Below are 135238 nucleotides of genomic sequence, written 5' to 3'. Positions count from 1 at the left end.
GCAGTGATCTCAATATGATTGAGTTCAACTTGAAATTTGATAAGGAGAAAGTAAAGTCTGATGTAGCAGTATTTCAGTGGAGTAAAGGAAATTGCAATGGTATTAAATTGGAAGGAGATGGTAGTAGAGCAGCAATGGTGGAAAAATGTGGAAGGTGCAGGATAGGTGTATTCCAAAAATGAAGAAATACTCAAATGGCAAAATAATACAACTGTGGCTGACAAGGGAAGTCAAAGCTAATGTAAAAACAGAAGAGAGGGCATACAACAAAGCAAAAATTAACAGGAAGATATAAGATTGTGAAGCTTTTAAAACCCTACAGAGAGCAACTAAAAGAATCATTAGGAGGGAAGAGATGAAATCTGAAAGTAAGTTAGCAAACAATATCAAAGTGGACAGCAAAAGCTTTTTCACGTATGCAAAAAAATAAGAGGTGAGGGTGGATATAGGACTGCTAGAAAATAACGCCAGAGAAATAATAATGGGGCCAAGGAGATGGCAGGTGAACTAAATGAGTATTTTGCATCAGTCTTTACTGTGGAAGACTCTTAACAATGTGCCAGATGTTGAAGGGTGTGAGGGAAGAGAAGTGAGTGCCGTTACTATTACAAGGGAGAAGGTGCTCAAAAAGCTGAAAGACCTGAGGGTACATAAGTCACCCAGACCAGACGAGCTGCACCATAGGGTTCTTAAAGAGGTAGCGGTATGAGATTATGGAGCAATAGGTGATACAGGACAAGATAGGACTAAGTCAGCATGGTTTCCTTAAAGGAAAATCTTGCCTGATGAACCTGTTGGAATTCTTTGAGGAGATTACAAGTAGGATAGATAAGGGAGATGCAGTGGTTATTGTATATTTGGACTTTCAGAAGGCCCTTGACAAGGTGCCACACATGAAGCTGTTTACCAAGTTAAGAGCCCATGGTATTGCATGATAGTTACTAACATGGTTGGAGCATTGGCTGATTGGTAGGAGGCAGCGAGTGGGAATAAAAGGATCCTTTTCTGGTTGGCTACCAGTGACTAGGGGTCACAGGGGTCGGTGTTGGAACTGCTTCCTTTCATGCTGTATATCAATGATTTAGATGATGGATTAGATGGCTTTATTGCCAAGTTTGTAGATAATATGAAGAGTGGTGGAGGGGCAGTTAGTGTTGAGGAAATGGGTAAGCTGCAAATGGACTTGGACAGATTAGGAGAATGGGCAAGAGAGTGGCAAATGAAATACAATGTTGGAAAATACATGGTCATGTATGGTCAAACAGAGGGAAAAAAATCCAAAAATCTGAGATGCAAAGGGACTTGGGAGTCCTTGTGCAGAACACCCTAAAGGTTAACTTGCAGGTTGAGACGGTGGTGAGGAAGCCAAATGCCATGTTAGCATTCATTTCAAGAGGTCCAGAATACAAGAGCAGGGATGTGATGCTGAGGCCTTATAAGCATTGGTGAGGCCTCACCTTGAGTATTGTGTACATTTTTGGGCTCCTCATCTAAGAAAAGATGTTCTGGCATTGGAGAGGGTCCAGATGGTTCACAAGGATGATTCTGGAAATGAAAAGGTTAACATACGAAGAATGTTCGATGGCTCTGGGTCTGTACTCACTGGAATTGAGAAGGATGAGGGGGATATTATGGAAACCTTTTGAATGTTGAAAGGCCTAGACAAAGTAGATTGGGAAGTAGGCATCTTCTGACAAGTGCTACTGGATTAAGACAAAAAAATGTCTTTGAAGACTGTGAACTACAAGTCCATTCCAAACAAACCTTTTGGCCTACAGAATAGTCATCCATTGAGCCTTGCCCAGCCACCAATCCAGATATCAGAAGTTTGAGAGGAGGGGATTTCATTCAGTTCCACTGCCCTAGTAGAAAAGGCAGTAGCAGATTGCAGTAGTGTAATCAAGCTCTGACCAGTGCCAATCTGCGTTTGGGATTGATTAGCAAGAGCAAATTACAGGAAAGCAGGGGCAAGTCCAGCAGGTGTTGTCTGAGTGGACAGAGTGATTTTGAGGCTTTAGCTCTTCGAGGCTTCAGTGAAGAGAGACTTTAATCAGAGTAAGAAAAGAAAACCTCGAGGTTAAGTTTTTTTCCCCTTTCCTTCTTTATATCTGCTCCGTTAGGGCAGTAGAGATGTCGGGCAGGATAGTGGAATGCTCCTCTTGCTGGAGGTAAGAAGGCAGGGAGACCTCCGGTGTCCCTGATGACCACAACTACGAGAGGTGCATCCCACTGCAGTATCTAACAATTTGCATTAAGGAGTTGAAGCTGGAACTGGGTGAACTGCAGACCATTCGGGAGGTTGAAGGGGTGATAGATAGGACTAGGGAGGTAGTTACACCCGAGGTGCAGGTCACAGGAAACTGGGTGACAGTCAGGAAGGGAAAGGGGTTGAGGAGTACCCCATTGCCATCCCCCTCAACAGCAGGTATATCAATTTGGATACAGGTGGGGCGGGGAAATCGACTAAAGTCACAGAGTTCCGGGAATTAGATGCTAAGTTAAAGGGCAGGACCTCCAGGGTTGCGATCTTAGGATTGCTATCCGTGCCACATGTTACTGAGGCCAGAAGTGGGAAAATTATACAGTTTAATACATGGCTAAGAAGTTGGTGCAGGAGGGAGGGCATAAGATTTTTGGATCATTGGACTCTTTTCCAGGGAAGGTGGGACCTGTGCACCTGAAATGGAGGGGGACTGATGAAGAAATCAGGTAGGCTATAAGAAGGCATGAGGTTGCTCTAGCAGACAAGGTGAGGAAAAATACTAAGGGATTCTACAGATATAGAGTCTGTAAAAGTGTTCATTCCTCCTGAAAGTTTACACGTTTTATTGTTTTACATCATTAAATCACATAGAAAACCTCCAGCACAATACAGGCCTTTCAGCCCACAAAGATGTGCTGAACATGTCCTTAGGAATTACCTAGGGTTACCCATAGCCCTCTATTTTTTTTTGAGCTTCACGTGCCTATCCAGGAGTCTCTTAAAAGACCCTATTGTATCCGCCTCCACCGCTGTTGGTGGCAGCCCATTCCATGCACTCACCCCTCTCTGTTTTTTTTAAAAACTTACCCCTGACATCTCCTCTGTACTAAAATCACAATGAATTTAATTTGGCTTTTTTGACGCTGATCAACAGAAAGACTCATAACAAAGTAAAAACAAATCTTTACCAAGTGATCTGAATTAATTACAAATATAAAACACAAAATAATAGATTTTATAACTGTTCACCCCTTTAATATGACACACAAAATCATCACTGGTGCAGCTAATTGGTTTTTGAAGTCTCATAATTAGTTAAATGGAGACCTATTATTGGAGACTGATGTGCAATCAAGGTGATTCAATTGATCGTAGTAAAAAAATACACCTGTATTTGGAAGGTTCAACTGCTGGTGATTCAGTATCCTGGCAAAAACTACACCATGAAGACAAAAGAACACTCCAAGCAACTCCACAAAAAGGTAATTGAAAAGCACAAGTTAGGAGATGTATACAAGAAAATTTCCAAATCACTTAATATCCCTTGGAGTACATATAGGTCAATCATCAAGAAATGGAATGAATATGGCACAACTGTAAATATACCTACAGCAGGCCATCCTCAAAAGTGGGATGGCCATGCTAGAAGGGGACTAGTGAGGAGGCCACCAAGAGATGTATGACATCTCTGAAGGAGTTGCAAGCCTCAGTGCCTGAGATGGGAGAGATTGCGCATACAACTGTTGCCTGGGTGATTCACCAATCGCCACTTTATGGGAGAGTGGCAAAGAGAAAGCTCACATGAAATTTTGGCTAGAATTTGCCAGAAGGCATGTGGGAGATTTTGAAGTCAGTTGGAAGAAGGTTCTATGGTCAGATGAAACCAAAATTGAGCTTTCTGGCCATCAGTTTAAACAGTATGCCTGGCGTTAACCAAACACTGCACATAATCAAAATCACACCACTCCTACCGTAATGCACAGTGTGGCTGCATCATGCTGTAGGGACGCTTCATCGCCACAGGCCCGGGAAGACTTATGAAGGTACAGGGTAAAATGAATGTGACAAAATACAGGGAAATACTGGAAGTGAACTGTGACTCGGGAGAAGATTTGTTATTACTCCATAAATTTGGTGAGTATGCCCACAAGAAAATAAATCTCAGGGTTGTATATGGTGTCATGTATCTACTTTGATAATAAATTTATTTTGAAGGTTGAAAATTGTAATGTATTTTAATTGTTTTTTAGCAATATGCATACTATGAATTTTGATTAGATGACATCAGCATCAGCATGACTGCAGTTCATTAACAAAGAACTACTGACTTCCATTCAGTGTTTATTGTTACAATTTGTAACAGTGTTGTAACTTGAAATACTGACAATGTTGAAGCTCTAACATGTTTCAAAGTAAAGGTCGTGGTATACTGTATTTATTATTTAGAAACTGGATTATATTCATTAACATAATTGCAAGGTATTACACAATTATTTTAATAAAGATTACAAAATTATATCAGCATAATTTCAAAATTATATGAACATAAACTGTATTAACTAACACCAATGAGATCAAGTCTGAGGGATCATTATTCAGAGGACCTTTAAGTCTCTGAATATCCTGCAGAGTGCAGTAGAGTCCTCTCTCATTCATGTTTTTCAGCATGATCAGGGAATTGAGAACTCATCAGGAGCTCCAGCAAAGTGTAGTGGAGCGATGCCGCGACAACGACCTGACATTCAACATCAGCAAGATTGATTGTGGACTTCAGGAAGGGTAAGACGAAGGAACAGATATCAATCCTCATAGAGGAATCAGAAGTGGAGAGAGTGAGCAGCTTCAAGTTCCTGGGTGTCAAGATCTCTGAGGATCTAACCTGGTCCCAACATATTGATGCAGTTATACAGAAGGCAAGATAGCGACTATACTTCATTTGGAGTTTGAAGAGATTTGGCATGTCAACAAATACACTCAAAAACTTTTATAGTTGTACCGTGGAGAGCATTCTGACAGGCTGCATCATTGTCAGGTATGGAGGGGCTATAGCACAGAACCAAAAGAAGCTGTGGAGGGTTGTAAATCTAGTCAGCTCCATCTTGGGTACTAGTCTACAAAGTACCCAGGATATCTTCAGGGAGCGGTGTCTCAGAAAGGCAGCGTCCACTATTAAGGACCTCCAGCACCCAGGGCATGTCCATTTCACACTGTTACCATCAGGCCCCTCTGCCATCAGATTCCTAAATGGACATTGAATCTTTGGACACTACCTCACTTTTTAAATATACAGTATTTCTGTTTTTGCACATTTTAAAAAAATCTATTCAATAATACATACTGTAATTGATTTACTTGTTTATTTATTACTATTATTTTTATTTTTATTTATTTTTTTCTCTCTCTGCTAGATTATGTATTACATTGAACCGCTGCTGCTAAGTTAACATTTCACGTCACATGCCAGTGATAATAAACCTGATTCTGATTGGTATGAAGGAAAGTTGAGATTGAAGCTGGATAAATAAAATTTGAAATTGGATCAATAAAATTTTTAGTTGTTTGGATCATTGGCAAGTACACTGTTGCAGCAGGTCTATACTGGTGGGCAGAGTTATCTATAATGCACTAAACACCTTTGTGGAAACTTCTGTAAGTTCATTAATTAAATATAAATGTCATAAAGTATCATTACAGAAGAATTATTTAATCTGATATGTTATGTATTTCATTATGCAGTAGCTACTGATGGCAGATTATATTTTGTATGTTTATGCCATCTAGTGGCAATATTTTAGTACTTGGATGGAAAATCAGAAAATTAATTTAAACTTCTTTCTAACATGCAATGTTGAGAATATTCTGATAAACAGCAAAGGAGGAATTCACCTGATTTTAGGGAACAAAAAACTTCTGACACATCTTTTTGCAGTTGACTTTAGATTTTAAAAATATCTGTCCATTCTGTACATTCTGTCTTCTGCCAGTTTGTGCTCCTTCCTCTATCCTCCAACTTATTCTGGGTTCTCCTTTCCTCTCTATTCCCAATGAAGGGTCTCGGCTCAAAATAATGACAGTTTATTCCTCTTCATAGATGCTGCCCGAACTGCTGGGGTCCTCCAGCATTTTGTGTGTGTTCCTTCTGTCCATTTCTTCTTTTAATAATGCAGGCACTGCAGAATATTCCTAAGCAAGTTATTATCATTCACCAGTATACAAGTCCAAAGGACAACAAATGATTGTTACAGCAGATTTGATGCAGCATATTAAAAAAAACACAGAATAAACCTATAGAACTCAAAAAAATCACAATAAATATAAATACTTAAGATTAACTTATATATATTGATATGTACATAAAGTGACACTAGGTACAGGAGCATCTGTACATAAGATGACTCTGACAAGAAATGATAAAGCAGTGGTGGGATGGGTTGATAGTTGGATGTGTTGATCAGCCTGACAGCTTGGGGGAAGTAACTGTTTTTGATTTTCCAGATGAACTATTTACAGGTTTGGTCATCAAATGTTGTTTGATTTTTCTTTCAATTCCTAAGAAGAACTTCCTTTAAGTGTAGGAAGTTTATCGAGACGGAGCTCTATGTCACTGTTCTATGCACACCAGCCCCAGTATTGTGTATGAAGCTTGTTATTCTAGGGCTTCATCTGCCACCTAGGGGTTATATTTCAGTAAGGAAGTAGTTTAATTTCTCCTCCAGTTTCATTCAACCAGAGATTTCCAAATCAAATTATTAGCAGACTACATGCAAGTTAAACAAATTTCCTGCCCATTGAATTCATGGAAAAGTATAGATTTCTTGCTCATTAAATTTATGGGGATATTTTGATTGTGTAGAAGCTGCCAGCTCTCTCATAGATAGTAGTGTGATCACTCAAATCGAGTATGATGTACTCCTAAGGGGTTATTCTCTTAATGAAAAAGATCTATACGTGACCTCATGTCATGTGGGGAGGCTGATGCATGGGCAGCCACACGGTCGGGGTCAGGGTCCTGTGGCATGGAATGCAAGACGTCTGGGGACCAAGCTCTATTGGCCACTGTTCCAAATCTGCAAATACAATTCATAAAGGTGCAATTGTTGTAATGTAAGTAGAAGTCACTGATATTCACAGGGCCCTCTTATTGAAACATTTATTTCAGGCTCCTTGTTTGCAAATGAAACATAGAAACCCTACAGCACAATACAGGCCCTTCAGCCCACAAAGTTGACCCGACTATGTCCCTACCTTAGAACTACCTAGGCATACCCATAGCCTCTATTTTTCTAAGCTCCATGTAGCCATCCAGGAGTCTCTTAAAAGACCCTATCGTTTCTGCCTCCACCACCGCTGCTGGTAGCCCATTCCATGCACTCACCACTCTCTGTGTTTTTTAAAAAAAACTTACCCCAGACATCTCCTCTGTACCTACTTCCAAGCACCTTAAAGCTATGACCTCTAGTGCTAGCCATTTCAGTCCTGGGGAAAAGCCTCTGACTATCCACACGATCAATGCCTCTCATTATCTTGTACATCTCTATTGGGTCACCACTCATCCTCTGTCACTCCAAGGAGAAAAGGCCAAGTTTACTCAACCTATTCTCATAATGCATGCTCCCCAATCCAGGCAACATCCTTGTAAATCTTCTCTGCACCCTTTCTATGGTTTCCACATCCTTCCTGTAGTGAGGCGACCAGAACTGAGCACAGTACTCCAAGTGGGGTCTGACCAGGGTCCTATATAGCTGCAACATTACCTCTCAGCTCCTAAATTCAATTCCATGATTGATGAGGGCCTTCTTAACCATATGCCTTCTTAACCACAGAATGGTTCCATGACTTTCATCCACTGCTATCTTCCTGTCAACATTTCCTTCAATGTTATTGGCAGAATTTTAAGCCACCATTTTCCTCAATTCTGAAATTCCTCTTGTGAAGCCTTGCACTTTAGTACCTCTCACTTCACTTTCAAGAACGTCCTGTTAACCGATTGTTTTTTTACCTGTATCTCCCTCATTTGTCTCTGGAATAAATTTCACAGCCATCCCGTAAAATGATTTTGGACCTTTTCCCACACAGAAGCACAGTGGTGAAGGATTGGCATTAAATTAGACCAGACCAGACTGGTCAACCTGTTGGGTTTTTAAACCCCAATACACACATGAGGTGTTTGATTACTCTGGGCCTGTATTTATCAGTGTTTAGAGAATGAGGGGGAATCTCAATGAAAGCTATCGGATATTGAAAGGCCTGGATAGAATGGATGTGGAGAGGGTGTTTTCTTTGGTGGGATGTCTAGGCACAGATTCAGAATAGAAGGAAATCCTTTTAGAACAGAGATGAAGAGAAATTTCTTTAGCCAGAGGGTGATAAATCTACAGAATTCATTGCCACAGACAGCTGTAAGGGTATAGTCATTGGGTACATTTAAAGCTAAGCTTGTTAGGTTCTTGATTCGTCAGAGCATCTAAGGTTATGAGGAGAAGGCAGGAGAATGGCATTGAGAGGAATAATAAACCAGCCAAGATGAAATGGCAGTGCAGACTCGATGGGCTGAATGTCTTAATTCTACCCCGATGTCTTATGGTCTTAATATGATGGACTTATAATTAATTTTACTAATGCAAGCTTTTTACTTCCTAATTTAAAGAATAATTCAAATGCTCAAATGACTAATGTGATATTTAAATACTTTCAGTAATCTTATGGAATTCTCAGTTGCTTTGCATTCACTTTCCTTATGTAATCGTTTCTCTCATGTTCCACAGGCATACTTACACAAAGTTTGGTATAGGTATGTGACAATTTGCATCATATTGTTAGGTTGTGTTTGACTTAGACATTGAGTGATGTTTCCCTGGTTAGAAACAACCGGTGCACTGTTTAAAAGTGATGAGCAAAGGTAAGGCAACATCTGCAAGGAAGGACACTGCAGAATTAAATTCATATGCCTAGGGATTTATCCTTTTAGCAGGATTCTGAAATCTGTTAATTGCTGAGCAATCATAGCTAACATGTTAATTTTAATGATTTTTTCAAAGAATCCAATGTTTACCATTAATTGCTATGAATTAAATGAGTGTTACTGACTGAAGTTGAAAAATATTATGAACCTATCAATGCATTATTAAATATGACAAATGCTATAGGTTCCTGGTGTTAAATTTAGAATGAAGGAAAGTGCAGTGCAAAGACTTGTGCTGCAGTATACATAATGCTTTCTCTTGTGTGTCTTTACTCACTGGGTAGGGTGTTGTTTAGAGCCTGTGTTGAAAGTGCCCAACAATTTGAAAAAGGATCTAATGCTTTCCCGGCATATATAATTAATAAACTCTTCTTGGGCTTTTGGCTGGGTACAGGTATCAGTTATATGAAGAAGATGGCAGAGTTTGTCATCAAAATGTTGGTTATCATCGATACCTGTACCTGGCTGGAAGCCTGAGAAGAGTTTACTTGCCCAATAATGTGTCTAAGTGCAAACTGTTAATATGTGTGATCATAATATAAAATTATATTGAATCCAAGAACTATTAAAATCATTGCTGTGAGTCAGAAAAAAAAGCAAAATTGCAGCTTATTAAGAGGTAAGGACATTTGTCTAAATGTAACTGGGTGACCGTTGAATCTTATTTATTAACATTAAAAGTGTACTTAGGCATCCAGCTGGGTAATGCTAGAATAGTTGTCTGCATCTTGAAGTGGAGATGGTAATGTCATTATGCAAGTGCGGGATAGTCGGGAGACCATTTTGTTTTCTGCAGAAGCAGCTGGTGGGGCTTTGGGATTAAGTTCCTCCCAGAAATACTGGGCAGAGTATCTCTCCCAGAGATACTGGGCACGGTGAGGAAAAGTGAGTATTAATTGACAATATCCATGTGAATCCGTTTATGCTTGTTGGCGAATCGAGTATATCAATACTGTAATTTGACATGTTTTACATTTGGGTGCTTTAGATTTTCACGAGTGAAGGCATCGGCGCTGGATAGCGTGGCTTGTGAGAAGTTCCTCACCGGCCAAGTAGGTCAGTCTTCCTGTAATTTAACTACCAGGCAATATCGTGTAAAAGCTGTGCCAAAGTGTACCTTTTGTCTAACTTTATTGTATCATGACTGATTGTGAATATAACAGCATAGTGGGAATGTTTAGTCTCTGTTTGGAAGTTAAGCATGTGTGTGCTAAAAGGGAGTAGACATCTTAGATGAGATGTTTTCATTTACATTTTTCGCTGCTATGTATAAGATCCAGGGTTGGTGGGATTCTAATGTTGTTTGTATTGTGTTCCTTCAGAATTGCCACTACCATATTAGTTTTGTATTAGCTTTATGCGGTTTGCTTTATGTATTTTTATACTGCATACACAATTCGTCAATACACAAGGGTGTGGATCGAAGGTTAAACGGAGATTGTAATGGCAGGAACTGGTTGTAAATTCATTTGTTTTGTTTTAAGACCATCTTCCGACACTAAAACATCTAAAACAGATAAAGGAATTAAAACCCAAAAAAGTATTTGTTGTCCTGAGTGTGTACTTTTCCCCAGGCTACAACATTTGGTACCAGGAGTGGCATTAATTCCAAGCCAGTTTAGAGGGTCTCTGATTGTTGTATTCAGGAGAGTATACAATACCTAATACAGTGGTGGTGAAGACTGGACCGTGTTCCTGTCGGGCAGAAGGAGATAGTGCCTGTTGCTGCGTGGACAGCATGGTAGAGCCTCGGGAATGGGCTGGGATGTCAGCAACTGATGTCAGGACACAGAATGGTGACGTGGATCCAGGAACTGCTGGCCGTGAAGCCATCGTGTTTTCAGCAAAGGATGGCAGCAACTCTTTTTGCAGGCTTGTTGTGAAAACTTTAAAGACTTGAGCTTTTACTATGTTACACTCAGAGGACACACCAGTTGAACTTGATTTGAATGAACAAATTAGGGAGTTGAATAGTAGGTATGATGAAGCCATGGCAACCATAGATAAATTAAGCAAAAGGTCCTATGTATATATCCCAAGAGAAAGACACATTGTTCTATTTATGGGGGATGTTGAGAAAGACGGGAGGTCTTGTGGTGAAATACATATACCTGTCTGGACATGCCCCACCCCCCCGCTGACTGCTCCTGTGGCTCCTCCCACGGACCCCGGTATAAAGGTGATTGGAGCCAGAGCCCGACCTCTCAGTCTCCAGGATGTAGTGTGGTGGTCAATTGTTGCTTGTTCTTTCTTCCAGCCAATAAAAGCCTATATCTCGCCTCACGTCTCAGAGAGTTATTGATGGTGCATCAGGTCTGTTGATGACTTTATTGAAAAAGTACAACATACACTTCATACTAGAAATCAGTCTGACCAGGATCAGTATGACTTTGTCATGTCCCTGCTCAGGAGTGCAGCCTTAGAGGAAGCAGTGATGCTGGGGAAGACTGGGCCGATGACTTGTTCATCTACCTCAGGGAAGCTTTTAGAGACAAGCGTAGCGCACCCCAGCTGTGGCATAGCTTCTACAGTCGCAACCAGCGTGAGGGTGAAGATGTAAGAGAGTTTCACATGGCCTAGCCCAAGCTCTTAACTTGATACTGAAGCACTCCCCCGATGCCGTGACCAATAAGAGGGTGGTGCTAAAAGGGTCAATTTATAGAGGGGATCAGGGATCCTTCCCTCAGAAGGGAGCTCCACAGATTCGTGCAGGACCACCCTGAGTCCTCAATGATATAAGTGAGAGAGGAGCCTCATCTGTGGCTCGCAGAGGAGCCCCTGGGAAATACAAAGTCTGGAAAGTCAGAGTGTAGCAGTAGCCAGGCACAGTGCTCAATTGTTAAAGCTCGGGAATCCGAGTCTGTCACACTGGATGATGTCTTTAAAGTAGTCACAGAGCAGGGCAAAGTCCTTTGTGAATTGACTCAAGCAGTGAAAGATCTCACTGTACAAAGGGATTTTACACGTGCTACTAGCAGTAGACGTAAGTTACAGCCTAGGTTCCCCAGGCTACAAAATAAAGAAGAACATACCTTGACATATGGCTATAATCGGAATGTGAATTCACAGAAAAAAACTATTTGACAGACCTGCAAAAGTAGGAGGATAGGTCAATGACAAAGTTATTCAAATAAATTAGGAACAATTTAAAAATGTAAATATAAATTTAATTAAAATGTATTCAAATTCTTACACCTTATTAACAATATTAAAATGATGTAAAATCATTGAAGCACACGCCTGTGCCCATGTTCCTTGTTCATTAAAATGAAATGACAAGATCAGTAACTTCATTCAAATGAACAAGACTGCTGTCATGTGAGTGCCTACCCTAGAGAACGGCAATGAAACATGAGCACAGCACTGTTCTGCTGCTAGCATCAATGTGAATTTCTCCAGGAATGAATATACCAATGCACTGTCAGTTGACTTCCAACTTGTAACTAACTTACACTTTTGTGTCCTCAGAAATCAGATAAACATGAAAGTCAGAATGGGTGCAAACTCTGCTTCAGTCAGCTTGATTCACCCCATTACCTTTCAAAATACGGTCATGTCCTGATTCCACCAATCCAAAGCCAAATGTTGGATATTGGGATATAGTGCTCAGTTCTGGTATCCTCGTTACAGAAAAGCCATGGAAGGTTTAGAGAGAAGATTTACCAGGATGTTGCCTGGATTGGACAGCAAGTCTTATGAGGATAGGCTGAGTGAGCCAGTGCTTTTCTCTTTGGAGTGAAGGAGGATGAGAGAGGAGATGATAGAGGTGTACAAGATGGTAAGAGGCATTGATCGAGTGGACAGCCAGAGACTTTTGCCCAGGACAGGAAATGGCTAATACCAGGGGGCATAATTTTAAGGTGATTGGAGGAAAGTATAGGAGGCATGTCAGAGGTAAGTTCTTATACAAGAGTGGTAGGTGTGTGCAACGTACTGCCAGGGTGGTGGTAGAAGCAGATACATGAGAGATACTTAAAAGGCTCTTAGTCAGGCACATGGATGAATGAAAAATTGAGGACTATTGAAAATTGAGGGAAGGAAGGGTAAGATTGATCTTAAAGTAGGTTAAAAGGTCAGTGCAGCATTGTGGGCTGAAGGGCCTGTACTCAGCTGCAATGGTGGATATTGATGAGATTTTTGGAGGATTTGATATGCCATCAATTTTTCCATTGCAACATACTGTTAGACTAGTGCCTCAGGTTGGTTCATCAAGGTAAAAGTTTTGAGCATGTGAAAAAGAGTAAGTCATAAGGAAATAATTGTGCAAGTGTAACTGATGGGAATGTTCTTAAAACCAGCACAGACTCGATGGATCGTATACCTCCTTTTATACCATATGAAATTATTTAAATATATAATCTATGTTATTGTACTGTATATTCAATTTATACATCATAAATCAGAAACCAGCTCAGCCAGATGATTTTGTGCTGGAACCAGAAGTTTTCATATGCTCTGCTAAAACTGATTTTGAGACAAGTTACAATAAATACAAAAATACATATTGCTATTTATATGATCAGGTACATTTTATTCCATATCTGTACTTTAAACTCTCAAGTTATTTTTATGTAATTCGCTGTTCTTTATAATTGTTGAATGTTGCTGTTTTTTGTTGCATGTCACACCAACACACCGCAGTAAATTCCTAATACGTGTAAATGTATTTGGTGAATTAAGTTTGATCCTTAATCCTTTATTGGTGATATCATAATGCAAACTGAGCTGGCTTCTTCTCAGGGAATGAGGAAAATACATTGAATTTGTAAATAAAGACATGTTAGTCTGCAGTTCTTTTGTAATACAGTTTTGTATCTTTAGCCAAATTGGCAGTTGGGGTGGGGGGGGGGGGCAAATTACAACCTATGGACTCATTTTCAAGGATTCTACAACTCTTGTACTTTTATTAACTTTTTGTATTTGCACAGTTTGTCTTTGTTATCACATTCCTTATTTGCCACTTTGTATGGGTGTAGTTTTTCATTGATTCTACTGTACTTTGTTCTATTGTGAATGCCTGCAAGGAAGTGAATCTCAGATTTATATGTGGTACTTTCATAATAAAGCTACTTTGAACTTTAATATATGTAGTAACCTGAAGGTAATACAACTTATTAGACACTTTAAGAATGTTGTGATTTAAATATTATCACCATCATGCTTGAGTGCTGTTAGTGGGTGTGTTTTATTTTTGCCAATGGGGAGAGGGGGATTGTTGCTTGCTGCCGCTTATGCGAGGGAGGGAGGGGAGCTGGGGGGGGGACTTTGGGGTTCTAATATTCATTCTTGGGGTATTCTCTGTTTTGTGGATGCTTGTGAAGAAAAAGCATTTCAGGATGTATATTGTATACATTTCTCTGACATTAAATTGGACCCTTGAAACCTTTGATCTAGTTGACAACTGCAAGGCACAAGTCATAAACACAAGAGATTCTGCAGATGCTGGAAATCTTGAGCAACACACACAAAAAGCTGGAGGAACTCAGCCTGTCAGGCAGTATCTCATGAAGAGAATAAACAGTTGACCTGTTGTTTTGAAAACTGAAGCTTCACAGCTCAAAAAGTTGACTGTTTATTCTCCTCACTAAATGATGCCTGATTTCCTGAGTTCCTCCAGCATTTTGCTTGTTGCAGAGCACAGGAGATTTTTTTTAATGTGTTCATTGTTTTAATATAATTAAATTATGCCATTGTGACAATAGTTGAGTCACATATTTATTTTGACCTCTTGTTGGACCACAAACTTGTCCTGGTTTGGAGGCTTGCTTGCCTCAGTGACCCAGAGCTATGCTGGCTGGAGTCAGGGCTTTATGCTTTGCTCTTGGTAGGCAGGTCAAAGGGCAGAGGCCAGACTAAGAGTGGTCCATCGGTCCTCCAGGTTTGGGGATTCAGTTCAGCGCTAACAACCCTGACTGGCCAAACAAAAATGTTATGGAAACAGCAATAAAGAATCCTTCCACGTCTGTGTGTAACAATATTCCTGAGTCTCCACCTGGGACTTGCATGGCTGACTGCAGTGAAAACTAAGAGGAAGTTACTGGCACAATGAAGGAAGCTGTGTGGCCCAGGACAGACAGAGAAGGAGTTGCTGCCCTAATGAAGGCAGGTGTAACGGGCAGTAAGTAAGTAAGTATATTTAGTTTGAATTGGTTTAATTTTTAAAAACTTCATTGGCTTACAACCTCAGCATGTCCCTTAGAGTTTAAGTTTTTGATTGAAGTTTTGAGCTGAATATCAAAGACTATAGTTTTTATTTGCACATATTATATGTCTGCTTTTGACTTTTCATGACTTTATATTAGAAACTGATCTCTGTGTTTATTTCTCAGAGAGATGATAAGGCCTGGAACCCTCAATTCTAAGCTATGACATTTGTTTATAAATTGATTAAGTTTTAAAAAGCATAATTATTTAACTTTGGCCATGATTTGCTACTTGTAAGCTAAATTAAAATGAATGCCTTTGTACAGTGCAGCTTTGAGCATTCAGGTTTTGTTAAGCAAAGGCCATCAGCTGAGACTGCCAGTAAATAACAAATAAATATTAAGACTTGGAAATAATGAGAAGGAAGGACGTTGCTTCATTCGGGAAGTTTTACAATGTAAAAATTTCTTTAATATTTTTAAGGTCAGATCTCATTATAAATTTTGTGTAAAGTCACTCACGTGGATAAGCTGTACGATGTTACACCTTTCTATTTCTGTATGAGAAGGTTAGACATTTTGTTAATGTTACATTTAATTTTGTGTCCTTTACAACTACTTGGTCTGAAGAAACGTAAAGGTACCTGTAGAATGAACAGCAGTAAATTGTACTCCACTGAGCTTGTTTTCCAGTTTCTACTCTCTTTCAGTCTGCCTTTCTCCTTTATGTCATGTTGGTTAATAATAAACCAAAATTATATTATAAACTGGTCTTAGTTCTATAAAGGCTCTGAGTGATTCTGAGTATTGTTGTAATTCTGTCACAGTCTAATATTTTCACAGACTGATAACTGTTGAGGCATTAAATTGCCCAATTTCTAAATAATTTGGATGATCATATGAAGTAATTTTGCTTATTTATTTTATTGGAAGCTTCTAATGCATGAGAAGTATCAGAGAGAGACACAAGGGACTGCAGATGCATGAATCAAAAACAAAACACAAAAAGCTGGAAGAACTCAGTAAATCAGACAGCAACTGGGGAAGGAAATGGACAGTCAACATTTCAAGTTGAGACCCTTCATCTGGACCAATTCTGAACCTGACAGTGGTCTGTTAACAGTAAGTATGTTAATTAACTTGCATTGCAGGACTGATTTACTTTCAACTGACTCTTATGTTATGAAAGATTTTTAGGTTTCATACATGAACAAAGATTCTGAATGAATAATATAGTGTATAGTTAATAAAATCCCTTTGTGCTGTGCTTAAATGTTTTGAGTATATGATCTGTATAGTGAGTTTACATCTAATGTAAACAACAATATGTTTACGTGGCATAGTGCAGGCACTAAGGTGATACAGCTGTGTCTGATAATGCCTTCATTCCCATACAGAAAAATTAATCTTCCACTGTTTTGTCAGTTTCAGGAGGCAACAGTTTTAGTTTTAAGAGTTATTTATGAAAGGTTTGTGTTCCTAAAAAATACTCTGCTAAGCAAAAATTTGTAAATCATAAAGGCTATTCACATTATTTTCCAAACTTAGCACTCCGGCTATGCACTGGTGGTCAAATTTTTCAGTCTATGAACACTTTATGCAAAATATCCAGAGCAACACATACAAAGTGATGGAGGGACTCAGCAACTCCAGCAGTATCTCTGGAGAGAAATAAATAGTCAACATTTCAGACAAGATCCTTCATTATGACAACCTATTCATCTATCATCTCCCATCTTCCTACTTCATCCTCCCTGCCCTACCCACCCACGTTCCTCCTCACCTGGTCTCACCTGTCACCTGCCAGCTTGTAGTCCCCCTCTCCCCCCACCTTCTTGTTCTGGCTTTCTTTCCTTTCCAATCCTGATGAAGGATCTTGACCTGCAGCATTGACTGTTTATTTCATGCCCATAAGACATAGGAGCAGCATTAGGTTATTCGGCCCATCGAGCCTGCTGCACCATTCCACCATGGCTGATTTATTATCCCTCCCAACACCATTCTCTGCCTTCTCCCAGTAACCTTTGATGCCTGGATGAATGGCAAATCTATCAAACTCCACTTTAAATATACAAAAGAACTGGCCTGCAATGAATTCCACAGGTTCACCACCTTCCGGCTAAAGAAATTGTTCTCATCTCTGTTCTGAATGGTCATCTCTCAACTCTGAGGCTATGTCCTCTGGTCCTAGACTCCCTCACTAGAGGAAACAACCTCTCCACATTCACTCTGTCCAGGTTTTTCAATATTCAATAGGTTTCAATGAGATTCCCCCCCCCCCCACATTCTTCTAAATTCTGGTGAGTACAGAGCCAGAGCCAGCAAACACTCCTCATATGTTGACCCTTTAATTCCTGGGATCATTCTCATGAACCTCTGAACCCTCTCCACTGGCAGCACATCTTTTCCTAGATAAGGGGTGTAAAACTGCTCCAATGATCCAATTCCCCTGAGTTATCTGTAGAGGGTTTTGAGTGAGTCAGGACTCGACAGTAACCAGTCATTGCCAGGACTGTTAATGTAGTCACTTCAGGGCAAAAGAAAAGCTGTTGCCCACCCCAGAGTAAAACCATTCTCCTCCTATCCTTGCAACATTGCCCAAAGGAGGGAACTGCCAAAAAATACTTTGCCAAGAGCCATCAGAGTTGCCCTAGTGGCCAATTATCATTAGAGCACAGAACAATACAGCGCAGTACACGCCCTACAGCCTATCTATGATCACACAATCCTTCCTTCCCACATAGCCTTCCTTCTATGTTCCAATCCAGACCCATCTCACTCCTCCAAACCCCAGTGCGTATCATAAGATAGTGAAGCCAAACTGGAATTGTTATTGCTTTACCCATGGTGGAGATTCTGTTCATTGTGGCATGCCCTAGTACCCTGGAGGAGGCCAACATGAACGGGACTCTTAACTGTCAGTACGTTTGATCTTTGAGCAAAATAGGAAATGAGGTAGTTCATCTATAAGACCTTAAGGCCAGATTAACTATAAGCCATTAACAGATAAGTCATTTGGCCATTCAATTCTTCTCCACCATTTCATCATGGCTGATCCAATTTTCCTCTCAGCCCCAATCTCCTGCCTTCTCCACATATCCCTTCATGCCCTGACCAATCAAGAATCTATTAACTTCTGCCTTAAGTACACAAAAAGACTTGGCTCCGCAGCTGCTTGTGACAAAGAATTCCATGGATTCACCACTCTCTGGCTATCATATGTGATGAATAAAGTCAGTTCTGAGAAAGCAGCTCAGCTTGGAAAATGAAGAAGCAGAATCACTGTGGGGCTTGGAAGCAGCAAGAGGTAGAAAATATTTGTGGCAGATGCCTACAGGCCTCCAGGCATTATTGGTATTGAAGGAAAAGTTTTATATCAGGAAATTAGAGGCATATGTAACAATTGTAATACAAGAATCATGGCAGGCTTTCATGTACAAGTAAATCAGGCAAATCAAATTAGCAATAAAAATGCAGGAAACATTTATAGCACATTTAACAAATGGATTTCAAGATCACTATATTGACGGTGCAATAAAAGGAAGCAAACAAATTTAGATTGAGCATTGTGCAGTGAGGAAAAGTTTATTAATAATCTTGTTGATAAGGAAGGCCTGGAGAAAAGTGAACATGATATGTCAGCAACACGCACAAAATGCTGGAGGAACTCAACAGGCCAGACAGCATCCATGGAAAAGAGTACAGTTGACATTTCAGGCCGAGACCCTTTAGCAGGACTTAGAGCATCTGCAGATTTTCTCTTGTGAACATAATATGTAAAATGTTTTATAGATCAAAATCTCATGTAGTCAAAAATGAAATAGGCCTTAAATCAAAATAAATGTATGAGGTGTCAATGCTGACTGACATTAAAAGATGTAATTAATAGTGGTAAATATATTCCAAGGAAACCAGCGCGCCTGCAGGAATCACACATGGTCATGGGAGAACGCCCAAGCTCCTTACAGGCGGAAGTGGATTTGAACTCGGATTGCTGGCACTGTAAAGTGTAACACTGACTGCTACACTACCGTGCCACAATCAACCCAAATCATCTTAAGCTGCACGCATATAGTCCTTTTGAACAGAAAATGTGGTCCAGCCATAGCTAATTTAGAGAGAGCGAACAAAGAAAGTCTTTCACAAGGCAACTAACAAAAGCTGAAGATAAATATTTTAAAGATTAAAGTTCGGCTTTATTTGTCACATTTTACATCAAAACATCCAAACATACAGTGAACAGCTAGTTCTTTCTTTTCAATCTTTTTATTAAATTTCATATAAAAAAAAACAACACATGATAATGAATAGATTACAAATTCAATAAACTTGAAATTACATTAGTAATAGGATAATAATAGAACAGCTAGTTCTAATCCACACTTGTCAGATCCTTTCTGATTCCACCAAAATTGGCCTTTCTCTAATTTAGAATCTCAACCCAAGGATCACACCTATCTTTTTCCACAATTACCTTAGAACTAATTGCATTATGGTCACTAGATACATAGTGTTTTCCTACATAAAAATTGGCTCCTACAAAGACTGTCAATAAATGGTTAATTTGTTAATGATTACTAATTGCTGTTGAATGAAGGGCATCTGAAGTGTCAATGAGATGTGAGTAGCTCAGCATGTACAAGCTGCAATGGCATGCCTAAACCTTACTGTATTTATAATGGATTTGAATCATAAAGGGATGTTTTCATGCACTCAGATCCACTTTCATAAGTACCTCCTGTAACTAATAAAGTGATCACTGAGTGTATGTTTGTGGTCTTCTGCTGCTGCAGCCCATCCACTTCAGGGTTCAATGTATCATGCTCTTAGAGATGCTCTTCTGCACATGCTTATTTGAGTTACCGTCACCTTCCTGTCAGCTTGAACCAGTCTGGTCATTCTCCTCTGACCTCTCTCATTAACAAGGTGTTTTCACCCACAGAACTGTTGGTAATTTGATGTTTTTGTTTGCACTATTCTCTGTACACCCTGGAGACTGTTGTGTGTGAAAATCCCAGAAGATCAGCAGTTTCTGAGATACTCAAACCACTCTGCCTGGCACCAACAATCATTCCACAATCAAAGTCACTTAGATCACATTTCTTCCCAATTCTGGTGTTTGGTCTGAGCAACTGAACCTCTTTGATTGTGCTGCCACATGATTGGCTGATTAGATATTAGAGAGTTGGGTTTCTGAAATATATACTCAGTAACAACGAGAAGAGGGCATGCCCTGGGTGATGGGGATCCTTTCTGAGGCACCACTCCTTGAAGCTGTCTTGGATACTACAGAGCTGACTAATTTTACAATTTTCTGTAGCTTCTTTCAGTCCTGTGCAGTGGCCCTCCCACCATACCAGACAGTGATGCAGCCTGTCAGAATGCTCTCCACAGTACATCTATAGAAGTTTTTGAGTGTTTTAGGTGACAAACCAAATCTCTTCACAGTACTAATGAAATATAGCTGCTGTCTTGCTTTCTTTATAGCTGCATCGATATGTTAAGACCAGGTTATATCCATAGAGATCTTGACACCCAGAAAACTGAAATTGCTCACTCTCTCCACTTCTGATCCCTCTGAGGATTGATTTGTGTTCTGTTGTCCTACCCTTCCTGACCTCCACAATCAGCTCTTTCATCTTACTGACATTGAGTACAAGGTTGTTGCTGCGACACCACTCCACCAGCTGGTATATTTCGCTCCTGTATGCCCTCTCATCTCCATCTGAGATTCTACCAACAATGGTTGTATCATTTATAGATAGTATTTGAGCTATGCCTAGCCACACAGTCATGGGTACAGAGAGAGCAGAGCAGTGGGCTAGGCACACACCCCTGAGGTGCACCAGTGTTGATCATCAGCGAGGAGGAGATATTACTAGCAATTCGCACAGGTTGTGGTCTTCCAGTTGGGAAGTTGAGGATCCAATTGCAGAGGGAGGTACAGAGGCCCAGGTTCTGTAACTTATCGATCAGAACTGTGGGAATGATGGTGTTAAATACTGAGTTATAATTGATGAACAGCATCCTGACACTAGTGTTTGTATTGTCCAGGTGATCTAAGGCTGTGTGAAGAGACATTGAGATTGTATCTGCCATAGACCTATTGTGGTGATAAGTAAATTTCAGTGGGCCCTGATCCTTGCTAAGGCAGGAGTTTATTCTAGCCATGACCAACCTCTCAAAGCGTTTCTTCACAGTAGATGTGAGTGCTACCAGGCGATAGTCATTAAGGCAGCTCACGCTACTCTTCTTAGGCACTGCTATAATTGTTGCCTTTTAAAAGCAGAAGGGGAACTTCTGACCATCACAGTGAGAGGTTGAAAATGTCCTTGAATGCACCAGTCAGTTGGTTGGCCCAAGTTTTCAAAGCCTTACCAGGTACTCAGTCAGGGCCTGTCACCCTGTGAGGGTTCACCCTTCTCAAAGACAGCCTAACATTGGGCTCCGAGACTGTGGTAAACCATGTATACCTGTCTGGACCCGCCCCTCTGCTGACTGCTCCTGTGGCTCCTCCCACAGACCCCTGTATAAAGACGATTGGGACACTGCTCCTCCCTCAGTCTTTGACATGTCGTGCTCCCTTTTCACTGTTAATAAAAGCCTATCGTTCACTTCCAGTCTCCTAGAGTTATTGATGGTACATCAGAGGCGGATCACAGGGTCACTGGGTGCAGCAGGGATCTTCACAGCTGCAGTTATATTCTCCCTTTCAAACCGGGCATAGAAGGCGTTGAGTTCATCTGGTCGTGAAGTATCACTGCCATTCATGCTATTGAGTTTTGCTTTGTAGGAAGTGATGTCCTGCAAACCCTGTCAGAGCTGATGAGCTTCTGATGTTGCCTCCAACCTGACTTGAATTGTCTCTTTGCTCTCAAAAGAGCCCTCTGCCTTGTTTTCTTGTACAGGCCTGGGTCGCCAGACTTAAGTGCCACAGATCTAGCTCTCAGCAGACAATGAACCTTCTGTTTCATCCATGGCTTTTGGTTTGGGAACATACAACGAGTTTTCAAAGACTCACACTCATCCACACAGGTTTGAAGAAGTCGGTAACAACTGTGGCATACTCATTCAGATTTGAAGATGAATCCCTGAATACAGTCCAGTCCACCGATTCAAAGCAGTCCTGTAGGTGCTCCTGTGCTTCCTTTGTCCATATCTTCTTGGTCCTCACTGCTGGTGCTGCAGTCTTCAGTCTCTGCCTATACTCAGGGAGTAGAAGTACAGCCAGGTGATCAGACTGCTCGAAGTGAGGGTGTGGAATAGCACAGCAGGCATTCTTGATGGTGGTGTGACAATGGTCCAGTGTGTTGCATTAACAAACATTATGTACCCAATAAAGTGGTCACTGAGTGTGGATTGTAACATTTTGTTTGGTTCCACTAAGAATATGTATTAACATATTTCATTCCATATTTATGAGAACCTATGAAAATCCCAAAATGAGTATTTACTCTGATATTAACAAATGCACAGTCTACCTTGTATTCAAAATTAAAATATTCTTGAGTACCAAATCCACCATTCTATTAGCCTTTACATGTCCTGAGCACAAGCTGGAAACACCATCATTTGTACACACTTGCTGTCAATCATTGCAGGAAGAGTATATCATTTGCTTCAGTATTTAAGAACAAATAGGGGCTGTGCTTAGTTTGTTGGTAAAATTCTTCACAGCCATAGATGAACTTTTTACTCTTGCCTTTGTAGTACGCTTCAGTGAATCTACTTACACATTGAATCTTCCAGGATTACCCGTTTGTTCTGGAGTTGAGGAATACGTAAGTTGTCTCCTTTTTATGCAATGGACGCTTGTAATATTTTTATAAGTAAGAACGAAACAAATTTTATCCCTAAAATATAGCTAAGTTCAATACTTCAGACTTCGTGAATGTATTTACTTTAATCCAACATTGCATGGTTGTTTTCTGACCTGTATTTGACAAATACAAAATAGTTTAACTTAAAAAATTCACATTAAGCTCTGTAAATCTTAAAAGGATTATAGATATGCAATACAATTAATATATTAGATATTTTTGTCTAGTTTCCTGCAACACAAGGAATATGTGTAAGATTTGCACTTAAATCTGTATTATATTAAAAATCTTTGTTATAATATAGTGGGGGTGGTATGGTAGCGTAGTGGTTAGCGTAAAGCTACAACAGCATTAACTGTAAGATCGGAGTTCAATTTCTGACACTGTGTGGAAGGAGTTAGTCTCCCTGTAGCCATGTGGGTTTCCTCCCATATTCCAAAGATTGCATAGTTAGGGTTAGTGAGTTGCGGGCACACTATGTTGGTGCCAGGTTTATGGTGACACTTGCGGACTGCCCAGCACAATCCTTGCTGTTTGGATTTGACACAAATGAAGCATTTCACTGTACATTTCAAAGTACAGATGACAAATAAAGATAATCTTAACTTATCTTAGAAAAGCCATCAGATTAAGCAGGAAAGTGGAACACAATAGTTCTTGTGGAAGTAAAGTACACCTAATTATCTTTCAGATCTAAGAGTAATATTAGTTGTAAAGATATTGTTTTAATGAATGACATCCTTACAAATGAAACTCATTGCTAATATGATTGTATTAGTCCATATTTTATTAGACAGAGTTCCACTAAATTTTATGAGTAAAAGTATATAGATTTCATAAATGTCAATTAAAAGCTAAAAAGCTGCAAGGGAGTGAAAAGAAATGCCTTCTGGTGTGGAATTTGTCTGAGAGATGAGAGATCTGAAGTGTGGAATTTTACTGTGTAATGGTAGCAGGATTTCTGAACTAGAAGAATCTTAGAATCACAGATTTGTACAGCATGGAAACAGGTTCTTTGGGCCAATGCCCATTCGGACCAGTTCCCAACCTAACCCACACCACCCAGGATATGCTCTCTTCTAACTGCTGCCATCAAGAAAGTGGTACAGGAGCCTCACAACTCACACCACCATATTCAGGAACAATTATAACCCCTCAACCATCGGGCTTTTGAACCAAAGGGAATAACTTCATTCAACTTCATTTACTCCATTGAAATGTTCCCACAACCAATAGGTTTACTGTCAAGACTCTTCATCTCATGTTTTTGATATTTATAACTTATTTATTTATTATTATTTGTCCTCTTTGTGTTTGCCTGGTTTGTTGTCTTTTGCACTCTGGTTGAATGCTCTATTGGGCAGACTTTCATTGATTCTGTTATAGTTATTATTCTATGCATTTATTGAGTATACGAAAAATGAATCATATAATCATATAACAATCACAGCACGGAAACAGGCCATCTCGGCCCTCCTAGTCCGTGCTGAACTCTTAATCTCACCTAGTCCCACCTACCCGCACTCAGCCCATAACCCTCCACTCCTTTCCTGTCCATATACATATCCAATTTTACCTTAAATGACACAACTGAACTGGCCTCTACTACTTCTACAGGAAGCTCATTCCACACAGCTATCACTCTCTGAGTAAAGAAATACCCCCTCGTGTTTCCCTTAAACTTTTGCCCCCTAACTCTCAAATCATGTCCTCTCGTTTGAATATACAATCACAGGATTGTATATGGTGACATATATGTACTTTGATAATAAAATTTATTTTGAACTTTAGACTTTGAAACATCCAGTGAAATGCATCATTCACATTAACAAGCAACATGCCACTTTCATAAGTACCACCTGTACCTAATAAAGTGGTCACTGAGTGAATGTTTGTAGTATCTACTGCTGTGGCCCATCGAAATGATAACATTTCAAAGTTCAATATGTTGTTCATTCAGAGATGCTCATCTGCACCCCACTGTTGTAACATGTGGTTACTTGAGTTACTTTTATCTTCCTGTTAGCTTGAACCAGTCTGGCCATTCTCCTCTGATCTCTCTCATTAACAAGATGTTTTCACCCATAGGAATGCTGCTCACAGGATTTTTTTTTTGTATTTTGCACCATTCTCTGTGAGAATCAACTCTCAAGACTGTTGTGCATGAAAATCCCAGGAGATCAGCAGTTTCTGAGATACTTAAACCACCCTGTCTGGCACCAACAATCATTCCACAGTCAAAGTCACTTGGATCACATTTCTTCCACATTCTGATGTTTGGTCTGAACAACAATTGAACCTCCTGAAGATGTCTGCTCTATTACACATTGAGTTGCTGTCATATGATTGGCTGATTAGATATCTACATTAACGAGCAGGTGTACAAGTGAACCTAATTAAGTACACTTTTTTCTTCTCACCAAAAGTAACAGTGTAATAAGTTTGGTCTGCTACCTTCTGCCCATTTCTTTGGCCTGTTTTAATCTTGTTGATATTTATTATTATCCTCATATAATTCTGTCTCCATGTTTTGGTTTGGAAATTGTGCTCCATGAATCCACACCCAAGTCATTAATATAAATAATGAAAAATAGTAGTCTAGTATCAGAAACATAAGGTATTCGGCAGATGCTGGAAATCCTGAGTAAAGCGAACAAAATGCTAGAGGAACTCAGCAGGTCAGGCAGCATCTATGGAGAGGAATAAACAGCTGATGTTTCGGGCCGAGACCTTTCAAAAAGGTCAATATAAACAATCCAAAGCTTTCACTATTTATGGTCTAGTACCACCCTGGAACCTCCAGTGTACACTTTCCTCTCATCTGATCTTTTCACTACTGCTACACACACAAAATGCTAATGGAACTCAGCAGGTCAGGCAGGACCTGATGAGTCTTAGACCTAAATGTTCACTATTTTTCTCACTTCCATAGATGCTGCTCAGCCTTCTGTGTTCCTCCAGCATTTTGTGTGTGTTGCTTTGGATTTCCAGCATCTGCAGATTTTCTCTACAGCTGTCTCTCAGCCAGTATTCTACCCATGCTGTCACATTCCATTTTATTCTGTGAGTTTCAGCAATGGAGCACCTTCTCAAATGCTTGTATGCTTACAGTGTTTGTATGTTCCTGTCAGAATTAAAGGCAAGGAATACAGGCTTAGGGAACCTTGGTTTTTGAGAGACATTAACAGCTTGGTTAAGAAAAAGTAAAACGTGCATTGTAGATATAGGCAGGCAGGAACAAATGAGGACCTGGAAGTGTAGGAAATGTAAGAGAAGGAAATCAGGAGGGTTAAAAGGCATGAAGTTGCTCGAGTGGACAAGATGAAGGAAAATCCTAAGGGCTTCTAAGGAGAGCAAAAGGATAGCAGTTGATAAAATTGGTTTTCTGAAAAATCAGAGTGGTAATCTATGCATGGAGCTGAAAGAGCTGGGAGCATCTTAAATGGGTTTTTTGCATCTGTATTTATTCAGGAGACAGACACAGGGTCTATAGATCAGAGGAAATGCAGCTGTGAAGTCATGGACCCTATACAGATTATAAAGGAGGCATTTGCTGTCTGGAATTAGTGTGGTTACATCGCCAGGGCCTGACAAGATGATTCCTCGGACCCTGGGAGACTAGTACAGAAGTTGCAGGGGCCCTAGGAGGAGCATTTAGAACATCCTAAGCCACGGGTGAGGTGCCAGGGGATTGGACGGTAGCTAATGTTGTGTTGTTTAACTAAACCTATAAGAATAAACCAGGAAATTATAGGCCTAACATCAGTAGTGGGAAAGTCATTGAAAGGTGAAGGTATCTCAAGGGACTAGATATATAAGCGTTTGGATTGACGGAGACTGATTAGGAATCATCAACATGGCTTTCTGCATGGTAAGTCATGTCTAACAAATCTCATAGAGTATTTTGAGGATGTAACTAGGAATGTTGATGAAGGCAAGGCTGTGGATGTTGTCTGCATGGACTTAGGCAAGACCTTTGACAAGGTCCAGCATGAGAGGTTGATAAAAAAAAGGTTCAGTCACTTGGCATTCAAGATGAGGTAGTAAATTGGATTTGACATTGACTTCATGGAAAAAGTCAGAGAGTGGCTGTAAACAGTTGCCTCTCTGATTAGAGGTTTGTGACTAGTGGTGTGCCATAGGAATCGGAGTTGTTTTCCATTGCGGTTTGTCATCTATATCAATGATCTGGATGATAATGTGGTTAACTGGATCAGCAAACTTGTGGATCATGCCAAGATTGGGGGAGTAGTAGACATGGAGGAAGGCTATCAAAGTTTGAGGTGGGATCTGGACCAGCTGGAAAAATGGCAGATGGAATTCTATGCAGAGCTGTCGCACTTTAGGTGGATCAACTAGGGTAGGTCTTACACTGAGAGCGATAGGGCACTGAGGAGTGCAGTAAGCAGAGGGATCTGGAAATACAGATCCATAATTCTTTAAAAGTGGCATCACAGGAAGGTAGGGTCATTAAGAAAGTTTTCATAGAACAAAGTATTGAGTACAGGAGTTGGAATGATTTGTTGAAGTTGCATAAGATGTTGGTGAGGTCTGATTTGGAGTATTGTCCACAGTTTTGGTCTGTCCTTCCTTGCTGAAGACTGAAGTAAGGTATTGGTTTAAAACCTCACCCATATCATCTATCTTCATCAGTAAAGTTGGGCTTCACAGAAGTGAAGCACCAGTCACCAGATTCAATTCCTGCCACTATTTGTAAGGAGCTTGTACGTTCTCCCCATGACCACGTAGACTTCCTCCAGGTACTCCAGTTTCCTCCCACAGTCCAAAGATGCATGGATTAGTAGGCTCATCTATCCCATGGATGTTACTGAGTGACATGGGCTTGTTGAGCTAAAAGGCCCTGTTATCCTGCTGTATCTCTAATAAAAATAAAATAAATATAATTCCTTTTTTGTGTCTAATTGGCCCCCCTCTCCACTTGTTGCCTGATTCATGTTGACAAGCCCCATAGAATATTTCTTGATCCTGTTTCATGCTAATTAAAGCTTTTCTCATGCCCTCTCTCTACTTTTGTTGTTTAATTCCCTCTAAACTTTTTTAATCAGTCCACTTATGTTAATAACCTGGTAAATTTTGAGCTGCTCTATTTGTCCTGGTCTATTCTTTTTGCTATCTCTATCTTTCTGCTCACTGATGGAGCTCTGGCTTTCGTTTTCCTTCCCTCCAAGTTCAAAAGTTCAAATTTGAGCCCTGATGAAGGGTGTTGGCCCAAAATGTTGACTGTTTATTCATTCCCATAGAAGCTGCCTGACCTGCTGAGTTCCTCCAGCATTTTGTGTGTGTTGATTTATTATCAAAGTACATTCATGTCACCACATACTACCTTGAGATTAATCTTTTTGTGGGTATTCACAGTAGAACAAAGAAATACAATAGAATCAATGAAAAACTACACACACGCAGACTGATGAACAACCAATGTGCAAAAGAAGATAAACTCTGCAAATACAAAAAAAATTAAACAGATAGATACACATACATATATGCTTACTGTATATACTGAGAACGTCAGTTTGTAGAGTCATTGAAAGTGAGTCTATAGGTTGTGGAATCAGTTCAGTGTTGAGCTGAATAAAGCTATCCACGCAGCTTCAGGAACTTTGTCCCTCATGTTTAAGTTCACATTTATTGTCATCTGACTGTACATGTATACGATGAAATGAGACAACATTCCTCTGGACCACATGTCACACACAGTACATAAACCAAAATATTACCATAAATAATTTGATAAAATATGATTTTAAATGCATGTAGTCTGCAGCGCAGGTAACCAGTATATAGAAAAATGTGAATGTACTTGTACTCTAACCAAAATAGCTTCACCTTCAAGACCTCCCGTTGTTCAATAGTTTACAGTAGTTCCTCATAAAAAGATAAGAGCAGCACTAAGAAGCTCTACCAAAGGAGCATTCAGAAAAGAAAATCTTTAAATATATCTGTAGAAAAATGTCAAGCTGTGGAATTAAATAACACAGGAATTAGAATGAATTCTCTTCCCGTTGATCAATGGCATCAGCTTTTGGACGAAAAAATAAAAGCCTCAAAATCCAATCCAATCTACAGAGAAAAAGATAAAAGTCTATTTATCTTGACAACAGCAGCTTAACAACACTTCATTTTCTTTCATGGGATTCTGTTCACATAGAAGTTGATTCTTTCACTGCTAAAGAATGATCAGAGACTAATGTTCTTATAGAATCTGTCAGTGAATTTAATTGGTAAGTAAGAGGATAGATTGAAAAAAATTGCGAAAGGAGAATAATTCTTGGCCCTGTTTAGTAAAGTTTGTTATTTCCTTTAGAAATCTCCATTTCTTCCATGTCGGGTTTTCAAATGATGGAATTTACTAAAATTAATCTAATCCTAATCCCATAAATTCACCTGTTCATGTTTTATGTTCCTCCCTTTTGCCATTTGATATTTTGCAAATATTGGGATGTTTCTATTATTTCCTGAAGATCCCACTCTTTGAGCAGAACAGTGATTTCAACAAGACAGGCAATATGGATTAAGCATTTTGCAAAGAATTTAGAGATACAAAACATTGATTGATTTTATTTTCAAGAACCCATCAACCTCTGCTTTAAATATACTCAAAGATTTGGCCTCCACAGCTGTCTGTGCTAATGAATTCCACAGGGTTACCACCATCTGGATAAAGAAATTCCTCCTTGGGCACCAGCCTGATACTTTGCACAATTTGGCATATTATGTTTGGGACCATTGTAGTTACTTTGTTTTACCTCACAAAGTTGAATTCAGTATTTATCCTCTTTTAGTACCCTTAACATTGACAGAAAAGGAGAAGAGGTAGAGTCAGTAGTAAGAAAGACAAATGCAATGTTAGAGTTCATTTCCAGAGGACTAGAATGTATGAGCAAAGGTGTAATGCTGAGGTTTTATAAGGCACTTGGTCAGACTGCACTTGGAGTATTGTATTGTGAGCAGGTTTGGGGCCTTTATCTAAGAAAGGATGTGCTGGCATTGGAGAGGGTGCAGAGCACTTTCATTGCAATGGTTCTGGGAATTAAAGGGTTAACCTATAAGGAGTGTTTGAATGCTCTGGGGTTGTACTCGCTGGAATTTGGAAGAATGAGGAGATATCTCATTGAAACCAATTGAATATTGAAAGGCCTAGATAGAGTGGATGTGGAGAAGATGTTTCCAATACTGAGAGAATCTAGGAACAGATGGCACAGCCTCAGAATAAAGGGACATTCATTTAGATCTGCAATGAGGAGGAATTTCCTTAGCCTGAGGTTGATCAGTCTGTGGAATTCATTGCCACAAATGGTTGTAAAGGCCAAGTCCTTGAGTATAGTTATTCATTACTCAGGGGGCCAAAGGTTATGTTGAGAAGGAAGGAGAATGGGGTTGAGAGGGATAATAAAGCAGCCATGAAGGAATGGTGCAGCAGACTTGATGGGCTGAATTGCTTGATTCTGCTCTTATGATCTTAACCTTTCTCGTACCTCCTCCCTGTGAGTTTGGACCTACATCAAGCATTGGTGAGACTCCATCAGTTTGGATTTTCCTTGGCAAAAATGGATGTAAAGTATTTGTTTAATACCTCAGCCATGCCCACTACCTTCAGGAGTAAAATTCCTTTATAATCTCTGACTGTTTCCCTCTCACCAGGTGCTGCCTGATTCATGTTTACATGTCCACATGTTGGTGAGCCAAAACCTGGAGCACTGTTAATGGTTTTGACCCCCTTTCCTAAGAAGCATTGTAGATAATCCACATGAAATTCCTCAGGCTAACCGCTGGGCTGAGAGGACTCTTCTAAAAAGAGCTAAAAGACTCTTAGATAGGTACACAGATGCATGAAAAAATGTAGGGTTATTGGTTGTATAGGAGGGAAGGGTTAGTTTGAACATGGAGCAGGTTTATATAAGATGGCACAACTCTGTGGGCCAAGGGGACCATGCTGTGTTGTACTCTTCCATGTTGTAAATAAGCAAGGTCTGTATTCATTGAATTTTGTTAAATGGGCGAAGAGTAATCTTATTGAAGCACATGAGATCCTGAGGGGACATGACAGCAGCGATGAGATGTTTTTATTAGTGGGAGTGTCTCAAGCAAGGGAACATAGTTTTAAATGTGAGAAAGTCTGCAGATGCTGGAAATCCGAAGCAACACATACAAAGTGCTGAAGGAACTCAGCAAGTCAGGCAGCTATCAAAATAAATGGTCAACATTTTGGGCCAAGACCCTTATTCAGGAATGAAATGGCAAGGGATAGATGGCAGAATACAAAGTTGGGGGGAGGGGAAGGAGGATAGCTCGAAGGTGATTGGTGAAGCCAGATGGGTTGGAAAGGTAAAGGGCAGGAGATGAAGGAATCTGATAGGAGAGGAGAGTGGACCATTGGAGAAAGGGGAGGAGGAGGGGCACCAGGGGAGGTGATAGGCAAGTGAGAAGAGGTAAAGGCCAGAGTGTGGAATAGAAGAAGAGGGTTGGGGGAGAGAAAAAATTACCAGAAGGTAAGTCTTCAGGTTGGAGGCCTGAATATAAGATGTTTCTCCTCCACCCTGAGGGTGCCCTCATCTTAGCGTAAGAGGAGGCCATGGACCGACATATAGGAATGGAAATGGGAATCAGAATTAAAATGTTTGGCCACCAGAAAGTTTTGCTTTTGGTAGAGAGAGCAGAGGTGCCCATCGAAGCGGTCCCCCAATTTACAACGGGTCTCACCAATGTAGAGAAGGCTGCAAAGGGAGCACCGGACACAATAGATGACCCCAGATGATTCACAGGTAAAGTGTTGCCTCACCCAGATGGACTGGGGCCCTGAATGGAAGTGAGGGAGCAGGTGAATGGGCAGGTGTAGCACTTAGGCCACTTTAGGGTTAAGTGCTGGGGGAGAGATTAGTGTGGAGAGATAAATGGACAAAGGGATCCTGGAGAGAGTGACCCCTGCCAAAAGCAAGGCGGGAGAGGTAAAAATATGTTTAGTGGTAGGATCCCTTTGGAGATGGTGGAAGTTGTGGAGGACAGTGTGTTGGATGCGAAGGCTTGTGGGGTGGTGGGTAAGGACAAGAAGGATTCTTTCACCGTTAGGTGGCAAGAAGATGGGGTGAGTACAGATGTTCGTGAAATGGAGAAGATGTGGGTCAGGGCAGCATCAATAGAGAGGAAGGGAAAACCCATTCATTGAAGGAGGAAGACATCTCTGATGTCCTGAAAAGGAAAGCTGTAGCCTGGGAACAGATGTGGCAGAGCTGAAGGAACCGAGAAAAGGGAATAGCGTTTTTACAGGAGGATAAGGTGGGAAGAGGTATAGAACAATGGTGAACTGGCACAGGAAATGGTTATATTGAATGACAGAACAGGTGGCCTACCCCGTTCCTATTTTCTTGTGTTTTTGCGTTTATGAAAACCATACCAGCTCCACAGAAACTGGGTTGTACATTTAGGGAGTTATGTAGCCATTGCAAGTCAAGAAGAGATCTTATTTCTGAAGAGTCATACGAATGCATTCTGCTTCTCTCAGAATCCCAGGAAGCCTGTGCTGGTCACAGATATATGGACTGTGATCTCAACATGTTTGTCTTTGCTCAAGGCAAAGCAGATGATCGCTCTTCCATGAGTAGAAAGCATTAATGACCTCCCAAATGCAGCTGAGTACAGTATAGCGAACTGCGAAGGTCAGTGGTGATTAGTCACCACTCTCAGAAGGCGGCATAATTGTGTTGTAGTTGGACACCAGCCATACGTTCGGGGTTCAATTGCCTCTGCTGATTGTAAGGAGTTTGTACATTCTCCCCATGAACACGTGGGTTTCCTCGGAGTGCTCCAGGTTTCTCCTACATTCCAAAGACATACAGGTTAGGGTAAGTAAGTTGTGAGCAAGCTATGTTGGTGCTTTGCGCCTCTCCCCATCACATTCTCAGACTGTTTTGTCGTTGACACAAACCACACATTTCACTGTATGCTTCAGTGTTTTGATGTACCTGTACATGTGACAAATAAAGCTAATATCATCTTAAATGATCTGGACGTTGTGAAATTCAAGGTGACAATGGTCTTAAACTCATTGGGAGGTACTGTCCAGGCACCGATGTTGCTTTTTATACAGAAAACCACAGATGTTTGTTTCCCTGGCATATAAACATTACCCTCCAGAGAGCTGGGGATAGGTGAACGTTTTAGGAGATGCTTTGTGAGCCATTCTTCTCCTCTGAAGTCTCCAGATCTGTTTTCCTTGAAATACTTCTCCAATAATTTCAGTTTGTCCAAAACACACAGGGACCCACTACAGAAGCTCCCATGGGAAAGAGATATTGAATGTCAGTCCAGCTCACCTAATGGTGCTGTGGCAGGATATTCCTAACTCAGCAGGGACCCCTCGGGGTGCTCTGCAAAAGTGTCAGTTCTGTGAGTGGTTCCTTGCTTCTTTGGTTTTTCTAATTTAATCTCTTGGCATTCTCCTGCAGTTGTTTCTGCACAAAATTGTCAACTTTTTTCTGACTTTCTGATTGTTTACAACACTTCTAACTCATCTGTCCCTTCTCTCAAGTCTGAACTATTATTGGAACTTTAGGGCTGATCCTTGAGGAGTGCTTGTGTGTACCTACCTTCTACCTTCAGAAAGGAAACAACAATTCAGCACAGCTGCTTTCTCCCTCTTCCCAAAGTTATAACCATGCCACTTGTTTGGATCCGTGAGTGAAGGCAGATATTGCTGTCAAAATAATGACAACTGCTGCAATTTAACTTGCAACTTTGAAGGCTTACAGGCCTGTTCTGGTGTATATGACATCAGGGCAATTGTCTAAACTGTTTCTTTTGTTCATAGTTCAAAGTATAGTGCCTGTTGGGGGAGGCCCACTAGTGTAGCAGTTAGCGTAAACCTATTACAGCGCCAGCGACCCGGGTTCAATTCCGCCACTGTCTGTAAGGAGTGTGTATGCTTTCCCTTTGACTGTGTGGGTTTCCTCCAGGTGCTCTGGTTTCCTCCCACATTCCAAAAACATGAGGGTTAGTAGGTTAATTGGTCACATGGGTGTAACCGGGTGGCACCGGCTTGCTGGGCCAGAAAGGCCTGTAACCACGCTGTATCTCTAAATATTCAAAACAATTCTATTCTATTTCAGTTATCATTGTTGATCATTTCATAGCTGAGAAGTGAGCATAGTATTGTCCTGTTTCCTACTAAGCTGGGTTGATTCCCTTAGAACAGGGGTGGCCAACCTTTTACATTCCATGCGTCAATTTTTTCATGCACGAGTTCAGATGCGATTTTTCCACACACGAGTTCTATATTAACATATTTCTACCAGAATTGAATGGGGGTACAAGAGTTGTATGGCGCATCTGAACTCGTGCGTGAAAAAATTGACACATGGAATGTAAAAGGTTGGCCACCCCCGCCTTAGAAGGAACCATCCAGTTATCATTGTAGATCATTTCATTTCATAGCTAAGAAGTGAGGATAGTATTGTCCTATTGCCTATAAGTTGGGTTGATTCCCTTAGGAATCTACTCATCTCTCCACTTATAATTAACCCATATGGGGTGAGCTATGATCTACTAGAACATAGCTATCTCCTGCTAGATTGTCAATGTGGCACCAGTTTTGAGGAATGTAGTCAGAGCTGGTTTTGGAACTGACTCTGTGTACCATAAGACCATAAGACACAGAAGCAGAATCAGGCCATTTGGCCCATCAAGTCTGCTCTGCCATTCAATCATGGCTGATCCTTTTACCCCCTCCTCAGCTCCATTCACCAACATTCTCACTGTAATCTTTAATGCTGTGCCCTATCAAGAGCCTATTAAGCTCTGCCTTAAATGAACCCAACAATCTGACCTCCACAGCTGCCTGTGTTAACAAATTTACAACCCTCTGGCTAAAGAAATTTCTCTGCATCTCTGTTTTAAATGGACACCCCTCTAAGCTGAGGCTGTGCCCTCTTGCCTTGGACTCCCTCACCATCGGAAACATTCTTCCCACATCTACTCTGTCTAGGCCTTTCAACATTTGAAAGGCTTCATTGAGATCCCCACTCATCCTTCTGAATTCCAGTGAGTATGGACCCAGAGACATCAAATGTTTCTAATATGATAACAATTTCATTCTCTGAATCATCCTTGTGAACTTCCTCTGAATCCTCTCCAATGCCAGCACATCTTTTCATAGATGAGGAGCTCAAAACTGTTCACAATACTCAAGGTGAGCTCAATGTGAGCTCAATACTCAATGTGATGGTAAGCATCACATCCCTGCTCTTGTATTCTCGGCCTCTTGAAATGAATGCTAACATGGCATTTGCCTTCCTCACCACCAGCTCAACCTGCAAGTTAACCTTTAGGGTGTTCTGTACAAGGACTTCAAAGTCTGCACATTTATTTCTACTACCAATGTATGACCATGCATTTTCCAACTTTGTATTTCATTTGCCACTCTATTGCCCATTCTCTTAATCTGCCTAAGTCCTTCTGCAGCCTACCTGTTTCCTCAACACTACATGTGCCCCCCCCCCCCCCAACAATCTTAGTGTCATCTGCAAACTTGGCAACAAAGTCATCTATTCCACCATTTAAATCATTGATACACAGCATAAAAAGAAGCGGCCCCAACACTGACTCCTGCAGAATTCCATTAGTCACTGGCAGCCAACCCGAAAAGGATGCTTTTATTCCCACAAGCTGCCTCCTACCGATCAGCCAATGCTCTAACCATGCCAGTAACTTTCCTGTAATCCCATGGGCTCATAACTTGGTGAGCAGCCTCATGTGTGGCACGTTGTCAAAGGCCTTCTGAAAGTCCGAATATACAACATCCACTGCATCCCCTTTATCTATCCTACTTGTAATCTCCTCAAAGAATTTCAGCAGACTTGTTAGGCAAATGATGTTGTCCTATCTTGTCCCATGTCACCAAGTACTCCATAACTTCACCCTTAACAGTTGACTCTAACAATTTCCCAAATACTCAGGTCAAGCTAACTGGTCTATAATTTTCTTTCTGCTGCCTTCCTCCTTACTTAAAGAGTGGAGTGACATTTGCAATTTTCCAGTCCTCTGGCACCATGCCAGAGCCCAACGATTTTGGGAAGTTCATTACCAACGCCTCCACAATCCCCACCACTACCTTTTTCAGAACCCTAGGATGCATTTCATCTGGTCCAGGTGACTTATGTCCCCTTAGGTTTTTCAGCTTTTTGATAATCTTTTCCCTTGTAATAGTAATGGCACTCACTTTTCTTCCCTCACACCCTTCAACATCTGGCACACTGTTAGTATCTTCCACAGTGAAGACTGATGCAAAATACTCAATTAGTTCAACTACCATCTCCTTGTCCCATTATTATTTCTCTGGTTGTCTCATTTTCTAGTTGTCCTAGATCCACACTCATCTCTCTCTTATTTTTTACATACTTGCAAAAGCTTTTACTATCCACTTTGACATTGTTTGCTAGCTTGCCTTCATATTTAATCTTTTCTCTCCTAATGACTCTTTTAGTTGCTCTCTGTAGGTTTTTAAAAGCTTCACAATCTCCTGTCTTCCTGCCAATTTTTGCTTTGTTGTATGCCCTCCCTTTTGTTTTACAATCAAATACAGATACTTTTGTTTTGACCAGATTATATGGGACCAAACCTAGACCTCATGTCTGTCTCGAACACCAGCCCCACAGCCCCCAATAACCTCAAAAGTCTTGAACAATTAATTGTTCTGTAACACAAGTGGTAAGCAGGTCTCTGGCAGACTAACAAAAGTTCCAGCCACTGACTATAGTGGCATTTGTGTAGCCAGTGCTTCTGAATGGTCTCTGAACATATTTGGAAAGAATTGAAGACAAGGGTGGCATGGTAGTAGAGTGTTTTACAGTGCTTGTGATCAGCAGTCAATTCCCACCACTCTCCGTAAGGAGTTTGTATGTTCCTCCCATCACTGCATGGGTTTCCTCTGGATGCTCCAGTGTCTTCCCACAACCCAAAGACAAAGCGATTAGGGCTAGTACGTTGTGACCATGCTTTGCTGGCATCAGAGGCATAGGGACACTTGCACGCCACCCTCCGCACATCCCCAGAATGTGTTGATCATTGATGCCACGTAATTCCCAAACTCAAACACTAATCAAAAAAGAAGAAGCAAGATGGATGGAATGGAGTGTGTAAGTTTAAAAGTGAAAAATCAATAAGATGAAAACCTAAAACATGACATAGTTTCTGCTTTTAAATTTGACATGAAGCTCACAAAAATACATATCATGTAGAAGCTACTTCCCAAAAGCTACCTTCATACCTCCCTTCAAAATTTACCTATGGATAAATCTGTTGCTACAAATAGCTTACAGACTAAAGGATTCATGTTTCAGCTTATTGAAAGTCTGCATTAAAGCTATTACATATTGTATGTCCGTTCCTTATTTTGCAGATGAATGAGTCCAGAAAAAACAAAAATGAAGGTCCTACATTCAAGTAACTTAGTCATTTTTTTCCTTATCTCAGGATGTCAAGGTTTGACTCCATTTGAAGGTTAGTGCACAATTATTGTTACTAGTATTAATGTTGGAGTGTGTTGATGAGAGGTGTTGGAACAGTTGAATCAATTATTCAGCTAATAAGAATGTGGAAGTGTCAATGAATATTAAAAAGGAGTATTCTAATTTGTCCTTATAAGCAGCCATCAGGCCAAAAGTTTGTATCTTTGAAAGGTAGCCTGATGAGCAACAGTGAAGAAAGAATGTGCTTTGTTGAGAACAGTTCAATATACTTGGCATATTTTTTCAAAATGTAAGTGTATTATCTAAGTGCATATACTTCAGAGTTCAAAAGAAGTGAGACAGGACATTCTGCCACAGTACCCGGTGAAACATTGGATTGTGCATAATTAGGCACTTGCAAGGGTCAATAAAAAGAAGTTAAGTTTAAGCAGAGTGACTATTGGAGGGGTGGCCATTGTGTGAGTGGGGAGTTCAGGCTTTAGCGAGGAGAGGTGAAGGCTGCAGGTAGATTTTTTCTTTCTTATTACACAGTGGGGATGCCATGCAGAATAGTGGAATGCTCCTCTTGTGGGATGTGGGAGGAGAGACTTGCTGACAATAAGCACACTCAGCTGCAGCTTTTTTCAGACTATGTTAAGGAATTGGAGCTGGAACTGAGTAAACTGGTTATTCAGGATGCTGAGGGGCTGTGATTGAATGGGCCAAATGTCCTAATTCTTCTCCTATGTCTTATGATCTTACATAGCATCAGTATAGAAGAAAGCAAAATTTTGCAGTTCACAACTTCCTGATGTCTTAAGCCACTCTAGTTGAGGAAGTTCACTTATCTTCAACGGATTTATTAGTTTAATGATCTAATGATAAGATCATTTAAACAGCAGCAGGATCATGGACAGGGTTGGCTTACTGGGAAGATTATGCTTTGGTGAAAATAATTAATCCAGGGACTGGTACTCTACTTGTATGTTATAATCTTAATAGTTTGTTGTTAATATACAAGCAAGAAATGCCATTTTCTTTACTGTTTGATGTTGCAATATGGCGCATGCACTCTGAGGCCACTTTATTAGGTACTCCAGTACCCCTGCTTGTTCATGCAAATATGTAGTCAGCCAATCATGTGGCAGCAGCCCAATGCACAAAAGTATACAGATGTGGTCAAGAAGTTCAGTTGTTCAGCCCAAACAAGAACAAATGTGGTCTAAGTGACTTTGACCACGGAATGATTGTTGGTGCCTGACAGAGTAGTTTGAGTATGCTAGAAATTGCTGATCTCCTGGGATTTTCACACATAACAGTCTCTATAGTTTACATAGGATGATTCCAAAAAAAATATGCAGTGAGTGAATGTTCTATGGTAAAATGTCTTATTAATGAGAGGGGTCAGAGGAGAATAGCCAGACTGATTCAAGCTGATAGGAAGGCGACAGTAATTCTATACACCTCTCATCCATGTACCTGTCCAAGTTTTTCTTAAATGTTAAAAGTGAGCCTGCATTCACCACTTCATCTGGCAGCTCATTCCACACTCCCACCACTCTCTGTGTGAAGAAGCTCCCCCTAATGTTCCCTTTAAACTTTTCCCTTTTCACCCTTAACCCATAACCTCTGGTTTTTTTCTCTCCTGGCCTCAGTGGAAAAAGCCTGCTTGCCTTCACTCTATCTATACCCATCCTAATTTTATATACCTCTATTATATTCAATACTTTGATTTATAAAGGCCAATGTGCCAAAAGCTCTCTTTACGACCCTATCCACCTGTGACGTCACTTTTAGGGAATTATGTATCTGTATTCCCAGATCCCTCTGTTCTACTGCACTCCTCAGTGCCCTACCATTTACCTTGTATGTTCCACCTTGGTTTGCCCTTCCAAAGTGCAATACTTCATGCTTGTCTGCATTAAACTCCATCTGCCATTTGTCAGCCATTTTTCCAGCTGGTCCAAATCCCTTTGCAAGCTTTGAAAACCTTACTCATTGTCCACTACACCTCCAGTCTTTGTATCATCAGCAAATTTGCTGATCCAATTTACCACATTATCATCCAGATCATTGATATGGATGACAAATAACAATGGACATAGCACTGATACCCCGTGACACACCAGTAGTCACAGGCCTCCATTTAGAGAAGCAATCCTCCACTACCACACTCTGGCTTCTCCCATTGAGCCAATGTCTAATCCAATTTATTACCTCACCATGGATACCTAGCGACTGAATCTTCCTAACTAACCTCCCATGAGGGACCTTGTCAATGGCCTTACTGAAGTCCATGTAGACAACATCCACTGCCTTCCCTTCATCCACTCTCCTGGTAACCTCCTCAAAAAACTCTAATAGATTGGTTAAACATGACCTACCACGTACAAAGCCATGTTGACTCTCCTTAATAAGTCCCTGTCTATCCAAATACTTGTAGATCCTATCTCTTAGTACTCCTTCCAATAAATTTTCCAATGAGCTTGGGTGAGACAAGAATGAGATATCACAGTGTTGTGATTTGTAACTCTAAGAGATTAAAACTAATTGAAAGGAAAACATGGGAGCCAGGAATGCGAGTCTAAATTTGAGACTAATTTACCTTAAGTGAGGTGCACATGTATGACGTGATAACATTATAAAACTGTAAGACCGTAAGTTAAAAGAGCAGAATTAGACCATCAAGATTGCTCCACTGTTTCATCATGGCTGATCAAATTTTCCCCTCAGCCCCAATCTCCTGCCTTCTCCCTGTATCCCTTCATACCCTGACCAGCCAAGAACCTATCAACTTTTGCCTTAAATATACATAAAGACTTGGCCTCCACAGCTGCCTGTGACAAACAATCCCACAGATTCACCACTCTCCAGCTAAAGAAATTTCTCTTCATCTTCGTTCTAAAAGGACACCCCTCTATTCTGAGGCTTTGTCCTCTGGTCTTAGAGCTTCGCACCATAGGTAACGTCCACTCTTTCAAGGCCTTTCACCATTCAATAGGTTTCAATGAGGTCACCCCTCATTCTTCTGAATTCCAGTGAATACAGGCCCAGAGCTATCAAACACTCTTCATATGACAAGGCATTAAATTCTGGAATCAGTTTGTGAACTTCCTTTGAACCCTCTCCAGTTTCAACATATCCTTAAGATAAGGGGCCCAAAACTGTTCACAATGCTCCAAGTGAGGCCTCACCAGTGCTTCATAAAGTATGAATATTACCTCCTTGCTTTTATATTCTAGTTCTCTTGAAATGGATGCTAACATCACATTTGCCTTCCTCACCACAGACACAACCTGCAAACTAACCTTCAGGGAGTCCTGCACAAAGACTCCCAAGTCCCTTTGACATATGTATCTCACTTTTTTTTACATATAACCCACAAATTATTTAAACAAACAATGTTTAATCAAACAATATATTTGCAACATTACTTAAATAATACTGAAAGATTAAATACACGACACAGAGGATTAGGGTGAAAGGTGAAATATTAAAGGGGAACTGAGGGTGGGTGGTAATCGTGTGGAACAAGCTGAAGCATTTGATGTGAGTTTGCTTGTAGTATTTAAGAAAAATTAATATTAGTGCATGGATGCGGAGAGTATGGTGGGCTATGGTCCAGGGCCATGATAGGACTGGGCAGAATGTCTGTCCGAATTGGAATAGATGGGCTGAAGGGTCTGTTTCTCTGCTGTAGTTTTCTATGACTCTAATTAAAACTCACAAATTGAGTTGCAGCTTGAGGTTCTGCTCTGTGCTGGATAGCTGCTTTGGCTAAGATTAAAAGATGGAACTGCCTCCACAATGCGTTTCCAAACGCTGCATGTTTCCAAACATTTTGAAGCCTTCATTGTTATTTCTGTAAAAGATAAGGTAGTGTTAGATTTCTTCCAACAACATTTGGCTTTAATGCAGTCAGTTTGTAGTTATTAAATAGCTGGAAGAGCAGTGGTTCTCCCCACTATGGAAGCACATAATTGAAACAGGAACATAGTTCTTAAGCACAATGGTACAGGCTTGAATTAAGTTTCTGTAAAATTGAATGAGCAAAATTAGACCATAGGCAAAATAATTTTATACTTCTTTCTAAGAGGATTTAATAAGTACTTATTGAAATTACTCTCTTGAGTAGAAAGAAACTAATAAACACAGAAGATTCTGCAAATGCTGGAAATCCAGAGCAACACATACAAAATGCAGGAGGGATTCAATGGGTCAGGTAGCATCAATGGAGTGGAATAAACAGTTGATGTTTCAGGCCGAGACCCTTCATCAGGTTGGGAAAGGAAGGGCGAAGAAGCCAGAATAAGGAAGTGGGAGGAGGGGAAGGAGCACAAGCTAACAAGTGATGGGTGAGACCAGGTGAGGGGTAAGGTAGTTTGGTGAGGGGGAAGGTGAAGTTAGAAAATGGGAGGTGTTATGAGGAAAAGGTAAAGGGCTAGATTGAAATGAATCTCTTGTATAGAACTCAAAGTGATGTTACATCTACAGTACTTGAAGTCCACTGTTCTTAGGTCCTTTTGCACTTACACCCCAGCTTCTTTGAAGTTCCTTGTATTTTGAAGCAATAGCTCCTAAAAATGAAGTTTAAATGTTTGCAAACAGCATTTCTCTAAGACCTTCACTCGAACATTTTCTTTATCAACTCCAGGGAGTGTTCTGTTGCCCTTTGTGTATCCAAGTATGTGCAGAGCAAGATATTTTCAGGCACATAGGAGCCAAGCAATGCAAATCTGGCTGGAATTTTAAATACTTTTGGACACAGCAATCCAAATGTTCTCTCTCTTACAACTTGCTACAGAAAATGTCACCTAGTAATTGATATCATCAATGGAATGTATCTGTCCACACACATTTGTTAAGAATCTAGTAAGAAGAATTTGTTATAAACACAAGAGATTCTGCAAATGCTGGAAATCCGAAGTAGCACATACAAAATGCTGGAGGAACTTGCAGGTCAGGCATCATCTATGGAGGGGAATAAAGAGTGGATGTTTTGGGCTGAGACTCTTCATCAGAACTGGAGAGGAAGGGGGTAGAAGCCAGACATGGCCCAATCTGCTGAGTTTGTGTGTGTTAGAAAAATTTGTTATCCATCTGTGGAAAAACACATACATTGATAATTTAAATAGCTTTGTATACATCTGAATCACATCTGTACTTTTAGAGGCAAGTCCTACAAAGAGTAGTGGATAGGGCCTACTCCATCACGGTTAAGGCCTCCCCATCACTGGACACATCTACATGGAGCAGAAAAGCAGCATCCATCATCAGAGACCCTACCACCCAGGTCATGGTCTCTTCTCACTGCTGCCATCAGGGAGAAGATACAGGAGCCTCTGGACTCACGCCACCAGGTTCAGGAACGGTTATTACCCCTCAACCATAAGGTTCTTGAACCAAACTTCACTTGCTTCATCACTGAACTTTACCCACAACCTATGGACTCACTTTCAAGGACTCTTCATTTCATATTCTCGATATTTATTGCATATTTATTATTATTATTATTTTATTTTTCTTTTAGTATTTGTAGTTTGTTATCTTTTGCACATGGCTGTGCATGCTGTTGGTGCAGTCTTTCATTAATTCTACTATAGTTATTGAATTTATTGAGTATGTCCGCATGAAAATGAACTTCAGGGTTGTATATGGTGACATATATGTACTTTGATAATAATTTTACCTTGAACTTTGAAATTTGAACATTGAAGTCCGTTTTAAGCTCCTATTGTATGACAGTTGTGCCTACAAGTAAGAAATTTGATGAGATGAACTATTATCTAGGACAGTATTGGCCAAAGAGTAGTTCAACTTGGAAACAAGCTGCACTTGAATAATAGATGTAATGGATTCCAATAATTTACAACTTATCAACAGTCCCTGGTGGCTCAGGATTTACTTAATCTGATGAGGAAATGTAAGAATATTTCACATCATGACAAACAAATTCGATTTGAAATAGTGGTCTCATATTGACGTGGCAGGAACAAGAAGCTATTGGAAAACTAAAAAAAAACTTGTTTTCCTCAGGTTCTGCCAATTTCAACAGCAGGACCTGATCAACATTTTTGTTTGTCTCAGTTTCCTGGCCGCAAGCAGCCAGTTTGTGAGGCCAGATCACAGTTGGGGAGCAGAGAGGAGAGAAGAGCTTTTGGGAGCATGAGCAGAGGAGAACTGGGTATTAGGAGGAGAGTTGATACCATTGAGTACATTTACAAGGAACCCTGCACCAGAAAGCAGCATCCATCATCAAGGACCCCACCATCCAGGCCATGCCTTCTTTTCATTGCTACTATTGGGAAAGAGGGTCAGAAGCTTTAGATCCCACGCTGTCAAGTTCAGGAACAATTATTACCCTTTGACCATTAGGCTCCTGAACCAGTGTGGATATGTTCACTCACCAGAACTCTGAAACGATTCTACAAAATACAAAATCTTCATTTGAGAACTCATGTTCTCAGAGCTATGTTTTATTTACACAGTTGGTCATCTTTTGCACATTGATTGTTTATCAGCATTTGCTCATGTATAGTGTTTTTTTGTAAATTCTATTCTATTTCTTTATTTTCCTGTAAATGCCTGCAAGAAAATGAATCTCAAGTAACATATGGATACTTCGATGATAAACCTACTTTGAACTTTTAGTAGTTGAGCAGATTGTAGCCCTCTGGCAGTTTCAGTTCAGGGAGAAGCGTTAGGAGGTGGGGAGATGGTGAGAGATGGAGGAGTTTGGAAATGTGAAATGCTGGATGAGTTAGTGAAGATCATTGTGGGATTGCAGGGGCAGATAAGCTGAACGCAGCAAGTAACAACAAAGCTGGTTCTCCTTTTGTTTCAAAGCCCTTTCATTACTTTAGTTAAATCCTGGGAATTCACCAGTCCAGAGCTCATTTTAAAACACTGCCCAATTCTGAGGAACATGCCTTTATTGTAATATTTAAGTCAGCAGCTCTAGTAATAGTCATGCAGTTCAAACAAGGTAAACACCATCACCAACAAGAAAGTGCCTAACCACCTCCTTTTGATTTGGCGTTACCATTCCAGGTCCCAGCATAAATTTTCCGGGGTACAATATTGATCAGAACATTAACTAGACCAGCGAAAACATGCACCCAGTGGTCACATTACATCCTGTACCTAATAAAGTGGCCACTGTGTGTATGCTTGTGATCTTCTCCTGCTGCAACTCATCCACTTCAAGGTTCGACATGTTGTGAGTTCAGAGATGCTCTTCTGCACACCACTGTTGTAACATGTGGTTATTTGAGTCTCTGTCACCATCCTGACAGTTTGAACCATTCTGGCCTTTCCCCTCTGTTACTGCTCAGTATAAAACGTTTTCAAACTGCTACTCAGTTTTTGATGTGTTTTTTGTTTCCATATCTAAGAAAGAAAGCACTGTTGTTGGAGAGGGTCCAGGCAGATGGCTGTCGGGTATATTTAAAGCAGAAGTTGATATGTTCTTGATTAGTATGGGCAAACAAAATTGAATAAGTTGAATAAGTATTTTGCATCAGTCTTCACTGTGGAAGATACTAGCAGTATGGTGGAAGTTCCAGGTGTCCTGGATCATGAAATATGCAAAGTTATCATTACTAGGGAGAAGGTTCTTGGGAATCTGCAGATAAGTCACCTGGACCAGATGGTATACACCCCAGAGTTCCGAAAGAGCCAGCTGAACATTTGTGGAAGGATTAGTAATAATCTTTCAAGATTCACTGGACTCTGGAATGGTTTTGAAAGACTAGAAAACTGCACATGTCACTCTACTCTTCCAGAAGGGAGAAAGGCAGAAGAAAGGAAATTATAGGCCAGTTAGTCTGGCCTCAGTGATTGGGAAGATATTGGAGTCAATTGTTAAGGATGTGGTTTTGGGATACTTGGAGGCGTATGATAAAATAGGCCGAAGTCAGAATGATTTCCTCAAGGGAAAATCTTGCTTGATAAATCTGTTGGAATTCTTGGAAGAAATAACAAGCAGGATAGACAAAGGAGAATCAGTTAATGTTGTGGACTTGGATTTTCAGAAGGCCTTTGAAAAGGTGCCACACATGAGGCTATGTAACAAGCTACAAGCCCATGGTATTACAGGGAAGATTCTAGCATGGATAAAACAGTGGATGATTGACAGGAGGCACAGAGTGGGAATATAGGGAGCCTTTTCTGATTGGCTGCCAGTGACTAGTAATGTTCCACAGTGGTCTGTGTTGGGGCCAATTCTTTTTACGCTGTATGTCAATGATTTGGATGATGGAATTGAAGGCTTTGTTGCAAGGTTTGCAGGAAATACAAAGATAGGTGGAGAAGCAGGTAGTTTTGAGGATGTAGAGAGGCTACAGAAGGACGCAGACAGGTTAGGAAAATAGGCAAAGAAGTGGCAGATGGAATATAGTGTCAGGAAGCATATGGTCATGCACTTTGATAGAAAATGAAAAGGATGACTATTTTCTAAATGGAGAGAAGATACAAAAACTGAGGTGCAAAGGTATTTGGGAGTGCTTGTGCAGGATTCCCTAAAGGTTAATTTGCAGGTTGTGTCTGTGGTGAGGAAGGCAAATGTGATGTTAGCATTCACTTCAAGAGGATTAGAATATAAAAGCAAGGATGTAATGTTAAGAGTTTATAAAGCACTGGTGATGCCACACTTGGAGTACTGTGAGCAGTTTTGGGCCCCTTAGAAAGGATGTGCTGAAACTGGAGAAGGTTCAAAGGAGTTTAGCAAAAATTATTCCAGGCTTATCATATGAAGAGTGTTTGGTGGCCCTGGGGCTGTATTCACTGGAATTCAGAAGAATGAGGAGTTGAAACTGAAACCTATCAAATGGCAAAAGACCTTGATAGAGTGGATGCGGAGAGGATGTTTCATACGGTGGGAGAGTCTAAGGCCAAGGGAAATTGGGTTTTGTTACAGTCGCATCAACCAAGAATAGTGTAGAAATATAGCAATGTAAAATGATAAATAATTAAATAATAATAAGTAAATAATGCCAAGTGGAAATTAGTCCAGGACTAATTGGCTCAGGGTATCTGACACTCCAAAGGAGGAGTTGTAAAGTTTGATGGCCACAGGCATGAATGACTTCCTATGACGTGTTGCATCTCGCTGGAATGAGTCTCTGGCTGAATGTACTCCTGTGCCTAACCAGCACATTATGGAGTGGATGGGAGTCATTGTCCAAGATGGCATACAACTTGGACAGCATCCTCTTTTCAGACACCACTGTCAGAGAGTCCAGTTCCACCCCCACAACATCACTGGCCTTACGAATGAGTTTGTTGATTCTATTGGTGTCTGCTACCCTCAGCCTGCTGCCCCAGCACACAACAGCAAACACGATAGCACTGGTCACCACAGACTTGTAGAACATCCTCAGCATCGTCCAGCAGATGTTAAAGGACCTCAGTCTCCTCAGGAAATAGAGACAGCTCTGACCCTTCTTGTAGACAGTCTCAGCGTTCTTTGACCCATCCAGTTTATTGTCAATTCATATCCCCAGGTATTTGTAATCCTCCACCATGTCCACACTGACCCCTTGGATGGAAACAGGGGTCACTGGTGCCTTAGCCCTCCTCAGGTCCAACACCAGCTCCTTAGTCTTTTTCATATTCAGCTGCAGATGATTCTGTTTGCACCATGTGACAAAGTTTCCCACCGAAGCCCTGTACTCAGCCTTATCTCCCTTGCTGATGCATCCAACTATGGCAGAGTCATCAGAAAACTTCTGAAGATGGCAAGACTCTGTGTTGTAGTTGAAGTCCGAGGTGTAGATGGTGAAGAAAAAGGGAGACAGGACAGTCCCCTGTGGAGCCCCAGTGCTGCTGACAACTCTGTCTGATACATAGTGTTGCAAGTGCACGTACTGTGGTCTGCCGGTCAGGTAATCAATAATCCATGACACCATGGAATCTCTCCATCACCTTCTCAAGGGCAATAACTGTGGCCTTTCCAACAACACTTACATGCTGTAAATTAATAAACATTTGAAAAATCACTGGCTCCACAAATGTGTTTGATGCCCAATTAGAACAGGAGATGGAGACCACCAGTTAGAAGTCGGATTTTAAGTCTTCTATATTTTAAAACACAAAATAATCCAAACTCACCTGTTTTTTTCCCAGTGTTTCTTTGCTTCAGTAAAAAGAAATGACTGCTCAATTTATAACTGGCACAAACTGCATTGTTGAGCATTTGCCCTAATGTAAGATGGAGGAACTTGATGTTGTAGCAGACTAAGAGGTAGGGGGCTAACTTTGCACAAAATAGGCGTTAATGTACATTTTCCTCAATTTTATTTTTAATAGAATCTGTAGAAATGGAAGAAAGAGTAAATATCCAAGAGGTGACTAACTTAATGCTGGCCACTGTCCACTGTCACTCAAAGTCAGAATTATACTCTCTTACTTTAATATCTCACTACTTTATGAGTTATTAAGCTGCAGACTATTCAATCAGCTGGATTGGATTTCATCGTCCTCCATTTATAGTATACTTTTCTATATAGCATAGACTATATTGGTCGCCATGCTCAAAAGGTCAATATTTTTTAACAATAGAGAAAAAATATGATTATGGCATTTCCATTTGGACTTTGATCCATGAAATTTGTCTGTGCTATTAAGTACAACCAGGAATGGATGCATGATAAATATCTTAACAAGAAGGCTTGAAATTTAGCAGGGAGGTATAACCCCATTTTATACTTTAGTGTTTTCTGCTGACCAGTGCCAGATATTCTTGCTCACAATTCTCTTCTTGTAGTTTGAACTCCAGATGAAGTTTATAATACCTTTTCTGAGAAATATTAATTCTGAAGGTCTTTGAACTTTTTGTGAAAGTCATCACGTGTTCTATACCATTCATATTAAGATAAGCAAATTACTTTCAGGTCTCAAGGAACTGCAGTATTTAAGGTTAAATAGACATAAGGTAACAAAACAGTATCTGATTATACCCTTTATCCAACAGACACCCAATAAGGACCATGTTACAGCCACGTGGATACATAGTATATCATTTATCAGAGTGTCTGATAGATCTGGGCATGTACTCACTGGGGTTTAGAAGAATGGATGGGGGGGGGGGGGTAATCTCATTCAAAACTAACATTAGAATATTGAAAGGCCTAGAGAGTGGATGTGGAGGCAATGTATCTGATGGGGGAAGAGTCTAGGATCAGAGGGCACAGCCTCAGAATATCAGGACTTTCCTTTCAAATAAAGGTAAGGAATTTCTTTAATCAGATGGTGGTGAATCTGTGGAATTCATTGCCACAGACGGCTATGGAGACCAAGTCACTGGGTATATTTAAAGTGGAAGGTGATAGATTCTTAATTAGTCAGGGCATCAAAGGTTTCAGGGAGAAGGCAGGAGAATGGGATTGAGAGGGTTATTTCATCAGCCAGGATGAAATGGTGGAACAGTCTTAATGGGTTGAATGGCCTAATTCTGCTCCTTGTTGTCTAATGTTAGTTATATTTATAATACCTGATTTGATACTATTGGAGTAAATGTGTATGTGAAAGGATCAAATGGACTAAGCTTGAAGAACAAAATCAATACAGTAACGATTTGAATAACAAACACAAATAAAAGTAATGGCACTTATTGCCACACATACACAAGATGCAGATAAAAACATAGGTGTGTATGCCATCCATGCAGATTATTTCACAACATAAATAAACACATCAAGGAAATACGAAGGGAAAATGACGAACAAAATGCAGATACAGAGAAAGTGCAGTACAGGTTATCAGTTAGGTGCAATGGCCATTATAAGCGACAGACATGAAACGCTGGAGGAATTCAGCAGGTCAGGCCGCATCAATGGAAGGGAATAAACAGTGTTGTCACCCTTCATCAGGACTAGAAAGGAAGGGGCAAGAAGCCAGGATAAGAAGATGTATCGGGGAAGGAGTACACATTGGCAGGAAGTACAAAGGGAAAATTACTAATAAAATGCACAAGAGGGTGGTGTTGCAGTTATAGAGAAAGGGCAGTAAGGTGCAGTGGCCATTATGAGCAGTCTGTTCAGTTTTGCAGTGATGTCACATGGTCATCGTATTGTCTCACTGTATATCTTATGTCAGGTGAAGAGTAGTGTTTAGAACGTTTGGGCTGTGCAGCAAAAAGAGTGGTGAGAACAATCAACTGAGTTTTCTTTCTTTGACTGCAAAAGAAATTTGGCCTCCAAAAGAAATTTGGCCTCCAACTTAAAATTATGAATTTGACAAAAGGATACTGGGCCACAGAGGCAGGGAACACGTTTATGCTTCTAATGCTAGTCTTAATGAAATATCAGTAGAAATATAAAGAAAACAACTGACATCACAGGGCAATTTCTGATAATGATGTGTGATGAACACAAACTGAATGCAATTTGTTAAACTTTTCTCTGTAGTGTCATTGGCTGACAATAATTCATGTCACCACAGAATTGTAACCTCATCAACTTTACTTATAAATATCATAGTGGTGACTGTAGCATTGTACCCAGTCTCTGCTAATCTTAACTTTATTGTTTTAAGTATTAATGTAATTCAAGTAGGCAACATTGTTGGAGATTATCTCAACAGAAAAATCAAAGCATATCTCTTTACTAACACAGACAAAATGCTGACGGAACTCAGCAGGTCAGGCAGCATTTATGGAGAAGAATAAAGAGGTGACATTTAGGGCCGAGACCCTTCTTCAGATTAAAACACATCCCATTAATTAGTGTTTTCCTACTTATTTCTTGTTCAGTTTTAAGTAATAAATTTTGCATTGTATCAGCTTTCTAATCTAATTTCTTTATTTAAAAGGTTCAAAGGTTCATTTTATTGTCAGAGTATGTATGTACAATACAACTATGACACTTGTCTTCTCCAAATAGTCGTAAAGTACAGAAAAGCCATGGGTGTTGATGAAAGAAAAGACATCTACTCTGGCCTTCTCCATGAGTCAACTTGTGTTCTCGGTCCTTTATGTCCCACCCCCATCTCTAATCTTCATGTGGCAGCTCTCCAGACACAGCACAGCACTGGATCCTTTGATTTGAGTTCCAAATGGTACATCACAGGCTCCAACAGATTCCACAACACAAACAAGACAAAAAGAACAAGCAGAGGGCACAGAAATAGTAAAATAGTTGGAGAGGTTTTCTATCTGCAAGATGTCACCTGAGGAATCGTTGTGCACTGGCATAATTTTGACTGGAAGCATCACTTTTAATAACACTATTTGAACTGGTTCCTTAAATGGGTCCAACAACAGGCATCGTCCTACCGGATACATATTTAATCAAAATAACAGTTGAACACACTCAGTGGCTTCTTTATTAGGTACAGCTGTACACCTGCTCAAAAATGTGAATATCTAATCAGCCAATCATGAAGCAGCAATTCAATGCATAAAAGCATGCAGACATGGTCAAGAGATTCAGTTGTTGTTCAGACCAAATATCAGAATAGGGAAGCAGGTGTTAATCCTTGGTGTTGTCTGTGTGATCATGTTAATCTTATTTTAGACTGTCCTGGGTTTCCCATGATCTGTGATTATTTAGCAAACACTCAAGTAGCGCTTATCAAAGGTTCTGGCTTTCAGAGTGTTTTGTCTCGCTGTATTGTTAGATCATGCCTCCAATGTTTTGTTGAAGTTTTATGAATTAACCCTGGTCACCGTCTCCGCACAGGAATCTGCCTTTCCTCCGCCCGTGGGTTCAGCCGTTGCCAGTGTACATTGTGATAGAAGGGGCCCACGATCTAATGGATCCAGCAGAGATTGTACAGCAGTGTCTTGACATATTGTAGTCCAGCTTCCAACTGCTTCTAAGTGACATTCTGGATTTCTCTAGTCCACGTGCTGAGGTTCTCTAGTCTCTGTTCAGGGCTCTTTCCAAGGTTTCCAGGTCAGCTAGGTTTTCTAGGCTTGCTATGGCCCTTCATGTTTCTGAGATTTATTTGATGTTTCATAGGTTTATTCAGTGTCTCGAGTTCCCCAGGCCTGTTTTGAGTTCACCAGCCCTCACTGGTCTGTCAGATGATGGCCACAGAGAGGGGGGATGTACTGAGCTCTTCGGGCCTGTGTGGAGAGCCAGAAAGCGTTGGGAATTCAGAGCACCTGAATTTGTTAATTCTTGTTTTAACAAGCTTCGTTGATCCCTGGAGCTTTCTGTGTAATCTTGTTAAGTTTATTTTGACTGGCACAGGTTCTCCATATTCTTAGCAGATCTGTGATTAGGGTCCTCATTTTGAGAGTGTTTCGTCTCACCATGCCACTCAACCAGGCCACTGATTTTTTTTTTTTTTTGGAACTCTTATGAATAAACCCTGGTCACCGTCTCCTCATGGGAGTCTGCCTATCCTCTGAACTTGGGTCAGTCACTGCCAGTGCACATCATGGCCAACTGTTTCCAGGTATCAATGTTACAGCAAGTGAAATCTGGACAATGTCCACAAAAATGCAGCCATCTTCTGCTTCCACTGAAAACTAATTTTCACTGCATCCTACTTCTATAGATTGATTTGATACTCAATCCAATGATGAAATGTTGTCATTTGCTACTCCATCAGCTACTGCACTCGTAACTGATGAAAAATTGCAGACTACCTTAACTGTTCCAACTCCTGGTCTTACTAAGAATGGATCTGCCAATGTGGCCCAGCTTAGTGACTCAGCATTTGACTCTGACAGAAGATGGTATCTTCTCTAAACAGATTTCAACTGATCCATCTGCCATCACACTGTACTTTCTCCATCTGAGTGGCATGGTAGCGTAAAGGTTAGTGTAATGCTATTTTGGCACCAGCGATCAGAGACCAGGGTTCAAATCCCACCACTGTCTGTAATGAGTTTGTATGTTCTCCTGTGATCGCATTGGTTTCCTCCCACATTATAAAGACATGCCGATTAGGGTTAGTAAATTGTAGTCATGCTACATTGGTGCTGTGACAATTGAGGGCATAATCTGTGACATCCTCAGATTATGTTGGTCATTGATGTAAGTGATGCATTTCACTTTATGCTTTGATGTAGATGAAATCATTGATGCTAATCTTTAATCTCTAACAGAGCCAGCCACCGTCACACAGAGTGAAGTGACACCAACCAACCCACCCACTGTCATGCAAATGAATGTGTTCTTCCTATCTACCTCAACAGACTCAGCTACTGACACTGGTGTACAAGCTTCAACCCCATCACCTTCAATCAAGCCATCAGCAGTCACACATACTAAAGTTTTATCCCATCCTACCTCAGCTGCGAGTGTAAGATTAAAGAGTATACATGGTACTACCTCCACTAGCACTCCTTGTGTCACTGGCACAGCAGTGGGGCCTTTGCCAAATGTTTCTCTGCCTACTCAGGATCCAGTTGCTTACTTTGAATTTGCCATTGTGCCCAACTCTTCAAATGATCTTTCACTTGAGAACATATCAGAAAGACATCAGACTACAGCATCCTTACAGAAAACCAGAAGTGTTTCACAGGTGACCAATGCACTCTCAACTCCAGAGAGTAAGATAAGGTTCACAAACGCTGCACTGGAAGATGCACCAAATACATCTCCATCAGTTTTAATGACTGCAGCCACCTGGTCTCCAACCACTGCCACCTCATGGCAGAATGAAGCAAGCTTAAGTAAACCTTTACAAGAACGACCAATAATCACAAAATCTCCAGGTATGACAAAGTTCTGAAGTAAAATTAAGCTTGATAATAGAAACATAGAAAATAGGTGCAGGGGTAGGCCATTCGACCCTTTGAGCCTGCACTGCCATTCAGTATGATCATGGCTGATCATCCAACTCAGAACCCTGTACCTGTTTTCTCTCCATACCCCCTGATCCCTTTAGCCACAAGGGCCATATCTAACTTCCTCTTAAATATAGCCAATGAACTGGCCTCAAATGTTTCCTGTGGCAGAGAATTCCACAGATTCACCACTTTCTGTGTGAAGAAGTTTTTTCCTCATCGCGGTCCTAAAAGGCTTCCCCTTTATCCTTAAACTGTGACCCCTCGTTCTGGACTCCCCCAACATCAGAAACAATCTTCCTGCATCGAGCCTGTCCAATCCCTTTAGAATTTTATATGTTTCAATAAGATCCCCCCTCAATCTTCTAAATTCCAGTGAGTATAAGCCTAGTCGATCCAGTCTTTCTTCATATGAAAGTCCTGCCATCCCAGGAATCAATCTGGTGAACCTTCTTTGTACTCCCTCTATGGCAAGAATGTCTTTCCTCAGATTAGGGGACCAAAATACTCTAGGTGCGGTCTCACCAAGGTCTTGTACAACTGCAGTAGAACCTCCCTGCTCCTGTACTCAAATCCTTTTGCTATGAATGCGAACATAACATTTGCCTTTTTCACCGCCTGCTGTACCTGCATGCCCACCTTCAATGACTGGTGTACAATGTCACCCAGGTCTCATTGCATGTCCCCTTTTCCTAATCGGCCACCGTTCAGATAATAATCTGTTTTCCTGTTTTTGCAACCAAAGTGGATAACCTCACATTTATCCACATTAAATTGCATCTGCCATGAATTTGCCCACTCATCTAACCTATCCAAGTCACCCTGCATCCTCTTAGCATCCTCCTCACAGCTAACACCGCCGCCCAACTTTGTGTCATCCGCAAACTTGGAGATGTTGCATTTAATTCCCTCGTCTAAATCATTAATATATATTGTAAACAACTGGGGTCCCAGCACTGAGCCTTGCGGTACCCCACTAGTCACTGCCTGCCATTCTGAAAAGGTCCCGTTTACTCCCACTCTTTGCTTCCTGTCTGCCAACCAATTCTCTATCCACATCAATACCATACCCCCAATACTGTGTGTTTTAAGTTTGCACACTAATCTCCTGTGTGGGACCTTGTCAAAAGCCTTTTGAAAATCTAAATATACCACATCCACTGGCTCCCCCCTATCCACTCTACTAGTTACATCCTCAAAAAATTCTATAAGATTCGTCAGACATGATTTTCCTTTCACAAATCCATACTGACTTTGTCCGATGATGTCACCTCTTTCCAAATGTGCTGTTATCACATCTTTGATAACCGACTCTAGCATTTTCCCCACCAACGATGTCAGACTAACCAGTCTATAATTCCCCAGTTTTTCTCTCCCTCCTTTTTTAAAAAATGGGGTTACATTAGCCACTCTCCACTCCTCAGGAACTAATCCAGAATCTAAAGAGTTTTGAAAAATTATCACTAATGCATCCACTATTTCTTGGGCTACTTCCTTAAGCACTCTGGGATGCAGACCATCTGGCCCTGGGGATTTATCTGCCTTTAATCCCTTCAATTTACCTAACACCACTTCCCTACTAACATATATATTCCTCAGTTCCTCCATCTCACTGGACCGTCAGTCCCCTACTATTTCCGGAAGATTATTTATGTCCTCCTTAGTGAAGACAGAACCAAAGTAGTTATTCAATTGGTCTGCCATGTCCTTGGTCCCTATGATCAATTCACCTGTTTCTGACTGTAAGGGACCTAGATTTGTCTTGACCAATTATTGATAATTATTCAGCATCAACGATATTTCTCTTTTTCTAGTTATCCTACTATTTACTAATACAAATAGGTACTTAATTGTGTCATTAATGGGAGGTTAACTATGATGATGAAGTTCTACAAATAACTCCTTAAATTTAGGATGGCTAGTTTGTGCTAGAAAAGATATGGGATTGTACTGGGTAACATCTGTCTGGTAGATGACATTGTTTATTTGACTGGCCAATGATAATATCCATTCTTCATTTTTTTCATGAGATTTTGAATTGAAATTTTGTTCCTCTATGCCTTTATTCTCTTTATTTCTCCTGTTTACTAATTTTTGGAAATGTTGAATCCATGCTGCTTTCCTCTGTTTACTATCTGTTTCTTATTCCTCTCAGGGAGTTTAAATTTGAGTTCCTTTCCTCCCTGTATCCTTTACGGTGGTCTTGAAACTCACTCTGTACCCCACCATTCATTGCAACTGCACTATTTAAAGTATAATCAAGGCACAAAATGGAAACTAAACCTTTACCACACTGGCATCTTTTTAAGAATTTCATATGTCACCATACTCTGACCTTACTAGGTTTGTGATTATAAACACAAGAGATTCTGCAATACTGGAGATCCAGAGCAACACACTCAAAATGCAGGTCAGGCAGCATCTGTGGAGCCAAATTACCAGCCGAGACTTTTCATCAGGACTGGAAAGGAGGGCAAAGATGCAAAATAACAAGGTGGGGGGAGGGGGGTCGTGTACAAGTTGGCAGGTGATAAGTGAAACCAAGTGGGGGCTGGGTAGGTAGGGGAGGGAGGATAAAGTAAGAAGCAGGGAAGTTATAGGTGGAAGAGGTATAGGGCTGAGGAAGAAGGAGACTTTAAGGAGAGGAGAATGGACCATGGGAGAAAGGGAAGGAGGAGGCACCAGAGGGAGGTGATGAAGCCAAGTGAGGAGGAAGGTGGGTGGGTAATGGAGGGGGGTATAAAGTATGAAGCTGAGAGGAAAAGGGCTGAAGAAGAAGGAATCTGACAGGACAGGATAGTGGAAGAAAGGGAAAGAGGAGGAACACCAGAGGGAGATGATGGGTATGTGAGGAGAAGAGAAGAGGTAAGAGGGGAGCCAGAATGAGAATGGAGACTGAGGAAATTAATAAGATCAACTCTATTGTAAATGATCAAAGTTATTACAAAAATTTCCTTGGCTAAAATAAATAAGAGTAATTATTGTTCTACAATAAGTGGGTTGCTAAGAAATGGCCTTGCCAAACAAGAAATGTTGTGGTCAACAATGTTTATTTTTTATTTGCTACCCAGAAATTGATTTTCTCAAGGAATTCCAAGTACCATTGTCAGGAGGAGTAAGAGAGCTGGAAGGATCAAATCTCTTCAGCTCAGCTTTCCGCCTAACCCCTACTGCACATCTGAGAAAAGAAACAGGGTATAGTATTCATTACTGTGTCCATGTCTTTCATACAAATCACATCCAGTGATACTTAAAGAGTAACATGTACTTGCTTGTAAAGTGAATCTCCTTAGAGAAGAGAAATGCATAGCAAACTTCTGTCTAAGTGTGGTGGGGTGTGTTGTTGAGCAGAAGTTCAAGTGGTTTCCTAGGATGATGATGTGGTGATATATATTGAATCATGGCTCAAGGCAGGACTAGTTAGTTAATATTTCTGTATAGCAAGTGTGCAGAAGTAAAATGGAAGGTGAAAGAAAAAGCTGAGAGGCAGTTCTGATTGAAAAAGAAATTATATGATGGAGAGAGTGAATGTCCCTGAGAAGGATCATTTGGTTAGAGTTAAGCAAAAAGAAATCATGCTATTGGTAGGGCCCCAGGGAGTATTATGGAATAGAGGGACCTAGTAATGCAAATATATAGATTGCTGGTAGATAGGATGATGAAAAGGACATTTGTCATGTTGGCCTTCATCAGTACAGAAATTGAGTTTAGGAGTTGGGAAATTTTGTGCAGTTATATAAGACACTTGTGAGGCCACCCTTGGAGTATTGTGGTCACTCTTTTGTAAAGTTAAAAAAGTTAAAGTCTGTCCTGAACCTTATAGGCTCATCAGGCCAGTGCTTATGCCAGTTTCCGTGGCGTGAAGCAACTGAGAGTATGAGACTCCCCCCAGATAGGATGCCAGTCTATCGCGAGGTTAACCCCCAGCATTTTCAGCTGGGTGGACTGGAGCAATGTGTGGTTAAGTGTCTTGCTCAAGGACACAACACGTTGCCTTGCTGGGGCTCGAACTCACGACCTTCAGATCGCTAGTCCAACCCCGTTATAGGAAATATGTTATTAAATTGGAAAGAGTGCAGTAAAGGATTACCAGGATTTTGTCTAGATTTGGGGGCCTGAGTTACAAGGGGAAGCTGGATAAACTAGGACTTTATTCCCCAGAATGTAAGAAATTAAGGGGGTAACCTGATAGGGATATATAAGATCATGAGGGGCATAACCAAGGTGAAAACACTGATTTTTTTTTTCCCCAGCGAGGGGCTGCTAAAAACAGGAGGAAATTAAGTTTAGGATCAGAAGTGAGAGAGTTTAAAGAAACCTCAGAAACAGCTTCACGCAAAGTGTAGTGCATATTCAGAATGAGCTACCAGAAATAGTGGTTGAGGTGTGTGTAATAAAAGTGCGTTAATAGGTGAGGTTTAGAGGGCTATGGGCCAAGCATAGGCAGATGGGACCAGCTCACTGGGCAGCACAGATGGCAAACACCTGCTGGGCCAAAGGGCCAAAGGTTTCGATGCTGATTGATTTGTATCCGACAACATTCACTTGATTGATTCCTGGAATAAAAGGGTTGTCATATGAGGATAGTTGGAGTGAAACTCATTAGGGTTTAGAATAATGAGAAATAATGTTATTGGAAACATAGAGGATTCTGAGGGCACTTGAGAAGATAGATGCTTAAACAATGCCATAGTACAGAAAGTTCTAGATGTCCCTGTGTATAGATGTTGGAAGTTATATGCAGCAGTCGCACATTATTATAAAGGCAGTGCTTTTGTTTGCTGGAGGTATCAGGATCTAAGGGGCATGAATGAATGAAGAAATATTAATAGATTTGTTTGTTCAAATTGTCTTGTCAGTGAGATGGAAAGTGAAGCTGAAACTAAATGAACATTTGTCATTACAGTAATGAATCCTTGATGTTCAGAATTATCTTTTTATAGATTTTTTTTTTCAATACCTTAACTTTCAAGTGACCACTTCAATTTAACCTCCTAAATACTTGGTAATTTCTAGTTTATACTATACTTAATATATCCTGGGAGCACTCTATGATGGATTACAAATTATGTTAGCGTGGATATCCATTGTCCATGTCAACTTAGTAATAATGTTTTGAATTCTCTCTAAAATAATGATGTAAGTAATGTCTTCTAATATTTACTGTACTTCAGAGCTGTGCATCAAGATGGAATTCCTGCTGAATATTCCATCATTGCTACATTCAGGATGTTGGGAGACACTGCACAAAGTGAGTGGAATTTATGGGAGGTCCGCGACATTGAGGGAAGAGAGCAAGTTGGTATTCGCTTTCTTGGTGATTCAAGAGCATTGGACTTTTTCTATAAAACTCCACATGACACCATCACGTTTCAAACATTCACCAAAGTGAATATACTCTTCGATGGTTCGTGGCACAAGTTAGCACTTGGTGTAAGTGGAAAAGAGGTCATACTGCTCATTGACTGCAGGCAAATCGACACCATTCCTATTCGCCATCAAGGGGAAATAAATGGAAATGGTTACACCTCAATAGCAAGAAGTTTGCTGGAGGATGCAACAGTTTCTGTAAGTAATGCAAAAGTCATGACTGAGAAGAAGTATGTTTATGTAAATTAACCTTTCAGGAAAGCAAAAAACTGCAGATTTCTGAAATATGAAACAGATACAAACAATACTAGAAATACTCAGCAAGTGGGGCAGCATCTGTGGTCATTGACCATTCTTCAAAATACCTCTTCCAGGCATTGAATTTGCTGCCACCTTTTTTTTATATAGAAACAGAACTCTCTCCTACTTATCATCAGTTTGCTTACTCTCAGCCTCTGCCCAATCACACACCCAATCACTTTGTTCTTTCTATTCCTCCATCTCTGAAAGGTTAAACCTGAGTGTTTTCTACTTCTCCCAATTTAATTAAATGAACCATTGACCTGGAACGGAGCTTTGTTACCATTTCATGGATTTCTATGAGGATCAGCTCATGATAAAATGGCAGAGCAGACTCGATGGGCTGAATGGCCGACTTCTGCTTCTTTGTCTTATGGATACTTCCTGATCTGCTGAGTACTAGCATGATTTACCATTTAAAATAATCTTTAGTTTAATACTAACATGATAAATGTTACTGGGTATGACTTTTTTAAAATTTTAATTCATTTGAATGAACATTCATCTGAATTATAGACTTAAATTTTAAAACCATTTCTTGCTTGGCACTGTGTGTTTTTGTTATGTTTCCATCGACTATACCAGATTAATAAGTAGGAACAGAATTTCAATTGTAAATAAACATTGCACTGATTTAATCTCCAAAAAAAGACCCCTTATAAAGATCTTTTCATGCTCCTTTCAGGTTATGTGTAAGAACCTTATTGTACACATTGTATTTTTAAATATGGGCAATGTTGTAACATGTCAAATAGGGCGGTCACTTTCCAACTGGCATGCCTCCACAGACAGTTTTATGATTAAAAAAAAAATCAGATTTAGAAATATTGAGTAGAACCTTGAGTGTAACACCCTGCTGAATTTTGAAATTATATAGTGGAACTTTTTTATCATCCTGTGGAGTGAATGATTGAGTCTTAGTTTAATACCAAATCCAAAAAACTAAATCCTTGTCAAACATTATAATTCTTTATGAAGTGTGACATCCAAGAGTAAAAAGTACTTGTATTTCAATTTATTAGATCTTTTAACAACCAATATATTTGCTGTCACCCTGCAAAAAGCAAGTGCAAATCACAATGCAAAAATACATTTGGTGTTTAACTTGTTCATTCTGTCCATCAGATTGACCTGCAACAATTAGAACTGTACAGTGACCCTGGCAAAGTCTTCTCTGAAAATTGCTGTGATCTTGTAAGTGTGCTGTATTTCATACCACCTTGAGTATTTCAAAATTAAGTAACTTTTTTAAAATAGAAGAAAGATATCTAGATTGTTTTCCCATTTTATTTTGAAGAAGGTAATGCAAGGTTCAGCTTTTGAAGAATATAATTGGTGGTGGAAACTGGATTAACTATGGATGTACAGTATCCAACTCTTAGTATTATTTGCTGATTCTATATTGTGCCACATCTTACACTCAGTACAAGGAGAGGACTGTGAAACAATGAAGCAATCTATTTTTGATGGGAATGAGAGGGAGACTGGAAAGGATTATTAGCTGCAGTTGTTGTACTCTGAATTGAGTCCAGAAACCTACGCTGTCTCTAGTTGAAAGATAAGGGGACATCAACTGGAGACAGAAATTTTAAAAAAGCATGGATTATCACAGTATTTCTATAGTACATCTTTTATTTATTTATAGATCTAGCATGGTAACAGGGATTTGCAGCACAATGATTCTGTGTCAACTGATTATACCCATGTGACCAATTAACTTACTAATTTAAATGTATTTGGAACATGGGAGGAAACTGGAACTCCCATTGGAAACCCATGTGGTCACAAGGAGAATGTACAAACTCCTTTCAATGTCATTATTATTAGAATTATCTATGATATACTTAGTTTGCTTTCCTAAGTAAGCTCAACTTTTTAATTTAGGTTTTGGAAAATTTTTTAATTCCATTTCAATTATTTTTAATTCATCCAGCATTTTTGCCCAAGCATACCAATTATCATGACCAATTGGGGTCAGCACGGTATCGTAGCAGTGAGCATAAAGCTTTACAGTGGTCAATTCCCACCATTATCTGTTAGGATTTAGTAAGTTCTCCCTGTGACCATGTGTGTTTCCTCCAGGTGCTCCTGTTTCTTCCTACATCCCAAAGGAGTCAGAGTTCGTGTGTTGTGAGCATGGCAACACTTATGGCCTGCCCCAGCACATCCTCAGATTGTGTTCGTTATTGACGCAAAAGATGCATTTCACTGTATGTTTTAATGCTTCAATGTACATGTGCCACATAAAGCTGCGATTTAAAAATTTTTAAATGTATCTGTTTCAGTGTGACAAGAGAACAGAATACAGAATGAATGAGAATCTACCACTTTGCGAGTGTCTTCATGGACATCAAGGGCTTCAAAGTAACACAGTTTCTCAGGTAAGTGTTCTTAGTTATAACGTTATTGCAGATTTTTGCCTCAAAATTGTACAATGATATAGTTTGTTAACAAAATTTATTTTTGAAACAAACCCAGGCACTACATTTGAAGTTTTGCATCTTCCTCCTGCATTTCTCCAGCTGCATGGGAATCACTCCAGGGTGTTATGGAGTCAATGGTTCTGCCATATAGAAATAGGCCACCTGAGCCACCAAATCCACACCAACCATCAACCACCCTTGTACACTAACTCTATACCAACCCTATTTTAACCTTCCTATATTCCCATCAATTCCCTCCAGATTTTACCTCTCATCTACACACAAAAGATAATTTACAATAATTTATTCAGTTTCAGAATCAGAATCAGGTTTATTATCACTGGCACTTCTATAAGACTGCAAGACTTAGGTCCTATGGAGCAGACTTAGGAGCAGAATTAGGCCATTAGGCATCGAGTCTGCTCTGGCATTTCATCATGGTTGATCCCAGATCCCATTCAACCCCATACACCTGATCTCTCACCATATCCCTTGATGTCCAGACCAGTCAGGAATCTATCAACTTCTGCTTTAAATATACCCATGGATTTGGCCTCCATCGCAGACTGTGGCAGATCATTCCACAGATTCACCACTCTTTGGCTAAAAAAATTCTTCCTTACTACTGTTCTAAAAGGTCAACCCTCAATTTTGAGGCTATACTCTCTCATACCTGGTCTCAACTTAACAACTGAACAACAAACCCCTAGCAGAGGGAACATCCTCTCCACATCCACCCTATCTAGTCCTTTCAATATTCGGTAGGTTTCAATAAGATCCCCCTGCATTCCTCTAAATTCCAGTGACTACAGGCCCAAAACTGTTGACAATACTCCAAGTGCGGCCTGTCTTATAAAGCTTCAATTTATCTCGTTTTTATGTTTTATTCTCCTTGAAATAAGTGCCAACATTTCATTTGCTTTCTTTACCACAGACTCAACCTGTGAATTAACCTCCTGGGAGTCTTGCACAAGGATTCCCAAGTCCCTCTGCACCTCTGATGTTTGAATTTTCTCTCCACTTAGATAATAGTCCGCACTATTTTTCCTTTTACCAAAACGCATTATCATATATTTCCCAGCACTGTATTCCATCTGCCACTTTTTTACACATTCTTCCAATTTGTCTAAGTCCTGCTGCAATCACATTGCTTCCTCAGCACTACCTACCCCTCCACCTTCCTTCATATCATTAACAAACCAGGCCACAAATCCATCAATTCCATTATCTAAACCATTGACAAACAATGTGAAAAGTAGCAGTCCTAATACTGACCCCTAAGGAACACTGGCAGCCAACCAGAAAAGACCTCCTTTATTCACACTCACTGCCTCCTGCCTGTCAGCCATTCCTCTATCCACGCCAGTATATTTCCTGTAACACTATAGGATTTTATCTTGTTAAGCAGGCTCATGTGAGGCACTTTACCAAATGCCTTCTGAACATCTAAGTAAATGATGTCCATTGCCTCTCCTTTGTCCACCCTGCTTCCACCTTGAACAACTCTAACAGATTTGTCAGGCAAGATTTCCCTTTACAGAAACCTTGCTCACTTTGACATGTTATCATGAGTCTTCAAGTACCTTAAAACATCCATAATAATGGAATCCAACACTTTCCCACCCACTGAGGTTAGGCTAATTGGCCTATAATTTCCTCTTCTGTCTTCCTCCCTTCTTAAGGCGTGGAATGACATTTGCAATTTTCCAGTCCTCTGGGACCATGCCAGAATCAAGTGATTCTTGAAAGAACACGACCAATGCTTCTGTTATCTCCTCACCAACCTCTTTCAGGACTCTGGGATGTAGTCCATCTGGTTCAGGTGGCTTATCCACCTTAAGATCTCTCTCTCTCAGCTTGCCTAGTACTTTTCCCTTTGTAATAACAGTGGCACTCACTCTTGCTCCCTGACACTCACAGACCTCTGGCATGCAGCTAGTGTCTTCCACAGTGAAGACTGAAGCAAAGAACTTATTGCTCATCTGCCATTTCTTTGTCCCTCATTACTACCTCACTAGTATCATTTTCCAGTCGTCCAATATTAACTCTCACCTCCCATTTATTATTTATGTAACTGAAAAAACTTCTAGCTATCCTGCTTTATTTTATTGGCTAGTTTGTCCTCATATTTAATCTTTTTCATTCTTAAAGCTTTTTAAATTTCCTTTTGTTGGATTTTAAAAACTTCTCAATCATCCAACTTCCCACTCACTTTTGCTACCTTATGTACCCTTTCCTTGGCTTTTATGCAGTCCTTAACTTCCCTTGACAGCTATGGTTGCCTACCCCTGCCATTTGAGAACTTCTTCTGAGGGACATATCTATCCTATGCCTTGTGAAATATTCCTAGAAACTTCAGTCACCTCTGTTCTGCCAATATCCCCACCAGCATTCCCCTCCAATCCACCTGGGCAAGCCCCTCTCTCATGCCTCTGTAATTCCCTTTATTCCATTGCAATACTTATAATACATGTGACTTCTGCTTTTTCCTCTCAAATTGCAGTATGAATTCAATCATATTATGATCACTGCCTCCTAAGGATTCCTTTACGTGAAGATTACTAATGAAGATCTGGGTTATTACACAAAACCCAATCTAAGATGGCCTTTTCCTGAGCAGGCTCAAGTACAAGCTTCTCTGGAAAGCCATCTCATTGGCATTCTACAAATTACCTCTCTGTGATCCAACACCTACCTAATTTTCCTAATCCCCTTGCATATTGCAGTTGACAATTATAATTGTGACATTACCTTTATTTCATGCCCTTTCCAGATCCCTTTGCAATCTCAACCCCACATCTTAGCTACTATTTGGAGGCCTCTATATGATTCCCATAATATGTTTTTTACCCTTGCAGTTTCTTAACTCCACCCACAAAGATTTGATATTCTCTAACCCTATGCCACTTCTTTCTAAAGATGTAATTCCATCTCTTATCACTGTCTTACCTATGTTGTGAAATTTGTTGTTTTACGGCAGCAGTACAGAGCAATACATAAAATACTCTTTAAATTACATACAACAAGAAATTTATATAAAAAGCAAATTAGTACAAAAAAAAGCAGAACTAGTGGGTTAGTGTTCATGGGTTCAAAATCCATTCAGAAATCTGATGATGGAGGGGATGATGCTGTAGCTAAAATGCTGTGTCTTCAGGCTTCTGTAGCTCCTCTCTGAAGATAGAAATGAGAAGAGGGCATGTCCTGGGTGGTGGGGGTCCTTAAGGATGGATGCCATCTTTTGAAGATGTCCTCAATGATGGGAAGGATAATGTCTATGATGGCGCTAGCCCCTACCATTCTGCAAATATTTGGGATACGCAAACTTTTCTTGCCACCTTCACTGTTTCTTCACTTGTCCAACAAAGATTGAAAAGAAAATATTGTATTAGCTTTATTTGTCACATGTAGATTGAAATGTTGAAATGCACAGTAGTTTGTGGCAAATCAAATCTTCAGGGATTGTGCTGGGGAGCCTGCAAATGTTGTCATGATTCCGTCGCCAACATAGCATAGGCATGACTCACTAACCCTAACCGTATGTCTTTGGAATATAGGAGAAAACTGGAACACCTGGAAGAAGCTCACATGGTCACAGGGAGAACATGCAAATCTCTTTCAGGCAGCAGTGGGAATTGAATCCTGATTGGTGATTGCAGGTGCCATAAAGCATCATGATAACGGCTACACTACCATGCCACCCAAGCTGTGCAGATTGGAATGAGTAACGTGGGAAGCATGCCCTATCCCTTGCAGCCATCACAGAGAAAACAGGACTAATACATTTCCTGCAGTGCCATTGCTTAGTGAAGAGTGGCCTTAAAATGCTGAGCCCCCAGTATCAACTTGGGTCAGCAGGTTTACAGCATTTAGCCAGTAATGATTACAAGTCACTTATTAACTAAAGGAAGAAAAACCCTACACAACCAACACACTCTCAGGTATTTTCACCATTGTTATCCAATACTACGTTCTAACTGCATTGGCATGAAGGTGTACCTTCTAGGTCAGACCCTCTTCTCATTGCTACCATCAGAGAAGGAGGTACAAGAGCCTGAAGACACACACTCAACATTTTATGAACAGCTTCTTCCCCTTCGTCATCAGAGTTATGATCGTTCCATGAACACTACTACCTCACTATTTTTGCTCTTTTTGCACTAATTTCAAAATATATACTTTTAACAACTTCCAGGTATATTTTATGTAACACACCAGGCTGCTGTTGCAAAACAATGAATTTCATGACATACGTTAGTGATAATAAAGCTGTTTCTGATTCTTTTGTGGGTTCTCTGCACAACAAAGAATTGATGATCCTATTTAGGAGCAAGCCAACTCAAGGTGCATCTACTATACAAATAATCTTTATATTTTCTGAATTCCACATTAGGAAAAGAAAGATGAAAAAAGCACAGCTGGAGAGCCTGGAAGACCTAAGGTTCAGGTATTAACTTAAATCACTTTATCACATCTTTGTAGTAAAAGGCAAACTCCCTTGCTAAGACCAGGAGATTGTCACATGTTAATGAGTTAAGTCTATGCCATATTTAAAAATTAATATCTGTAGGCTGTTGAGTTTGATGATTTGGCAACAAGGCGAAAAGTACTATCTTGTATTGGTTCTATAACAAAATACCATATTCTTCTTAATATATTTTCAGTTTTCTACAGGAACCTGGGAGCTAATGTTGCTGTTGTAGAAATCCTCATGCATTACCGGTATCTCCTTCATCTATGGAACAGGAGGCAGATTTGAGGCAGTGATAATGGTGATTGATGAGGGTGGGGCAATTAGGAATATTTTAGATGGGCATCTTTGTCATTTGCTGTCAAAGTCTCCTTACGTTCAGATACTCCTGCACCTGGTGACACATAATGTACAGACAATCCATTTATGTAAATAAGCTAATCTTATGTATATCCAGCTGCACCCAAGTTGTGCATTGTGTTTTATAGCATTGCTGTTATATTTATAGTGTTTTCATGCTTATTTTTTAAAGTTGCATCAGATCTAGACCAACAATCATTTTGTTCTCCTTTACAATCATGAATTGAAGAGTGACAATCATGAATCTTGAATTTTGGTCCACCGGGCCTGTTTCCATGACATATAACTCCATGGTTCATGAATGTGGATATTCTCTGTTCTGCGTTCTATGTCCCTGTCCATGTGTTTGCCTTCTTTGATTGGATAGTCAACAGCCAAAAACCAATGTGAGGCAACTTGATTCAATCATATAAGATCCTAAGGGGTCTCGGGGACTTGACAGGTTGCATGTGGAGAGGCTGTTTTCTCTTGCGAGGGAATCTAGAATCCGGGACCACTATTTAAAACTGTGAGGTCATGCATTTAACACAGAAATTAAGTGAAATGTTTCCTCTCAGAGGCTGGTGAGTCTTTGGGACTCTATTCCTCTACGCACAATGAAGCAAGCTCTGTGAAAATGTTTTAAAATGGAAGTAGATATCTCTTCGGAAGTAGTTATTGTGGGTAGTTATTTCTGGATTGTTCTCTGTGCCATGTGTCAGTGAGTTAGAAACAGGATGATTTCACAGATTAATGTGTGGCTGAGAAGTTGGTGCAAGGGGCAGGGTTTCAGGTTCTTGGATCTTTGGGATCTCTTCTGGGGGAGGTATGACCTGTTCAAAAGTGACAGGTTGCACTTGAGCCTGAGGGGAACCAATATTCTCGTGGGCAGGTTTGTTAGAGCTGTTGGGAAGGGTTTAAACTAATTTAGCGAGGGGGATGGGAACCAGAGTGAAGGAGCTCAGGAAAGGACGGATGTTAAAAAAAAGCAAAGATAGCGTGCAGTCAGACTGTCAGGAAAGGCAAGCAGATGATAGGACAAAATTGCAGCCAGCGGGGTGAGTATCAGTGCATTAGGGATGCAGAATCAAAAAAGGCAGCAAATACTGTACTCAAAGTGTTTTATCTCCATGCAAGTAAGGTGGATGATCTTGTTGCACTATTACAGATTGCCAGGAATGATGTTGTGGCCATCTCTGAATCGTGGCTGAAGGATGGTTGTGGTTGGGAGCTGAATGTCCAAGGTTACACATTGTATCGGAGAGATAGGAAGGTGAGCAGAAGTGGGTGGCGTGACCCTGCTGGTAAAGAATGGCATCAAATTAGTATATGCTATGACATAGAAGTGGAAGATGTTCAATCCTTGCAGGTTGAGTTAAGAAACTGCAAGGGTAAAAGGTCCCTGATGGCAGTTCTATACAGGCCTCCCAAAAGTAGCTGGGATATAGACCACAGATTACAATGGGAAATAGAAAAGGCATATCAAAAGGGCAATGTAATGATGGTCATGGGAGATTTCAACATGCAGATCAATTGGGAAAATCAGGTTGGTAATGGTTCTCGAGAGAGAATTTGTTGAGTGTCTACAGGATGGCTTTTTAGAGCAGTTTGTCATTGAGCCTACTAAGGGATCAGCTATACTGGATTGGTTGTTATGAAATGAACTGGAGATGATTAGGGAGCTTAAGGTAAAAGAACCTTTAGGAGACAGTGATCATAATATGATCGAGTTCAACTTGAAATTTGATAAGGAGAAAGTGAAGTCTAATGCAGCAGTATTTCAGTGGAGTCAGGGGAATTACAGTGGGATGAGAGAGGAACTACAGTGGTATGTTCTCAGTAAGGGACTCATCTTTGTCCCCCTGCGCTCACACTTCAGCGAGTTCCATGCCTACCATGATGCTGAGCTTTTCTTCTATCACCACCATTTCCAAGGACTCTCCACCCGACACCGATTAACCCTACTCTCATCTCCAATCCTCCTCCTCTTCCTGGATACCCCGACCTGGTCTTTTGCCAGCTCTGGACCTTTTCATTGCCAACTGCTGATGGGATATCAACTGTCTCGACTTCAACATTCCTCTATCCAATTCCAATCTCAACCCGTCCGAACGGTCTGCTCTCCACTCCTTCCACACCAATCCTAACCTCACCATCAAATCTGCAGATTGAGGGGGGCCCGTAGTAGTCTGGCGTACTGACCTCTACCTTGCTGAGGCCCAGCAACAACTCTCAGACACCTCCTCTTACTTACCCCTTGAACAGGACCACACTAAGGAGCACAAGCTATTGCCTCCCACACCATCACTAACCCTAATTAGATCTGGGTATCTCCCATCCACTGCCACCAACCTCATAGTTCCTAAACTCTGCACCTCTTGTTTCTACCTCCTACCCAAGAACCACAAATCTGCTTGTCCAGGCAGACCCATTGTCTTAGCTTATTCCTGCCCCATTGAACTTATATCTGCATACCTCGACTCTGTTTTATTCCCCCCACCCTCCCGGTTCAGTCCCTTCCTACCTACATCCATAACACTTCACATGCTCTGGAGCTTCTCAATGATTTAAAATGCCCTGGCCCCCATCATCTTATTTTCACTATGGATGTCCAGTCCCTATACACCTCCATCCCCCACCAGGAAGGCATCAAAGCTCCCCGTTTCTTTCTGGACACCAGACCCGACCAGTTCCCCTCCACCACCACTCTCCTCCATCCGGCATAACTTGTCCTCACTCTTAATAATTTCTCCTTTGGCTCCTCCCACATCCTTCAAACAAAAGGTGTAGCCATGGACACTCACATGGGTCCCAGCTATTCCTGCCCTTTTGTCAGCTACATGGAACAGTCTGCATTTCAAACCTACACTGGTGTCCATCCCCCACTTTTCCTAGGCTACATCAACGACTGCGTTGGTGCTGCTTCCTGCACCCACACAGAGCTCATAGACTTCATCAACTTTGCCTCTAACTTCCACCCTGCCCTCAGATTCACCTGGTCCATTTCTGACACCTTCCTCCCCTTTCTCAATCTCACTGTCCCTATCTCTGGAGACAGTTTATCTTTTGATGTCTATTATAAATTCATGGACTCTCACAGCTACCTGGACTATAACCTCTTCCCTCCTTGTTACTTGTAAAAATGCCATCCCCTTCTCTCAATTCCTCTGTCTCCGCCGCATCTGCTCTCAGGATGAGACTTTTCATTTTTGAATGGATATGTCCTCCTTTTTAAAACAAATGGGCTTACCTTCCTCCACCATCAATGCTGACCTCAACTGCATCTCTTCCATTTCACACGTCTGCTCTGACCCCATCCCCCACCACCCTCCCAAGGATAGGGTTCCCCTCGTACTTACCTACCACCACACCAGCCTCTGTGTCCATTACCTAATTCTCCAGAACTTCTGCCATCTCCAACAGGATCCCACAGCCAAGCACACCTTTTCCTTCCCCCCCCTCCCAACTTTCTGCTTTCCACAGGGTCCCTCCCCACTGATCTCCCTCCTGGCACTCATCCTTGCAAGTGGAACAAGTGCTACACATGCCCCTATAGCTCATTCCTCTTTACTACTCAGGGCCCTCAACAGTCCTTCCAGGTAAGGCAATACTTCATTTGTGAGTCTGTTGGGGTCATGTACTGTGTCCGGTTCTCCCAGTGTGGCCTGTTGTATATCGGTCCGATCCGGTGTAGATTAGGAGACTGCTTCACTGAGCACCTACGCTCCATCTGCCAGAAAAAGCAGGATTTCCCAGTAGCCACATATTTTAATTCCACTTCCCATTTCCATTCCAATATGTCAAACCAGGGCCTCGTCTACTGTCGCGATGAGGCCACACTCAGATTGGAGGAACGACACTAATCTGGGTAGCCTCCAACCTGATGACATGAGCATCGATTTCTCGAACTTGAGTAATGCCCCCCCACTTCTCCACCATTCCCCATCCCCCTTTCTCTCACTCAACTTATTTCTTTGCCTGCCCATTGCCTCCCTCTGGATTCTTCCTTTTCATTCTTCCATGGCCGTCTGTCCTCTCCTATCAGGACCCCCCCCCCCCTTCTCCAGGCCTGTATCTCTTTCACCAATCAACTTCACAGTTCTTTACTTCATCCCTCCTCCTCCTTGTTTCACTCCTTGTCATTCTCCCTCCCCTCCCCCACCTTTTAAATACACTCTTCATCTTTCTTTCTCCAGTCCTGCCAAAGGGGCTCGACCTGAAATGTTGACTGTACATTTTTCCATAGTATGAGAGAGGAGCTGGCCAAAGCAAATTGGAAGGAGATGCTGGCAGGGTTGATAGCAGAGCAATAATGGTGTGAATTTCTGGAAAAAATGAGGGAGGTGTAGGATAGATGTATTCCAAAAACAAAAAAATACTCAAAGGGCAAAACAGTACAACTGTGGCTGACAAGGGAAGTCAAAGCTAATGTAAAATTAAAAGAGAAGGCATACAGCAACGCAAAAATTATTAGTAAGGCAGAGCATTGGGAAGTTTGCAAAGACTTACTGAGAGCAATGAAAAGAATCATTAGAAGGGAATTATGAAAGCAAGCTAGCAAACAATATCAAAGTGGATAGTAAAAGCTTTTTCAAGTTTGCAAAAAATAAGAGTGTATATAGGACCACCAGAAAATTACGTCAGAGAAATAATAACGGGATAAGAAGATGGCAAATGAACTAAATGAGTATTTTGCATCAGTCTTCACTGTGGAAGACACTAGCATGGTGCATGATGTTGAAGAGTGTGAGGAAAGGGAAGTGACTGCAGTTACTAGTACAAGGGAGAAGGTGCTCAAAAAACTGAAACACCGAACAGTACAGAAATCACTCGACTAGTTGAACTGCTCCCTCGGGTTCTAAAAAAGGTAGCAGAGGAGATTGTGGAGGCATTAGCAATGATCTTTGAAAAAATATTGTACTCTGGCATGGTGCCAGAAGACTGGAAAATTGCAAATGTCACTCCAATATTTTTAGATAGCAGGACGGCAGCAGAAAGGAAATTACAGACCAGTTAGCCTGACCTCAGTGGTTGGGAAGATGTTGGAGTTAATTGTTAGGGATGAGGTTATGGAGTATTTGATGACACAGGACAAAGTAGGACAAAATCAGCATGGTTTCCTTGAGGAAAAATCTTGCCCAACAAACCTGTTGGAATTCTCCGAGGAGATTACAAGTAGAATAGATAAAAGGGATGCAGTGGATGCTGTGTGTGTGTGTGTGTGTGTGTGTGTGTGTGTGTGTGTGTGTGTGTGTGTGTGTGTGTGTGTGTGTGTGTGTGTGTGTGTATATATATATATATGTATATGTATATATATATATATATATAATATTAATGATTTAGACAAGGGAATTAAATGCAGCATTTCCAAGTTTGTGGATGACACGAAGCTGGGCGGCGGTGTTAGCTGTGAGGAGGATGCTAAGAGGATGCAGGGTGACTTGGATAGGTTAGGTGAGTGGGCAAATTCATGGCAGATGCAATTTAATGTGGATAAATGTGAGGTTATCCACTTTGGTTGCAAGAACAAGAAAACTGATTATTATCTGAATGGTGGCCAATTAGGAAAAGGGGAGGTGCAACGAGACCTGGGTGTCATTGTACACCAGTCACTGAAGGTGGGCATGCAGGTACAGCAGGCGGTGAAAAAGGTAAATGGTATGTTGGCATTAATAGCAAGAGGATTCGAGTATAGGAGCAGGGAGGTTCTACTGCAGTTGTTCAAGGCCTTGGTGAGACCACAGCTGGAGTATTGTGTGCAGTTTTGGTCCCCTAATCTGAGGAAAGACATTCTTGCCATAGAGGGAGTACAAAGAAGGTTCACCAGATTGATTCCTGGGATGGCAGGACTTTCATATGAAGAAAGACTGGATTGACTAGGCTTATACTGGCTGGAATTTAGAAGATTGAGGGGGGATCTTATTGAAACGTATAAAATTCCAAAAGGATTGGACAGGCTAGATGTAGGAAGATTGTTTCCGATGTTGGGGGAGTCCAGAATGAGGGGTCACAGTTTAAGGATAAAGGGGAAGCCTTTTAGGACTGAGATGAGGAGAAACTTCTTCACACAGAGAGTGGTGAATCTGTGGAATTCTCTGCCACAGGAAACAGTTGAGGCCAGTTCATTGGCTATATTTAAGAGGAAGTTAGATATGGCCCTTGTGGCTAAAGGGATCGGGGGTATGGAGAGAAAGCAGGTACATGGTTCTGAGTTGGATGATCTGCCTTGATCATACTGAATGGCGGTGCAGGCTCGAAGGGCTGAATGGCCTACCCCTGCACCTATTTTCTATGTTTCTATGTATATTGGGACATTCAGAAAGCCTTTCACAAAGTGCCACACATGTGGCTGCTTACAAAGTTAAGACCCCATGGTATTACAGGAAAATTACTGGCATGGCTAGAGCATTAGCTGATTGGTAGGAGGCAGTGAGTGTTTGGCTGCCAGTGACTAAGATGTGTTCCGCAAGGGTCTGGGTTGGGACCACTTCTTTGTTATGCTGTATATAAATGATTTAGATGATGAAATAGATGGCTTTGTGGCCAAGTTTGCAGATGATATGAAGATTGGTGGAGGGGCATTTAGTGTTGAGGAAACAGGCTGCAGAAGGACTTAGACAGATTAGGAGAATGGGCAAAAAAGTGGCAAATGAAATGCTATGTTGGGAAATGCATGGTCATGCACTTTGGTAAAAGAAGTAAACATGCAAACTATTTTCTAAATGGGAAAAATATCCAAAAATCTAAGATGCAAAGGGACTTGGGAGTCCTTGTGCAGAACACCCTAAATGTTGACTTGCAGGTAGAGTTGATGGTGAGGAGGGCAAATGGAATGTTAGAATTCATTTCAAGAGGTCTAGAATATAAGAGCAGGGATGTGATGCTGAGGCTTTATAAGGCACTGGCGAGACTTCACCTTGAGCATTGTGAACAGTTTTGGGGCACCTCATCTAAGAAAAGATGTGCTGGCATTGGAGAGAGTTCAGAGGAGGTTCACAAGGATAATTCCAGGAATGAAAAGGTTATCATATGAGGAGCATTTGATGGCTCTAGGTCTAAACTCACTGGAGTTTAAAGGGATGAGGGGGGAGCTTATTGAAACCTTTCAAATGTTGAAAGGCCTAAACATGACAGATGTGGAAAGGATGTTTCCCATAGTGGGGGAGTCTAGGACAAGAGGGCACAGCCTCAGGACCATGAGATATCCATTGAAAACAGAGATTCTGAGAAATTTCTTTAGCCAGAGGGTGGTGAATTTGTGGAATTTATTACCACAGGCAGCTGTGAAGGCCAGTTTGTTGGGTGTATTTAATGTGGAGCTTGATAGGTCTTAATTGGACATGACATCAAAGGTTATGGGGAGAAGGCTAGGGATTGGGGAAAGGATCAGCTATGATTGAATGACAGAGCAGACTCAATGGGCCAAATGGCCTAATTCTGCTCCTATGTCTTATGATCTTAAAGATGGATTCTTGATGACAAGGTGAAAGGTTGCTGTAGATGGACCAGAAGGTGCAGTACAGCAGAGTAGAGCGTCTCTTTCCTGTTCCTCATTCATTTGTTACTGTGTAAAGTAGTATAGAAGACAGTAGCTGGTTGCTCCTCACAGCCAACAATTCAAACACCAGCACTTTATGTACTACTGGTGGTTGTTCAGTGGTGGGCTTCACATGTAGTGGGTCAGTGGCACAGTTAGGTTGCAGCCTCAGTAGTGAGTAAGAGTGACATGGTGCTGATTCCCATCTGGGGACGTACAGATTTAGATTTATTTATCATACATACATCCAAACCAACAGAGAAATTTGTTAAGAGCTGGAAAGGTGATTGGCGAAAGTGATACACAGCTGAAGAAGGGAAGGATCATGAGACGAGAGGCCTCGGGAGAAAGAAAGGGGGAGGGGGGAACACCAGAGGGAGATGGAGAACTGGCAGAGTGATGGGCAGAGAGAAAGAAAAAAAAAACAACAAATAACTAAATATGTCAGGGATGGGGTAAGAAGGGGAGGAGGGGCATTAACAGAAGTTAGAGAAGTCAATGTTCATGCCATCAAGTTGGAGGCTACCCAGCCGGTATATAAGGTGTTGTTCCTCCAACCTGAGTTTGGATTCATTTTGACAGTAGAGGATGCCATGGATAGACATATCAAAATGGGAATGGGATGTGGAATTAAAATGTGTGGCCACTGGGAGATACTGCTTTCTCCGGTGGACTGAGCATAGGTGTTCAGCGAAACGGTCTCCCAGTCTGCGTCGGGTCTCACCAATATATAAAAGGCCACACCAGGAGCACTGGACACAGTATACCACACCAGCCGACTCACAGGTGAAGTGTCGCCTCACCTGGAAGGACTGTCTGGGGCCCTGAATGGTGGTGAGGGAGGAAGTGTAAGGGCAGGTGTAGCACTTGCTCCGCTTACAAGGATAATTGTTAGGAGGGAGATCGGTGGGAAGGGATGGGGGGGGGGACGAGTGGACAAGGGAGTCACATAGGGAGCGATCCCTGAAGAAAGCAGAAAGGGTGGGGAGGGAAAGATGTGCTTGGTAGTGGGATCCCATTGGAGGTGGCGGAAGTTACGGAGAATTATACATTGGACCTGGAGGCTGGTGGGGTAGTAGGTGAGGACAAGGGGAACCCTATCCCGAGTGGGGTGGCGGATGGATGGGGTGAGGGCAGATGTGCGGGAAATGGGAGAGATGCGCTTGAGAGCAGAGTTGATGATGGAAGAAGGGAAGCCCCGTTGTTTAAAAAAGGAAGACTGGTGTGGAATACTGCATCCGGTGCTCCCGGTGTGGTCTTTTATATATTGGTGAGACCCGACCCAGACTGGGAGACCGTTTCACTGAATACCTACGCTCAGTCCGCCAGAGAAAGCAGGATTTCCCAGTGGCCACACATTTTAATTCCACGTCCCATTCCCATTCTGATTTGTCTATCCATGGCCTCCTCTACTGTCAAAATGAATCCAAACTCAGGTTTGAGGAAGAACACCTTATATACCGACTGGGTCGTCTCCAACCTGATGGCATGAACATTGACTTCTCTCAGTTCTGTTAATGCCCCTCCTCCCCTTCTTACCCCATCCCTGACATATTTAGTTGTTTTTTTTTCTCTCGCTTTCTGCCCATCACTCTGCGGGTTCATCTCCCTCTGGTGCTCCCCCCTCCCCCTTTCTTTCTCCCGAGGCCTCTCATCTCATGATCCTTCCCTTCTCCAGCTTTGTATCACTTTCGCCAATCACCTTTCCAGTTCTTAGCTTCATCCCAGCCCCTCCAGTCTTCTCCTATCATTTCACATTTCCCCCTCCCCCCACTACTTTCAAATCTCCTACTATCGTTCCTTTCAGTTAGTCCCGACGAAGGGTCTTGGCCCGAAACATCGACAGTGTTTCTCCTTATAGATGCTGCCTGGCCTGTTGTGTTCCACCAGTATTTTGTGTGTGTTGTTTGAATTTCCAGCATCTGCAGATTTCCTCATGTTTGCAGAGAAATTTGTTGCTTGCATTAACAACTAATACATGCAAGGATATGCTCAGCGCAGCCTGCAAATGTCCCCATACATTCAGATGCCAACTCTGCATGGCCACAGATCTCAGTAGAACCACACAATAAAACAGAACACAACAAGCAAGACAACAACAAAAACAAAGCAAACCCTGTTCCTCCCTCCCATCCACTCTCCCACGCACATACAGAATCCTCCAACCTCAGAACAATGCCATTCCCTTGGCCTCGGACCTCTAGTAGATTCAGACATTGGGCCTTTAACTTGCTCACTGGAGTCACAGGGAGTCACAGACTTGGCTCCAGCCATCAGGCCTCAGATTCTGGGATCTGCATCAGAGGATTTAGATGAGAGAGGATGGTTTCAAAGAATGGCATGGACACCTGAAATTTTTGGAGTAATGGGAGATCAGTGTGAGACATGGGGAAGAGGGGCTGGTGTGAGAAGACAAGTGTGAGAGGGGAAGTGTGGAATGTAACATTATTAAAGCTTAATGTGGAGCTGGAGCTGGCCACCAATTCCATCTTTTTTAAGTTTAATGTAAAATGTGGTGGCCAGGTCCATCTTAACGGTTTTAGACGCAGTTTTCCCATGATATCTGACCACTAATATCCCAGCACTGGACAGGACCCACCAGTGACATATTACTCAGTGGAAAGTGATTCTTGCAATACATAAACAAGAGAAAATCTGCAGATGCTGGAAATCAAAGCAATACACACAAATTGCTGGAGGAACTCAGCAGGTCAGGCAGTATCTATGGAGAAGAATAAACGGTCAACATTTCAGGCCGAGATCCTTCATCAGGACTGGAAAAAAAGATGAGGAGTCAGAGTAAGAAGGTGGGGGGGAGGGCGAGGAAGAAGAACAAGGTTATAGGTGAAAGGTGAAGCCAGGAGAGGGGGAGGAGTGAAGAAAAGAGCGAGGAAGTCAATTGGTGAAAAAGATAAAAGGGTGGAGAAGGAGGAATCTGATAGGAGATGACAGAAGGCCATGGAAGAAAGTGAAGAGGGAGGAACACCATAGGGAGTTGATGAGCAGGTGTGGAGATAGGATGAGAGAGGGAAAAGGAGTGGGGAATGGAGAAGAAGAAGGAGGGGGGAAATTACTGGAAGTTCAAGAAATTGGTGTTCACTTCATCAGGTTGGAGGCTACACAGATGGAATATAAGATGTTGCTCCTCTGACCTGAGTATGACCTCATCATGGCTGAGGAGGCCATGGACTGACATGGTGGAATGAGAATGGGAAGCAGAATTGAAATGGTTGACTGGCAGGAGATCCTTCTTTTTCTGGCGAATGGAGTGTAGGTGCTTGGTGAAGTTGTCCCTCAATCTACGTCGGGTCTCACTGATGTACAGGGGGCTGCTCTGAGAGTACTGGATAAAGTAGATGACCCCAACAGTCTCACAGGTTAAGTGTTGATTCAGCTGGAAGGACTGTTTGGGGCCCTGAATGGTAGCGAGGGAGGAAGTGTAAGGGCAAGTGTGACACCTGTTCCGCTTGCAAGGATAAGTACCAGGAGGGAGATCAGTGGGGAGGGACGAATGCACAAGGGCATCACATAAGGGGCGATCCCTATGGAAAATTGTAAGTGAGGGGGAGGATGAAGGAAAGATGTGCTTGCTGGTGGGATTCCGTTGGAGATGGTGGAAGTTATGGAGAATTATGAGCTTGCAATACATATTCAGCTTGCTGATTTGAAGCACAGACCATTACCATGATGACTGGATACAAATATTCAAGGATTATTCAGCTGCTCCCCAAAGGAACCTCAGGAAACTGCAGAACATGAATAGCCTGTCTTCTTTCAGAATGACAGCAGTGGTGACGGCACTGGTGATCCCAGTGCTATCACTAAACTGTTGCTGCTTCCTGTCTGGCTGCTAGCCCAGACTACCACCAGATGGCCTTTCAGATCCCTGAGGCCAAATAATTTGGATCCCAGAGTATCAAAGGAAGAGGCTAAGCAAACTGTGGTTATAGTGGTGGTAATCTTCCAAAGTTCTTTAGATGTTGGACCACTTCCCACAGACAAGAAGGAAACAAATATTACCCCACTATTTAAAAAAGCGGAACCAACAAGCTCAACATTAGTTAGGAGGTGCTTGAGATGAAGAATACAACAAAGAACACTTTGAAAGCATTAATGGATCTGGACAAAGCATGTCATTATGAAAGAGAAATCATATTTAAGAGATCAGCTGGATTTGTTACAAGAGATGTAATAAGAGACACAGGAGGTGTGGTATATTTAGATCTTCAGAAGTTTTTGATAAGGTTCCCCTTAGATTGGTGTGACAAATTAAACTACTTGCGATTAAACATACTGTAGAATGGCATGAATTGAGTATTAGTTGACAGGAAGCAGAGAGTATAAATAAACATATCATTTTCTGGGTGACACGCAGTAGTAGTAGTAGGGTGCCTCAGAGTGTCAGCTGTTCAGATTGGAGTGAGTGAGCTAAATGTAACATCTCCAAGTCTACAGATGACACTGCAACAGGTGAGGGAATGACTGAGATGCAAGGTGTAGATTCCAGTGTGACTGAGCCAAGTTGGGCAAATGGAGGTGCAATTTAACATGGATGAAGGTAAGGTTATTGACTTCTGTTGTAAGTGCAAGAGGAAATTATGATCTACACACACAAAATCCTGAATGAACTCAGCAAGTCAGACATCGATGAAGGTAAATAAACATATTGATGTTTCGGGCCTAGACGCTTCATCAGAAATGGAAAGGGAGGGGCAAGAAGACAGAATAGGAAGATGGGGGAGGGGAAAGGGGTACAAGGTGGCAGGTGATGGTGAGATTGGTGTTGAAGGGTGTGAGGGAAGAGAAGTGAGTGCAGTTACTTTTACAAGGGAGAAGATGCTCAAAAAGCTGAAAGACCTAAGGGTACGTAAGTCACCCAGACCAGATGATCTGCACTCTAGAGTTCTGAAAGAGACAGCAAAAAAGATTGTGGAGGCATTAGTGATGACCTTCCAAAAATCATTGGACTCTGGCATGGTGCCAGAGTATTGGAAAATTGCAGGTGTCACCCCACTCTAAGAAAGGAGAAAGGTGGCAGAAAGGAAATTATAAACTAGTTAGTCTAGCCTCAGTGGTTGGGAAAATGTTGGAGTCAATTGGTAAAGATGCGGTTATGGAGTACTTGGTGACACAGGACAAGATAGGACAAAGTCAGCATGGTTTCTTAAAGGGAAAATCTTGCCTGAAAATCTGTTGGAATTCATAGAGGAAATTACAAGTAGGATGGATAAAGGGGATTGGGTGGATATTGTATGTTTGAACTTTCATAAGGCCTTTGGACAAGGTGTCACACATGAGTCTGCTTACCAAGTTAAGAGCCAATGGTATTACAGGAAAGTTACTGACATGGTTAGAACATTGGCTGATTGGTAGGAGGCAGTGAGTGGGGAATAAATGGATCTCTTTCTGCTTGGTTGCCAGTGATTGGTGGTGTTCTGCAGGGGTCACTTTTGAAACCTCATCTTTTTATGATTTTGATGATGGAATAGATGGCTTTGTTGCCAAGTTTGCGGATGATATGAAGATTGGTGGAAGGGTCAGGTAGTGTTGAGAAAACAAGTAGACTACAGATGGACTTGGACAGATTAGGACAATTGGCAAGATAGTGGCAAATGAAATACAATGTTGGAAAATGCATTGTCATGCACTTTGGTCGAAGAAATACATGTCCAGACTATTTTCAAACTGGGGAGAAAATACAGAAATCTGAGATGCAAAGACACTTGGGAGTCCTTGTGCAGAAAACCCTAAAGGATAACTTGCAAGTGGAGTCAGTGGTGAGGAAGGCAAATACAATGTTAGCATTTATTTCAAGAGCTCTAGAATACAAGAACAGGGATGTGATTCTAACATTTTATAAGGCATTGGTGAGGCCTCAGCTTGAGTATTGTGAACAGTTTTGGGCTCCTCATCTTAGAAAAGATGTGCTGGCATTGGAGCGAGTTCAGAGGAGGTTCACAAGGGTGATTCCTGAAATGAAAGGGCTATCATATGAGGAACATTTGATGGCTCTGGGTCTGTACCTGCTGGAATTTAGAAGGATGAGGGGGATCTCATTGAAACCTTCTGAATGTTGAAAAGCCTAGACATGATAGATATGGAAAGAAAGTTTCCCATGGTGAGGGAGTCTAGGTCAAGAGGGCACAGACTCAGGATAGAGTGGCGTCCATTTAAAACAGAGGTGCAGAGAAATTTCTTTAGCCAGAAGATGGTAAATTTGTGGAATTTATTACACCAGGCAGCTGTGGAGGCCAGTTCACTGGGTGTATTTAAGGCAGAGCTTGAGAGGTTCTTGATTGGACATGGCATCAAAGGTTGCAGGGGAATGCTGGGGAGTGGGGCTGAGGAGGGGGAAGATGGATCAGCCATGATTGTATGGTACAGCAGACTCAATGGGTCAAATGGCCCAATTCTGTTTCTATATCTTATGGTCTAACCCAGGACAGGCCTCCAGCCTCCAGTGGAGTAGGAAACATTGGGCCTCCACTTTCCCCAGTGGATTCACAAACCCAGGAGGATTTTATTACAGGAGCAAGAATGTCTTGTTGTAAATGTATAGGGCCTTGGTGAGACCACATCAGGAGTTCTGCAGCTGGTTTTAGTCTCCTTACTTGAGAAAGGGTGCTCTTGTTGTGGATAAAAAACAACTAAGATTTAGGAGACTGATTCTGGGAAAGCAGGACTAGTGTATGAGGAGAGATTAGTTCACTCAAACCTTTTATATAGTGTAGATAATGAATGGGGAGAGATGTTGAAGAAACATACAAATTTCAGAAATACAAATACAGAAGATGTTCTGGATGGTTGATGAGTCAAGAAACTGAGGCCACAACCTCAGGGTAGACACATGTCATTTAGAGCTAAGATCAGGAGAAATTTCTGTTAAGAGTCATCATTTTTGGATTGGGTTGCAGAGTTGTTGTTTTTCTTGTAGATGAACATTCCTATGCTTGCTTATATTTTTATATACAGTAATTGTTCAGTGAATTTTCCAGCAACCATGGTACAGTTGCTTCTATATTTTTCTAAAAGTTTCTTAATTTTCAGTAACAGTTGTCATGGGATATGGGCTTTGTTTAATGATCATCTGTAATTATCTTTGTAGAGGATGGGAGAGCCATTGTTTCCAGTTTCTGCAGCAGTCATGATGGTGTCCAAACTGCTGTTCGAATCAGAATCAGAATCACTGACATATGTTGTGAAAATTGATATTTTCTGGCAACAATCCAAAGCAATATAGGAAAAGATTACTATAAGTTACAAATAGACCCTTTCTCTGTGGTAAAAGGAGGATACTGATTTTTTTTTAAAATCCATGTAAATCCCCACAGTAGGATCAAATAGCAAGTTTATAACAATTACAACATTGCTGCAGAGTTGTAGGAGTCACCAACATGGAAGCAGACCCTATTCACACTATCCTTTCTGACCATGAAGCAAACATCCACTTTATTCTCCCTTTACTGCCACCAGCCACTTCCAGATTATACCACTCATTACATACTAGGGACCATTTACAGTGGCCAATTAACCTACCAATCAGCACATCTTTGAGATAAGAGAAGAAACCAGAGCATCTGTAGGAAACCTATGCCATCACAGAGAGAACATGCAAACTCCACACAGACAGTACCAAGGTCAGGATTGAACCCAGGTTGTCAGAGTTGTGAGGCAGCAGCTCTACTTACCATTGCTGAAACAGTGTGTTTAAGTATAAAATATGTGAACCCATGGAGTTGGGGCAAAATAACTCTAACTCTAAGAGTGTTTTAGTAACCAAGAGATCTGAAAGCAATTAACTTATCATTTTATCTGTCTAAACTGTGATTGTTTTGATACAGGGTGCAAGGGATGACAATGGTTCTAATGGGAGAGTCATTGTCACTGGACCCGGGGTATGGTTTTCATCACTTTAAATATTCAGTGCTTATGACAGTTTAACATAGTTGATTTATCTAGTTTTTTCCTTGTTTCAGGGTATGGCTGGAATTAAAGGAAACAAGGGAGTACAAGGAAGACCAGGCCAAAGAGTATGTCATTTTAAACACTGTTACATTGTGTAATTTTTTTAGTTTCCAAAATAATTGCCAATACTGGAATTACTCCATTTTCATAGAAATAGATTTCCCTTCTTTTTAGGGTTTAGATAGCTCTAAAGATTATAAAGGATTGCAGGGGGCCATGGGATTTAAGGTAATTTTGAAACTGAGTTTTGAGGTTTTCGTGTCAAAATATAACAAAATTCATACCAGTTATTCTTGTTTCAGGGTATTTCAGGACCTAGTCCACAAGGTGAAAAGATAGGATTTAACACAGAGTGTGTTGGCGCGTGGCCTAGTGGATAAGGCGGTCTAGTGATCTGAAGGTCACTGGTTCGAGCCTCAGCTGAGGCAGTGTTGTGTCCTTGAGCAAGGCACTTAACAACACATTGCTCTGCAACAACACCAGTGCCAAGCTGCTTGGGTCCTAGTGCCCTTCCCTTGGACAACATTGGTGCCATGGAGAGGGGAAGGCTTGCAGCATGGGCAACTGCTGGTCTCCCATACAACCCTGCCCAGGCCTGCGCCCTGGAAACCTTCCAAGGTGCAAATCCATGGTCTCACGAGACTAACGGATGCCTATTACTACTATTATTAACACAGAGTTAAATGCAGCTGCTTTAGAATGCTTTGAAGAACTCCTCAGTCATGATGTGCTCGAAATTAACACCTTTGATTCTATCCCAAATCAACCTTATCAGAGCCTGTCTCACCTCCATTTGGATCTATTCAAAACATGTCCAATTAGAGAGTTTCTACCTGTAGGTAATTGCCATTAGAGACAAAGCTGCAAAGTGACCAAAGGTTGGGTGTTCAGGCAGAAGCCAAACGAAGCAGGGTAATGCGAGTGATAAGGAACAAGACCAGAATTGATCCTGGTGTGCAGATCCTGATGTGAAATTAGAATCAACACAAGTCAACTACTTAGTCTGGAATGAGGCCCCAAATCCCAAGAACTTTCTTTAGGAGCACAATTGAGAGTACCCTGACTGGTTGCATCACTGCCTGGTATGGGAACTGTAACTCCCTTATTTGCAGGATTCTGCAGAGTGGTGTGGACAGCCCAACACATCTGTAGTTGTGAACTTCCCATGATTCAGGACATTTACAACAACAGGTGTGGAAAAGGGCCCCGTAGGATCATTGGGGACCCAAGTCACACCAACCACAATGTATTCCAGGTGCTACCTGATTGCACCATCAATAACTCTTGGAGACGGGAAGTGAACGATAGGCTTTTATTAGCAGCAAAAGGAAGCATGACATCTCGGAGACTGAGGGAGGAGCAGTGCCCCAATCACCTTTATACAGGGGTCTGTGGGAGGAGCCACAGGAGCAGTCAACAGAGGGGTGTGTCCAGACAGGTATACATGGTTTACCACACGACCATCCGGGAAATAGTATTGCAGCATAAAAGCCAGGACCAACAGGCTCTGAGACAGCTCCTTCCACCAGGCTATCAGACTGATTAACTCACACTGATCTGAATGTTATGTTATGATCTGAATCTATGTTACCTTGACTGTTCTATTTATTAAAAATTATTATAAATTATGATTGCACATTTAGATGGAGATGTAATGTAAAGATTTTTATCCTCATGTATGTGAAGGATGTAAGAAATAAAGTCAATTCAATACTTGTCTGTCTTCTCAGAAGTAGCAAAGAACAGAAAATATTGATAGGAGTTAGTTAAAAGCCAACAAATAGTACATGTAATGTTGAATATAAACCAGAAATTAGAAACACATATAGTAATCATGTGGATTTTAATCTAAATATAGTCTGGACAAATCAATTTAGCAGTTAAAAGGGGGAGGACCATGGAATGTATATGAGATGTTTTATTATCATGCTGAGGAACCAGCTCAGAAAAAGTCCATTTTAGATCTTGTTTAGTGCAGTGAAAAAGAATTAATAGATAATCTTCCTGTAAGTGTATCTAAAAGGAAGAGTGACCACAATATAAATTAATTTTGTGATGATTTTGTAATTGAATTTCCTCTGCCAGCTCATTCCACACTGTCACCACCCTTTAAGTGAAGAAGTTGCACTTCAGATTCCCTTTAAATATTTCACCTTTCACCCTTTACCCATGACCTCTAATTCTGGGTTAAAAGTGACAATGTTCAGTCTGAAATGAAGGTCTTAAATTTTTACAAAGGAAACTATGAATAAAAAGAGGTGGGGAAAAAGTTGGCTGTGCTGATTGGGAAAATACATTAAAAGATTTGATAGTGGATAGGGAATGGGTAGCATTTAATCAAATGATGCAAAGGGCAAACTTAAAGAAATTCATCCATGGTCAAAGATAGCATTAAATCAAGGGAAGAGGCTTGCAAAGTTGCCAGACATAGCAGCAAGTTTGAGGATAGGTCGGGTAATAGAACTCAGGAAAGAAGGATCACTCACCTCAACACTAAACTGATTCCACAGCTTATGGACTCACTATCAAGGATTCTACAACTCATGTTCTCAGTATTATCTATTTATTTATTTATTTGTTATTATTTGGGGGGTTTTTTGTATTTGCAGTTTGTCTTTTGCGTATTGATTGTCAGACTTCGTAGTTTTTCTGTAAATGGCTGCAAGGAAATCAATCTCAGGGCACTATATGATGACATAAGATCATAAGACATAGTGGAATTAGGCCATTTGGCCCATCGTCTGCTCCACCATTGTATCATGGCTGATCCTTTTTTCTCCCTCCTCAGCCCCACTCCCCAGCCTTCTTCCCATATCCCTTGATGCCATGGCCAATCAAGAACCTATCAATCTCCACCTTAAATACACCCAGTGACCCGACCCCCATAGCTGTCTGTGGTAATAAATTCCACAAATTCACCACCCTATGACTAAAGAAATTTCTCTGCATCTCTGTTTTACATGGATGCCCCTCTATCCCAAGGCTGTTTTCCCTTGTCCTAGACTCACTCACCTTGGGAAACATCCTTTCCACATCTACTCTATTTAGGCCTTTCAACATTTGAAAGGTTTCAGTGAGATCCCACTTATCCTTCTAAATTCCAGTGAGTATAGGCCTAGAGCCATCAAACATTCCTTGTATGATAATTCCTTCCCAGAATCCTCCTCTTGAACCTCCCCTGAACCCTCTCTAATGCCAGCAGCTTTTATTCAATAAGGAGCCTAAAACTGTTCACAGTTCTCAAGGTGAGGCCTCACTAGTGCCTTATAAAGCCTCAGCTTCAGATCCTTGCACTTATAATCTAGACCTCTTGAAATGAATGCTAACATTGCATTTGCCTTCCTCACTACTGACTCTACCTGCAAGTTAATCTACTGGGTGTTCTGCACAAGGACTCCCAAGTCTCCTTGTATTTCAGAGTTTTGGATTATCTCCCCATTTAGAAAATAGTCGGCACATTTATTTCAACTACCAAAGTGCATGACCACGCATTTTCCAACATTATATTTCATTTGTCACTTTCTTGCCCATTCTCCTAATCTGTCTAAGTCCTTCTGCAGCCTTCCTGATTACTCGACACTACCTGCCCCTCCACCAATCTTCATGCCATCTGCAAATTTGGTAAAAAAGACATCAATTACATCATCTAAATGTTTGAAACACACCATAAAAAGAAGCAGTCCCAACACCGACCCCTGCAGAACACCACTCGACTGACAGCCAACCAGAAAAGGATCCTTTTATTCCCATATGCTGCCTTCTACCAATCAGCCAATGCTCTAATCATGTGAATAACTTTCCTGTAATATTTGATAAGCAGTCTCATTTGTGGCACCTTGTCAAAGGCCTTCTGAACATCCAAATATACAACAACCACTGCATCCCCTTTATCTATACTACTTATCATCTTCTCAGAGAGTTCATCAGGCAAGATTTTCCCATATTGACTTTGTCCAATCTTTTCCTGTCTCACCAAATACTCTAGAACTCCATCTTTTACAATTGACTCCAGCATATTTCCAAACACTGAGGCCAGGCTAACTGGTCTATAATTTCATTTCTGCTGTCTCTCTCCTTTCCTAAAGAGTAGAGAGACATTTGTTATTTTCTAGACCTTCACAACCATGCCAGAGTCCAATGATTCTTGAAAGACCATTACTAATGTTTCCTCAGTCTCTACAACTACCTCCTTCAGAACCTCAGGGAGCAGTTCATCTGGTCAGGGTAACTTATGTACCTTTAGGTCTTTCAGCTTTTTGAGCACCTTCTCCCTTGTACTAGTAACGGCACTCACTTCTCTTCCCTCACACCCTCAACACTGGGCACCTTCCTAGTGTCTTCCACAGTGAAGGCTGATGCAAAATACTCACTTAGTTCATCTGCCATCTCCTTGTCCCCCATTATTATTCCTATGGACTCATTTTCTAGTGGTCCTATATCCATTTTCAACTCTTATTTTTTATTTACTTGAAAAAGCTTTTTAACTCACTTTGAAAAAAAAACCCACACAAAATGCTGGCAGAACTCAGCAGGCCAGAGAGCATCTATGGGAGGAGGTAGTGACGATGTTTCGGGGTGAAACCCTTCATCAGGAGTCACTTTGACTCACTTTGATATTGTTCGTCAGCTTGCTTTAATATTTCATCTTTTCTCTCCTAATATATACATATCACCAACTTTGATAATAAATTTACTTTGAACTTTGGATTAAGAAACTTATAATTAATAGACAAAACATAATATTTGAATAAGCTAGTGAGAAATTTAAAAAATGAATATAAGAGCTTCATTAGGTACATAAAAAGGCAATAGAATACAAGGAGATAATGTGAAATCATCCATTTTAGTGCACAAAAATGAGAAGTAGGTACTTTATAAATGGTAGCAGATTGGATAAAGTTGATGCTCAAGGGGACATAAGGTGTACTTGTGCATAATTCATTGGAAGCCAGTACATTGATGTAACAAGCAACTAGGAAGGCAAATACCTCGTTAACATTCCTAACAAGAAGACTTAAATACAGGAGTGAGGAGGTCTCATTTACAGTTGCAAAGTTAAGTAATGTATTTTGTCAGGAACAATGAAGAGTATAGAATATTTTTCTCTGTTAAAACAGGGTTGTCGTGATGGAAGATTTTAATTTCCCCAATATGAATTGGCACCTTCCTAGATCAAGGGGTTCAGATGGGGTAGAGATTATTAGGTGTGTTCAGGAAGGTTTTCTGACACAATATGTAGATAAGCCTACAAGACGAGAGGTTGTACTTGATCTGGTATTGGGAAATGAACCTGCTCAGGTTTTAGGTGTTTCAATGGGAGAGCATTTTGGAGATAGTGATCACAATTCTATCTCCTTTACCATAGCATTGGAGAGGGATAGGAGCAGTGATGCACCAGCAATAACTCTCAAAGATGTGAGTTAAGGTAGGCTTTTATTGGCTGGAAGAAAGCACAAGCAGCAAGCGACCACCACACAACATCCTGGAGACTGAGGAAGGAGCTGTGTCTCCAATCGCCTTTATACCGGGGTCTGTGGGAGGAGACGCAGGAGCAGTCAGTGGGGGGGGGGGGGGGGGGGGCGTGTCCAGACAGGTATATGTAGTTCACCACAAGCAGACAAGTTAGGAAAGTGTTTAATTGGAGTAAGGGGAAATATGAAGCCATCAGGCAGGAACTTGGAAGCATAAAATGGGAGCAGATGTTCTCAGGGAAATGCACAGCAGAAATGTGACAAATGTTCAGGGGTTATTTGTATGATGTTCTGCATAGATACATTCCAATGAGACAGGGAAAGGATGGCAGGGTACAGGAACCATGGCGTACAAAGGCTGTTGAAAATCTAGTCAAGAATAAAAGAAAAGCTTACAAAAGGTTCAAAAAACTAGGTAATGCTAGGAATCTAGAAGATTATAAGGCTAGTAGGAAGGAGTTTAAGAATGAAATTAAGGGAGCCAGAAGGGGCCATGAGAGGGCCTTGGCAAGCAGGATTAAGGAAAACCCCAAGGCATTCTACAAGTATGTGAAAAGCAAGAGGATAAGACATGAGAGAATAGGTCCAATCAAGTGTGACAGTGGAAATGTATGTATGGAATCAGATGAGGTAGCAGGGCTACTTAGTGAATACTTTGCTTCAGTATTCACTATGGAAAAGGAGCTTGGTGATTGTATGGATGACTTACAACAGACTAAAAGCTTGAGCATGTAGATATTAAGAAACAGGATGTGCTGGAGCTTTTGGAAAGCATCAAGATGGATAAGCCACCAGGACCAGATAAGATATACCCCAGGCTACTGTGAGAGGCGTGGGAGGAGAATGCTGAGCCTTTGGCAATGATCTTTGTATCATCAATGGGGATGGAAGAAGTTCCGGAGGATTGGAGGGCCACAGATGTTGTTTCCTTATTCAAGAAAATGAGTAGAGATAGCCCAGGAAATTATAGACTAGTGAGTCTTACTTCAGTGGTTGGTAAGTTGATGGAGAAGATCCTGAGAGGCAGGATTTATGAACATTTGGAGAAGTAGAATATGATTAGGAATAGTCAGCATGGCTTTGTCAAAAGCAGGTCGTGCATTACGAGCCTGATTGAATTTTTTGAGGATGTGATTAAACACATTGATGAAGATAGAGCAGTAGATGTAGTCTATATGGATTTCAGCAAGGCATTTGATAAGGTACCCATTCAAGTTTTATTGAGAAAGTAAGGAGGCATGGGATCCAAGAGGACATTTCTTTGTGGATCCAGAACTGGCCTGCCCACAGAAGGCAAAGAGTGGCTGTAGACAGGTCATATTCTGCATGGAGGTCGGTGACCAGTGGAATGCCTCAGGGATCTGTTCTGGACCCCTTCTCTTTGTGATGTTTATAAATGAACTGGATGAGAAAATGGAGGGATGGGTTAATAAAACTGCTGATGACACAAAGGTTGGAGGTGTTGTGGATAGTGTGGAGGGCAGTCAGAGGTTACAGCAGGACATCGATAGGAGGCAAAACTGGTCTGAGAGGTGACAGATGGAGTTCAACCCAGATAAGTGTGAGGCGACATACACAAAATGCTGATGGAACACAGCAGGCCAGCTAAGTCTTCGTAAGTGTGAGGTGGTTCATTTTGGTTGGTCAAATATCATGGCATAATATAGTATTAATGGTAAGACTCTTGGCAGTGTGGAGGATCAGAGGGATCTTGGGGTCTGAGTCCATAGGACACTCAAAGCTGCTGGGCAGGTTGACTGTGTCAGAAAACATAAGGTCCAAAGGCCTTCATCAACTATGGGACTAAGTTTAAGAGCTGAAAGGCAATGTTACAGCTTTACAGGACCCTGGTCAGACCCCACTCAGAGTACTGTGCTCAGTTCTGGTCACCTCACTACAGGAAGGATGTGGAAACTATAGAAAGGGTGCAGAGGAGATTTACAAGGCTGTTGTCTGGATTGGGGAACATGTCCTATGAGAATAGGTTGAATAGGGTTTCAGGCCGATACCCTTCGAAGTGTTTCTGGTGAAGTTCTGCCAAAAGGTTTCGGCCCGAAACATCGACTGTACTATTTTCCATAGATGCTGCCTGGCCTGCTAAGTTCCTCCAGCATTTTGTGTGTACCACTTGGATTTCCAGCATCTGCAGATTTTCTCTTGTTTGTGAGCTATTCCTTATTTCTGTTTATTCTCTTTCAGACTGAGCAACTCTTTGAATGATGCCCTTAAACTAATTGTCTAGGGTTCTATCACAAATGCTTATTTCAACAGCATGACCCTTTGAATATTATAATCAGATCAGTGTGGGCAGTGGCAGAACCTGGGGTGTAAAACCCCCATCTTCAAATCAACCAAAAGGTTTTGATAGATACCAAAGCCTTACCCGTAGCTGTGATTTTAATATTTTCATTTGTATCTGACATTTGGCAACATTTAAAAATGTTTTAAAAAGTAATTGGTCAGTAGGGTAGTGTAGCAGTGAGCTGTTACACTGATAGCAACCCAAATTCAGTTCCACCGCTGTCTGTATGGAGTTCATATGATCTTCTTGTGAACATGTGGGTTGCCTCCAGATACTCCAATTTCCTCCTACATACCAAAGATGTACAGGTTGGTAGGTCAATTGGTCATATGGGTATAACCGGGTGGCATGGACTTGTTGGGCTGGAAGGGCCTGTTACCATGCTGTATCTCAAAATTAATAAATAAAATTATTTACAATAAGTAAAACTGAAGCCATTTATAACTAAAAGCATATTTTTGCTTCTACATCCACAGCCATACAATTCCATATGCTAACATGAGCTTACGTACAATGCCATTATGAAAAAAAACAATATTATAGTCTCTGTACAGGGTGTTCCAGGAGTTTATGGGACAAAGTGAGATACTGGGCTTTAAAGTATGTTGGTGCGATCCCATAGTATTTGCACAGACTTTAAAAAAAAATTCTTACAGGGAATTCCTGGAGATCCAGGTCAACCTGAAAGAGATGGAGCTCCAGGCATTGAGGTACAGTAAGTAAAGCACATTCAAATTTATATCTGAATTTTGATTGTAACAGTAAACTATATTAATACATTGATTTCTATTTTAGCCATATCAAGGACCACAGGGACTGAAAGGACTAAAAGGCATTACTGGACCCAAGGTTAATGGAGTGCTCCCTTATAATTTTGGATAATTCAGTCAATGCTACAAACAACAGGACTGTAATCCTTCTTTATATTTTTAAAGGGAGAGAAAGGACTTCAGGGACCTCGAGGTCACAAAGGTCCAAAAGGAAAACCTGTAAGTAATTAACATGGCTTTAGATTCTGATCTAATTTTTTCTCTGAGCTGCTCTATTTTATTAATATTAAATGTTTACAGATGTCAGAAGATCTCTTCCAATTGTGATTTTAAACTTAAAGCTCACAATAGAAGAAGGTGCAAGAAATCGTTGTTCAATATTTACTAGCTAACTGAATTACCAGAAGAAACTACTTCCAATCCATAGGAAATGCAGTGAAGATGATTATTGATTTTAATCACTCTTCCCAAGTTCCAGTTGACAATTAGAGCAAACCCTGCATTGTTTATTTCAGCACAGCCAGGAAATATCCAGAATCTAGAAGAACAAATTACATTCTGTTTTTCAAATATTATTCCAACTATATAAGGAAGCTGTCAGGCCTGCACATGCAGACTCATCCCAGTCTCCACCCAGCTGACAGGGGTCACCTGCCATTTGTTTCCATCTCATCACCAGCAACTTATTTAAACCCAGCTCTCATCCATCTTCCTCATTTACTCAGCAAAGCAGCCAGTGTCAACCAGTTGTTCCTTGGCTTCAGTTACCTTGTTGCCTTGTCATGTTTAGTATGTTCTCTCTTGTTTTGTGGCTTGTTATTTTTCAGTATATTATTAAAGTTCAGTTTATTATCATCTCTGCTGCTCTGCATTTGGGTCATGCATCCTCTACATTTGGTCTGAACAACAGTGTACATGTATACCTAATAAAGTGGCCACTGAGTGTAGACATGTTGTTGACAGATTTTTCACTCAAGCACCCATTAGTTTTGCAAGTTTTGTAGAGGCTCTTCTCAGGAATGTAAATTGGTATTATGAATGATAAAATCTTGTTTATTTGTGCTATTGTTTGTGTAGCCTATTAGATATGGCCTTTCATTGATTCTTCTGTGTTTCTTGCATATACTGTGTATGTCTGGAAGAAAATAAATCTCAGGGTTGTATATGGTGACATATACATTCTTTTCTAATAAATTTACTTTGAACTTTGAGCTTTCAAATCCTTTTTCATGCTTGTGTATAACCCTTGTTTGATGGGTTGAATTCTGAAAGCACTAATCTTGAGAAACCAAAGGTGGTGTATCAGCTAGTCTCTGGAAGCCTACACACAACCATATATTGATATTGATGTACAATTATACAAAACATGGAGCAATGCTTACGCAGGTAGTTTCTTTCTTGGGAAATTAACATTGACAACGATATTCAGTGCAGTACTAGGTATACCAATTTTGGAAGCAAAAGGACTATTTTCAACAATTATAACATCTTGACCCCCAACCAAACTATCGGTACCAAGTGCTGTGGTCATAACAACTCTCCTTTATAGCAGTGAATCTATTTTTTGTGTCATAAAGACCAGGAATGTCAAGGACACAGCAATATTATCCATATCATTTTCCTGTAAATCCTTCCAACAGGCTGCTACGTGCACTGAGAAAACTGCAGCTAAAGAATTTTTATTGGGTTTTGCCATTTAACGTATTCATAGAAACACCTCTTGACTTGCTAATCCTTGTAATGTCTGTTTGCTTAATCATAAATTAAATGCCAATTTTTACATGACCTTTTATTCTTATACAATAGGGACCAAAAGGCTATAAGGGTCATGCAGGGATACCAGGGTGGCATGGAATTGTTGGGTATCCTGGAAATCAGGTTTGTTTTGTAACTATCTTCAAATATTGCTCTTTCTACACATCAAAATTTCATTAGTTTATATGTTCTATTAAGTACCAACCTGCTTTAATATTTACTTCTCCTGTAGGGCCATGCAGGATACCCAGGACCAAGTGGAGTAAAGGTAGAGCAGGTCTTGTTTGACACACTGAAACATTTTAGCAGAAACAAAGAACTGTTTACACACCAACGCTTAGTCAACAGGTTTTTGAGTTTGTGTTCCTTTATTCCTAACCCCGATCTACTCTGATGAAAGCTGACATAAAACCTGCCAAGATGCAATTGATTTCCTGCACAGATGAACTTTTAAAAAATATCCCAAAAAATACCAACTTGGCCCACATCCTTAAATCAACACTCAGAAAAAAAAGTCCAGCTATCAGGAATTTTTTTGTGAGATCTTACCATCGAGAAGTTTTCCAGTTCTGATTACCCCATTATAGGAAGGATGTTGAGGCCTTGGAGGAATGCATTTAAGGAGACGTGAAGGGCAAGTTTTATGCACAGAGAGTGGAGGGATGTTTGGAATGTGCTGCTGGGGTGGTGATAGAGGCAAATACATTAGAGACTTTTAAGAGGTATGCAGATATAGTCATATAGTTATAGACTACTACAGCACAGAAACAGACCCTTTGTCCCATCTAGTTTATACTCTACTATTAATATGCCTAGTCCCAAGATCTGCACCCAAACCATAGCCCTCCATACCCCTCCCAATCATGTACCTATCCAAATTTCTATTAAATGTTGACATTAAACCTACATCCACTTCAGCAAAAGGCACATGAATGTGAGAAAAATGGAAGAATATGGACATTATGTAAGCAGAAGAGAATAGCTTGGTAACCAACTTGATTACTAATTTTAATTAGTTCAACACAGCATTATGGATGAAGGGCCTGTTCCTGTGCTATACTGTTCTAGGTTCATAGAAACATAGAAAACCTACAGCACAATACAGGCCCTTCAGCCCACAAAATTCTGCCGAACATATTCATTGTAACAATAGTGAAAATATTTTTCAGTAAATCAGACTAAAAGGACTTGGAAATCTGGAAGATATGGTAAGTTACTAAATAAATCCCATTGTATTTTTATCCTTTAACTTTTGCTCAGCACTATTATATAAAAGCTTCCAATGTTTCTGATTGAGAATCCTGGAGATAAAGTCAATGCTGGTAGAGTAATTATACAAAGACATAGTCTATGATTGGTTCATTACTATCAGTTTCATCTACCTGTTGCTGAAATTTATCCCACATTTATTTCTTAAAGTATACTAAACATACCTTCAGTATTTATGTCAAAGATCTGAATAGAGAAAAGGATAGGGGGATCTCAGAGGTAAGTTTTTTTTTACATAGGGAGTGGTGGATACATGGACCATGCTGCCGGAGGTGGTGCTGGTGGAGGCAGACACATTAGCAACATTTAAGAAATTCTTAGATAGGCACATGGATAATAAAAAAATGGAGGGCTATGTAGGAAGGAAGTTAGATTGATCTTAGAGTAGGTTAAAAGGTATGCACAGCTGAAGGGCCTGTACTGTGCTGTTATGTTCTATGATTTAATGAAACAATACTGTGACTGTTTTGAGGATAGTATCTTGTGATATGTCGTTTATTTTTCACAAAGATTTAAAATAAAATAAATCAAATAGTGAAAATTAACCTCTTATCTTTCAGGGGAACAAAGGTGCTGAGGGAATAGAAGGAAATGAAGGTCCCAAGGTAATGTAAAAATGTACTTACAAAATTACAATTAATCCTGATCTACCACCTGCTATGTTGTGGGAAAAACTCACTCTTAGCTTTAATAATAAAGGGCTGATCTCTGTACTATACTCTCAGCTGATGTCTTTGGGTGTTCAAGATTTAAACTAAACTAAGATCAGATGGGAGGATGACCTTGGTATGGATCTGGCTGAGGAATATTGGGCAAAAGCATTGAAAAGGGTTCATTCCTCGTCATCATGTGCTAGACTGGGGCTCATACAATTTAAAGTTTTACACTGAGTACATATAAGTAAAGCCAGGCTTGCTGACATATATCCCGGGGCAGGCACTGGCTGTGACAGCTGGCTCTCTGGCTGGTTTACTGCATACATTTTGGTCTTGCCCTTGGCTTTATGGCTATTGGGCATTGGTTTTAAAAATTATTAGTGAGGTTTTGGGGGTGACACTGAAACCTTGCCCGCTTTTAGCTGTATTTGGTGTGGCGGATGATGCTTTGGGTTTAAATGCAAACCAGTCGGATATTGTTGCATTTATATTGCTTTTGGCCCATAGGAGAACCTTGTTGGTCTGGAAATCTGCCACTCCCTCATCTGCTGGTGCTTGGTTAGAGAACGTAATTTTTTTTCTGAAATTAAAAAAGATTAAATTCACTTTGAGGGGGTCTGTGAAAAAGTTCTATTTGAAATGGGGACCTTTCTTGTCATATTTTGGGAGTCTTAAGGAATTACCTACTAGTTGAGGGCATTTGATTGTACTTGGGAAGTTGCTCCCCTTTTAACACACATCTGGTTTACCTCACAGGGTGGTTGATGAATTGTAATATGAGTGTATTCTGGATCATCTGATATGTTGTGGATGTGTGTGAGCCCTTGAAGTAGTGTAGGGGTATGGCTGTGAAATGTCTGTAATTGTATATGTGAATTGTTGTATTGTAAATACATTAGCTGCTATGGTATGTTCGGGGAGGGAGGGTAAGGGGAGGTTTGTTTAGGGATAAGATATATGATGCACCATCAATAACTCTCAGAGACGAGACGGGAAGTGAACGATAGGCTTTTATTAGCAGAAAAAGGGACCACAACATCTTGGAGAGTAAGGGAGGAGCAGTGCCTCCAATCGCCTTTATACAGGGGCCTGTGGGAGGAGCCACAGGAGCAGTCAGCAGAGGAGCGTGTCCAGACAGGTATATGTAGTTTACCAGAATATAAAAGCAAGATGGAGGAAAATGTAATCCATTATGTATTCTGTATTGCGTCATTCCTTCAATAAAAATATATTAAATAAAATTACAATTTAGAGGTATTGAGAAGTAATCATCATAGTAATGACATCTTCCAATGTATTTGGTTTAAGGGTGAAAAAGGAGAAAAAGGACCAAAAGGAGAAGTAAGTCATTCTTACAATCACTTAACAAAGGCAAATGATTAATAATTTTGATGAGAGTGGAATAGAAATTGCTTCCTTTTGAGTCAGGATCTAGAAAAGGGCATAATTCTAAATGTGGAAATGGACCTTGTTTCTTATCTCCAATAAAATTAACAATAAATTTTACAATTTCTCAGATAATTCAAACATTACTCATTTTTTGCTAACAGACTCATAAGTCTATCTTAGCTGACTCCTGATCAATCACAACCAGCACATCCCCGCCCCCCCTCACACACACTAGTCAATACACGCTTTCTAATAGGGCCTGAAGTTGTGTCAGTTGATTATTCAAATAGATTTTTATTTGAGTAAGCATTCAATGCTTTCAAATTAATATATGAAGTATGATCCTTTTTTGAAACTGTGCTTTTCTATTAAGTACTGCATTTTCAATGATGTTTTTTATTTGTGCATGAACAAATCTCAATGAACATAATGGACGTAATGTAATGTGTGAATCTTGGAATGCATGACTGATATGCTTAAGTTTTTTTAGCATTAAAATACTTTCTTAAATAAGTGTATTGTGTAGTCATCATTTTTGGAAGAGTAGTTTGCTAAATATTGAAAGTGCTGAAGGATCATCACTATTGTAACATGATTCACCCTCTTTTAATGTCTGTGAAACATGGTTTTTTCTCGCTCACCATACTTGAAAATTTACATTCCCATACTTTTGTTAATACCTTTAAAAACAGGATTAAAATTGACATTAAGAGCAGTTGTGGGCTCTTAGTGAAAGTTTAATGGATTTGTTTACTTAGGAGAAAGTTGTGTCCAGGTTCCTATGTTCTGCAATTCCTACACTGTACTTCCTTCCATAAAAATCATTAATTTAGATCCTCTCCTTCAGTTATTTCTGTTCTTCAATATGCCTTAGTATACATTCCAGATGAACATGCTGCAAATTTGCAAGTTCTCACTTTTCAGAATATATATATAAAAGATTTTTTATATTATTTTCTAGCCAGGTGATGAAGGTGATACTGGACCAAGGGGTTTCAAGGGCAAAAGAGGTCCTCCTGGAGAACCAGGCAAAAGGGGTTCTCTTGGAGAACGTGGTCTACCTGGTGATGCAGGCTTGCCTGGGTTTTCTGGACCTGCTGGACCTCCTGTAAGTAACAATTTACATATGAAAGAATGCGCATTTACATAACTGCAAATGGCTTTTGAGTGAATAAAATTCTACATCTCAATATATAGAAGGGTAAATCAACGTGGTAGAGAAATATGTCTGCAATGAGATTGTTTATATTATAAATATCCAGTAAATCTGAGGTACAGCAATTGTTGTTGGTAATAAAGGTTATTTGCCTAGCAATTGGATCACCCAGCACAGTTTTTAAATGCTTTACAATTAAATTTTAATATCTTGTGTAAATCATGAAAACATTATTCTTCAAAACACATGATATTTATTAAATTCAACAAGGCATTTCTGGGCATGACTGATACAAGTGCACCTTAGCAGTAAAGCTCACTGCACACTTGCTAAGTAACATTATTCACTGTGCATTGTTCAGTTTGAGCATTGCCACTTGGAAATGGAGCATATTTCTCTCCTGACAAGTTGCTGGCCACCTACAGAGAACAAACAACTACATATCATATCTGCTAAGTGTGTTCAGGAAGCCATGTTTAAAGGTTTAATAAAGATCAGCTTTATTTGTCACATGTACTTTGAAATATACAGTGAAATGGTTTGCATCAATGACCAACAGAGTCTGAGGATGTGTTGGAGGTAGCCGGTATCACCATTCTGGTGCCAAAATAGCATGCTCACAACTTACTAGCCCTATGTAATGCATACATCTTTGGAATGTGGGAGGAAAACAAAGCACCCAGAACAAATCCATGCAGTCACAGGGAGAATGCACGAACTCCTTGCAAAGGATGGCATTTGGGTTGTTATTTTAATTTGATATCATTAAGAAACAAAATGGACATCCTGGGTCAATACAACATCACACTGGTTGTAAAGAGAGCAGTGTGAATGGAAAAAAGGATGAGAAGAAGTTGAACTAAGTTTACAATCTTTATGTGGAAGTGTACACTTACAGTCAGCCTTTGCACATTCATTGCAGAATTTGTGACTCGAGTTTGCATGAGCCACTATAGGCTAGTGTTCACCAAACAATATGAATAGAATTAATGATGAGGTAAAGGCATACATTGCAGAGGGAACACCCAACCCCTTAAAAAAAAGTACTGTTAGAAAAATGGACTTTTATAGGAGTGTTACATTATTTACAGAGGGATATAATGCAAAATCAAGATTTTCTAAATTAGAAGTGACATTCTGTCTGTTTGCTGTTAAGGATGGAGCTGTAACTATACAACTATAAAACAGGTATCACACTGCATATATAATATTTATGGTGAATGGTGAATTATGTACCATTTTTATCTATTTTAGGGACCTGTTTTACCTGCCAATCATGTGATTGAGGTCTGCAAAAGCCTCGTTCTTGAACAGATATCACTATATACAAATATGGTGAGAAGAAAATGTATCAATGCTTGCCCTCTTTATGGAGCTGTTCCCACAGGGCTTCCTGGACCGAATGGTGAAAAGGGACAACCTGGGAAATCTGTGAGTAATCAGAAAGTTACTGAAAATAAAATGTAAAGGGCGATTTAGTGGGTTTTTGTCTTAGAAATTAAAATAACAAAAGCTGTAAATAAACAGTAGGCCAAGCAGTACCTGCAAAGAAAGAAATGAAGTTAATATGTCACAACAGTGTCCATCCTTCAGAATTGAGATTAGTTCAATAGTTCAATGAATCAACCATTCACTTCCTCCTTAGAGGCTACTCTAACCCGAAGAGTTTCTCCAGCACTTTGTGTCCAAAGTATCACCTTTTTATGCACGTAAAAAGCTTTTATTTTACAATCCTAATTTTCCAAAATCTGAAAAAAGGGTAATTTACTTGAAATCTTAGTCCAGATTTTCTCTCTCTCCACGGATATCATCTGATGCTAAGTATTTCCAACACCTGCAGTATTATTATTTGGAGGAGATAGTTAAAGATATAACCAAATACATTTATAGTAAGAAAATATGAACCCTCAGAGTAAACACGAGGAAATCTGCAGATGCTGGAAGTTCTGACGAAGGGTCTCGGCCTGAAATGTCGACAGTGCTTCTCCTTATAGATGCTGCCTGGCCTGCTGTGTTCCACCAGCATTCTGTGTGTGTTTTATAAACCCTCAGTATTTGGTTTCTCAATATAAAGTGATTTTGTCGTCAAACATCTCTGGTTAGTCTGTAACTGGGAACTTAGTTTTCAATAACCTGTCACTTAACTCTCTGTCCCAGTTTACTCCAACATTCCTGTCTTTGACTACTTGCACTGTTACAACAATGCCTACACTGGCTTGAGGAACTCCACATCATCTTTGCCTGGGCACATTCTAAACTCACCACTAAATTTAACAATTTCAGGTATTTGGGTTTTGCTTTGTTCTGGGGATATTCAGTGATATTTCAGTTACAATATTTTACCTTTATTTCCTTTCAATCTCTAACTGCTAGAACTTAAAATAATAGTTATATTGACAACTTTGTACCCTGTCACTGACATTTTCTCCATCTCTCCCCACTTCTGCACCTTAAACATATTTTGTTTTATCACTTTTTTGGTTTTGATGAAAGACCGTTGACGTTAAATATTGAGCTCTGCTCTCTACCTCTCTACTGATGTTGCCTGACTTGAACACTGCTAGCCGTTTCTGTTCTTGTTTCAGTTTAATGTGGAATTTAGTGTTTTGGGATTATCATGTCAATACTACAAAGCCTCCAACTGTGAAAGGGAGAGAGTTTGGAACTGAATACCAGGAGTCCTTACACTAAGCATGCAATCTAGTAGCTGGGCATATTACTCTCCAAACTTTGGAGGTACACCACAAATTCATCAAAGTTAGAGGTCTTTAGTGATATGCAAAACAGGAATGGTAATTTACACTCAGTGAGAAATAGGCAAATAAGTAAACCTACCTAAAAATTTTAATGAAAAGAATGGGTAGCCACCCAAACTCTAACAAACAAACATTTTTTGAATATACAGATCTATATTCTTTGTTCATATAGTCACTAGATCACAGCGAATTTTGGCTCGTCTTTTGTTTTTTTTACTCCAAATATACTTGGAGCTTACAAGTTACCAGGATCCTTACTATGTTTCTGGATTTACAATCATGGAAACAAGGTGGCCAATGACAAACAAGGTAATTTTTCAGGCCAAATACAGTATCTGATCTTTGAGGATTAACTCATGTCCAATTTGAAATCTAGTTCAGAAGATCTTCCTGTCTATGTTGTCACAAATCTATGTACTTTCATTTAACAAAAATGAAACGTGCTTCGCCCTATTTGTCACCACCCAGTTATAATTTATCTTCATTGGTCAAGTGATTCTATGTCTTGCCTTTACTCTGAACCTTGTGGTTAATTAGTATTTCTATCAATTTTGCTAATTTGATTTGAACATGATATTTTTTAACTCTGATTAAACCATTCAAATTTGGTTTTAAGGGTAGTCCGGGAATCAATGGATACGATGGAGAAGCAGGACTAGAAGGGTTCACAGGAGCACTGGGTGAACCAGGACTACAAGGGTCAAAAGGTATGTTTAGTTATAATTATTACAGATATCTAGTTCCTTTGTATATTTTATCAGTATTTGATGTCACTTTGAGGCTTCATATTATAAGACCCTAAGACATAGCAGCAGAATTGGGCCATTAGGCTCATTATGTCAGCTCTGCCATAGTTGATTTATTATCTCTTCAACCCCATTCTCCTGTTTTCTCCCCATAACCTTTGATGCCCTGACTAATCAAGAAACTATCAACCTTTGCTTTAAATATATCCAATGACTTGGCTTCCACAGCTGTCTGTGACAATGAATTCCACAGATTTACTATCCTCTGGCTAAAATATCTCCTCTTCATCTCTGTTCTAAAGGGATATCCTTGTATTCTGAGACAATGGTTTCCCCCAATACAGGAAATATACTCCCTATCTCGGCCTTTCAATATTCTGTAAGTTTCAATGAGATTTCCTTCTAATTCTTCTAAACTCCAGTGGACACAGGAGCCATCTAACACTCCTCATACTTTAACCCTTTCATATCCAAGAGCATTCTCATGAACCTTCTCTGGATCCTCTCCAATGCCTATGTATCCTTTCTTAGATAAGGGACTCAAAACTGCTCAAAGTACTACAACGGTGGGGTTCATGCATCAGTTTGCTCTGATCTCATTAGTTTGATCATTATTGCTATGTGGATATTTTCTAATCTGTTGTCTTACTTTTCTCGTGCAAAGTCTTTACTCAGTACATCTAAACATAATCCACCTTGTTTAAAGTTTCTTCCCCCAAAATTCTTGCCCCTCAGTTGGCAGCAATAAAAATCATATTCAAAGAAAAACATCCTCTTGTGCCTTCAAGGTATTGTCACTGGATCTTAATCAGGGTGCTGTAGGTGAGATACCTGGTGATCTATAAGTGAGCAGCTTTGGCTTGTGGTTAAATGTGAGATCAGGAAAGGTAATTCTGCTCTTCCCTACTCTATATTCAAGTCAAAGTTTAACAACAGTCGCTCCCTACGTGACTCCCTTGTCCATTCATCCCCCCACATCCCTCCCCACCGACCTCCCTCCGGGCACTCATCCCTGTAAACGGAAGAAGTGCTACACCTGCCCCCACACTTCTTCCTTCACCACCATCCTAGGCCCCAGACAGTCCTTTCAGGTGAGGCACCACTTCACCTGTGAGTCAACTGGGGTGATATACTGTATCCGGTGCTCCCGATGTAGCCATTTATACACTGGGGAGACCTGCCGCAGACTGGGAGACTGTTTCGCCGAACACTGGCACTCAGTCCTCCAGCAGTGGCGGGATCTCCCTGTGGCCACACACTTCAGTTCCACAGACCACTCCCACTCCGACATGTCTGTCCACGGCCTCCTCTACCGTCAAGATGAGGCCACACGCAGGTCGATGGAGCAATACCTTATCTCCCGCCTAGGTAGCCTCCTACCTGCCGGCATGAACATTCAACTCACAGACCACCTTTGATACCCCTGCCCCCCCTTACCCCCATCCCTATCTATTATTTTAGTCTGGTTCTCTTTCTCTCTCTTTTCCCCCCTCACTATAATCTCCCCCCAGCCCTACCTTTCTTTCTCTTTTATTTCCCATAATTCTCCACCTTCCCCCTAGCCCATTTCCCTCCAGCCTATCACTTCCTAGCTCTCTACTGTATCCCTCCCCCCAATTCTTATCCCCCCCTTGACCATCCCATGTTACTTCACTACTGATGAAGGGTTTCGGCCCGAAACATCGTCACTACCTCCTCCCATAGATGCTGTCTGGCCTGCTGAGTTCCTCCAGCATTTTATGTTTTTATTCAACATTTAACAAACTTGTTTAGTGATTCCCTCAAAATCCATTGTGTAGCATGCAGAACTATATGCAGTTACCAACAATGTTGACTGTATCAGGATAATATAACATTATAAAGGTATATTGTATGCAAATAATTGCTTTAAAATTTGTATAATATATAACATGATATTGTGCAAACTAATATTAAACCACTTAATTGTATATATACATTGTTTCAGTCTTACTAGAACCCTGGCCCTAGATGCCATTTTTTTTTTGTCATGTGGCAATATTGCTTTGCTTTGACTCCTTCTGACCCTTCTGATCCTGTCTGGCATGTTAGAAACTACCACTAACCAAAGACTGACATGACATCATAGTCCAAAATCTTTGCATCAAATATTTTGAGAATGAATGTATTTACCATTGCTCATAGATGAGCTAGGTTGCAATTCCATGAATTTTCTTCCAAGTGTTCTAATACGTAATTCAGTATTGCAATGAACTACTGCTCGATAGTAACACACATAAAATGCTGGTGGAATGCAGCAGGCCAGGCAGCATCTATAGGAAGAAGTACAGTCAACGTTTCGGGCCAAGACCCTTTGTCAGGACGAAGTCTGTACTTCTTCCTACAGATGCTGCCTGGCCTGCTGCATTCCACCAGCATTTGATGCATGTTGCTTGAATTTCCAGCATCTGCAGATTTCCTCGTGTACTGCTCTATAGCTTCATTTTAGGTTGCTGGGCCTCTTAATAAACCCAGCCAATTGAAAGAGCACTGGCACAACATGAGGAAGTGGAGGGGAATGCTGAAAACCAGAGGAATGCACAATACCATTACCACTTGTAGGGAACAGGAGTTAGCACTTCAACTGATTTGTAGAAGCACTTGATCCTAATTTTCTTTTAATTATAATCATATATGATAAGAAATTAGAGCCTTGTTAGCCTAGATTCTACATAAGGAAGCGAGGCTTGGTAAAACCATTCCTAATTGAAAGGCTCCCTCTCTCACACATCCGTTCCACTTATGCTAAATCACAAAACCAGGGTAGTTTTATTGGGAGTGACCACTGCATAGATTTTGTAAAGATGAATTCCTAACCGCATGAGGATGCTCCTTTCCCTCATTGCCAGCAAAACAATTGCATTGATCATTGACTTCAGGAAGGGGAGAAGACAGTGCACATGCTCCTGTCTTCATCAACTGTGCTGAGGTTGAGAGCTTCAGGTTCCTAGGAATGAACTTCACCAATAGCCTGTACTGGTCCAGCCACTGCTAAGAGAGCATCACAGAAATTAGTCTCTTCTCCATGCAGCCGAATCAAAGCATAATCAAATACCTTATCCACTCCAGATATCCTCCCTCCTATCAGGCAGAAGATACCACATACTTGAAACCACATACCACCAGGCTCAATCGCAGATTCTACCCCACAATTATAAGACAACTGAATTATTCCCTAGTATAATAAAATGGACGCTTGACCTTACAAACTGTCTCATTGTAATCTTGCACTTTATTGTCTATCTGCAATGCACGTTCCCTGTAGCTGTTGTATTTTATTCTACAATTGTTTATTAATTTATCTTGCACCATCTCAATGCAGGGTGTATTGATTTTTTTCTGTATGAACAGTATGCAAGACAAACTTTTCACTATGCCTTGGTACACGTGACAATAATATTCCAATTCCACTTTAATGTTGTAAAAATTAGAAAATTATCTGCTATTTGCTAATCTCAAAATAGCAAAAAGTCTCTGTGGCAAAAGGTCTTTCAATAAAAGTTTCACATGTTTATTGCATTTCCCATTCCAGGTGAACATGGAGATCCCGGTGACAAAGGTTCTCAAGGTGCTGGGCTCCCTGGATTTATAGGGGTACAGGGCTCAAGAGGTAAATCTGTTTCATGAATTTGTATTATGTACTAAAATAGCTTCTGGGTTAACTTGGATAAGGTAGTATCATATATTACCCTCAGCCTCGACCAGCACATGTTCATCTAGGGGAAAACAACTCCTGGCACCACCAAACTGAGAAATCTCATCTGTGTGGATATTGCATGATGTGTTGCCCGGTTACAAATCTGCACTGCAAAATATCAAACAGTACACAATAAGTGATTAAACGATTGATCTTTATAATTCTTAATTTGACTATATGGTTAGTAAAGAAACAAGAAAAAGGCCCATTCTCATGAAACAGTCTATTGCGCATCGTCGCAGCTCACTGTTCCTGTTGAGCAAAATGTAGCTGGCCCTTGGACCCTTGCCCCTCAGTCCATTCCGTCTGGTGGTCTTCCGACTCTCTCCACTTGCATCCTCTGTCTCTGTCACTCTCCGACAAAAGACCACAAAAAACCTGGCTCCCAGACATGCAAGAAAGAACAACATTTTTCCCATTGGTTAACATACATTCCAAAGTGCCGTTATCTTTAGCCATAACCCAAACATCGCTGCTACACAGAAACCATTACCTTAACAATGGAACATTACATAGAAGTCATTACATTAGCCTTAGCAGTGAAACCTTACAGCATGTTACACATAATTCTACATGAATAATTCAATTACAATAAAAGTAAGCCAACCATGAAGGAAAATTATCAGAGCAGGTCCCAGGCCATGAACTTCACCACCTTAATTTACAAGTGGTATTTGGCATAACTCAAATACCATCTATAAATTTGCTGATGATACAACCATTGTTGGTAGAATCTCAGGTGGTGACAAGAGGATGTACTGGATGGTGTCACAGCAACAACCTGGCACTCAACGTCACTAAGACGGAAGAGCTGATTGTGGACTTCATGAAGGGTAAGACAAAGGAACACATACCAATCCTCATAGAAGGATCAGCAGTGGAGAGAGTGAGCAGCTTCAAGTTCCTGGATGTTAAGACCTCTGAGAATCTAACCTGGTCCCAACATTATCGATGCAGCTATAAAGAAAGCAAGACAGCGGCTATACTCCATTAGGAGTTTGAAGTGATTTGGTATGTCAAAATGCACTCAAAAGCTTCTATTGCTGTACCGTGGAGAGCTTTCTGACAGACTCCATCACAGTCTGGTATGGGGAGGGGGGTGGGTCCACCGCACTGGACCAAAAGGAGCTACAGAGGGTTGTAAATTTAGTGGGCTCCATCTTGGGTACTAGCCTACAATGAGCGGTGTCTCAGAAAGGTAGCATCCATTATTAAAGTACCTCCAGCATCCAGGGCATGTCCTTTTTTCACTGTTACCATCAGGTAGGAGGTACAGAAGCCTAAAGGCACACACACTGCCATCCGATGTCTAAATGGACATTGAACCCTTGGACACTACCTCACTTTTTACAATGTATAATATTTCTGTTTATTGTATCATTTTTAATCTAATCAATATACATATACTATAAATGATTTATTTATTATTATTTTATGTTTTTTTTTCTTCTATGTTATGTATTGCATTGAACAGCTGCTGTTAAGTTAACAAATTTCATGTCACATGCCGGTGATAATAATCCTGAATCTGATTCTGATTCTAAGTAGGTCTTCATTAAGTTAAATATATAACCCTTAGAATTTTTCCTTGGGATCACAAAACCCTCCACCTTCCCGGCCTACCCCACTTGAATCTCATGTCCAATCATTACAAGGACGTTCAGTAATCCCTCATCTGATTTTTGTTACCACCAAACCTTTTCTTACCTAGCTTTTGTCATTTTCTTACCCATCTTCAGAATCAGGTTTATTGCTGGGAAATTTGCTGTTTTGCAGCAACAAAACTTGCAAGACATAAAAATTACTATAAATTACAAAATAAATCATGCAAAAAATGAAGTAATGAGATAGTGTTCATGGACAATTCAGAAATTTGTTGATGGAAGATAAGAAGCTGTTTCTGAATCACTGACCTTCGGTCTTCAGGCTGCTGGACCTTCTCCCAAATGGTAGCAATGAGAAGATGGCATATTCCAGATGGTGACAAATGCCATCTTCTTGAGGCACTGCCTCTTGAAGATGTCATTAATCATGATGGGGAGGGTTGTGCCCATGATGGAGCTGGTTGAGTCGACAACTCCCTGCAGCCTCTTTCAATCCAGCGCATTGGAACCTTTATACCAGGTAGTGATACATCCAGTCAGAATGCTCTCTAACAAATATATCTATAGAAATTTGCTAGAGTCTTTGCTGACATACCAAATCTCCTCAAATGTCTAACAAAGTAGAGCTGTTGGTGTGACTTCTTTGTGGTTGTATCAATATGTTGGACCCAAGGTAGAGCCTTCAAGATGTTGACATCTGGGAACAAAGTTTCTTATATTTTCCACAGCTGACACCTTAATAAAGATTGGTATGTGTTCTTTTGACATCCCCTTCCTGAATTCCACAAGAAACTATTTAAAGCAAAGGTTGATAGGTTCTTGATTTGTCAGGACATCAAAGATTATGAGGAGAATAGAATGAGAGGGAGAATAAATCAGCCATGATGGAATGGTGGAGCAGACTTGATAAGACAAATGGCCTAATTCTGCTCCTCTGTTTTATGGTCTTATAAATTCCTTGTCTTGCTGATATTGGATGCTGTTGCAATACTACACAGCAATATAATATCAATCTTTCCATACCAATTGCACAATCAGCTTCTAAATCAGCTGAGCCCAGGTCAAACAATCTACCACATGATGCTTCAGAAATTCATCAAATGCCAAGGTCTTAATTTCCAACTATTATTCCTCCCATACTTGGAGCCCTGACTACTAACTGCAAGTTAGGTGAAATCAAGACAGTGGATGACGTCTACATAGACTTTTGATAAAGTCCCCCATGGATGGTGGTCAAGAAGGTTCAGTTGCTTGGCATTCAGGATTAGATAGTAAATTGGATTAGACATTTAGCTTTATGGAAAAAAAACAGAGTAGTAGGCTGGCTCTCTGACTGCAGGCCTGTGTGCACTAGTGGTGTGGCAGAGGGATTGGTGCTGGATCCCTTGTTTGTCATCTATATCAATGATTTGGATGATACTGTGATTAACTGAGTCATCAAATTTTTGGATGACACCAAAAAAGGCCATCATGGCTTGCAGAGGGATCTGCTTCAGCTGGAAAAATGGGTTGAAAATTGGCAGATGGAATTTAATTAAGTCAAGTGTGAGGTTTTGCACTTCAGTAGGTCTTCAAGTAGGTCTTACACAGCGCACAGTAGGGCATGGAGGAGTGTGGTAGAACAAAGGGATCTGGGAAAACAGGTCCATAATTCATTGAAAGTGGTGTCACAGGTGGATAGGACTGTAAAGAAAGCTTTTGATACATTAGCCTTCATAAATCAATGAAGAGAAGGGGCAGCGAGAGAAAAAAAGAAAGACTGTTTTGCTGAACACCTACGCTCTGTCCACCAGAGAAAGCAGCATCTCCCAGTGGCCAAACATTTTAATTCCACGTCCCATTCCCATTCTGATATGTCTATCCATAGCCTCCTCTATTGTCAAGATGAAGCCACACTCAAGTTGGAGGAACACCACCTTATATTCCGTCTGGGTAGCCTCCAACCTGATGGCATGAACATTGATTTCCCTAACTTCCGTTAATGCCCCTCCTCCCCTTCTTACCCCATCCCTGATTTAGTTATTTCTCCCCCTTTTTTTTTCTCTCTCTGTCCCTCTCACAATCACTCCTTGCCTGTTCTCCATCTCCCTCTGGTGCTTCCCTCCCCCTTTCTTTCTCCCTAGGCCTCCCATCCCATGATCCTTTCTCTACTCCAGCTCTGTATCACTTTTGCCAATCAACTTTCCAGCTCATAGCTTCATCCCTCCCTCTCCTGTCTTCTCCTATCATTTTGGGTCTCCCCCTCCCCTCCCACTTTCAAATTTCTTACCATCTCTTTTCTCTGTTAGTCCTGACGAAGGGTCTTGACCAAAACGTCAACTGTACTTCTTCCTATAGATGCTGCCTGGCCTGTTGCGTTCTACCAGCATTTTGTGTGTGTTGCTTGAATTTCCAGCATCTGCATATTTCCTCGTGTTTTGAGTACAGGAGATGGGATACTATGTTGAAGTTGTATAAGACATAGGTGAAGCCTAATTTAGAATACTGTGAACAGCTTTGGCCACCACCCTGCAGAAAAGATGTAAATAAGGTTGAAAGAGTACAGAGAAAATTTACAAGTATGTTGCCAAGTCTTGAGGACCTGAGTTATAAGCCAAGATTGAATAGGTTAGGACTGTATTCTTTGGAACACAGATTATTAAGGAAATTTGATAGAGGCATACAAAATTATGAAGGGTAGACATAGGATTAATGCACACAAGCTTTTTCCACTAAGGTTGAGTGGGACTACAAGCGGAGATCATGGGCTAAGGGTGAAAGATGAATAGTTTAAGGGGAACATGATAAAAACTTCTTCACTCAGAGGGTCATGAGAATGTGGAATTAGCCAGCACAAGTGGTGCATGTGAGCTTGTTTTCAATGTTTAAGAGAAGTTTGGATAGCTACATGGATAGTATGGGTATGGAAGGCTATAGTCCCGGTGCAGGTCAATAGGAGTAGGCAGTTTAAATAGTTTTGGCATGGACTAAATGGGCTGAAGGGCCTGGTTCTGTGCTGTGCTTCTCTATACTCCAAGTGATGTCTTAAGTTCTAAATTACTTAATTTATTCTTATGTGCAAAGAAATTTGCAGTTTTATACTAAACATTTTACAGATGAGACCATAAGATCATAAGACATAGGAGCAGAATTAGGTCATTTGGCACATCGAGACTGCTCCACCATTCATTGTGGCTGATTTTTGGATTTTCTCCCCATTTAAAAAATAGTCTGCACATTTATTTCTACTACCAAAGTGCATGACTATGCATTTTCCAATCTTATAATTTCCAGTCTTGTGCTTTTTCTAATATTATTTTTCTTGCTATTCACATACATAGGTGAGCATGGAAAGCCCGGATCAAGCATACCTGGACAAGCAGGACAACAAGGTCCACGAGGTCACACAGGGCGACGAGGCCCAAGAGGATATCCAGGACATAGGGGAAATCCAGGTGTCTGTACAACAAAAGGATGTGATTAGAATCCATCATCATCCTGGTTTATAATGCATTCTACTTCTAGAAAATTGTTGGTATTGAAAATAGAACAGTACAGCACAGGAACAGGCACTTCAGCCCACAACGTTTAGCTAACCTAATAAAACTAGTAATCAAATGCTCAACTAATCCTTTTTGCCTACATAATGTCCACATTCTTCCATTTCATACACAGTCATATACCTCTCTGAGCCTCCTGAATGTCTCTATCATATTTGCTACTACCACCAGCCATGGCAGCACATTCCAGCCATCTAGCACGTTCTGTGTTTAAAAAAAAAATCCCTACTCATTTCCTTTGAACTTAACCTTCACAAGTTAAACACGTGCCCCCTGGTATAAGACATTACCACCCTGGGAGAAAGGTACTGGCTATCTGCTCTCTGTTGCCTCTCTTGATCTTATATATCTGATCTGTCCTCAGCCTCTGCTGCTCCAATGTAAACAACCCAAAATTGTCCCACCTTTATAATACATGCCCTCTAATCCAGACAGAATCCTGTTAACCTCTTCTGCACCCTCTCAAAAGCCTCCACATTCCATAATTGGGCAACTGGAACTGAATACAAAACTCCAGACTAACTGGACTTATATAATATTGCAACCTAACTCCCTGACTCCTGAACTTAATTCCTCATCTAATAAAGGCTAGCATGCCATATGTCTTCTTTCATACCCTATCAACCTGTATAGCCAGTTTCAGGGAGCTATGAAATTGTATCCCAAGATCCCTCTGCACAACACTACCTTTAAGGGTCTTGCTATTGGCAGCATACTGTGCTTTTACATTTGATCTCCCAAAGTAGACATCCCATTACAAGTACCTACAGAGCACCACTTGTCACAGACATTCATCCAAAATAAGTCTAATCAACACCAATGGACACACCAATTCTGAATCAAAACAGCAACTATTCTGTGGATCCCATGCATCTTAATCCTCTGGATGAGCCTCCCATGACCAACCATGTAAAATGCCTCACTAAAATCCACACAGACAACATCCAAAACTCTACCTTCATCATTGTCACCCCTCGACTTTCAAGCTGACTGTCCCTAATTAGGCCATGTTTTTCCAAGTACACATAAATCCTATTACTAAAAATACTCTCCAGTAATTTCCCTACCACTGAAGTGAAACTCATTGATCTAGTTTCCTTGATTATCATATCCCTTGCCTCTCTCAATAATTTGGGAGTATTTCCCATCAGGTGATGGGGATTTATCCACCTTAATGTTCTTTAAGAGAGCCAACACAACGTCTTTCTTTATTTTGAGATGCCCTAGCAAATGTCCATGCTCCACACTGAACTCTCTATCCTCTACATCCTTCTTCTTGCTAAATACTGATTCAAAGTACTCATTTAGTACCTTACCCATATCATCTGCCTCTAAGCACGTGTTCCCTCTCTTATTCTTGAGTGGTCCTACCTGCTCCCTAGTTATCCTCTTGCTCTTGATGCATGTCTGGAATACCTTGGGGTTCACTTTACTCCTACTTGCCAAAGGCTTTCCATGGCCCCTCCTGGTTTTCTTAATTCTCTTATTAAATTCTTATTTGGCTTCTTTATAATCCTCAGGGGTTCTCTATGATTTTAGCTTCCTAAACCTTGCATACATTTATCTTTTGATTAAATTCACTACCTCTCCTGGCATCCAAAGTTCCCTTAACTTGCCACATGTGTTCTTTCTTACTGGGACATACGTAACTGACTACTACCCTGTGTAGTTGATTTTTAAATGCCCTCCATGTGTCAGATGTGGATTTGCCCAAAATCAGCTACTCCCAATTAACTCACCCTAGTTCCTCTTGTAATTTGCCCTGCAACATCCATACTTATCCTTATCTATAGCTATCTTAAAATTTAAGGAGTTGTAATCACTGTTCCCTAACTTCTCCCACTAAAAAGTCAGTCAGCTGGCGATGCTCATTTCCCAACACCAGATCCAGTATGGCCCATTCTCTCTAGATGGTACTATGTACATCTTGATTTAAGAAACCTTCTTGGATGCACCTAACAAATTCTACCCTATCTAAACCTCTTGCACTCTATATAAATAAATATATTAAAACAGTTTATATTTGCATAAATTTCTTGTCAAAATACTTGAATTCAGAAGAATCTCAACAGTACTCCATTGTTGAAACAAGAAAGTTGTACCTGGTGTGACCGATTTGAATTTTATTATTTGTTCTTGATGTTTCTTTGTACTATTTCTAGAAACAAAATAGAAACAGAGTGTGCAATAGTTTCCAAAGTGTTTGAGAAGTTTGCTGTTAATGTAAAACCAATGATAAAACCAAAGATGAGTCAAATAAATATTTTGCTTTTTTAGTATAATTCAAAATAAACATTTTGGATCACCACATGGATCTTCATTGTTCTAAAATTGGCTTAAAACTATTGTGACATTGACTTGTCAGCTATTTACCAAATTCACATGGGAGATTGGATAGTTTGGAATTAATTCATATATATAAATTGCACATTGGACTACCCTACTGAGCGCTAGAGACAAAGGAAAAGTCTACCCTTGTGACTGAAGAGGCTGTTGCTGACATTCCCAATTTCCGCTTCCTGCTGAATCACTGATCATTTCAATAACACATTGTGAAGATTTATTATCGCACAGAAGAAGCTTACTCCACTCACTGCATCCATACTAGCGCCCAGAGCAACTTCATCAATCCTACTGTACCTCTTTCAAAAGTCCATCAACTGCCTTTCTTAATTCTTTTACCACTTAGCTATGCTCTGTAGCCAACTAACCTACCAGCTCATCTTTCAGATGCTGCAGAAAATCACAGCACCTGGTAAAAACCTATACTATGTCATAAGGAGGATGTGAAAACTCCACTCAGATAGAATCAATTCAGGATTATACCTGGATTTTTATAAATATTTTAAGATACGAGGCAATGCTGAACATTAAGAAATAATGACTGTTTGTACTGTGTTTTACACCATGGCCCTTAAGGAACACTGTTTCATTTGGCTATATTCATGGGTATTCACGTATGGTTGAATGATAATTAAACTTGAACTTGAACCCAGGATTACACCTAGATTCCTGGAGCCATAAGGCAACTGTGCTAACTTTTGTGCCACTTTATTGCTCCTATCATCAGTCATATTTGGGTTTTGACAGTTAGATTTGTAAAAATGAAGGTTTATTTATTGAGATACAACATATAACCATATAACATTACAGCACGGTAACAGGCCATCTCAGCCCTTCTAGTCCGTGCTGAATGCTTACTCTCACCTAGTCCCATCGACCTGCACTCAGCCCATAACCCTCCATTCCTTTCCTGTCTCTTTATTCCCTCTCCTCAACTCCACTCTCCAGCTTTCTCCCCATAACCTTTGATGCTGTGTCCAATCAAGAACCTATCGAACTCTGCCTTAAATACACCCAGTGATCTGGCCTCCACAGCTGTCTGTGGTGACAAATTCACCACACTCTCTCTGAAGAAATTTCTCCACATCTCTGTATTAAATGGACGTCCTCTATCCTGAGGCTATGCCCTCTTGTCCTAGACTACCCCACCATGTGAAACATCCTTTCCACATCTACTCTGTCTAGGCAATTCAACATTTGAAAGGTTTCAATGAGACCTCCCCTCATCCTTCTAAATTCCAGCAAGTACAGACTTAGAGCCATCAAATGTTCCTCGTTTGAGAAACTTTTCATTCCTGGAATCATCCTTGTGAACTTCCTCTGAATGCTCAACCAAAGCCAGCACATCTTTTCTTAGATGAGGAGCCCAAAATTGTTCACAAAACTCAAGATGAGGCTTCACCAGTCCCTTATAAAGCCTCAGCATCCCTGCTCTTCTATTCTAGACCTCTTGAAATGAATGCTAACATTACACTTACGTACCTCACCACCGACTCAACCTGCAAGTTAACCTTCAGGATGTTCTACACAAGGACTCTCAAGTCCCTTTGCAACCCAGATTTTTGGATTTTCTCTCCATTTAGAAAATATAACCATATAGCAATTACAGCACGGAAACAGGCCATCTCAGCCCTTCTAGTCCGTGCCGAACGCTTACTCTCACCTAATCCCACTGACCCGCACTCAGCACATAACCCTCCATTCCTTTCCTGTCCATATACCTATCCAATTTTGCTTTAAATGACAATACCAAACCTGCCTCTACCACTTCTACTAGAAGCTCATTCCTCACAGCTATCACTCTCTGAGTAAAGAAATACCCCCTCATGTTACCCTTAAACTTTTGCCCCCGAAATCTCAACTCATGTCCTCTTATTTGAATCTCCGCTACCCTCAATGGAAAAAGCCTATCCATGCCAACTCTATCTATCCCCCTCATAATTTTAAATACCTCTATCAAGTCCCCCCTCAACCTTCTACACTCCAAAGAATAAAGACCTAACTTGTTCAATCTTTCTCTGTAACTTAGGTGCTGAAACCCAGGTAACATTCTAGTAAATCCTCTCTGTACTCTCTCTATTTTGTTGACATCTTTCCTATAATTCAGTGACCAGAACTGCACACAATACTCCAAATTCAGCCTTACCAATGCCTTGTACAATTTTAACATTAATTCCCAACTCCTATACTCAATGCTCTGATTTATAAAGGCCAACATACCAAAAGCTTTCCACATGAGATTCCACCTTCAGGGAACTATGCACCATTATTCCTAGATCACTATGTTCTACTGCATTCTTCAATGCCCTACCATTTACCATGTATGTACCATTTACCATGTATGTCCTATTTGGATTATTCCTACCAAAATGTAGCACCTCACACTTATCAGCATTAAACTCCATCTGCCATCGCTCAGCCCACTCTTCGAACTGGCCTAAATCTCTCTGCAAACTTTGAAAACCTACCTCATTATCCACAATGCCACCTACCTTGGTATCATCTGCACACTTACTAATCCAATTTACCACCCCATCATCCAGATCATTAATGTATATGACAAACAACATTGGACCCAGTACAGATCCCTGAGGCACACCACTAGTCACTGGCCTCCAACCTGACAAACAGTTATCCACTACTACTCTCTGGCATCTCCCATCCAGCCACTGTTGAATCCATTTTACTACTTCAATTTTAATACCTAACAATTGAACCTTCCTAACTAATCTTCCATGCAGAACCTTGTCAAAGGCCTTACTAAAGTCCATATAGACAACATCCACTGCTTTACCCTCGTCAACTTTTCTCGTAACCTCTTCAGAAAATTCAATAAGATTTGTCAAACATGACCTTCCACGCACAAATCCATGTTGACCGTTCCTCATCAGACCCTGTCTATCCAGATAATTATATATACCATCTCTAAGAATACTTTCCATTAATTTACCTACCACTGATGTCAAACTGACAAGCCTATAATTGCTGGGTTTACTCTCAGAACCATTTTTAAACAATGGAACCACATGAGCAATACGCCAGTCCTCTGGCACAATCCCCATTTCTAATGACATTTGAAATATTTCTGTCAGAGCCCCTGCTATATATACCCTAACCTCCCTGAAGGTCCTAGGGAATATCCCGTCAGGATCCAGAGATTTATCCACTTTTATATTCCTTAATAGCACCAGTACTTCCTCCTCTTTAATCGTCATAGTTTCCATAACTTCCCTACTTGTTTCCCTTTCCTTGAACAATTCAATATCCTTCTCCTTAGTGAATACCAAAGAAAAGCATTTGTTCAAAATCTCCCCCATCTCTTTTGGCTCCACATATAGCTGTCCACTCTGATTCTCTAAGGGACCAATTTTATCCCTCACTATCCTTTTATTATCAAGACAACTGTAGAAACCCTTTGGATTTATTTTCACCTTACTTGCCAAAGCAACCTCATATCTTCTTTTAGCTTTTCTAGTTTAGCTTTCTTGAGATTCTTCTTACATTCTTTATATTCCTCAAGCACCTCATTTACTCCATGCTGCCTATATTTATTGTAGATATCTCTCTTTTATCTAACCAAGTTTCCAATATCCCTTGAAAACCATGGCTCTCTCAAACTTTTAATCTTCCCTTTCAACCTAACAGGAACATAAAGATTCTGTACCCTCAAAATTTCACCTTTAACTGACCACCATTTCACTATTACATCCTTCCCATAAAACAAATTGTCCCAATCCACTCCTTCTAAATCTTTTGCATCGCCTCAAAGTTAGCCTTTTTCCAATCAAAAATCTCAACCCTGGGTCCAGTCCTATCCTTCTCCATAATTATATTAAAATATGAATATATTGAATTATATATATTGAAACTATATAATTATATATTGTCTGCATCTTTATATCAATTACAAAAGTGCATGACCATGCATTTTCCAACATTGTGTATAATTTTCCATTACCTTTTATATTCTCCTAATCTGTATAAATCCTTCTGCAGCCTGCCTGTTTTCTGAACACAACCTGCCCTTCCACCAAACTTCATATCATCTGAAAACTTGGCACCAAAGCCATCTATTCCATCATCTAAATCACTGATATACAGCATAAAAAACAGTTCCAACATCAACCTCTGCGGAACAGCACTTGTCATTGGCAGTCAACCAGAAAAGGATGCTTTTATTCCCACAAGCTGCCTCCTACCGATCAGCCAATGCTCTAACCATGCCAGTAACTTTCTTGTAATACCATGGGCTTATAACTTGGTAAGCAGCCTCATGTGTGGCACGTTGTCAAAGGCCTTCTAAAAGTCCAAATATGCAACATCCACTGCATCCTTTTATCTATCCTACTTGTTATCTCCTCAAAAAATTGCAACAGGTTCATCAGGCGAGATTTTCCCCAAAGGAAATCATGCTGACTTTGTCCTGTCTCACCAAGTACTCCATAACCTCAGCCTTAACAATTGACTCCAACATCTTTCCAACCACTGAGGCCAGGCTAACTGGTCTATAATTGCCTTTCTGCTGTCTTCCTTCTTTCTTAAAGAGCCGAGTGATATTTGCAATTCTTCAGTCCTCTGGAACCATGTCAGAGTCCAATGATTTTTGAAAGATCATTACTAATGCCTCCACAATCTCTACTGCTACATCTTTCAGAACCCTTGGATGCAGTTCATGTGGCCCAGGTGACTTTTGTACCCTTAGGTCTTTCAACTTTTTGAGCACCTTCTCCTTTGTAATAGTAATTGCACTCACTTTTCTCCCCTCAGACCCTTTAACATCTGGCCCACTGCTAGTATCTTCCACTGTGAAGCCTGATGCAAAACAATCATCTGCCATCTCCTTGCCCTATTTTAATATTACTCCGGCCTCATTTTCTAGTGGTCCTATGTCCACTTTCATCTCTCTTATTTTTTATATATTTGAAAAAGCTTTTACTATTCACTTTGATATTGTTTGCTAGCATGCTCTCATTTTTCATCTTTTCCCTCCTAATGATTCTTTTAGTTGCTCTCTGTAGGGTTTTAAAAGCTTCCCTACCCACTGTCTTCCCACTAATTTTTGCTTTGTTGTATGCCCTCTCTTTTGCTTATACATTAGCTTTGACTTCCCTTGTCAGCCACAGTTGTACGATTTTGTTATTTGAATATTTCTTTGTTTTTGGAATACACATACCCTGGACCTTCCTCATTTTTCCTATAAACTCACACCATTGCTTCTTTGCTGTTATCCCTGCCAGTATCTCCTTCCAATTTACTTTGGCCAATTCCTCTATCATACCACTGTAATTTCCTTTACTCTGCCAAAATACTGCTACCTCAAATTTTACCTTCTCCTTATCAACTTTCAAGTTGAACTCAGTCATATTGTGATCATTGCCTCCTAAGGGTTCTTTTACCTTAAGCTCCCTAATCACCTCCAGTTCATTACATACTACCCAATCCAGTATAGCTGACCTCCTGAAAGGCTCAACAAGCTGCTCTAAAAAACCATCTTGTAGGCATTCAACAAACTCACTCTTTTGAGATCCATTTCCAACCTAATTTTCCCAACTGGCCTGCACGTTGAAATCTCCTATGACTATAATAACATTGTCCTATTGACATGCCCTTTCTATTTCCTGTTGTAATCTGTGGTCCACGTCCCAGCCACTGTTGGCAGGCCGGTATATAACTACCATCAGGATCCTTTTACCCCTGCGGTTTCTTAACTCAACCCACAAGGATTCAAAATCTTCCAATCCTATGATCAGATTCAACCTCTTTTGATCCTATCTTTCTAATGATTTGATGCCATTCTTTACCAGCACAACCATGCTACCCCCTCAGCCAACCTTCCTATCCCTCCGATACAACGTGTAACCTTGGACATTCAGCTCCCAACTACAACCATCCTTTAAACATGACTCAGTGATGCCCACAACTTCACACCTGACAGTCTATAATCGTGCAACAAGATCATCCACCTTATTTTTTACACTCTTTACATTGAAATTTAGCAATTTAAGTGCTGCATTTGCTACCCTTTTGATTCTGCATCCCTAATGCACTGATACTCACCTGGCTGGCTGCAATTATGTCCTATCATCTGCCTGTCCTTTCTGTCCTGTTCCCATCCCCCTACCAAATTTGTTTAAACCCGCCCACTAGAATATTGGCTCCCCTCAAATTCAGGTGCAACCTGTCATTTTTGAATAGGTCACACCTCCCCCAGAAGTGATCCCAATGATTCAAGAACCTGAAGCTCTGCCCCCTGCACCAGCTGCTCAGCCACACATTAATTTGCCAAACCATCTTGTTTCTACCCTCACTGGCTCATGGCACAAGCAGCAATCTTGGAATTCCTACCCAGGAAGTTTTGCCTCTCCGCTTTTTACCTAGCTCTCTAAATTCCCTTTTCAGGACCAAATGTTTAGAAATAATCAAAGATAAAATTTGCAGTCAATTGAACAAATATGAATTTTTAAAACCATTTTTAGAATCTGGGTGATACAAGCAAGGGCAGCATATATAGCCTATCCATCATTGACATCCAGAGTGTGATGGTGAGCCACCTTTTTGAACTGCAGCAGTCCTTCTGGTGAAGGTACTCTTACATTGCTGTTGGAGAGGAAGTTCTATTACTTAGACCCTGCAACAATGAAGGAACAACACTGCATTTCCAATTCAGAGTGGTGTACATCTTGAGGGGTATCTGCAAGTGCAGTACTTCTTTGAAATTGCTCTCTGTCTTTCTTGGTGAAAAAGGAGGTGATGCTGCAGTAGCCTTGATCAGTAACCACATCTTGTAGACATGCAGTCACTTACATCAGCAGTTGAAGAACTGATTGTTTAGGATGGTGGAAGAGGTGTCAATCAATTGGGTTGCTTTAATCCTTGATTGTTTAGGGGTGTGATTGAGTACTCTCCACTTGCCTGAATGTGTTCAGCTCCAAATACACTCAGGAAAACTATGAGCCCCAGCCAATTTCCAATGCTATTATCTGACCTGCTTTACAGAGCAAAGAGAGCTCTGGGGTTTATTGGCAAGAAGATGTGCTACTCCTTCTCACTTCATTCAGCAAAAAGACATTATTGTTATGTCAGGCCATCAAAACTTCTCTGAATAAATGATCCATTCTTCAGCATTCAAACACCAGAGTCTGTAATTGCTGAGAATAGGGATGTTGTTGCAGCCTCCCCCTCCTCCCGTTAGCTGTTTATTATCCACTATCATTCAAGACTAAATGTGACAGGATGGCAGGACTGCATAACTTAGTTGGTTGTGAAATTGTTTCGCTTTATCTAATGATCGGCACATTGGTCTTTATAAAGCAAAGTATGGGAGTGGGATTATGCTGAAAGTGTATAAGAAGACAAAATTTTGGGGTATTGTATGCAGTTCTGGTCACCAACTTACAAAAAAAGTTCAATAAAATTGTAAATGTACAGAGAAAATTTACAAGTAAGTTGACAGGACTTGAGGATCAGAAAACGTAAACACGAGGATATCTGCAGATGCTGGAAATTTAAGCAACACAAACAAAATGCTGGTGGAACGCAGCAGGCCAGGCAGCATCTATAGGAAGAAGTACAGTCGACGTTGCAGGCTGAGACCCTTCGTCAGGACTAACTGAGAAAGATAGTAAGAGATATGAAAGTGGGAGAGGGAGGGGGAAATCCAAAATGAGAGGAGAAGACCAGAGGGGGTGGGGTGAAGCTGAGAGCTGGAAAGGTGATTGGCAAAAGGGATACAGAGCTGGAGAAGGGAAAGGATCATGGGCCAGGAGGCCTAGGGAGAAAGAAAGGGGGAGGGGAGCACCAGAGGGAGATGGAGAACAGGCAAGGAGTGATTGTGAGAGGGGCAGAGAGAGAAAGAAAAGGGGTGAGGGGAGATAATAAAGAAATAAATAAATAAGGAATGGGGTAAGAAGGGGAGGAGGGGCATTAACGGAAGTTAGAGAAATCAAAGATCATGCCATCAGGTTGGAGGCTACCCTGACGGAATATCAGGTGTTGTTCCTCCAACTTGAGTATGGCTTCATCTTGACAGTAGAGGAGGCCATGGATAGACATATCAGAATGGGAATGGGACATGTAATTAAAATGTGTGGCCACAGGGAGGTCCTGCTTTCTCTGGTGGACAGAGCATAGGTGTTCAGCGAAACAGTCTCCCAGTCGGGTATATAAAAGGCCGCACCAGGAGCACCGGACGCAGTACATCACACCAGCCAACTCACAGGTGAAGTGTCACCTCACCTGGAAGGACAGTCTGGGGCCCTGAATGGTGGTAAGGGAGGAAGTGTAAGGGCAAGTGTAGCACTTGTTCTGCTTACAAGGATAAGTGCCAGGAGGGAGATCGGTGGGAAAGGATGGGGGAGACGAATGGACAAGGGAGTCACGTAGCGTGCAATCCCTGTGGAAAGCAGAAAGGGGGGGAGGGAAAGATGTGCTTGGTAGTGGGATCCCATTGGAGGTGACGGAAGTTACGGAGAATTATATGTTGGACCTGGAGGCTAGCGAGCTGGTAGGTGAGGACAAGGGGAACCCTATCCCGAGTGGGGTGGTGGGCGGATGGGGTGAGGGCAGATGTGCGGGAAATGGGAGAGATGCATTTGAGATCAGAGTTGATGGTGGAGGAAGGGAAGCCCCTTTCTTTAAAAAAGGAAGCCATCTCTTTCATATTAGAATGAAATGCCTCATCCTGCGGGCAGATGCAGTGGAGACGGAGGAGTTGCGAGAAGGGGATGGTATTTTTGCAAGACACAGGGTGGGAAGAGGAATAGTCCAGATAGCTGTGAGTCCGTAGGCTATTAGTAGATATCAGTAGATAAGACATCTCCAGAGATGGAGACAGAAAGGTCAAGAAAGGGGAGGGAGGTGTCAGAAATGAACCAGGTAAATTTGAGGGCAGGGTGAAAGTTGGAGGCAAAGTTAATGAAATCAACGAGCTCAGCATTTGTGCAGGAAGCAGTGCCAATGCAGTCCTTGATGTAGCGAAGGAAAAGTGGGCAACGGATACCCGTATAGGCTTGGAACATGGACTGTTCCAACAAAGCCAACAAAAAGGCAGGCATAGCTGGGACCCATACAGGTCCCCATGGCTACACCTTTGGTTTAGAGGAAGTGGGAGGAGCCAAAGGAGAAATTACTGAGAGCAAGGACTCTCTAGACGGAGGAGAGTGGTGGTAGAGGGAAACTGGTTAAGTCTGGAATCCAAAAAGAAGTGGAGGCGGTGGCGGATGTTGGTATATAGGCACTGGACATCCGTGGTAAAAATAAGGAGGTGGGGGCCGGGGAACTTAAAATCATTGAAAAAATGCAAAGTGTGAGAAGTGTCATGAACATAGGTGAGAAGGGATTGAACAAGGGGGGATAAAACAGTGTCAAGGTATGCAGAAATGAGTTTGGTGGGGCAGGAGCAAGCTGAGACAATGGGTCTACCTGGACAGGTAGGTTTGTGGATCTTGGGTAGGAGGTAGAAACGAGAAGTGCGGGGTGTGGGAACTATGAGGTTGGTGGCAGTGGATGGGAGATCCCCAAAGCTGATAAGGTTGGTGATGGTGTGGAAGACAATGGCCTGGTGCTCCTTAGTGGAGTCATGATTGAGGGGTAAATAAGAGGAGGTATCAGCGAGTTGTCACTGTGCCTTGGCCAGGTAGAGATCAGTACGCCAGACTACAACAGCGCCTTCCTTATCAGCAGATTTTATAGTAAGGTTGGGATTGGTGCAGAGGGAGTGAAGAACAGAGCATTCGGAAGGAGTGAGGTTGGAATTGGAACAAGGTGTGGTGAAGTCAATGTGGGGAAAGGTGAATGGGTTAGGACTTTATTCCCTAGAGTGCAGGAGAATGAAGGGAGATTTGATAAAGGTACACAATACAAATAATGAAGAGTATAGGCAGGGTTAATGCAAATAGGATTTTACCAAAGTTTTGATTTACATTTATTATCGCAGTATGTGTGCAGCATAAAACCCTGTGATTCGTCTTCCAAAGACAGCCATGAAACAATTCAATCTAGCACTGTGTTATTCGTTAACCACAGGCCATCCCGATCAAAATTGTCCAAAATAGCAACCAAAAAAAGGAGCAACATGAAACCAGAAGCACACCTTAATATTTACTACAGAGTCCAATCCACAAACTGTGCTGATTAAACCTTGCCTAATATCCAGGACTCCAGCACAACCCTCTGGCATGGAATATGTGTCAGCAGCTGAATAACAGCTTGGCATGGACAAGTGGGCTGAAGGGCCTTCTTCTGTGCTCTGTGACTCTGTTGTTCAGCATGCATGTATTTCTGTACTATAGCTCTTCATGACTGGTACCCATTCCAGCAACAACAAATGACAGTTATGCACTGCCTTGTGGTTATAGATTATGGTAGTGTAAACCTGCATTTTTGGTGTTGTTAATAATCCACAGTATCTCATGATGCCCAGTTTTGAGCTACCATATTTGAAGTACCACACAATAAAGTATGAACATGGGACTTCAGCTCCACAAGAAATAGGCAGTGGTTATTTCTACCACTACTGTCATTGTCAGATGAGTCTGCCACAGGCTAATTACTGAGGACAATGTCAAGTAAGTCTAGCTTTTGCCACAGATGGAATCTTGATTGGTAAATGCCAGGATGGATTTTTTAAAAGGCAGATCAAATCAAACCAACCTAATGTTCTGTTGAGTAACTAAGGAAATCATAATAACTGTATATTATAGACAAATCTGGGTGCCACAGTTTGGGAAAGCTGAGATGATTTCAGAGACAGTGCAGGAATGGTTCTAGAGATGAGAGATTATATTTTAGATAAGAAAAATAGGGGGTTATACTTGGAAAGAGGAGATTGTGAGAGCATCAGAAATTTAGAATAATGGAAGAAGATGTACCAAGGTGGAAAGAAAATGTTCCAGAAGGCTGATGTGTAAAGCACAAGAATCAAAAATACCCTGCATACCTTTTCTTGTTTTGTGAGTGAAATGTAGAAAATGTAGAAACAACTGTAGCTTTAAAAGGTAACTGAAAAAAAATAAACATTTTTAGGGTTATAGGCAGTAGATAAGCTGGATGAGTTGTATTTATTTTACACATGGCCAGTATTTCAATATTTCAATACTTCAATATTTGTATGGCTTCCTTCCTTGCTTTAACCTTCCTGGGAGTTTGTAAAAGTCAAAGATCTTCCAACTAGCTGAGGAATCTCTTTCCACATTAAATATAAAGCAGATGTCCACTGCTTTACCTTCAAAGTCCATTTAATATGTTTACGACTATACTATTTTTGCTTACCTTTTATATGTTTCTTGTGTTTTCCCCCCAAAAACAAAGATGTTAATAAGCAACTCACTCAATCTGTTTAAACTTATTTGGGACATGAAACTCTTCCTTCTAAAGCTCTATTTTTGGTTTTCTCTTCCTAAATATCTATATAAATGATATGGAAGTTAATACCAAAGGTATGGCTATCAAATTTGCTCTAATGTTACAAAGATGTATATAAAACAAGTTCTGTAGCTGACAAAAAAAGATAAAGATAGTTCGAGCAAACGGGCAGCCTGCCCTTCCGCGGTCTCGCACGGGAGAACGGGACTGAACGCGACACTGACACCCGCCCTGCCGCGGTCTCGCACGGGAGAACGGGACTGAACGCGACACTGACACCCGCCCTGCCGCGGTCTCGAACGGGACTGAGCGCGACACTGACACCCGCCCTGCCGCGGTCTCGCACGGGAGAACGGGACGGAGTGTGACACTGACACCCGCCCTGCCGCGGTCTCGAACGGGACTGAGCGCGACACTGACACCCGCCTGGCCGCGGTCTCGAACGGGACTGAGCGCGACACTGACACCCGCCCTGCCGCGGTCTCGAACGGGACTGAGCGCGACACTGACACCCGCCCTGCCGCGGTCTCGAACGGGACTGAGCGCGACACTGACACCCGCCCTGCCGCGGTCTCGAACGGGACTGAGCGCGACACTGACACCCGCCCTGCCGCGGTCTCGCACGGGAGAACGGGACTGAGCGCGACACTGACACCCGCCTGGCCGCGGTCTCGCACGGGACTGAGCGCGACACTGACACCCGCCCTGCCGCGGTCTCGAACGGGACTGAGCGCGACACTGACACCCGCCCTGCCGCGGTCTCGAACGGGACTGAGCGCGACACTGACACCCGCCCTGCCGCGGTCTCGAACGGGACTGAGCGCGACACTGACACCCGCCCTGCCGCGGTCTCGAACGGGACTGAGCGCGACACTGACACCCGCCCTGCCGCGGTCTCGAACGGGACTGAGCGCGACACTGACACCCGCCCTGCCGCGGTCTCGCACCGGAGAACGGGACGGAGTGTGACACTGACACCCGCCCTGCCGCGGTCTCGAACGGGACTGAGCGCGACACTGACACCCGCCCTGCCGCGGTCTCGAACGGGACTGAGCGCGACACTGACACCCGCCCTGCCGCGGTCTCGAACGGGACTGAGCGCGACACTGACACCCGCCCTGCCGCGGTCTCGAACGGGACTGAGCGCGACACTGACACCCGCCCTGCCGCGGTCTCGAACGGGACTGAGCGCGACACTGACACCCGCCCTGCCGCGGTCTCGAACGGGACTGAGCGCGACACTGACACCCGCCCTGCCGCGGTCTCGAACGGGACTGAGCGCGACACTGACACCCGCCCTGCCGCGGTCTCGCACCGGAGAACGGGACGGAGTGTGACACTGACACCCGCCCTGCCGCGGTCTCGAACGGGACTGAGCGCGACACTGACACCCGCCCTGCCGCGGTCTCGAACGGGACTGAGCGCGACACTGACACCCGCCCTGCCGCGGTCTCGAACGGGACTGAGCGCGACACTGACACCCGCCCTGCCGCGGTCTCGAACGGGACTGAGCGCGACACTGACACCCGCCCTGCCGCGGTCTCGCACCGGAGAACGGGACGGAGTGTGACACTGACACCCGCCCTGCCGCGGTCTCGAACGGGACTGAGCGCGACACTGACACCCGCCCTGCCGCGGTCTCGCACCGGAGAACGGGACGGAGTGTGACACTGACACCCGCCCTGCCGCGGTCTCGAACGGGACTGAGCGCGACACTGACACCCGCCCTGCCGCGGTCTCGCACGGGAGAACGGGACGGAGTGTGACACCTAAGTTGCCACCGCCTCAGACGCGACAACTTGCCTAACCGTCAACTCGGTCGAATGGAGAACGGGTCTGCGTCCAACACTTACCCAACGTCCCTCTGGAACGCGCGAACAGAAATGCGCGTGACACAGGCCCAGCCGCCACCTAGCGCGCGTCGGCCTGGCAAAACGCCGTCTCGCGCAGGTGACCAGGATTGCGCATGACACCAGTCCAACGGCCGTCTTTGCTGAAGGCGTGACACGCAGTACGAAAAATGGCGGCACTAACAAATAATCAAGAAGAGACCGAAATAATGCACCGCTATAAAGCGAATATTGCAATGAGCAATCCTGCTACCCCAATGGCTGTAGTAGATGACATAGATAATTCAGCACAGCCCGAAGTATATGTCAGTGTCCTGTGGCATAGTGGATATCTGGGGCTTGTTTACTACAGCGCAAATGAATGTACCATTTACATCATGCCCGATACCCCAGACTCTAAGGATTTAAAGTTACTGAAGAAAGTGCTGGAAGAAATCCAGCCCAGATGTATTTTAACAAGTGCAAAGCAAGACCACAATATGGCAGACTTCCTTCAAGCGATGGGGACCGCCAACAATGGAGAGGATGGGAAGCCAGAAATAGCTCTCCTCCCCAACATGGACTTCGGGCTCAATATCAGCAAGCAACGTGTGTTGTCAGCGAACCTGCCTTTTGTCCCCTCCCACTTGACTGAAGCGGAGAAGATCATGTACCTGGCATCAGTCATCCCATTCGAGTGTGCCACCATGTTGCGGGCTCTTGGAGGGCTTTTGAAGTTTATAGAGAGGAGGAGGATTGGAGTGGAATTGGAAGATCCCAATGTAAGTGTCCCCATTCTGGCCATCAGGAAATTTACACTGAATGACACGGTGCACATTGACCAGGATGCTTTTTGCGTGCTGCAGATTTTTAAGTCGGAAGTGCACCCATCTGTTTACAAACTGGCATCAGGGCTGAAAGAAGGACTCAGCTTGTTCGGTGTTATGAATCGCTGCAAATCCCAATGGGGGGCAAAACTGATGAGACTGTGGTTCATGCGTCCTACAAAAAATCTGGAGGAACTGGACAAGCGGATGGATGTCATCCAGTTTTTCATGCTGGCCAGAAACACTGAGGTAGTGCAGACGCTTCAGGACTGCTTGAAGCATATCAGGAATGTTCCAATGATTCTGAAAAGAATGATGCTATCCTACACAAAAGTGAGTGACTGGCAAGCCCTTTATAAGACAGTATACAATGCTGTGTGCATTGGAGATACTTGCAGGTCCCAGCCCAAGTCTGTAGAACTTTTTGCAAAGATCTCAGGGACTTTCACAGATGATCTCCATTATATTGCCAGTCTCATCACTAAAGTGGTGGATTTTGAAGGTAGCAATACCGAGAACAGATTCACTGTTCGGTCAAATGTGGACCCAGCTATAGATGAAAAGAAACGTAAACTGATGGGTCTATCAGATTTCTTAACTGAAGTAGCAAGGAATGAATTAACACTGCTGGATATCAGGATTCCATCATGTTGTGTCATCTACATCCCTCTGATTGGATTTCTTCTAACTATTCCACGCCTTCCAAGCATGGTTGACAAGGATGATTTTGAAATAGAAGGGCTGGATTTCATGTTTCTGTCTGAGGGTAGGCTTCATTATAGAAGTGCCAGAACCAAAGAGCTTGATACAATGTTGGGAGATTTGCATTGTGAAATCCGGGATCTTGAGACAGCTGTCATGTACCAGTTGCAGGCAAAGGTTTTGGAGAAGTCCAGAGTGCTTTATGATGTGATGGAGTATACAGCCCAATTGGATTGCTTAATTGCCATGGCTGTTGTAGCCCGAGAAAACAACTATGTAAGACCAAAATTAACCAGCAAGAATATAATCAACATTAAAGATGGAAGACATCCTCTCATGGAACTGTGCACAAGGACATTTGTTTCAAACCCTATCAATACTGGTGGAGAACATGGAAAAATTTCTATCCTTACTGGTCCAAATTCCAGTGGCAAAAGTGTATATCTCAAGGAAGCTGGCCTAATAGTGTTCATGGCACTAATAGGTAGTTATGTACCAGCCACAGAGGCAGAAATTGGATTAATAGATGGTATTTACACAAGGATCCAAAGCCGTGAATCAGTGTCTGTGGGACTTTCCACATTCATTATAGACTTAAATCAGGTGGCAGCTGCAGTTAACAATGCTACAGAGAGATCTCTGGTATTAATTGATGAATTTGGAAAAGGAACCAACAGTGTTGATGGCTTATCACTCCTTGCAGCTGTTTTAAGGCATTGGGTGAAGCAAGATGTGAAATGCCCCCATATCTTTGTATCTACCAATTTTCATAGTTTAGTTCAGCTTAACCTACTCCCAGTTACCAACCTAATACGCTATCTAACACTAGAAACCATACAAGATGGAGAGGAGTTAGTGTTTTTCTACCAGCTGAAGGAAGGTGTCTCCACTGACAGCTATACTGCCAATACAGCTATACTAGCTGGGATGCCACCACAAGTAGTGAAGCGAGGGTTACAGATTTCTGACCTGTACCGTAGAGGGCAACCTATCTGTCGTCTTGACTGCCCTTCAAAGTCCAACCAGTTTGAAACACATAAAGCGTTGGTGGATAAGTTTCTTCAGCTGGACCTCAATGACCCTAATATAGACCTGCAAGAATTTTTGAGTAAGGATATTTTGGCATATATAAATTCAGAACTTTGACATGCTTCCTGCTGCAGGCCATCACCTAAAACAAACCAAACACATTACTACCCAGTGTTTTTTAATAGATAAACAGAAACCTAGATTTGCAATTCTTCAAACACTTAGGTAAGTGTATCAAAATCAGTTAAGTTTGTAGATCCCAGCATTGTGACATTGACAATGCTGCAGGTAGCTCCACATGTGAATTGAAATGGAAAGAATAAAACAAATTTTGATTATAATTTATAAATATGTCTAAATTATTGCACACGCATGTAACGAGAGTGTCTTGGACCTCCAGGTGGTCCACAGCAGGAGTGATTGATAAGTTTGTGGCCAAAGAGAGATGAGTTATACAGCTCTTGTTACATGCATGTGCAGTTCAACTCTTTGAGTGAAAATACAGAAAGTTTGAAGTTAATAACTCAGCACCTTCAACCTTAGGCTATGAACTTATCAATCTCCCCATGCTGTGGACCACTTCTGGAGGTCCAAGATGCTGACTTCTACAAAGGCTGCTGGACTAAGTGTGTAAATGTAGGAAAAATAAATTTGCTAGGTTTTCTAAAATTGACTCCTTCTACCTTAGGCCATGAACTTATCAATCACCTCGCATATGTGAATTTAGTTAAGTGATATTTTATAACTACATTGAACTAAATTCTCTCTTGGAGAAAAATAATCAAAAAAATGGGCTTAGTGGAATGCAGCAGAGAGAGTTTAAATGGTCTATAGGAAAACCATTACAGATATTGAAGGGATTCCCTTTGTTTAGGGGAATGAGCAAAGAAGTGGCAAATGAAATACAATGTTGGGAAGTTTATGGTCATGCACTTTGGTAGAAGAAATAAGTGGGCAGACTATTATTTAGATGGAGAGAGAATTCAAAATGCAGAGATGCAAAGGGTCTTGGGAGTCCTTGTGCAGGATACCCTAAAAGTTAACCTCCAGACTGAGTTGGTGGTGAAGAAGGCGAATGCAATGTTGGCATTCATTTCTAGGGTATTGAATATAAGAGCAGGGATGTGATATTGAGGCTCTATAAGGCACTCGTGAGACCACAGTTGGAGTATTGTGTGCAATTTTGGGCTCCTTCTTTTAGAATGGATACACTGACATTGGAGAGGGTTCAGAGAAGATTCACAAGAATGATTCCAGGAATGAAAGGGTTGCTGTATGAGGAATGTCTGGCAGCTCTTGGGCTGTATTCCCTGGAGTTCAGGAGAATGAGGGGAGATTTTATAGAAACATTCCGAATGTTAACAGGCCTGAACAGGTTAGATATTGCAAAGTTAATTCCCATGGTAGGGGAGTCTAGGGCAAGAGGGCACAACTTCAGGATTGAAGGATGTCCATTTAGAACAGTGATACGGTGAAATTACATAAGTCAGGAATGGTAAATCTGGGGAATTTGTTGCCATAAGCAGCTGTGGAGGCCAAGACATTGGGTGTATTTAAGGCAGAGATAGATAGATTCTTGATTAGCCAGGGCAACAAAGGGTATGGGGAGAAGGCAGGAGAGTGGGGAACACTGGAAGAATTGGATCAGCAAGAACTGGATCAGCCCATGATTGGCGGAGCAGACTCAATAGGCCAAATAGCCTACTTCTGCTCTTATATCATATGGTCTTAGTACTGATGAAGGAGGGTCTTTACCTGGGCAATGTAATGTATTCAAAAACACAGTGCCATGATTGCCTCAATCATGCAGGAAGGAGAAAAGTTAAATGAGCAATTGTTGCTGGGAATTCCATGGTTTGTGGTGCAAACGTATTCCAGGATGGTACTTTGCCTCTATGTTGCCAAGCTTAGGGATATCAAGTTCAAGTTCAAATTTAATTGTTACTCAGCCTTACACAAATACCCATGAATGCAGCCAAACAATGCAGCTTCACCTGGGGCCAAGGTGCAAAACCCAGTACGGTACCAACAGTTAAATGCAACACAAGGCATATACAACATATATAATATAGCAGTGAAATGCAGTCACACAAAAAAATGTAGTTTAAGTCCCCAAGTCCATGAATATTGCAGCAGTCTGCTGTCAAACACATTACAGCTTGACTTCTGCTGATCGAACACTCAGGGCAGTACCGAATCCAGCATCGGTGCCACACCACACCTCCTCCAGCACCCTGGTGGAGTGCCCAACTCCAATGCCTCACTCTGAATAGATGCAAACAGGCTTGAGGTCTGGTCCTCGTCACAACTGAGGCCATGCAGCTTCCTTGCTGTTTGCCAATAAACCAATGAATTGGACTTGCAACATTGCACATCACTGGTGTTCAAAAGGGTCTTGCAATCAAAAGAAAACAACTAAGACAATCACTCACTGTTAGACTGCATACCTCCTTTGTGCATCGATAGCACTCTGTCACAGTCAGCAGGATGGTTCACTCTATGTCCAGCGCTTTAAGTTTCTCTGCTAACAAGCAACTCAGTGATGGGGCAGACCTGCAGTACTTTTAAGTTCTTAATATCCAGCAGCATCTTGCCATCATAAAAAGATGCATTTAAAAAGACAATAAATACCTTTGGTTGATTCCATAGAGTCTGCTACATCCAAGTGCGCCGCCAATTTACCATAGGGTTGCAGAACATTCTGAAGCAGAAGGGCGATCAGCTAGACAAGAGGTTGTGCTACCAATGATTAAAGTAGAAAGAGGTGTGAAGTGTCCCAGTTGATTTTAAAGAAGTAGGAGAAAAAAGATTAGGAAGCATCACCTCAAAGGTGGGTAATCTGGATTCCTCTCTTTGTCATCCACCAGTGAGCATGGGAAGATTGAGACAGTACACAACGTGCGGCTGAAGAGATGGTGCAGGATGCTTTAGATTTCATTAGATTTAGGGGTGGTGGGACCTGTACAGACTGTCCATGATTTAATTGGTGTTGTCCTTGTGTCATTCAGTTACTAATGTCCTTCAGGGTTAGAAATTCTTTGTCCTTAGCCCAGTCTGGTTTTTAAGTGATCCTAAAGTAAGCAATGTAGTTTACTCATAAACTACCCTCTAAGATAGCTTGCCAAACCATGCAGTTGTACGTAACTACTATGTTAAATAGAGAAAGAACAAACTGGATGGATCAACTGGGATTGACCTAGGCATGGAACTCCTATACGTGTCTTCCTCACAAATATCTGGTAACTGGTGTCTAACTTGGGAGAGTTATATCATAGACTAATCAAGCATTCGTATGATTAATTATCATAGAATTGCACTATGAATGTTACATCAGACTTCTCCACCTTAACCCTTTGATATGCTCTGCCTCCAACCACTAGAGGGAGCCACTCAGTGGTATACAGATTTGACAGAACTATTTTGAAAGTCAGCAACTTTGATTCCAGATGTGTCACAGTTTGAAGGCATGAGGCCAAATCTGTAAACATCCTCCTAATTACCACCTACTGTCCTCAGCTGATAAAGTCAGTAGTCCTCCATGTTGAACAGCATTTGGAAGAAGCATTGTCAATATTAAATCATAAAATGTACTCTGGTTGGGGTCTTGTGTTTCCTTATATTTAATTTTCATTTACTATGAATGTTAAAGCCAGGCTGAAGTGCAAGAAGTACTCTGAATGATCTTACAGATGTTAGTATTTAACCAGTTTAATTCACTGCACATGATATCAAAGAATAGCTGAGAGCATTGGATACAATAAATGATATGGGATCAGGCAACATCCTGGCTGTAGTACTGAAGGCATTTACTCCAGAACAAGCCACATTTCCAGACAAAAGGATCAACTGAGATAGTAGGGAAAATATTAAACACAAAAATCTGCAGAGGCTGGAAATCTTGAGGAACACACAATAAATTCAGAAGAAACTCAGCAGATAAGCAGCATCTATGGAAGTGAACAAAGAGTTGATGTTTCAGGACAAGACTCTTCATCAGGACTGGAAAGAATAGAAGAAGAAGCAGAAATAAGAAGGTAGATGGAGGGAAGGAGTACTAGCTGGCAGTTGATAGTAAAAACCTGGTGAGGGGGAAGGTTGGGATTGGGAGATAAAGTTAGATGCTAGGACCTGATAAATGGAAGAGGTAAAGGGCCAAGAAGAAGGAATATGCTCGAAGTGTTCTGCGGATCATGAAAGAAAGAGAAGAAGGGGGTCAATAGAGGGAGATGATAGGCAGGTGAGAAGAGATGAGAGGGGACCCAGAATGGGGAGTGGGAAATGAGAGAAGGGGGTGAAATTTACTAGAAGTTAGAGAAATCAATGTTCATACCAATAGGTTGGAGACTACCCAGACAGAATATGAAATGTTGCTCTTCTAATCTGAGTGTGGCTTCATTGTGGCAGTCGAGGAGGCCATGGACCTGTCATAATGGGAATTGGAAGTCAAATTGAAATGGCTGGCCACTGGGTAATCATGCCTTTTGTGGCAAACTCAGCAAAGGTGCAGAACATGCAAAATTATCCACATTTTCCTGTTCATAGAAAGTATGATAACCAAACCATATAATTATCAGGCAAATCACCTGTTCTGAATTGACAGCAAAGTGATACAAGTTAAGTGCTTTTAAGCAGAACTTACTTACCACTGATCTGCTCAGTATTGTTTTCACAAGGACTGTTCATCTCTAGACTTCAGCACAGTTTTGGTCCAACCATGGATCACAACACTGAATTTTTCCAAGATAATGGAACACTAATGCTGTCATGAGTTATTGCCTCATTCATGTCACATTGAGAACACCAAACCAAAATCCTGAGATACTTATAAACCACCAGGGACATTTCTTTCCATGTACAACTTATCTATAACTATGGTCTGAAGATATTGATGGGCAAATCCCAATACCTGGTGCATAGACTTAATCTTTTAATACTGCAGTAGTTCACTGTGGCTAATAATTTCAGCTTCATGTCAGATTGCAGAGTGCCTACTTGTGGAGACAAGCGATATTGATTGAACACCTGATTCATCATATAATTCCAAATACCATGCAGTGGGACGAAATATGTAAATAATGATATAGAACTCCATTTTACTATGTAATTTAACAATCAGAGTAGTCCAACAATGCTTTTCTGACTTGTCTTGCTCATTAGGATACTTGTAGTACAAGGGAAAAATGAAGTATTTGGAATTCTGTTAGCCTGTTGCATCTTTGACAATCTGGAGATAATATAGGCACAACCTTTGCCAGCAGCTTGAGGAGCATGAACTGATTTCCTTGAAGTGGGGAGAGGAGTAAGAAGTGTGGAAAGGCTCAGGTGTCCCATTTCTGACAATACAGTCCAGAGCTGATTGATATAATTGCCTTTTCCAAAGTGAGGACTGAATTAACTACTTATTATTCAGGAAAAATGTTGCCACACAAATGTGGGCAGTGACCACCTCCTACAGTATATAATTACTTCCCCTTGTCAATGTCAATGCCCTTGAATATCAAGTGTCTTTCAATCAATTTCTTGAGATCGCCAATGTCCAGAAATTAAACCAGCACAGTATATAAATAATGTGGTTGCATGAGCAGATCAGATGATGGGGCAATCTTTGATGAGTGGTTCAACTGTTAATTCTGCAAAGTTTCTCCACAATTTACAAGGTTTCATGGCCATTTTATGAAAAGTATTGGGACTGTTTATGCTGAGGGGCAGAGACCAGTAGAAGTGTAAACTTGCCCCTTGTGTAACTTACAAATCAGAAGAAATTATTGTATAATGGGGAAAAGGAATGTGAGGAGAATTGATAGGAATATACTGTTTTCTCCAAAGGTTGCTGTTGAATTCATGCCTGGCATTCATTGGTCTGTTATTGGTGGTTCGGAACAGTTATGAGCTGTTTACTCATGATGGAGAGAGGAGAGTGAGAGAGTGAGAGAGAGAGAGAGAGAGAGAGAGAGAGAGATTGATTGATTGATTGTTCTTTGTTTCCCATGGTTAAATAATTGCCTGTGTAGAAGCTCTTGAGGTCTGGATGGGATGGTTGGAACTGTTAAGTATGTACAGATTTAATGGTACATATGAACATTAGAAAGGAATTGTATTTGACAAAAATAGTAAGTAATGGAAAGTGTGTTTTGCATGGAGCAGTGTGTAAGGCTGTCATGCAATTGGTGTGAGTTCATATTTGATGGTACATTTACAGAATTTTGCCTTCAAATCAAGTCACTTTTATTGTCATTTCAACCATAACTGCTGGTACAGTGCATAGTGAAAATGAGACAACATTTTTCAGGACCATGGTGTTACATGACACAGTACAAAAAAACTAGACTGAACTACGTAATAAAAAAAAACACAGAGGAAGCTACACTAGACTACAGACCTACACAGGATTGCGTAAAGTGCACAAAAAAGTACAGGCATTTACAATAAATAATAAACAGGACAGTAGGGCAAGGTGTCAGTCCAGGCTTTGGGTATTGAGGAGTCTGATAGCTTGGGGGAAGAAACTGTTACATAGTCTGGTCATAAGAGCCCAAATGCTTCGGAGCCTTTTCCCAGACGGCAGGAGGGAGAAGAGATTGTATGAGGGGTGCATGGGGTCCTTCATAATGCTGTTTCATTTGCAGATGCAACGTGTAGTATAAATGTCCGTGATGGCTGGAAGAGAGACCCCGATGATCTTCTCAGCTGACTTCACTATCCGCTGCAGGGTCTTGCAATCCGAGATGGTGCAATTTCTGAACCAGGAAACCAAGCTGCTCAGGATGCTCTCAATATAACCCTTGTAGAATGTGATGAGGATGGGGTTACTAAGGTTATTAAGAGGTTTTCATGCTGCATCACATCTGATATTCAAGAGATATTTTTTTGTCATCCTCTGACATTTTACAGCAAGATACCTAAACTTGTAGAGTAACCGTCACCTGGAATTAACACCCACAGTGAAAATTCCTCCATCCCTCTGATCTAGCATTAGACACCAAATAATTTGGTTCTTTTAGACATTTGCATTGCTTAAACACTAATATTATATTAATGAGATCAGGAGTTTTGAATACATTCTATGCCAGGTCAAACAGATGTGATTTCATGAGTTTTGCTGTTCAATTGCATATTATTTAATGTTGGCCCCTAACAGCTGCTGGTTTATAAATTTAAAAAGAAAAACTGTAATCCAGTCCCTCTAGAGGTCACTGTTACAATATTTTGGCTCAATAAAAACTAACTGTTAAACATATAAGATTTAGTTCTGCTTTTCTTTCAGGATCACCCAACAACTTGTAGATTCATCTAAGCAAATTAACTTAGGAGCAGGGTATTGATTACATATTGTTGGAGTGCATTTTGTTTGGAGGTTCAATGCAGAAAGACAATTATTTTTTCTCTATGAAATATTTAAGGATCTTAAAAGCACAGAGGAAAATGGAAATGATAATAGTTCCAATGTTATCTGGAAAAACAGAAAACATAACCATTGCCATGTTTAGTTTATGACTAAGCAACACATGTTACCATGGGGATTTTCAATCTTCACTCTTTAAAAGTAATTATATTGTTGGATTCACCAAAGCAGACGTGGAATAGCCCTTAAATATGCCAATGTAGGGCCTCTCCTTTGAGAAACGCCTCCTCAATGCTGAGCGTGAGACTGTTGGCAAATGGAAGTTTGCCAGACCCACATGGAACAATGTGAGAATGAATCAAGCTTGTGCCAGGAGACTTTAACATTATTCTGTACCTCCAATTTAAAGATTCCAGTTGGTAGAAAATCTGCCATCAGTTCCTCTAGGAGAAGGTAAGCTATTGATTGAGGTGTATTCTGTTAAGCATTTCATTGTTATTCACTTCTGTATCATGAATTGTGTGTAACTAATATAAGTTCATAAAAAGGTGAAACATAAAGAATTTAGCAGATTTTCTGACTGAGCATGCATGAAAACATAAGTGCTGAGATATGGGTAGCATATTGGTTACTTTACTGGATAAAGTAATCCAGATAGTTGAGCTGGAGACATGTTTGAACACTGTGGTAGCTGGGCAATTTAAATGAAACTTGTTAAAGGGTGGATTAAAAGCCATTATCAGGTATGTGTAACCATGACATATCTTTCTAGAAAGGAAGTATTCTGTGCTTAAATGGTATGCTTATTAGAAACTCCACCGTTGTGGTTGAGTCTTGACTACACTAGCATTTGGCCTAAGATGTAATTAAAGTGGCTAAACCAGTAACATTCGTACTTCATGGATGACTGCAAAATTTAATACTTTCACAAAGAAATGCAGTTCTTAAATCAAAATACCTGATAATGCATTAAAATTTTTGAAGTATTTCTAGTACTTGCTCTACATTTGAAATTAGAATGGTATATACTTTTACAATTTGTGTAGATTATAGCTGGCTCTCAAAGATAGAGGTTTAAATTGATTATTCATTACTAGTAATAGTAATACATCAAAACATCTTGAAAGCAGTGGTTGTGAAAATTATTTAACTGTGGTTATGCT

The 135238-nt window shown here is 41.1% G+C and overlaps 2 protein-coding genes across 3 annotated transcripts; both read left to right on the top strand.

Annotated features, from left to right (window-relative positions):
• The first annotated feature begins 51700 nt into the window (after positions 1-51700).
• On the top strand, positions 51701-123916 carry zmp:0000000760 (mucin-19). The gene is made up of 25 exons (XM_059983463.1): positions 51701-51839; positions 52426-53037; positions 56181-56304; positions 58284-58677; positions 59905-59973; positions 61065-61160; positions 81391-81444; positions 81526-81579; positions 81689-81742; positions 81817-81870; positions 89944-89997; positions 90083-90136; positions 90223-90276; positions 91864-91935; positions 92045-92080; positions 93642-93686; positions 95046-95078; positions 96088-96234; positions 97537-97713; positions 99655-99745; positions 103335-103412; positions 108424-108543; positions 110163-110287; positions 122698-123309; positions 123356-123916. The coding sequence occupies exons 1-25, from the start codon at positions 51701-51703 to the stop codon at positions 123914-123916; spliced, it is 3909 nt and encodes a 1302-aa protein (XP_059839446.1).
• Positions 123917-124393: 477 nt separating this feature from the next.
• On the top strand, positions 124394-127022 carry msh5 (mutS homolog 5). 2 transcript variants are annotated; one of them, XM_059981271.1, is made up of 2 exons: positions 124394-126586; positions 126665-127022. In XM_059981271.1, the coding sequence occupies exons 1-2, from the start codon at positions 124406-124408 to the stop codon at positions 126848-126850; spliced, it is 2367 nt and encodes a 788-aa protein (XP_059837254.1). In that variant the 5' UTR covers positions 124394-124405; the 3' UTR covers positions 126851-127022. The 2 variants fall into 2 exon arrangements, with proteins under 2 accessions (XP_059837254.1, XP_059837253.1); XM_059981270.1 differs by having other exon boundaries at positions 124394-127022.
• Positions 127023-135238: the final 8216 nt, after the last annotated feature.

The sequence above is a fragment of the Hypanus sabinus genome, chromosome 10, assembly GCF_030144855.1.
Source record: "Hypanus sabinus isolate sHypSab1 chromosome 10, sHypSab1.hap1, whole genome shotgun sequence".
NCBI classification, from domain to species: Eukaryota; Metazoa; Chordata; class Chondrichthyes; order Myliobatiformes; family Dasyatidae; genus Hypanus; species Hypanus sabinus.
This window is presented reverse-complemented; position numbering and strand designations above follow the sequence as displayed.

Bases quoted from the DNA above. Each gene is read 5' to 3' on its own strand.
- zmp:0000000760 (XM_059983463.1), top strand. From the start codon at position 51,701: ATGGGAGTCTGCCTATCCTCTGAACTTGGGTCAGTCACTGCCAGTGCA. The intron at 81,445-81,525 runs GTATGGTTTTCA...TCCTTGTTTCAG, and splicing joins TCATTGTCACTGGACCCGGG to GGTATGGCTGGAATTAAAGG. The intron at 92,081-93,641 runs GTAGAGCAGGTC...CTTATCTTTCAG, and splicing joins CAGGACCAAGTGGAGTAAAG to GGGAACAAAGGTGCTGAGGG.
- msh5 (XM_059981270.1), top strand. From the start codon at position 124,406: ATGCACCGCTATAAAGCGAATATTGCAATGAGCAATCCTGCTACCCCA.